Source organism: Coturnix japonica, chromosome 5, assembly GCF_054131305.1.
Source record: "Coturnix japonica strain WE chromosome 5, WE-NBRP24, whole genome shotgun sequence".
Taxonomy (NCBI): Eukaryota; Metazoa; Chordata; class Aves; order Galliformes; family Phasianidae; genus Coturnix; species Coturnix japonica.
Genome location: NC_140667.1, coordinates 24,485,814 through 24,608,629, shown reverse-complemented (window position 1 = coordinate 24,608,629; position 122,816 = coordinate 24,485,814). Strand labels below are relative to the sequence as shown.

The following is a 122,816-nucleotide window of genomic DNA, read 5'->3' as shown; positions in this document are numbered from 1 at the left end:
TTATCTTGCCAAAGATTAACTTCAGACCTTCCAATAGACCAAGGTTTACTTTCCTGAGCAAGGACTCAAACCCTCTGAAATGGCTAATGAGACAGTCAGTCTTAGATTAGTTTCCCCCTTCTCTGATTTTACTTCCTGTTTAAAAGCATCATGTGCATCTATTTCATTTTTATAGAATGCCCCGCATTTGTGTAATGAAACTCAGAGCTCATCTATCTTGGCCAAACTAACTGAAAACCATGGAAGATATGAACTGCTTTAAAAATGAGTGTTGTCAGAAACAGTGCTATTTGTCTGTATCTGCTGCTGCTACTAGTTCCTTGCGGACACAGACCTTTCTGTTTATAAGAGAGTTTAGGCAAGCAAAGGAATTCCTGACTTGTGTAAAAACTGGAGTAAAAAATTATCTGCTTTGCAGTCCCAGAGCCTCAGCCAAAGTAGTTATTTATGAAGGGATGGAAAGCTGGCAGACGTAGCTGTATTTTTATTTTTTATTTTTTAATTCTTTTTTTCCTGATGTAGGAACATACACTGTTCTTGCTCTATTATTTTGCTTGGGGAGCAGTTTATGCCAACTCAGTTTACAAGCAACCATTAATGTCTGTCTTGTTTCCACACTTTTATAATTGATGTAGCAGTAGAGGAGAGCCTCAGAATGACTATTTCTTCTAAATCCAAGTTGTATTAAAAAATATGTCTCCTTAAATCTGTTGAAATAACACACTGATGAACAAGGAGCAAAAGCAAAGATCCAAGTAAATAAATTATTGCACAAGTGTGCAAATTCTACCCTTGAATGGTGCATACTTCTTATAGGTCACCAAAAAGTTCCACAGGTTAAGTAAATACACAAAATTAGTCTTTTATTCTAAAAACCATTACTAAAAATGGAAAGCAGATCCTTGAATGTGCCAGACATGCCTATCCTGTCAGGGATTTAATACTCGTAAGCTCCAAAATTTCTCCATCACATGCAGTGAGATGGTATTTTATTGAGTCTTGGATATTCCTTGTTAAATTTGCAAGTTTTCAGTCTGAATTGTTTTAGCCTACATTCACATTAAGTTGTGCTAATTTGGACTAAGGCACTCCTCACCCAGAGGAAGAGTACATGCATGGAGAATTAAGTCAGAAACAATGTATTCTGATAATAAAAAGAATAGGTGTTTTAAAATAAACTTCACTGTGAAGGAAAAACAACAACAAAACCAACAGGTGGACACAATGAAGGTAAAATAATGTGATTGGGATGCTTAAAGGGCCAGAGGAAAAAGGAGCTTAATGAATGCAGAAAGCTTGAAGGCAGGGCACTGGTACTTTCCTGTGGCACAGGTCCCTGTGACTTTTCTCACCAGGTGAGGCTGCCTCACTCAGGAATGAGTGGCTGTAAGGAAAGAAAGGTGGATATATAAGCTGTGGGCAGTGAAGTCCCATTTCTTTCTCACAGCAGTCCCTGACAGGACTTTCTGGTCTAGGGAGAATTTTTGTTATCTTTCTGTGATTTTATGTCTTTCTGTTATCTTAAGTACAACTGAGTTCTGTCCCAGTGTGGACCTTTGTCGAGGCAACTTCAAGACTAAGAAAAGGTAAAAGCCCAATGAGATGCTGAATTCAGCTTTTCCTAGTGAATACTAATGCCTGTCTAAAGCAACCTCCTTATGGATTTGCTGATCGTGCAGGAGCGGCATGCAAAGAAGGGAGGAGGAGTGAAAGGGAGGGTGGAAGAAAGCGAGGGCTCTAGGACCCATGCGAGCCTTCATGAGCAGGAGGTGGGAGTTCTCCTCCGAGGCAGTCCGAGCCCAACCTCAGAGCTCCTGCGGAGCCCGCTGCAAGCCGGGCACGGCCCCTGCTCATCCCAGCCCCGAGCGCCCGGCTCCGCTCAGCCATGAGCCGTGCTGCTCCAGCACCGCTGCGGCTCTGGGTCACCGCCGTGGGTGAGTAACTTGCTCTTTTTGCCCCCGCGACCTGTGGTACCAGCTCCTTCTTCTCCCCACTGGGGACTCTGACTTATTTCTTTGCCCATTCTCTTCTACCTTTAAAAACAGTAAAGCGTTATTTTCAGAGCACTGTGGAAGTCGGAGGTAGGGAAGAAAATAATGTGTCAAACATATATGAAGTGTGTGATGTGGGAAGATAAATCTTGGTGGTTATTGATTCTAAGTAAATATTGTTCACTGAAATGAATGGGCGATCTGTAGTTTAATAAGGGCTTGAGCTGACTGAGGCTGTTACACTGGAGAGAGGTTCTGTCATTGTATAAAGGTTCGGCATAACATTAACAGCTATCCCCCAGTACCATTTTGGTTCTGTGACTACAGGATTGCTTTCTTTAGTACTGCGCTCTAAAGATGGGGGAAAATAATACTCCTGGAATAGTAAAGGTTGCTCAAAGGAAAAGGTTTACTTGGAAAAGATGTTTTGTCCAAGGAGAAGAGATGAGGATGGATAAAGGGAAAAGAGGCTATCAAGACTTTAAAAGAGTTATGAGCTCCTACCTAAACAGTGGGGCTCAGGCTGAGTTTTGAAAGGAATCTTTGTGCTGCTCAGTTTGTCGGTCAGCTTTGGTTCTGAAACACAGCAAGAGGAGTGAAATCACTGTAGGAAAAGAGGGGAGAGATAGCAGGAGGAAAGCAGCAGTAACAGGAGGGAAGTTGGGAAGTGTTAGAATGCACATAAATGACAATGGAAGAAAGAAGGCAGGAGTGGGACATGTTTACTGTATGTGCACTGTAGTTAAAAAAAAAAAAAAAAAAAAGTAGTATGAAAACTAGGAGAGAAAAATCTGCAGATCTTTACCAGAACATACTGAACAACTTCCCAGGGAGCTGTGGTTACAATAGTAAGCCCAGTACAGAGAGAGGAACATCATTTTGATCTCTGGATGAGGGTCAGGGGATACTTCAGTGTATTTCAGTGTAACAAATCATATTACTTCCAGGCAGTGGACAAGGTGAAACAAACAGGTTGTTTGCAGCTACAGCTTCCTCTTGCTAATGCAGTAAGGATTTCTCTATTTCTCTATTCTGTGCTAAAAGCTAAGCACCTATGTATATTGTTTTATTTTTATTTGTTTTTAACATGAAGATATGCTAGTACATCATTTTTTAAGCAGGTTTCACCATTTAGTTCTAGTTTTAATTGAGTGTCAAGACATAGCTTAGAGTCTTTGATTTCAGGCTTTTTCTGTCCTGTTACTTCCATGGGGAGGAGAGAGCTTTACCATCAAAAGGGCCCAGGGGAAGTACATTCCATTCAAGCAGAGCTGTGTCCCCCCACAGCTTCTGCTCTTATGCCTTGCTTTTTCATCAAGAGCTGCTAAGTGTCATCCATGTGTTTTTAGTGTAGTGACTTTCAACATGTGAGTAAGGTTAGCGTAAGTAGTAGTCATTGTACTTGCTTTATTTCCAAGTCAGTAATTTGAAGCATGATTGTGTTAGAGCAGAGATTAATTTTTAAGGGGAAAAAAATAGAGGAAAAAAAAATACAAGAACTAGATAAAAACAAATGTACATTTTGCAATCTCTGTCCAGTCTTCTGCCAAAAAAATCTCAGTCACCAGAGGAGAGGCTTGAATGCTTGAGTATTTAACTGTGTAGCTGCTATCCTGATCTTCACATCAGGGTGGCTCATCTCACTGGGATATTATGGTCAGTTCTAAGGCTCTGCAGTTAATGATTTTAAAAACCACTTGTGTTTCCACTGAGGAGGTTTTCCCAGAACAGATTTGTAGAGTAGCTTTATATTTCCTTACTTTCTTTGGAAAGCCTATAGTCCTGGTAATGAGGGAATTTACAGGTCTGCTTTTCTCCATTTTGTTTTGCTGGCTGGCATACATCTTTCTGATGAGCTTTTAGAGTAATTGAAGAGTTCAAATCCACTGAAAATTTTAGGCATGCTGTAACAGCGGAGGAGGTCAGAACTCATTTTGATGAGTAGAAATCAAGACTCTACAAGAATGTGCAGAAAGTTAGAGAAAACAGGAAAAACAGAAATGAAACCAGACACCTGAACCAACCAACAGCACAACCAGAAAAGGATTGTGTGTACCAATGTGCGTTCTTCAGTGTCAGGGCAACTTCACAGTCATTCTGAGGCTGAGATAGGACTCTAATCTCAGGTCTTGGAAAGTGGCATGGAAGTAAGTAAACAAAGCCACCACATGAATTGTTTTGTCTTCATACAGACTGATTCTCCTTTGATTACCTGAGCTTGATGGAAGGGGGAAGGTCAGTCCTCATTTCTGTCAAACAAACAACAACAAAAAACCCAGGGTCGTGCTTGGCCAGATTGTGTTCTTGCCTCTGGGTGTGGATTGAAAGCTATTTGCAAAATTACAGCACAAAATACACTTCTGGCAAATCTCAAACCCTTTACTGAAGTGTACTCAGGTTATGTCATTGGCTCAGAACTTTAGCTGTTGGATCATAAGCACAGCTCCAGCACAGCTGAGATAATATTAGTAGAGGCATTTTGTCCAGTTTCTCTTTGTGTAGCCCTTTCTAATAGTTGTATTACAGCTGTCAGAGGATAGGATATTTTATGTTTAGTTTCAGCCTGGGAAGTAGTTGTGGTTATGGAGAGGCGGACAGGTAGTTTGAGGAGTAAGGTGGCCAGCACAGTTAAAGGGGTGTGAGTGTGTGTAATCACAGCATGGCAGTGGTGAATACTCCGGCTCTTACTTTTCTCTTGTATTTGTCCCACAAATTCTTTTCAGAAGCCCAGAAAGTTTTCTCTCCCCTCCCTATGGGTCTCTCTACCTCTTAAAACTGAGCTGGCCTGTTTTATATAGTGTGTACAGGCGGGTTTAAGTTTAGTAAATCCACACATGAATGAAGGTACTATACAGGAATACTTCCTTTTGTCATAAGCCAGCTGAGAACAGATTTATGGACCTTGAAGTAAACCTTTAATGATTTGAGTATCCCTTTCAGTAGAGAAGATCACGGCAAGAGTGGAAGGGGGCTGCATTCTCTTCTGCTTCTCTGAGGAAGAGCTCTTTCTTTCTTGTGCCTGTCTGTGCTGCGTTAAAGTAGCATACAGTAACAGTCATACTGTCAGTATTTTCATTAAGATAGGTCCAACCAGAATAGCATCAAATGATAAATTTAACTTGGGAGATAACTTTATGGTTCTTTATTATGCAAATGAAAGTGTATCTACAGATGCTGTGCCCAGGCCGGATATGTAATTCCAGGAACTGTCACTGAAATTCAAGCACTGAAATAATAAAGACAGTTGTATTTTGAAGTCACAAACACTGCAGTGTTAAGGACCCTTTGAAATACAAACGAAATGTGAAAAATGATAGGCTATAGATGAGAGTCCAGTAGTAAGGGAGCACATAAAGACGAGCACTGGAGATTTGTAGACTATGTCAACAGAAAGGACTGAAGTGAAAGAGGAAGAAATCTTGTAGTGAGATGTGTGTACTGTCACTTTAAAGATGAAGACAGTGTCTTGTGATTGGCAATAGAAGTCCATCTTTCTGTCAGAATTACCATAACATCACAGTTCCTAATTAGTCCATAAGATCAAAGTTAGAGAAAAGGAAGCCTCATGTCAGTGATAGTTCAAACAGATTCCTCTCCCACCCCCAGAGCTCATATTGAAGATACAGAGGGCTCATGTTTTCAGCCTGTTTGTATGGCTGGGTTTGCACTGGTGGTGCTAGTGTGTAAAAGTGCATCTATAGTGTACATATGTGACTAGAATGGAGATGATTTTTATTCTTTAGTTAATTTCAGTGAAAAACGCTGATGTGGTAAGACTAAAATGCCTTATAAAATCTGGGTCTGTGTTTTGAGCTGTTGTATATGGATGTTTTGCGTGTGCATGAGTTAGTACGTGTTGGGGAAATTAAAGTGAGTCAAACCATTTTCATGGATTTTTAACACAAGGTTTGATATTATGTGTTTAGTTTTGACTTGAAATACTATAGTTCAGTGCTTCCTGAAATGGGCAGTTTGTAGATTAATGAAACACTTGAAAATTTTTTCAGATTGATCTATGGAGGTTTTGATTTCTTTTTTAAATCTTTGGGTTTGCCAGTAACTTGGAACATGCAGTATTAAAGCTGCTCAGTTTCCTTGGGATCGCACCTAACGATTTGTACCTGGATTTGTATGTGCAGGTTGTTGTCCTCCGGCTGGTGCTCACTGCTGTGTATACACACAGGGCTGGTGATGGTGTTGGTAGCTTGTTATTGAATCAAATTCCTCAGAAATATAAAGGAACAAAGATAACCTGTATTTTTTGCAAATCGTTAGTGAAAGCAGTGCACAAAGCAGCTGCTGAGAGGAGAGGCAGGTGAGCTCTTTCCAGAAGTAAACGGAGAGGAAGGAATTCATGGGTTTCTTAGCTAATGCAAATTGATAGATCTCTATGTGAGCACAGTTGCAGCAGTAGAACATTTCTTCTGTGTCTGGAGACTTTTATCTGAGACTCTTACAAGTAAGCATGATTTCTGTACTGAATGCTTAAATCAGAGGAGGAAAATAATGACATTAATTATGTTAATTAATTGGATCAAGCTTATAGTCTTTTCCTGTCTCTCAGCATCAGTTCTTCCTCTCACAATTCCTCTTCCTCTCATTCCAATATAATTGCTCTACTGCTTCGCTCCTGGAGTATAATAAACCCAGTGCTTCGATGTGGTTTGCATCATCAGCAGGGCCCCCATATCTGTGCACACAAAGACAACACCCATGGCAGTTATGAGAGCAAGCCAGCTTGGAGAAATGGTGAGCTGAGGTGTTTGATGAGAGATGAGTTACAGCTGGTCTGACAAAAGCGCTGAGTGAATAGGGAGAAGTAAGATCTTGTATAAGAGGTGACGGATCATGCCCGTGTTTCGTGTGTGCACAGCAGCAACTCTTATTTGCCTTTTATGTGGTTTAGACCGTGCCTTGTTCAGCAGCTTTAGAGGTTAAAGTGGCTGTATCTGGAAGGTGGCACGTTCCTTCCTTTTTTGGCCTGATGTGCAGAAGGGGAAATCAACATACGGACCCTTTGCAATGGAGCAAATGGAAATAGCATCAGGACCTGCCCAGGTTTTGAATGACCTAAAAGACTGCAGCTCCCAAGCGGTGGCAGCATCTCCCTGGAGCATTTTGCATCCCTGAGATATACTGTATCTAAGTGCTTTCCTTGAGGTGCTGTAACTCCACAGTGCTGCTGCTTCTAGCGAATATGATACCAGCACAAATTATGGGCTTTTGAGGAATAATGAAAACAAAACAGCATGAAAGGAAACCATTCAGTCCACTAGAAAAGACAGCTCTGCCAGCATATACTGAGGAAATAACTCAGAATTTTAGTGAGACGCTCACCCACAGGCCAGGCTTTATTTCTTTAGGACTTAGTTTGTTTTTCACTGTGTTCTCCTTAAGATGAAGCTGGTTTGGAAAATGTAAAATTTGACATGACTGTACATATACCGTACATACATATGTACAGTATTTCCTTCCTCTTGTCAATGCAAAACTTGTTAACATTTCTAACTGGCTTTACAAGAAATTCCCTGAGAATAGCATTGTCTGAATTTAAAAGAAGAAGAAAGAGACACCTATTGACACAGCGGCTTCTCAGAGATGAAGGTAGTTGAGAAAGAGACTGAAGTATAGAATAAAAAGATGAAGCCTTTCCAGAAAGCACAGATGTATCCTTGCAACTCATTTTAACTTTGCCCTTTCTGATAGGAGAGCCATGTCTGTTAATAAGACATCACAGATTTCCAGCTAATTGGTTTCTGAAATCCCATAAGCTTTGGCACATTAGCCAAGAATTACGTATTTATTCGTACATTTCAGTTGCTCACTTAGGGCTTTTCTTATTCAGTGTGTATTACAGCATGTGCTTGGGTATGTAGACAGCCAAATTTTCTTGCATTAAAGCATCTACACCTCCCCACTGTGTCTGTGTTTATAAGGGTATACATTTATATATTCAAAATACAGGAATGATAAAGCAATTGATTGACAGACATCCTAGGCAGTGAAATGGAGGGATTTGATTGTGATTTGGAGAACAGAAGAAAGTACAGGGGCAAGAAGCTTCTATTCCTGCACTGTCATAATGAGTTTTTGTACTATCCAGGAGCCAAACAAAATCCAAACTGGAATTTTTTCCCCTTGAATCAGAACCAACTCAGTAGCTGAATTCTTATTAGAACCTAAATATGAAATGAATCAAACAGGTTCCTGGTTCAGATTCACAATTCACTGAAACCTTGCTTCCTACAGCAGAGATGCTGTCAGCACAGGTGCAGCCTCAAACTCAATGAGGTTCTGGACGGATATGCATTCAGCTTCTTCCTCCCTGCCTTGCCAGAAGGCTCTCACAATCTCCTATATAAGCAATGCAGACTTGGTTCAGACCACTCTGCAGATGTGACCTAAACCTTTCCCTATGTGCTGAGGGTGAACTCTGAGTGCTCTGCTGAGAGACAGTGGGCAGTACTTTGGATTCAAGCTGTCCCAAGAGTGCGCTGTAAATATCTGCTGGACCCCTCAGCTGGCTTTTGGCAGTTGTGCCAATACCCCTGCTTGTGTAGATTTGCTTATGTATTTCTGCAGTGCTATGTGTGCAGAAAAGGGAAGACTTGAGGACCTTAACTCCCGCTCCTTTATGCAGTGCAGTAATTCTTTGTTCCCCTTGTAGCTGCTGGCCCTGGGGAGGCAGGAGGAAGCTATGGGTAGAGGACAGGAAATGTTCAGGGCAGGCAGGGAGCAGAAGGTAAGAGCTCTCTTCTGGAGGAGATGATGAGCCTAACCAGTGTGATCTGGCATTACCAAAACAAATTGGTTAGCAGCTGTCAGCCTGAACTAAACAGTCTCATGCAAATCTGAATTTAGAGTGGAACTGAACTAAAAAATCATTTGCCTCATTGTGTAGTTCATTTGACGATCTTGCAGAACCTGATGCCCTTGACTAATGTTTTAGGTAATGTAAGGAGCATAAATGATTATTCTTGTGCACTTCTAATACTTTACATGTCATGATCTTTTGGAGTTTTCTGTTGTTACATTTAACTATAATTTTCATTTTCTGAGTATTTGTGGTTTGCTTTCATATTTTTCCTACTGGGCTCTAAGTCGTTAATACAGATTTACCAATTTCACTTCAGCTAAGGGTACACTGCTGTGAAATTTCCTTGGCCTTGAACATCTTTTTGGAGTTTGCTCTATGACTTTTGGTGTGTACTGGATATATGCTGGAATCCAGATTTCTTTACGTTAGCAACACTTTTAAAGTCTGTAATTCACAACAGGAGCGTTTTTTGTGTTTACAGTCACTACAGGAGCCTGAATAGCATTTAAAATCTCAGAAAGAAGCTTTCTTTAACCCCATACAGTCCAGCAGTTCATCCTGGGTTTTAATGAGACAGTAAACTTTCTAATTCTTACAAGCTCTAAGATTGGAGTTTAAGTATATTGATCAGAGAATACCAACTATTGCCTTTTTTTTTTCCTTTCAAATTTCCTGAAGTCCCACATGCCTTCTGCCCTTTCAAGATCTGTCAAGCTATTAGCAGAGTTTAAACTTTTACAGAGTTTGACAGATTGTGTTTTTCACTCTGTTGAGGTTTCAGAGAAGAAATTTGAAAGTCAGTAAAATCTACAAAAATAGCCTTGTGAATTAATGATAAGCAAAGGGTGGCGAATAAACTAAGTTGGCTTTTATTTTCTTGCTTCAGAAGAGCTTGAATTCTGGCTATTCAGAACAGAAAAGCATGAGACTTCTGTAAATCCGGCTATTTCCACCTCATCTGAAACTATAGTTTATTTGCTCTGATTAGACACAAGCACTTTGCTTCTCCTCTAAAAGCTATTTTCATTTTTGATATGCTGATAAGTTTCTGGTAAGGCACAGCTTTTTTTTTTATTTCTCCCTCTACCTTTCTAATTTCCTGACATTTTTTCTAGTATTTTGTACCTTCTTTGCATATATGTACTCATGAAAATTAATGAAAAGGAAAAAGCAGCATTTTTTTTTTTCCTGATGGAGAGTTCTTTACCTATTTTAGGACTTGAAAGTCTGTGCTAAATAAATAAATTTAAAAAAAAAAAAGGATATTTGCTGTGAACAATCTCTCTTTCACACTGATAAGAGTCATCCAAAATGAGATTGCTTTGGGAAACTTAGGCTGGTTTTCTGTTTTTCTTTGTTTTCTCTCCAGAATTTATCCCCCCAGTCATTTTAGTAAGTTTCTTGTAAAAGAAACCAATTCAGGTTAGGTACCTGAAATTAGACAATATGAATGCAGACTTTGTTTAATGACACCAGCTTTCCATTGTGTTGCAAGGAAGCAAGTGTTAGACTCAGCCTTGTTGCGTATGTGCCATTGAGGTGACAATCCCTTTGTGAATTGCTACCACTATAAAAATACACAGTCTTGTTTTACTAAATATGAAAGCATTGTTATCAACTCTCTCATTCTGTTAATGAGAAATTCTTATTTTCGACCTTGTTAGCTTTTCAGTTATAAAAAATTTTAATGATTTTATGGGACACACCATTCAGTTGTGTAGTCTGGATCCAATCACCAATGCTATGGGAATAATGATGAAGAACGCAAGGTGCATCATGTTATCATGCGGTGTTCATGTCACCCCTTAGCCTTTCAAATGAAATAAGCTCTGACTAAAGCCGCGTTCAGACTGTCAACAAAAGAGCTATGTTGAAACAAATGGGGATAAGACTGACCCTGCTCTGAAATGTAGAGCTGGGGTTTACATTTGTAATCGAAAAGGAAGGCAGCAAGAAAGTTTGGGGCCCTGGCTTAAATTGAATGCACAGTATGTTTAATATACTTTAATATGCATAGAAATACACCCCTTGGTTTAAAAAAAAAAAGGGGGGGGGGGGGGGGTGCGGTGCTTAACTGTTAAGAACACTCTTAAGTGCGTCCTCACAAAGGAACAAAGAATAAAGCTGATAAAGCAACAGCTGAAACTGCTTTGCCTTTAGCCTTTTTGAGTTTGGCAAAGGGTAAATGTATAGCATGAGCAGGTTTTCTGATACCTAAAGTCTACAAACTCATGTCTCACATCACAAGACAGGGTTAAAAATCATCAAATTAAAACAAACATATTTATGAGCCATCTGGTTTCTGAGTCTTTCCAGTTCGTGTTTCCTATCCTGGGTAACTATTAAGCAATTTTTGTTGCTGTAATTTTCATGTCATTATATGGCTCCAGAAACTACATGTTTAAGAAAAACACTGTAAAGAAAATAATTCAGAATAGAATTTTAAGCACTGGCAGTGCTGGATACATTCGTCATTCTTTCAATTGTCCTAATGTACTACTAAAAGCAAATGTACAGAATAAATCTTTTTTTTTTTCTTTAATTAAAAATATATATTTATTTTTTATTTATTTATTTTTAAATGTGACTTTATGTTAGACAGAGTGGGCTGGGAGGTTATGCTATCTAAGTCATTATTCAGTGTGGCAAGGGACTCAGCTTTCCTAGGGTTAATTTTTGGTTCTGTCAGCAGCTTTCTGTATGGTCTAGGGAAGATGACGTAGTCTTGGTGCCTTAATCCTTGCCTTGCTTTGCCTGTTTTATCTCCCTTATTCAGATGTGACGAGACATACAACAGTATGTTCTAGTTCCTTGAGATTCATTAAAGTGTACAGAATTATTTTTATTTATTAGACCTTTTTTAATGAAGTGTAACAAAAGAGAATCTATAACTCACTTTCAGTGGAAATTTAAATGTGTTGTTTTGGAAAAAAATAATCATATTTATTCTTTCACGGTGAATGTTAGTTACTGATAAGAGCTTTTGGACAGTATTGGTGGAGGAAATAAAAGCTTTCTCCTTAAAGGTGTACATTTTTATTGCTTTTCTATAATGTATCCTTATCTGTTCCCGAGAAGGCACAGCACTGATGAATAGATGTGAAATATCTTGTTTTTCTTGCGAGTTGATTGATATTCTGCATGACAGCTTGGTCATTTGTGATATGGTGTCAACTTTTTCATTTGGGTAAGAGTGTATGACTATATTTTCACTTGGGGAAGGGTGAGAAAAGAGCTATAGCTCCTGTTGTGTTTCTAGATACAATTAAACACTGATACTGTTAAAAAGTGACACATTTTGTGAATGCTAACTGAAGTACAGTAATCAGGTTCTCTTTCTCCATCTCCATTTTTTTTGACAGATCTGTATATTGAAGATCGTCAATTCTTTTGAGTTAAATTTGCTTTTTGTGAGTCCTAGAACCTTTCTGACTCCTTTGCCTGCCATGAACGCCCTGCACATTGCTGGCCCTACTGCTGCACATGGCTCTTCCTCCTGTGGCTTGGTATCTCTGCCACGCAGACAGCAGGGGCACCTGGCAGGCTGAAGTCAGTGAAAGGATGCGCTGTGATCTTGAAGTCTTCTAGGAAGTGTAAGGCTCTTGTCTTTCTACTTCTCTTACATGTGGCATGATATCTTTATGCCTTTAGATCCAAAGCACAGATTTTCATATGCATAAAGAAGAGGGAACAAGTGTTAGCAAAGAATAGAGCAACCATTACTGAGTGAATGCAATTTGGAGGTGAGCACTGCTTACAGTGGCTGAGATTGGTAGCTATGATACAAATAAGACATTTGAAATCTTGACTACCAAACTAAATATCCTACTGAAAATTGTGCTTGGTGTCACATTCCACCTTCTTAGCCTCCTCACTGTACTTGTTTGACCACTTTCCTCTGCTGGAGTCCAGCTGGTGCTGAGAGGCTCAACTGTGAGGAATCCTATATGGGAAGTGCAGCTGGCACTGGCAGGTTCCCCATGCTTACTGGCAAAGCTGATGTTGCTGACAATAATTTCTAGCTGAGGCATGGCATCTGCAGCCCTTCTTCAGAGCCACAGACCAGGGCTCTGCATTGTATGGATGATAGTCTGGCAGATGGTTCCATATTTAGCGAGAATCATGAATCAAGTAACCAATGTAAGGCCTGGTAACACACTTCTATCTTGAAAGAGTACATGCTAAAAGTGTAGGGATTATGTAGAATCACATTAACTGTTGAAAGGTATGTGTCACTGTGAGGCATTTTATGTATTTAATCACTTTGCAAGCTGCCTTATGTAAGGGACTCCACAATGATATATTGCACGTAAAGCCAGGCTTCATTTAGGACTTGCTGTGATTCAGGCAGTTACTGGGGGCCAACAGAAAAGAAAAAGGCATGAGCTTTTGACATCGTGGTGTTTGTTTTCCTCATTGTGTTGGCTTATATGTGCTGGCTGCTGTCCTGGGAGAAGAGAGCTAGGTCTCTGTCTGCTGTTCATCTTGGCTAGCTCATTTGGGGGTTGAGGAGGAGAAACCTCATTTTTCTCCTGTGTGCAGACTGATCTGGAGTATCTCATTGCCACTGAAGAAACTCCTGGGACATACATAGCATCATTCATAGCTGTCTGATAAAGGCCTAGTTGAAGTGAGTTATTGTTGAAAGGTCTCCCATAAGTTTCCCACCAATCACTTCCAGAAAGGAGGTGTTCTTCTCATGATTCCAAAAGACTGTAGTACTTAAGAAGGTATCACCACAATCACTTAGGTGGTGGAGCAGGTCTGGACTCCAGCAACCACTGTTTTTCAGGAACTCAGAACTGGTGAGAGAAACTGTCCTCAGTCATTTTCTTTCAGGCACCATTTTGTTCATTATGTTAAATCAATTTATCCATGATCAGATCAGTGCTCGTATAATCTAGCAATCAGATATTTAAGTTTTGTGCTACTTATTTCTGTCTATAATGTTTTTGGTTATGAGAGTTGAGGAGTATTTTGAAAGTACAGCTTTTTGGGTATTCAGAGTTGTTAAACCTTGAAGCTTACCCTTACTGTAATGAGAGACTTTCTTCCCTGGTGGGAAACAAATTCTAATGTCATCCTTACCAATTTGGCATTGAGCCTGAAGTGGTCCTTCAAGGGAAAGAAATGGATTGTTATATTTAATTACTTCCTGTGGACGTACGTGTCCTTTTATCTGCTTTCTATCTGGGAAATGTGGACCTTGTCTCTCAACTGCACTTGCTCTTTGTAAGGCCCAAAACAACTGTAAAATAAAAGTCAAGATTAGGAACTATCCTTCTAAATATAATTATTAATTACAACATAACTGACTGTCTTCTGTCTTGTGTTTTCACATAGCAATGGGATTATCCAGATATCATCCCCACTTTCTTTTATGTTTCCTTACCGGTAAGGAAGCAAATAAAAAAAAAATATTGAAGTGACCATTCTTCTGTTCACAAGGTCTATTTCCTACCAAAAGTGGATTGGAACTTTTCTTAAATCATGCTTATGCTGTTCCAGGCCATGAGAAAAATCTGTGTCATGTTTTTTTCAACCCAAAGATGATGTTTTTGGATTCAAAAGTAAAGTTCAAATGTTGGCACAAATGACAGAAGTGTATTTGAGAAGAAGGAAACAATTTGCCAAATAGCCATAAGGATGCCTAACTTATCCCTGGCAGTTAGTCCATTCAGGAAGTGCTCAATACCAGGGCTCTCCCACCCACTGAGAATCTCTTACACCAATTTCATTCCTTGCAACTGTAGTTTGCACCTCTTACACTGTGCTGGCTGCAAGTGAAAGTATTCATTCTGGAGAGTCATCTTGCAGGTGGCAAATATTCAGTACAGTGTCAATAAGTGTAGTCATAATCCTTTCCATAAGAGAACCTGCAGATCTTAGGAGGCTGCCCGGATTTGTCTCCTGCCAAATGCTTGGCTCTCATGATCATCTGAAGTAGTAAGCAATGAAAATATCACTCTTTCCTGTTCAGCATATCATTAGAGGTCTGTACTTACTGTCTTGTTATTAAGAAGACTGTTTATATTGATGCAGTGATTGGAGTTAGCATCCTAACACTGCATGGTTTGATTTCCTGATAAATACTCCAGTCTTCTTTTCTTTTTCTTCTCAAAGTCCCCACTATTTCACTTTTATTTTTTTTTCTCTAACAGTTCTTGTCATCTTACAGACTCATAGAATTATTTAGTTGTAAGGGACCTTTAAAGGTCATCTAGTCTATCTCATTGAAATGAACAGGGACATGTACAGCTAGATCAAATTGCTCAGAGCCCCATCCAGCCTGTCCTTGAGTGTCTCCTGTAGTGATGCATCCATTACCTCTCCAGGCCACCTGTTCCTTTGCTTCACTACCCTTACTATATACCCTTCTTCCTTATATTTAATCTAAATCTCCCCTCTTTTAGTTTGAAAACATTTCCCCATGTCCTATCATCACAGCCTTGCTAAAGAATCTGTCCAGTTCTTTCTTATAGCCCCACTTTATATATTTAAAGGATGCTCTCAGGTCTCCCTGAAACCTTCTCTTTTCCAAGCTGAACAGCACCAGCTTTCCCAGCCTGTCGTCATGGATGAGGCGTTCCATCCCTTGGATAATTTTTGCAGTCCTCCTCTGGACATGCTCTCACAGGTCTGCATCTCTCATGTGCCGAGGACTCCTTATCTGGATGTAGTACTCCAGGTGAGGTCTCATCAGAGCATAGTAGAGAGGCAAGATCACCTCCCTTGACCTGCTTGCAATGCTTATTTTGATACAGCCAGGGATATGATTGGCTTTCTGGGCCTCAAGGTCACATTGCAGGCTCATGTTCACCTCACCTCCCAGCAGTACCCCCAAGTCCTTTTTGGCAAGACAATGCTCTGTTATTTCATCTCTCAACTTGTATTGTTAGTGGGGGTTGGCTTGACCCAGGTGCAAGACTTTGCACTTGGATTAGTTTGACCTCATGAAGTTCTTCTGGACCCATTGCTAGAGCCTGTCTAGGTCTCTCTAGTTGGCATTCAGACCCTTGGATGTGTCAACCACACCACACATCTTGGTGTCATCTGCAAACTTGCATCATCAAGTATCATCACTATATCATCATATATATCTGATCTGAAGAATCCATATTCTACTGATTTTGAGCTTATGCTTATGTGGTTAGCATTTGCATTTTTACTTCTCAGTTGATTATTATAACTGGGTTTTGTGATTTTGGCTTGTCTCTTCCTTGACATCATTTCCACCTCCTTTTCTTCATGCAGTAAGTGGGAGTGTTGTGGGCAGTAGTTAGGGGACAAAGCAGATTACCTGGAAACACTTTTCGCTGCAGTTAACTTGTTGATCAACCCAATCATAGTTCAGTGGATGCTATGGGAGCTCCCCCAGATTTGTTAATTTCCCCTTTGCTGTCACTTCCAATGCACTCTTTTTCGAGAGAGCAGCTTGGGCACTGGCATTGTAAACCCTCGGTATCAAAGTGTGTGTTTATAATACAGTGTGGAATTTAGCTGAAGTTCTTGGTCATCAAGAATGAAAGGGATAATGCCAGAAGGTTTATCTTACATTTTGCTCCATTCTGTTTTAGTCAAAAGTGTCGATGCATGCAGCACTCTATTACTACAGTGTCAGAGTTTTTTTGGCAAGTGTTCCAAGGTATGAAATAAGCTAGTGGCAAAATAATTCAAATAGTGGCACTTGTGATTGGATTCCTCTTGGCCAATTTGCATCATTTAGTAGGGGAGCACCTTAAGTTTGTCTTCTAGGCTCCTCCTATCATGCTTTTCTCTCTCTAACACCCAAGTCTTAGGTGGCTGAAATCATAAATCCCACTTTATTTACCAGACACTTTATGGCAAGGAATAGTTTAATCTTCTAACAGTACTCTTGTGCACTCTACTTTTTCACAACTTCTGCCTATGAAAATTAAGTTTTGGCATGAAAAAATTGGAATCTCTCCTTCTGGAAAGTAATTTGGCAGCTATTGAGAGGAGACTTGTGGCTGTACTTCCATATTTTCCTGGCGGTATTGAAGAGAAATTATAGGAGATGGAATCTTCCGTGCTGCTGCACATTGCTGCTGCCAAGGCACTTGGTTGTAGGCATACTGCTAGATGAAGTTGAGCAAAAAATTCCCGTATTCATGGTCTCATATGAAAATATAATTTGAGAGAGATGGTTTCTCTGACAAGAGAAAGCGTCAAGATTACAGGTCCTAATTCCACTGTGTAAATTTGATCCATTAGCTGAAAAGCTGAATAAAAATTGAAATAGTGATGGTTTATGTGAAAAGTAGAATGAAGCATGTCTTTGTGGTGGTGCCAGAAGGGAGTCTGCAGGGTAGGTATGGGTTGTGTTTCACTAATAACAAAGTCAGTGGCACATCTATTAAGAAGTTATACCTATATATATACAGTCTGTAAATAATAGTATGTAAACATCAGTCATCGGGTCAGTTTGTTGTAAATGTAAATGTGGAAACAGTTCTTTCAGCGAAGAAACAGAAAGTGCAAAGATTGTGTTTAGTAATCCATAGACAGACTTACAAGATCCCTGACAAAATTTAAGTTTATTGTTCTTTTTTATTCAGCATCAGCTGAATGTCCCTGAAAAAACCAGGAGCTTGCTGAGCTAACATTTCCTGGTCTGTTCCCTGGAGACCTCCTGTGTTCTTTAATATCTATGTCATGCAGTGGAGTATGCAGTACCAACAAATAAACTAATAAATGATTAAAAAGAAAAGTCTATGGGAAGGATGCATTTAGCAAGGCTTAGCAAAAAGAAAGACTTTTAAATAAACTTTCTACTATGTTTTGGAAAGCTGATAGAGTATGCCCTTGTCATTGGAAAATCACCTGCTGCAGGTGTGTTTTACAGTTGGTTTTTAAAGAGGTCAACAATTGTAGGGGATTTTTACATAGATAAAACCATTATTGTCTCCAAAGAATTAGGTGGGTTCATAGTTTTACGCCATGAAAAGTAGTCTTTTAAACTGTATTTCTGTACTTAGTTAAATTAAGTGCAGTTTTGCATTATTTGCTCAAGATTGCAATCAGGATTCAGTGTGACATCCATAGAATGCTCACTGTCTTTTCATCCTCAGAGGCTTTTTGTGTTTCAGTGCTTTCTAAAATGGATGTTAGGGCAGAGGTGCCACCTCCCAGTTTATAAAGGACTTTTGGGCTCCATTTGTCCAGTGCTCCTGATTTTAAATTTCTTATTATGCCTGAGAAGGTAATGCTCTTTTATTGTTATATGGCATACGAGTACTGTAGTCTTTTTTTTCCTCCTCAATACAGAATCTACTGTTAATGGAACAATTTAACTTTTCACTATAATTATTGAGAACCTTACGATCTCTGTCTAGTAAATGGCTGTGTGTTGATTCCCTTGTTATATGCTGTTTAATATTCTAATCTGTGTGCCTTCGAATCCTGCAGGACTGAGGTAGGAATGGTGTAACATAGCATGCCACTCATTCACCCCCTTTTCTCTTACACATCCTACCCTTCCCAAGCAGATTTACAATCTCACAGTGGATTATCTCAGACCTGGAGTGCTCTGGGAAGTGGGTACCCCAGGAGCTAATTACAGAGACAGGTACACCAGTCACTGGTTCACTGGATATCTGTTAATAATTTGATACTTCTAACCTAGCTGAATGACCTCAGATTCTCTTTCTTCTCTGTGTTAGAGAACAGCCATTCACTTCTTTTATTTCTGCATTGTGGTTATTTTATTGCTCATCTATACCCTTGTGGTTATCTGATATATATCACTGTCATTTGAGAATAAAAATATCAACTGTGACTCCTTAGAATTGGTTGAAGTTTTGTGCATGTGTTGGCCAGGTAAAGGACTGAGGGATTAATCCAAAATGTTGGTAGATTTAACAGTTAGTGTTTCTGTGCTTACAACTATTCTGTAGGTATATTCTGTAGTTCATATTGGAATTGTGTCAGCCATTAAGGTGCACCAAAATGCTGAGAGCCAGATCACTGCAAAGTGTGAACATTGTTGTTGATTCTTGTCTGATGTGAAGTAGACAAATATGGAATGATGTTCTGCAGCATGCCAGCAAAAATTAATTGACTTGGAGTAGCTAAACAACACCTGCTATTCTTTGTGCTAGCATTGTCACAAAAACTGGATTGACATGGAAGCAGTGTTTTAGAAAGCAGTTATATTAGCAAGAAAAAGAAACCATAAAATGAGGAGACAAATGCAGTGAATGTTAAGGTATGTAAGTAAATTCATTCTTAGATGGGCACAATATGAAGTTCTATAAAATAAGGGCCTTAGACAGCGCAGAAAGGCTCTGTATGTGTTGTGAAAGTACTTGCTAAGAATAGAGATGATACATTTTCTCAGTAGGGTGCTTGAAGATGAATACAGTATTAAATAATGAAGGGGTTAACATGAGTTTGAATTGTAGTGGTTGAAAGGGATTGCGCTGCCCTCTAGCTCCAGTAGCATCATGTATGGGGAGTATGAAAGGGTTTTCATACCCTTCTCCCGCCATAAGCCTACCTCTCTCCCAGAAAAAAATGTCTGAATGATGGAAACAAAGAGTCTATATAGGAGACTTGGAAATAAAGTTGTTTCCAGCAGTACTAAACTCTGTATGGCATCATGATCTGATGTAGAGGTTTAGGAGGATATTCGATGTAACTTGCCAACTGATATGAAGACATAATAGTATGCAGTTAGAAATCTCACATCTCTGCTTCGTTGTGCAGCTTATTACTGAAAAAAACAAAAAACAACAACATTAAAAGCCAAAGCTTCTAACTTTTGTCACTATAGCTGTTGCTATTGTAGGCAAATATTGAAGTTAAGAAATATGTAGCCAATTCAGGAAACTACATTAAATTCCTATTTGTGTTAGCCAGTGAGTGTTAGTTTACTTGAAATAGGCAGGAAAGATTTCCTTTTATTAGGTGTTATTCCAGTTTATGTGCAGTTGAATCAAAATAATTCCTATCCAAATGCATCTGGATAAACTTACATTTTCATAAATTAAATTACACTTACTGAAAAAATTGAGGGCAACATCTATTCTAAGGCAGTCTAGAAGACAAGGCTTCCTTCTCAGGTAGTTCAGATGTACCTCACAAATCTTCTTAGGGTGCAGTGATCAGACAGTAGTTAAGCGATTTGTGAAAATTAGTATTTGTTGTTGTTGTTTCTCACTTTTTTTAAGAGTTGCTATGGTGCTGTTTGTGTTGAGAATGGAAAACAGTGGGTCATCTGTGACTTACAGCTTCAAAGATTTGGGGATCATTTAGAATGAAGTTAATGCTGCCAATAATGTCTAACTATTAACGAAAGAAAGGAGAAAAGAGCATCCTCAAAGCTATCTGCTGTTCAGGCCTACTGAGTCCATTTTTAAGAGACTTGTTCTCATGGTTTGTCTGTCCTGTTGAACAGGAAAGTATCTCCAGTTCACTTTGGAGTGGCTGGAATTGAAGGCACTAATAATAGACAGTATAATAGTTCAGTTCTGCAACACATGCAACACAGAATCATAGGAGTTGAAAATCATCTAGACCAACATTCCTGCTCCAGCAGGTTCCCAAGAGTAGAGTACATAGCAAGGAGTTCAGGCAGGTTTGAATATCTCCAAAAAAAGGAGAGTCCACAACCATGTTCATATAGAACTTACTGTGTGGTTTCATCTCAGCTAGGTTGGCCAAAGAGGATGCAGTTCTGTTGTTAATCCATGACTGGCAGGCATGCAATAAACTGAAGTGCAGCTTCAGATCAAAGACAAATAGCCATCACTTTAAATCTTTTGGTAGAGGATTGATGAAAAGTAATTCCCTCTGCATTAAACTCATGATTTGATGTGATGAGCTGATGTATTCATTTCGTGGTTCATATGCCACTTATATATACATATGCCTGGTTCTTTCAAATCCAGAAACCCTTAGCTTTTGTATTTGAAAGATATTTCACTCTCTTTTAACTACAACATTTGTTATCACATGTTGTTCAACACTTCAAGCAGCAGTGAAATATCAACCTGTAAAACACAATTTGCTCATCATGGGATCCAAAATGAACTAATAACAGGTAATAATCCACAAACTGCTATTGGTTTATTTCAGCAAGTCTCTTTGTACATCAGGTCATTCCCACAAAACCAGGTCCTTACTAGTCTATGAGCTGAGTTAACAGAAATGTCCGTAGAGATACAAAAAGCAGAAACATCTAAAGAACCAGCACCCAGCTCCACTGAAACATGACGAGAGAGTTTGAAATGATGCATCAAATTCAAGTATTCAGAGACCTGCCTGGAGCTCAAATGCTTTTATATTTAACAAGCTTCTTCAGTGAAAGTTGGTTACTCCTAAAATGATTGTGAGTCAGTAGAGAGTATCTTGGAGCTAGAACAGAGAGAATGTTGCAGTAGAGTCAGACTGCAGATGGGGAAACAACACCAGTGTTGCCTATACTTCAGTAGAGGGTTGGAAGGATTATATACATGAGAATTCTTCGGGAAGTATATGAAGTATCTAAACGCAACTGGGGGAGGAGGAGGGGAGTCAAGGGAGGCTATCTTGACACTTGTGTCTCAATGCATCTTAATGTTTGACTCACAGTGTATCACTCATTGACACTCAATATATCTCACTGAGAATATCCAGAACACTGTTGAAAAATGTTGCTGCGTCACTGAGGCTTGCAGCCTCATTTCCTCAGGGTTTTCAGATGATTTGGTGTTCATGCAAGACTACTTGAACTTGAGTAATGATGCTGTAGCCTGCTAAGGCCTGGAGTAATCCAATGTATGACTTACAGATGACAGCATATTCACTTGAGCATCTCAGAATGCTGCAAGAAATAGGGCTACAGGACCAATCGGATCCTTTGTGTTTTTGAGCACAGACTGACAGTCCCAGACATTTCTGCCATGAGCGTTTCAATGGGAAATCACCATAGAACATTCACCCTGTGCTACCAGTGCTGGAAAGGCAAAAAAAAATGCAAGAGCTGACTGTGACAAGAAACTTTCAAATCTGTGGCAATTGAACTATCATACGGGTTTTTCTGACTGAGATCAAGTGTAGGAGCCAAGGATTGTTTGGTCTCTTTTATCTGTGCCAGTTACATCATTCTGCCTAAATATGTGGTTGCATCATTGAATGATGACTCAATTTGAGCTGCATCATGAATACTGCTGCAGTGTTGCATGAGCATCAAACCAAAATGGATAACTTAACACATGCTCAAATGCTTATGGGAGCAGCAAAATTTAGTAACCACTGTTCCTCTCACTAGCTTGGTCTTTTTAAATCCCTGAAATCTTTTGTGAATGGCTCAAATAACAGTATTCTCTGTGCTAAGCTTTTTCCTCTTTAATGGACTGTACTGAAAAGAAATAATTTAGCTTGATTTTGAAAATGCTGTTTATGAATTTTCCAAGCAAATTGTCCTGGTGTCTGTGTTGCTGGTGAGGAAGTGAAGTAAGTCAAAGTAGCATGTAGTTCAAGTATTAAAAAGACTTCTAAACAAAGAGATGAGTTAGATTCTAACTCTAATAAATGATATTTTCCATAGATGTTTCATCTAATGGCATAACAGTGAAAAGATGAGATGTGCTTTTAAATTTATTTATTTATTTATTATGGTATTTGCTGATTCCCTTATCATAAGCTGTAAGTTCAATTGTCCATTCAATTATCTGCTTTTTTCCTCCTCACACTCAAGTAACCGTACATGACAGAATGTACGGTATGACAGAAGAGCTCTGGGCAGAATACAATCTGCTCAGTCTCAGCCTTTGTGTTGAACTACAAATACCAACAAGGCAGCTCATTGTTATTGTCAGTGAATTCTTACTGATACTTACAGGTTGTGACTTTCCATGTTTTGTGTCAAGGCAAGGGTCTCCTTTGTTTCTAGTCTGTCTAATGTTCCCTCGTAATTCATACATTAAATAGATGTGCAGGAAGTGCTCCATCACAAGCTCCAGGTCATTTTTATGGTCATTATGTTGTCTCTCTGCTGATTCACAAGAACAGAGCTTGCCAGGTAGGTGGGAGAGGATATCTTTTTGAGAAGATACAGGATACGGAGTTGAGTCTCTTCCTTTCTTTGGCCACATCTTCTTCCTTTCCCTGTCCTCTGGACAAAATAGCTAATTGCTATCTTTCCCCTGTCTTTTGTGAAAAACAAACAACTAATTAAGAAGTAAACCTTATAAGGTTTTGCCAGCTTGATTAAGGGTTTTCTCAGCCTAATGCATAAAGCATTGGCTTTTCATGCACATATGTTGGGAAATGTAACTAAAGTGGTTGCTTGGTGCATACAAAGATTGCAGAGTCACTTTAAATACATGCAGAAATAAAGGAAGAGCAATCAGTCAAAAGTATTATGCCTTCAGGGAATGTAAGCAGAACAAGTGCTGTCTTTATTGGGAGGGGTAAATATGTTTTTGGCTTGTTGACATGTGATGGATGTTAGCAGCAAAAATTACAGGCAGTGCCCCAAAGAAAGAATGAACTCATCTATTGAAAAATGTGGTAAATTGTATATCCTTTATCAAAAATAACCGCATTCTTCAAGTCAAGTAGCTTTAGTGTCTTATCTACTTATGGCCAAAACCAAACTTTCACAGTCAGATGTAAAATTGAAAGATGCTCTCATATGATATAGGAAGGATGTATCCTGTGTATTCTTCAGAGGAAAAAGCTTTTTCTCTTGTACGTTCAAAGGCCTGCCTGTTGGGCACGTTGTCTTCCCTGCTTGAATTTCATAGAAGATGTTTGACATGACTTGAAGAAATCACAGCCTCATATAGCTTTAAAAGAGGTGGCCCACAGCCAACTTTCAAATAAACACTTTCGTCTCTTTCATTAAAAGAAAACATTATCATAATATTAAATTACAACTCAAGTGGGGAAGGTGTCTTTCCTTTTGTACCAGATATTGTTCTTTGAAATCATAAAATCCAGATTGATTTTCACATGAGGTTGACCGAGGAGGAGAAAGGGAAAAAATAAATAAAACAGAAACACTGGTTGTTTTTCACATTCCTCTCCTGGTTATGAAAACAAACATTTGGATAACAAGCATCTCCTTAGCCACTTCTTTCTTTCCCTGAGCTTTAATATATTCTCAGTGTATTTTATCTTTCCATCTGTCTCTCCATATTGACAAAAAGGGCTAACATTACTGCTGTACCTTTGTGAAACATTTTTAAGTCAGGTGTTGTACTCAAGTTCCTGATGGTGCTGTTATAAGAAAGAGCAGGAAGCTTGCCAGCGAATCTAGCTGAGATGAAGGAGAAAATTTCATGAAAGAGCTGAGAAAAGGCCAAAGTTTGTCCCAGTCCTAGATAGAAAGCCTCTGAGATGAAAGAGTCCAACAACTAGTCCTACTGATTTGTGTTTTTATTTCTTTCTCTTTAAAACAATGCAAATATGTTATCACTCAGACTACAACAGTCACTTTTGTAGAATGCAGAATGGGGTCATCAAGATAGGACATCAGGAAAGGGACCTGACAAAGCAGCATGCAGCAGTCTGCCTTATTCTAAGTTTGTGCCAACAACTATCTGCGGATTTTGTGTTCACACAGTTCCTTGTGTCCTAACCCCTTCCAGCTCAGCTGGGGGTTTTATCCCCTGCTGACAGGGATTTTCTTTGGCAGTTGCTGACTGGCTGCCTCTCTCACCACATATCACAATGTATTTTGCATTCTAGATGCTACATCGAAAACAAAAATCTGCTTCGTTCTTGACCTTACTTGGGATTTCTTGGCTCTGTGTTTTCTTTTAAGGGATTCCAGACACCTGCTTTTCATGCAAACTGTGCAGTTTCTACCTGCTAAAGGTTGCTGTTGACCATCTCCATGAATTTTGGATGTTTGCTTCTTCCAGCTGAGTAATTGGCTGATATTCTTGGTAAAATTCTGCTGTTGTGGTTTCCCAGTGAGTTAATATTTTAACTCCTCCCTAGTTCATTTATCCATAGATGTAAAGACATTAAGCACAGGTAGAAATGAGTGTATTCTTCTCTGTTAGACTGAACTGGTAAGTGGTGAATGGTACGTTGCAACAATTGTCACGTCAAACTACTTGCTATTTTTCCAAATGTACTTGCTAAACACAGTACATTTGAAATTATCTTTTGGATATTTTTGGGTCTTTTGCAATGAAAGGTATAGCCATAAATGTAGTTTACGATGTTTTGCTACGTTATAGTACTGAAACTCAGTAGTAATAGTAGTAGCTTGCTTATAATAGGTTCCATCTATATATTATCGACAGAGAAAGAACATCAGGAGCATCACGGTTTTACTGAGTAGCTGACACTACAAACTTGTTACCTACTTTTTCTCTGGATGCTTTTTCCTATTGTGAAAGTATTCGTACTGTGTTAGAGTAAGAGACTTGGCCACATTCTTACACTTCCATGCTCAGATCAGTACTTAAATCACACCTGGCACTTCTGATGCCAGCCTATTTCAACTATTAGTACAGTTAGTGCAACATTCAACAGGAGTACAATGGCAGTAAACTTTTCATGTTGCAAGAATTTTTGACTTCTTGACAGGGACTTCTCATGTAGCAGCACAACATTATGAATGACTAATTAGCTCTGTATGTTCTTACGCAAGTAATAGTGTAACAGCATTTTCCATTAAGTCTCTTAAGAAAAAATGAAGTATCCGATACGTCTCCATCTTCCCTATCCTCCTCTGCTTGAGTTGAGGGTGGTTTTATTTATTTGTTTGTTTTGCTGTTGTTGTTTTTAAAAGTTTTTTTGGGGGGTGGGTGTAGTTTCTTCTGGACTTCTTTTCATTAAATGGTGAAATTGTGACAATTGTATGTATTGAGCTGGTTGTTTTATATGTCCTGTATTTAATTTAATACATGAGCATTTTCTCAGTACTATATGTGGAAAATACATACATTTATTTGATGTCTGAGCAAACTGTTGTGCAAATGATTTTGTTTGCTTGAGAACGCAGTGCACAACTCTCTCCAGGGCAAAACTGTGTTGAGAAGCATTTTGCATGCAGTTGAGCTTTGGTAACTGAGATGGCAACAGTCTTGAGAGCATATAAGATTTTAGGAATTTTGCTTCTAAGTATCCCCTCAGTGTTGCAGAATCCATGGTAGTTGAGCTCTTCAGCAAAGTGGATTTGGGCAGCTTGTAGTGAAGGTAGGAGGTGACATTGTTTATGACGTGAAACCACAAAAGCGTGGAATTACCTGCCACACATGGATTAGTTTTCAATCCCTCAATAAATCTCTCAGGAGATTCATTCAGAAACTGAATATTGGAGAAAAGCCTGTAGGATTCTACAGCCAAGAGTCTTGGAGAAGGAAGTCAGTGTTGGCTCTGAGAGCTCCTGCTACTCCTGCATGTGAGCCAGGAGTGGCAAGAACAACAGTAACTAGGCTTGCCTTTGCATCACGCTTTCCTTTCATTTTGCTTAAAGCAGTTTCCACAGGAAGTTGATCCCATCACATGTGTTTTTATACATGTGAGTCAGCTGGCTAATGGCAGAGTGGGCATGAGGGTCCAGCTCCTGAGCAGTGTGTCTGCTGGATGCACAACAGACGTGTTACTTCTCTGTTCTGATGCCTCTTGCGCAGCTCGCTCTGGGAAAAGTTAACAGAGGAAGGAGTGTGTCTCACAAAACTGCCTCAAATGCTGTATGGAGTATATTTAGAGCTGGGTGATTTACACTGTTCTGTAGGGGTTAAATTCTCAAAGGGGAATCCTTAGATAATAAGGAGCTGTTGGCAGTCATCCTTGTGTCAAAAGTAGATCAAAGAGAAAGAGGTGCCGGAAATGTGCCTTTGTGCCTGAAAAGCCTCCTTGAGCAGAGCAACCCCCGAGGGATTCTTGGAGCAGTGCATATACATTTAGAGCATTCCTAAGGCTCTTCCTAGTAAAACAAGGAAGGAAAGGAATGTTAGTAGCCTCTAAGATCAAGGGACTTCAGGGGCAGCTCAGAGTAATTTTTGTCCTTGCTGCTTTAGCTGTGTTTTGTAAAATCAAGCAATTGAAAATAATTTTATGAAATTGAATTCAATGAGATCAATTCCACATTCATTGTAATAATTCAATCAAAATCTGGATCTAAAAATTATATTTCCATTACTTTCTTGCTTGCACGCAGTTTCTCATTTCCTGTCAATTGCTGCAGTGCCATGCCATGGAAGCTGAAGGGTAGGGCTACAGACCTGCCACAGCCAGCAAAAGGCAGAGACATTTTGAGCATCTGCTAGGGGGCAACTCCAGCAATTATGTCTCCCATTTCTCTTTTGTGTAGTTTAATTGGTACCTCTGGGCAGTTCACAGGGGGATCTTTTTTTGGTCTTTTAGTGTATGAGTTCATTGAAAACTAAGTATTCTGTCTCATAGGAAATAGTGACTTTAGAAATTTTGTTTTGCTTATAATCATGTTCAAGACACAAAACCTTAACATTTTTCACAAACTGAATTCCTCCAAGTTTATGCTTTGACTTAATCCAAATGAGTCATTTGGAATAGCAAGTCTGTTTTGATAGCACTGAAATACTTTCCTTCAGCTAAGTATTAAACCATTTTACTGTTAAGGTTAAAAACTTAGAGCTTGGTGCAGATTATTGAGTAAATAAGGCACATTCTAACCTTAAATCTAACTTAATGTTACTCTAACTGTTTCCATGTAAATACCCGGAATATATTAGTATTTTCTCTTAATGAGTGGAACTGGCATTCTCACATGAAACTGAAGCATAAGAAAGTAGTTACTGCTTAGGATTTTATGGTCATCATGAGAGAGTGAGGCTACTGTTAGTCTTTTAAGGTATTCCTTGCTTCCTCTTTCTACCTCACTCTGTATCAATAAACTTTACATCTTCCTTCACCTTCTCTTGTGACTATGTGTGTCACATATGTACATGTGAATTCATATGTATATCTCCTTTTAAGCTGCAACTGAAAATATCTACAAGTGCTGTTCTGAAGGAATATGACAATAATATTTCTTCCTCTAAATTTATGCCCAAGGCACAACAATTTCAAAGTGCTGTTCCCTTGGAAAGCAAATATGTTGGGTATTCCTTCCAGGTTATTTTCTGGACTGCAGAAAATTATTAGAGTTGGACACTTCAAGTTTATCCTCCTCAGATGTGTATCTAATATAAACCAATCATCCAAACTAAGCTACTTTTGTGATGGAGACTGCTTCTTCAGCAGTTTGTTTTAAAATAAGGATCTTTAGGTTCATTTTCATGCTTCTTTCCTATAATGACAAAATCATCCTGAAAAGTTTGCATCCTTTTCCCGCAGCTTGTCATAGCTCTGGTTTTGATAATGAAAATGTGTATGTGGCCAAGCTATAAACTTGATTGGTGACATTTTTCTAGGTTAGTCTTTCAGCATTTTCAATGAGAAAATTTTCGTTAAGAATTTATATACAATAGTTTTAAAGCTGGAATGAAAAAAAAAAACAAAAAACCACAACATTTTAAAGGTTTGAAAAGGAAATGAAATGTTTAAGAGGATCAGAAATGTTTGGGTTTTTTTGTTTGTTTGTTTGTTTTGTTTTGTTTTGTTTTTACTTTCTGATTCATTGAAAACTTAGGATGTGGTGAATGCCCCATCCCTGGAAACTTTTAAGGTGAGGCTGGATCAGGCCCTGGGCAACCTGATCTAGCTGTGGATGTTCCTGTTCATTTCAGGGCAGATGGACTAGATGGCCTTTAAAGGTCCTTTCTAACTCAAAGGATTCTGTGATTTTTTTTTTTTTCCTTTATTTTGGACAGTTTTTCTAAACCTGAGAAGATCTCTATTCCCGGTGAGAAAAACATATGACTCCCTTAATTTATTTTAAATGTCTTTTTTTCCCATTAATGTATATGGAGAAGCAAGAGAAGAAAATGAGCCATCGCCCCAGGAATGGTCAATGTTCAAATGTAAGGCTATAGCTCAGACCAATTTAATTCTACCTAGAACAACAGAAGCTTTAGATTATACAGACAGATCTCTTATTACAACTGTTGGTACAATCTGTTAACTCTCAGTATCATGTCTGTTCACGAGCAGAAATGGAATGGATGCCTTTTCTACTAGCAATCACCCCACTCTGAAGAGAGAAGAAAAAATAAGTAATAGAAATGGTAAAGCAAAATGGAGCTGCTCTATACAGTTATCATATAGGTCCTTGAAAAACTTTTGGATGCTTTAGGTAGTACATATGTGCTTCCTGGCAGCGTTAATAGAGGTGAAACTCAGTGCAAAACCTCACCCTTATTGTCTGTGAGTAATAAGGAGATACTATTATAAATATAGACATACGCGTAATGAACAGCTATGCTATAAAAAGAGAAATCTTTCTAAGTTAATGTGACAATATATGCAGGCATGAGTATGCACATATATACAGTGCACAATTAGTAGATTAGAAGGACTCGGTAGATGGCCTATTTTTGGATTTCAGGAAACATTTTTGGCATGCTATTTCTCAACTGTAATTAAAACAGTCATTGAGATCTATTTCAGTAGATGTATATGTATGCTGAAAATGGCATAATAAATCATAACTGGCAAGTCACTATTCAAGAGCAATGTGCCAAGTAAGGGCAGCAGTATTGAGAGGAGGACCAAGGCATCTATCTTGAGTGCATCTAACAGGTAGATCTTACATTAAAAATGCAGGTGATATGGGCAAAAATTTTCTGTGTTCTGTCTGGTGGCTGTTGTGCAATGGTGGCAACCTGCAGTGTGCTACTGTGTGCTTGAGCTTAAATGATTCTTCTTTAATTATTGTAACATTTATTACTTTATTTTTTAGTGCAGCTTAGTGGTTTTATTAGAAACAAAATTCTGGGGTTTGGAAGGATGAGTCCATGTTCTGCAAAGCACTGAAGAGAACTGGAAGACATAATTCAGAATACATCGGAAATGGCCACGAGTGACTGGATAGAGAAAGCAAGGAAATGAGACACAAAGCAATATTCTGTGTAACGAGGGGCAGGCAGGAAGCGGGCATACTGTGAACAGTAGGAAGGAGGACTACAGGAATTTTACACTTTGTAAATGCCTAATTATTCTGTATGTTATGGAAACTGAAGATGATCTTTTATAATCCAAATGAGAACATTTGATATGAGACAAAGAACTAGAAAAAAGTTTATAACAGCTTATTAAAAAGGATGTTTTGTTGCAACATTATTTTTAAATGAGTTCAAGTTTGAGAGAAGTCATGGTGTGAATGTAAGACATTCTATTTTCAGTCACTTACATACAACCCGCATGAGACTATTACTATTACTATTACTATTACTGATAACACTTGATATTGAAAACTGTATTGATAATCTGCTGATAACATAAAGACTAAGATATGAAGTGGTAAGTCAGAGTGCAACTTGCCAATACAGTAAACTGTGTATCTGACAGGCAAAGAATGAAGATAGAAAGGGTGAAAATGCCTTTTCTGAAATGAAATATGCCAAGGAGAGATTTGATGTGACATTGGATAATCAGCTAAGAAGAATTTTTTTGACCAAAATGACTGATCAGATTATATCACAGATAAGTAAGGAGATCTCAGGAGAGAGCAGAATGGCCATCCGGTATCACATGAGATTAGTGCACACTGATGTTTGCCTTTGAGCAAAAACCTTGAAAAATTGAGAGGGCTGTAAGAAGATCCCAAGATATTGCTTCTTATAATCAGCTTTGGTGAAACTGTGTTTTGTCATATTGCTCCTCTTCTTGGTTACTACCACAGTGTATCTGAGCAGAATATAGAGAGTGATGAGGTGAGCAAGGCACACGGACCAACTGATGAGCAAAGAATAAGGAGTTTAACAGCAGGCAGCAGGAGACCACAGTGACGTTTTCAAGGTGAAAGGTTAACAGCTTAAAGTTATAAATACTCATGAAGGAGGATGAATATTTATTGAACAGAAAGTGGAAGGTTTAGGAGTAATTGAAAAACACAAGTATAGGTAGTAGACGTGTAGTCTTCTCATTGTCTAGACTGGCTTTCTGACAGTCAGATCTATTAGTCTCTACATTAACTTGTTTCCTAAGAGAAGTAGTGAGAAATATTGAGTTGCTATTTTGATACTGCAAGGGACAAAATGCAACAAAATGCTCTAAATGAAGTTCCTGTTTTGTCGGGAAGATGGCATGGCTGAACTGGAGTTGGCTTCCCATCATGAGTTCCAGAAGAATTTTCTGTGGTTTTCTTTCATTCTGCAAAGTAGTATCAGGATTCAGGAAAAATTTCAGCCCAGCAGGTGTCTGAATGCGTTTTCTGTAAGATACTTAAAGAAATGGAATTACTTTCTGAGTGCTGCAGGCTTCTGGTTTTCTGGTGTTCTATTACGGAAAAAGCAATGGCTTTGTGCTATGCTGTTAAGAGATCCCATATTTTTGTGGTGACAGTTGAGTATTGTTACATTTACTGTTTCCTCCTGATTGTTTTATGTTCCTTAATTCCAGGGTTAACCTATAATCACAAATTCCCTCTCCATCTTTTACTTCCTATCACTTAAATCATTTTGCTGATGAAGACAGAGAAATCAGCTAGTTATACAAAAGTCCTTATTGTTTGTTTAATGTTGACATTCATGCCATACAAGAATTTCAGACAAGCATGTATGAGAGGATACGATCGGAAGCACCTCTGAAACTCTTAATTTCACAGAAAAGTGAAGTAAAGTTTCTATTAGTGTCTGTATCTGATAGATCTTCAGTATAGTGAGGCTGGATGGGCACAGAAGTAATTGAAACGTAAATAGCCTAGAATATTACAAAACTGCTTTCAAGATCTCATTTATGCATGTATTCATCACTGAGCCCTCTTCTTCCTAGAAGCCAGAAATCTTTTGCTATGAGAAAATAAATGGATGGGTACATATTTCTGTGAGCAGCTTCCCTGTGAGAGGAGTGGAAGGGCAGGCACTGATCCCTGCTCTCGAGTAATAGCAATAAGACCTGGGAGAACAGCATGGAGCTGCATCAGGGAGAGCTGGGTAATGGGACTGGAAAAGACTTCTCACCAGAGGATGGTGAGGTGCTGACATAGGCTCCCTGGGGCAATGATCATGGCACTGAGCTGCTAGAGTTCAAGGAGTGTTTGGACATCACTCTCGGACATAAAATTTGAATTTGGTTGATCCTGTGTAGAGTCAGAAATCAGACTAGATGGTCTTCGTGTGTCTCTTCCAGCTTAGGATATTCTGTCCTTCTACTGATTTGCTGTTGCTTGATAGCTGTTCTAATTTCCTTTCCTCAGTAGCATGAGAAGACTGACAAGCAGCTGTCTTTAGTACTATAATAAGAGATGTAATTCTCATAATATGAAACATTTTGTAGGATTTTACCGTGGGATGCATGTTGTCATACATACTAAAATGAAAATAGTTGTAGCAGTTTGAAATCAGATCAGATATTGCTGGGGGAAAGAAAGACAACCCAACAACCCTAAAAGCAGTGATAAGTTAATGAAAATTTAACGTATTTTTCCAGATACCACTGTGTGTTTTCATAAAACCACCGTACCACTTAATCCTGTTTTGAATAGCTTAGCTGTTGTAGGAATAAGAATGCACAAATACATAGGTATCAATGCCATAACATGATCAAATGTCACAATTATCAGTGAAGGGTTTTTTTTATTTATATGACAAAGGGATTTGTGAGATAGTGCAATGGAAGTAAATAAATAAGAACTGTATTGAAGAGGCTACATGTTACTAGATATCAGATTCAGGGAAGTTACCTGATTCCTTTGCAAGTCCCAGCCTTCATACAAGGAACTAAGGAAGAATTTTTTTCTGGATGTATGACTAATGCAAAGGTTTTGTTAATGTTAGTTAATGTGTTTCCAGAATAAAAGTTGTAGTTGCTGGCAGGCAGGGCAGCCATTGGCCTGCTGTTCAGCTGTACAGTTGTTACAACGCAAGCACTATTGGAACACAGTGTCTGTTTAGGAGTTTTATACTGATAAAAATAAGGATAGATAAAGAATAGCAAAGAACATGATAGTAAATAAAATATTTTGTTGTAGAAGTGGCAGACTATTTTGAAGCATTATCAGGACAGTATTACTTCTGTACACTATAATGAGGGTGGATTGATACTGTGAGGTTCTGTTAAATCTCTGTTCATGTTTAACAATATGGGAATATAGTTTTGTGTAGAAACATCAAATTCTCCTGTTGTTTTTGTTTTGTTATAGTTGTCTCCTGTTCTGGATCACATGAAGTAAACTCTCCTACACCAAGTCCACCTGAGAAGTTCTCCCTGATAAGAAATAGGATGGTGTCATTTCTTCAGCCTTCTGAACCAGGTACCATGAGTCCCTTTCTTTAAATTCACCTTATTTCTACTTCAAAATCTAGGTGCAAGTGAGATGCTGTGCCACTAAGTTCCTGGCTGGAAGTAGCACAATGACTCAGAAAGACCAGTGTAACCTTAAGGGAATTCTTCATATCATTATTAAAATAAAATAAAAAAATTCTCCATCAACACAGTGAAAATACACCAGATTTAGTTTAGGGAGTTTTTTAAACAAAAACTATTCAGTGGAACTATAGCAGCCATAAAATAAAGTAGCTTTCTTTATACCAAATGAAGGTTTTTTTCCAATTGGAGTTTTCAGTTTTCTAGGAATTTTTAAAGAACAGTGAGCTGAAAAAAATGCTTGTGAGATAGATAGAATGTATTTGGTCTTACTGCGTTGCCAGGGTAAATGTCACGTTTCATAAGCCCTCAAGAGAAAGGAGCCAGTTGTCATCGGTGGTATGTAAATGTGAGGATTGAAGGGATGCCTTTCCACTTAGTGAAATAATCACGTAATCACTTAGGTTGGAAGAGACCTCTTCAGATCACCTAGTCCAATCCACTTGCTCAGGGGGAAGGGTCACTGAAAGCAAGTTGCCCATGACCCCATAACTAAAATGTGCAGCACATTTCCAGTGTTTTACTACTCTCAAGTGTTTTCTTATGTTCAGATTGAATTTCCTGTTGTTTTTTTTTACTTTGAGCCAATTGCCTTTTTTTTTTCTGCACTGGGCAATAGTGACAGTTGTCTGGCTTCCTCTTCGTTCACTCACATTAGGTGTTTATATACATTGACAAAAAGCTCCCATGAGCCTTCTCCATGTTGAACAGTTCCACTCAGTCCCTCTCCACATATGGTCCAGTCCCTCAGCAATATTTGTGGGCCTGTGTTGGACTCATTACAACAAGTCTTTATCTTTCTTGATACAGTGGAGGTGAGAGATCACAGCCTATTCCAAACTTCAGTGACATAACATTCATATTTCTCTCAGTCCTGCATGCTCGGTGGTGTGTGTAAGCATAGTTACAGTTAAATGTAAAGATTAGACAAACTTGCCTACTTTATCTGCTGTACTCAGAAGGTGCTTTTTCTCCCATGTCAGCTTTTATTACATTTTTTGTTTGTTTGTTTGTTTTTTCTAAAAGTTAAAGTATTACAAATCCTCTGGAGGCTCTTTATATTTTCTTCTGTCCCATTTGTGTTGCCTGTGCAGCAGACTATCATTGTTACATTCTTGACCTTAATTCTGTTCTTAATTCCTGCCTTCTCTTCTTCCAAGTAGGAGGACTACCACAGAGATAAAATTGTGTCATTTATGAGTACAAGGTCTGAATGCCCTCTGAATGATAGGATCCCAAATATGAATGTTCACTCTTGCAGTTTCTTATGGTCTGGGTGTTCTCAAGTTATTACTGTAATATTATTATTATTACTGAAAATAAATATTGTGCAAGTTAATATCAGCTTACTGTATCTATTCAGTTCCATTCTGTGTGGGAGAGCTTTGTACAGCTAACGTCTCTTCAGGGAGTTTGTATTAGATTGATGAGAGAACAGTGAATTACTTGTCTGGTTTATAATATGCTTATTATGAAAAATTCTGGCCAGGATGATCTAGTGTTCTTAGTGCTGCGAATGGACTCTGGAGTTGTTAGGAGGGCATTCTTGTCTGTCTTGCCGGAGAAAAGCAAAAATGCTGGGGGAAAATAAAGAAAAGAAAAAAAAAAAGAAAAAAATATATATAAAGCTTGCTTTGCTCAGCTATTCTGCTTAAGACCTTAGGGCTTCCTTTGTTCCTCTCTGTTAAAATGTTAAATCCTTACAGTTCCAGTATACCTGCTGCAGTAGGTATTATTCTCATTCAGAATGTTATCTACTTAGGTTGCTCCAAAATAGTGCCCCCAGTTTATTTCCATGGAAACTACAACATATACAAAGAGCACAGTAATGCTGTTTGATAGAGCAAATTCTTAGCTACAAAATGCTATTTTTCAACTTATTCAACACCACTAACTATGCTCTGTTGCCAGAGCTGGCACGCTGCACTTGTAACAGTCTGTACCAATGGAGCTGATGTACAGTTGCTGTTGCCACTGCTGAAGCACATTACCCACTGACTCACTGTGCTCACATCCATTGTTTGGCCTGCATAACGGTTCAGCAAGTATCAGTGAATGTCAGCGGGTGCGATTTTTTCTTTATGGGTTGACCACCCAATAATATAAATTCACTGTTGATACTGGTGGGAAGATGCTGATTTACATCTGCCAAGAATTTGCAGAGTTGTTTTTCTCTCAGGTATGTTCCTTCACCTGCTCTGGAAGAGATTCTTTGTTGTTATTGCACAGGACAGCTTTCTCTTTTCCTCTCCAGTCTTTCATTTCTTGAGAGATACCCCATACGCTGTAGATCTGCTCATTTATGTCCCTATATAGGCCTGCTACTTGAACTGGAGAAAGCCTCAATGAAAACTTTTGCTTCTCATGACAGAAATCTCTTGTATCACTGGCTCAAGCTGCTCATGGATGACGTCTACAGACAGTTTTGGAAAGCCAGACTGGGTATTATCTTCAGTCAGCATCCTGGTGTCTCAGGAGAGTCAGCAGCTGCTTCTGGAAAACAGCTCCTTCCAAGGAGGTGTTGAAGGTAGGCAGAGTTACAGTTTCCCCCCAGTGGACTTTTGCTTTACCCCAGCTCTGGTAATAGCTGTGGGCAGCAGCAGGAGTTGACAGACCTCAGTCACGTATCTTTAAAACTACTGCCATATGCTGGTTCTGGTGTGCAACTATTAGGTACATTATCACTGCCTAAGATAATCTGTCACTGAGAGCCTTATAATTTATATCATCCTCTATATGTACTGCCTGCTTTGTGTATGCATGTACCCTGTATCTAGCCAGCTCATTTATATACTCCTTTTGTTTTTCCATGTTTTAGCATTAGCTGCTTCTGCTTACACATGGATTTTTGTTACAAAACTCAATCCTTTACAAGCCAGGTCTGGCTCCTCATGTCTGCTGGCTGATGAGAAATCTTTGGCTTTTGTTTTGCTGGACATATTCACTCTGCTTTGTTTAGTTTCTTCTCATTCCTTCTGTTGCTTCTTTGCGTATTTCCCTCCTTTACTTTATTCTTCTTTCTTTTCTTTCTGTTATTTGTACTTTGTGCATAGTCCTCTGCTTTCTTTATGAGATCTTTCTCCAAACTCTTTATCTATTCTCGTATTATTATAGCTCTTCCATCCACAACGTGTCCTTTTTTTTTTTTTTCTTTCTTTCTTTTTTTTTTTTTTTTTCTTCTCACAGGAGACATTTTCCTTCTGAACACGAGTCGGTGGCCAGATAGATGCAAGTTCAGCCTGCACAGCCCAATCCTGCCTGGGAGCATGGACTCTTGTTTGCTGGAACTAGCCGTATATTCACAGGATGCTGTTCCTCTCCTACAGAGGTTCACAGTTGAAATCAGATATGTGGACACAAACAGAAATATAATAATTTCTCTGAAAGTTGGCCCAGAAGAGGATGCTGGGTAAGACGATCAATTTGCAGCTCTTTAGACTTTAAATTGCAGGGTAGGGTGGAGTCCCTCTGGGCCACTGTTTTCCAGTGTCTTCTCTCTCCTTGAGGTTATTGCTTCTGTCAGAGCAGAAAATAAAAGTAGAACTGTCGGGACTGAGTTGTGCAGCTTCCTGATAGGATGTCTGTAATAGACACAGCTTATGTTTGCCCCCTTTGCAGAGAACACGTCTAATTAGGAGTCATTCTTTCTCCCTCCAATTCAGGAGAGTCAAGAGTGGCTGACTCCCTCAGTGATTCTAGGAGTACAGAATTTAAAATGCACTCAATTCAAAGGCTGTGTTGATGAAATGTCTGATATCTCTAAGTATTCAAGGGGTCCTTTTATAGTCCGATTTTGAGATACGGCTAGTCCTTTTGTAATTTCTTCTTTCTGTCTGCTAAGTTCAGGAGCATCCTATTTTGTTTTATCTGTAGAGCTCAGACAGTGGAAAAGCAAAGGCAGGAGGTGCAAAGAGATGAAGGGAAAAAAGAAACAAAGACAAAAACAAAAAAAAAAAAAAAAAAGGAATTGCAGCAACCCTGGATCTTGTCCTGCATTTTCTACTCTTTGATCTTTCTCACATTTATTTTTTCATTCCTGCATGAAGTAGAATGCAGTGAGGAGAAGAAATGGGTAAAGGGAATGAATCACAACAGGAAAAGAAGGAGAAAGGTCCGCATGTCATCTGATTTTGCCATTTTCCATGTCTGTGCTTTTTCTTTCACTGCACTCTGCCTTGTAAGAACCTGGGTCAGGCACACAACAGAGTTTTTTATTTCCATCACCTGACTGACTCCCACGGAGAACTTAAGCAATAGATCCCAGTGCTTGTTTTCTTTGAATTCTTTGGCACTTCTCAGGCTGCCATGGAGATCTTCAGCCAAGACTTTTGGTCAGCCAAAGACAGCAGAGTTTGACCAAGAAAACTTACTTTACTTCAGATCCATCTCTCACTCCTACTTTTAGCTGTTGCTCACTTCCTTTCTGGCTACTCCTTCCTCTTATTTTTGCCAGTTTCACTAGGAATCTGTAACATTTTGTGGGATAAATTTCTAACCTCCTTTTCCATCTTCTTTAAGTACTTGACAAGTTTCTACTTGCCTAAGCAACTGCAGCCACAGTTCCCCAGAATTAACTCGTAAAATACCCTTTGAGATACCTACCTGCCCAGATCAGACTTTGATCACACAGTGCAGCATTTCTTAAATGAACCATAGTCATTGTTTAAGAGCTTATTTGAGCACTACAAAACAATTTTATATAAAATTATTGTCTGAAAGTGATGTTATTTACATACCTTGAAATGGAATTAGCGTCACTGAAAATTGGTATGACTGTTGGTATTACTTACTGAAATGAAACACTGGTAAGCACTGAGGCTTTAGTTTTAAGAATTTAAAGGTGGCAAGTGATTGACTTCTCTTCTAAATCAAAATAGAAAGGAGGAGAAGCAAGAAATACAAAATAGTTAGGAACTATTTTAAGTCAAATATCCTAAATTTACCCCATTACTATGGAGCAAGTCTTTAAAATCTCTGCACAGTTCCAGAAAAATTTGTGTGTGCAGGCAGAACAAAATATATATCTACAGTATTTTCGCTGCTTCTTATTAGGCAGATACACTGAAATAAGCAGTCTTTTGGTAATTAAGTTTTAAACAGTATTGGTTGCTAAGAACAGAGACCATCTTGACACATTCCCACTTACCAGAGGGAGTAGAAGTTATACACACGTTCATGTGCTACCCAATCACAGCTGCACAATTTGTAGAATAAAAGGAAGATAGTGAGAAAGTGACCTAGAGATAAATGCCTGTGTGTAATACATATTTTAATCTCCAGTTGCTACTGAGAGATTATCTTGAAGTCAGAGTGAAACAAGAAATAGAAAGAAGGGTAGGTATCACTTTTTCAGGTAAATTGTCCAGAAAATCCTGCTTCGGTTGTCTCTGTCATCCTTTAATTCCAAAATCAAGCTGTGCTTCATCATGAATTCCAGCAATTCTAAATCACTTCTGTGAACTGCCCTCTTTCTGGTCCTGGCAGTCATCTGCTGATTGCTGTTTCTTCCTTCAAGGTCCATCAGCTACACAGTTCTCTGAAGCTTAGAGGTATGTCACTCATAAGAAAAAGCTGTCCCAACCACCTCACTGTTAGGTTTTATCTGTAGTATTGAAGCTGCCACCCATTTTTTTGCAAATGCACTGTAGCAAAAGAGAAAAGAAACAAACTTTCAGGCGCTGAGTTCTCAGATAAATAGGGCAAACTCATATTTTTTGTTGTTATTTTATGACACACCTAGAATAAATGAGTATTCTGAGCTTCTCAGTTAGGGGAAGAGCTGCTATGGGAGTGAGGTGTTTGAAATTCTAACATTAAGAGCCTGCATTTTTGCTTGCAGGTCCAAGATTTCTTCATCTGGCCCTTGGCTCAAAGTTGACTTTGCTTTCTTGTGGTTGCAGTCCTGCTGCTTGTTCAGATCACTGATAGTGTCTTTCTGACGACTTTGCTTACCACACCTTTTTCCTCATTATCATATAGAGCAAAAAACGAATCATGCCTGAAAATTCTGTGAAAAGTCCTATGTTGTTCTGTTTTGAATGATTTCATTTGCTTATGTTTGCTGTTAACCGCAATTGTTTCAGTGTTGTGAGACAAAATTCTCAGTGACAGAACTTGTGACAATCTTTTCCCTTTCTGTGGTAGAGTGTGCTCAGTAAGCTGGGCTTATTGTTTTCTGTTTTCTTTCTAAAACATGAAGCACTGGCCATGGTACTCTTGGTAGTCCAAGAAAGAATGAGTTCAAGGCCACGTGCACAAATGGTCATCAGTTAGCCAGCCTTGCAAAAGAATTATTGCTTATTTTTCCCTATCTTTACTGTGTTTTTCCTTTTCTTTTTCTTTCCTTTTGTGGAGCAGAGTTGCTAAAATGCCCTACCGTCTTCTGAGGCACCTATAGAAACTTACCATCTTTGAGAATCTTGTTCACCCAGTCTGGGTTTTATTGTCAACAGAAGTTCTTTAACTTCTGCTCTGGTATGTAGAGGTATTGCCATATAGATGATCTTAATGTCTGGAAACACCTAAAGTCATTTGGAATTAATAGATTAGGTGTCCAACTCCATAAGCCTTTGAAAGGGAATTGTCTGGTAAGTGTCCTTAGAAAATGCCTAATACATACTGACAGCAATGAGCACAGCTATTTAAATTAAAAAATAAAGCTATGAAAGGAGAGACTGCACTGCTGTTATGTAAGACTGATTTTGAACACTTACCTAGGAGTATGGTTTACTGCCTCTCATGCTTCTGTTGAAATTGCACCCAAAAATATTCTGGGCCAAGAAAGAAAGTAGCTTGTTAGTAAGGGCAGGAGCTGCAGGTGTATGTTCTGTTCTGTCATCTATTTCTTCTTGCATCCAATGACTAGCTTCCTATATGAGGAAATGTAAAGCTTCTGATTTGTATGTTCACTGAGGCTTCTGATTTGTATGTTTACTTGAGGCAGCTAGCATAATTTTCTGCGGTAACGCCTGTAGTGTCCCCCAGTTCAGAAAAGGTTTTAGCTTTCATGTTAGGGCTTTTTTTTTTTTTTTAATTTATCACTCTTAATGATGAAATTGTTCTTAATAATAAAACAGTCTTTCTTAAAATGCACGGTCTCTTGCTTGTGTTGGAGATGGAAAGGCATGACATAGCAAAGATTGGTAAGGAAAGGAAAAAGGTTTTGTTTGGCCAAGGCTGGTGAAAATCAAAAACGGAATTTAGAGGTTAGCAGGACAAGTCTTGAATTCTAGTGCTGGAAGCATCAGATTGCTTGCAACTCCAAACTTTATATCTATGCAAATTTCTTAAAATGATGTCAGATTCTGACAGCCCTTCTATACGTACAGAGCAGTTTTAACATCTGTATTTGGAATAAGAATATTACCTCATTAGTTGAGATCTGGCTTGACATAAAATCGATAGTAAAGATATTGCCAAGCTTGGCTTATCTGAAAGCCTGCTATAATGATCCATCTTCTTAGTTGCTCAACAATGGGCTTTGTTCCTGATTCCATTAAGAAAATTAAGTTGGTTCTGATATCCCTTGCTTGGATGCTGGGACCAAGCAAATATTTATAGTATTAGAAACCTTGTTGCTTTTGTATGTTGAGGTGGAGGGTTTGTCTGAGTTTGAATGCCTTGATGATGGTGAGACTCTGTATGTCTAAGTATTCTGGGTGATGGAAAGTTGCTTCCTGTTGTTGCTGTCTCTGGATGCTTGTAAGCTTTTCCAGTGGTGTTATGTAAATGGACTAAAATTCAGTGTTAGGGATCTTTCATTGCAGAACTGGAATGTTTTATGGAGTCTTAGGGCTCTGACTCAAAATTGCTGCCAGTTCACACAAACAGTGGTCTAAGATGCTAGTCTTCCTCTTCTATCAGAGGCCACTGTTCTCCCAGCTGAGATGGCAGAGAAGATGGTGTGTCTTTCTCAGATGTGATGTTCACAAATTGGTTTATTGACTTGGGCAGTGGTTGTACTTCATTTTGAAACACTGGGCTGTAAACCGCAAGATTCAGAGTGTGTGGCTTGTAAACCATATACAGTTAAGCTGCAGAAGTGAAACAAGTCATTGTTTTCAGCTGTGGGCAGTAATCTCTTTAGTTGCTAAAATAAATGTAACACCAGCTGTGAATCATGGGCTGGCTGCTGTGGGTTCCTCTGCTAAGGATTTTAACAGTGGTGATGATTGGGGGCTGTATTGTAGCTTGGTGGAGGTAGTGGAACTCAGTAGTTAGATGGTCTTGTGTTCTTAATACGTAAATGGAAAATATGTAGGGACTGTCCTTATCTGCAATGGCTTGCTGAACCAATTAGTTTAAGGCCCACTGATTATTTTCTTTTGAGGCCAAGTGGATACAATGGAATGATGAACAAAACTTTGTCATGTAGCAGAAGTGATACAGTTCTGGGTCAGAGATGAATGCTCTTGGATGTTGTCTCGCAGCTTGGCTGAGGGAATACATCTGCATATCTTAGTACTGGATATACCTGAAGCTGCACTTTAATGCAAAATGAAAAACTAAACAACAGCAAGCAAAAGCGGAGAAGATTAAAAACAATTAAAATAACTTTGACTTATTTTCAAGTTGCCAGTTAGGTAGTGTGTAATTTTCACATTGTGTCCAGTACGCATGTGTTTGTCATCTAAGAGTTGCCTTCGAAACAGTTTCTGATGCAGGCTGGGGGCAGGTGATCACTCCATGGCAGCTGAAGAATTTCCTGCATGAACAAGAAATAGGAACAGAGCCTTATCAACACATCTTGACACTGTGGTGAGGCCTCCTTCCAGCTACTAGTGCTTTCTTCCCCCACTGGCTTAGAGTCACTCACTGAGGGTGCCAGCAACAACATCAGCGAGTGGGTGGATTACAGATAAATGTATCTCTCTGGTACTTTTTTTAAGAGTAGCAGGAATTCCTCTGTACCTATCCTTTCTATAACCTCTTTAGATAACTGTAACATGTAGTTTTAAATGTACTTTCTCGTTTTCTCATCATGAGGTGGAAGGGCAGAGGGGTTTTTTAATTTGTTTTTAAAAAGATTGTTAGGAATTTTGCAGGATTTTATTATGTTTTTTATCTACACCTGGGTACCCTGACTCCAGGTAGACTGATTTGAGTGAGGTACTTTGAAAATTCCCATCGGTTGTCACAGTTTAGCTTTCAGTGCCCAGCAACTATCCTTAAAATTAGAGCACATGCCATCATCCATCTTTCTCTGAACTGCCACAAGGGCTCTACAGCTGAGATAACTTTGATGTTTTGGAGTTACACTGTTTATGTGTGGGGACACGTAAGTTACAACAATAAGAGCTGAAGCAAGGATAACTGAATATGTACTTTTAGGTAGAATGTCATTTGTTTTAAATGAATGCCTGCTGTGTTGTACTATATATTCATTAATTCCTTCCCCATGTAAATACCATCACTTCTATTTAGTGCAGTACAGAATCTGTGCTAGATATTCTGTGGACTCCAGCATGCTCTTTGTATATCTGATGGCTCCTTGTTGTATTCTAGGGTGAAATGGAAATCCATGATGGCTCGGATTGGCCGAATGGAAAGACCTTTTAAAATCACCTTGCTGTACTCAAACTGTGGAGCACAAGAGTCTGGACTACTGGCAGTGGGCTCCTTGCAGCTCAGAAGCTGCTTTCATGGTATGTTCTAATATAGTCAGGTTTGGAATAATCAAATGCTGTCATAAAAGAGAGCAGCATCCTCACAAAAACTGGTGAATGTAAATAAAGATTTGGTCAGATAGGATATGGAAGAAAGGACATAAAAGGTCAGAAAGGAGGCTGAGTGTCCTCTATGATTTTTGGCAGTGCTTACCTTTCAGGGGTCATATTTGAATGTATGCTGTGTGCACACGTTCTCAGAAAGCAGAGTTGGAGCACAAAATTTCAGTACTGTTCTCTACTTTTCATTGCATTTGCTTTGCACTGATGCTCATACAAATGTATGAAAAAGTAACAGAGCTCATGCTGGATCCAGCAACAGGATGGAAAGAAGTCTCTGTCTAGGTTATTTTAGCATTTAGTGTTTTTCTTTCTCAAATAGTAGCAGAAGGCTGCCCTGTGTCACCAAAGCCTTTTCCATGCAGGGGCTCTATCCTGCAAATTTGTGAAGAAAAACAACTTCGTGGTGTCTATTTTTTACTGCCAGGCTGAGAACTTGTGTCCAAAATGAAAATGATTTGAATGTAATTTATCCAAAGTACTGAGTGCCCAGCTCAGAGATGATCAGTTTTACCTAGCATTTTCAGTCCTGTTGCCAGTGTCATGCAAGTGATCCTCAGTACATGTGCAGAACCCTGCTAATGTCATTCAGGCTTCTGGGAAGCGTATGAGTCTGCTGGTGCAGGCAGCCTGTAAGTTGGAGACATAATCAACTTCACTTCCTGGTTTTCATCCATTAATATAATGCTATTGCTTCTGTTTTGCAGGCACTGTAGAATTAGCTTTGAATAGAAATGTAAGATCTAAAAAGTTTCAAATGTAAGAATCCTGATTTCACAGAACTGTTTTGTCATATATCATGAGACTGTTTTTAATCATACTAGCGATTTAATTTTATTGCGGTCAATTTTTTTGTTTAACAAATAATATACTTTTAATGCAATATTTTTTACACGTAGTCATGATTTCAGAAAATATCACACTTTAAAATCGTATGCAGCCTGTTGCTGAGTACTTGTGTGGTTAGTTCAGTATTCCTGGAGTGTAGCTGGGTTGGCTAGTTGGGGTGTGTGAGTGAGCCAGCCTGCAGAGGAAACATCTTTCTTCGTGGTCTAGGTGCCACAAAGATGGCATAACAATATGTCAACAGCACAAGTTAAGCCTGATTCTCAACTGGACATAAGAATGTGTCCATCAGGCCCGGACATAAGTGCATATTGCTGTCTCCAGCAGCAGTGTCGTGCAGCATGCTGCTGCTGTGTGACAGATACGTGATCACATGTGCAGAACCAAAGAACTCAACATGGTAGAAAACTGTAGGATCCTCAATAAAAACAAACTAAAAATCTGATTGCCTGAAGATAACGCAAAACACAGCAGAAGATACTGTGTGCAGGAAGGGGAAAGGAGCAATGAATTTGGTCTGTGTGAGGGCTGTGACAATCTTGGAATCTCATGCTGGATAAAAGCCTGCATGACGAAGAGGACAGCTAAGTATCATTTATCACCCAGACGACGCTTTCTGATGTCATATGTGTGAAGGCTGATGCACATGCAGGGATATATAAATTCTGTTGATTCATCTCTGAACTTCTTTCTCTCTCTCTCTCTTTTTTTTTTTTCTTTCCACCCCCTTTAGATAAAGAAAATCCAGATCTTTCTATGTATAACAAAGGCTCTTCCTCCCTCTGCCTTCACGGGGGCTGTGTTAGCCACTTACAAATTTGTGAATTCATCAGTGATTGCCCTACCAAAGAAGTGGAAGGAGTAAGATGTGGTGAGTCCCATTAGAATAATCAGTTTAGAATAAAGTACAGGTTAAATTGATTCTGTTTCTAGATTAATTCATTATTAAGCCTCCCATAATAATTTAGCCTATTTTTATTATTTTATTATCAGGATTCTTCTTGAAAATTCACTCCATATAGGATAAAATTGATTTATTATTATTTTTAATACTGCAATAACACATTCAGTGACCTGTGTTTCATAGTCAGTACTGCTTCAGAGGAAAGCAAAATCTTATTTATGCATCTATGGTTGGTGGGTGAGAAGTTTCCTATGGACTCAATGTCTGAACCTCCCTTCAGTGGAAAATGCTGCTCGCTGTTTTTGTGCCAACTATCAACGTGATCGGTCACAAATCTGTCCCTCCAAGACGTACGAGTTCTCCTCTTTCCTAACAAAGAAAGACTCTAAACAAATACACACAGTGCTGAGAAACATTATTTATTTGTGTTTTTTTTTCTTTTTGCAGTTATGGTGACAGAGATCTAGAGTAATCTGTTCACTGCCTTTCACAGAAATCCTTAGGATGTCTGCAATTTCGTACAATGTATGGAGTGATTTATCACTCTAGACTTTAGGAGCTGCTGTTTTCAGTGTCTGCAAAGTGTCTAACAGTTCAAATGGCAAAATGTGTTGACTTTTTTAATAACTGTGGAAATAAACAAATGAGACCTATGAATATTCTGACATTGAAAGACAGTATAAGTGGGGTAGTTTCAAGAACTACAGTAAATCTTTACTTTTTCTGCTGTTTGCCTTCTTCCATAATCAGGTTTCTTCTATTTTCCTGCATTTTCTTATGGTCCTTTGCAGGTACTCTCCCAGAGGGTTCACACTGCTCTTTTGAAGAGGGTCCATGTGGCTGGACACTGAATGAAACTGCAGCGTCTCCTTGGACTATCAGGGGCTTCCATGAAATGATTCACAATGGCTCATTTGTAGGATCTGCCTTGCAAGCCACTGGAGGTAGGTTCTTCAATGTTATTTCTTTGTCTGTGAGTGCATATTTTATGTGTGCATGTATGTGTGTGTCAGCATGCATGTGAAGAAGCCTTGAATTTCGGGATGTGGGTTTTTTTTAATTACTTTAAAATGTTTGGCATTCTTCTTTCCAAAACAAATTTAGCATCAGTATTATCTAGAATAATTTTAAATGTAGCAAAAACTAACTGTTGATCACAAAACAAAACTTGATATGAAGTGTTCTGTGGGAAATTCTACTTGAAACTCTAGGAGTCCAGGATGTCTTCACCTTTAAAGAGAAATATATGAGTTCTTTCCTTTCTCTATATACCTCTGCCCTCCTTGCTCTTATGAGATAGGCAATTGCAGAGAACTTCAGCAGCATCACAAAGTTAAAATTGCCCTACAGAACTAAGCATACTGTAAAACACAAATCTTTTGGAGACTCTTGTCAGACTCTGACAGTGGGTTATAAAGAGAGTCATATCTAAGTCCATCCCAAGATGTGGTGATAATAAATGTTTTGTGCTGTACAATACCACAGGAAAAAAAAAGAAAATAATGAAAGGTCAGATAATTCTCAGAACTGTCTGCTTTTTAAATAAGGAGGGAAGCCAAATATTGGTGTGATCATGTTTGAAGTCAGAAGCTGAGTTTTGATTCACAGTTCCCTATCAAAGTAGAGAGTGCTCATGTGAAGTCCTGTTTGTCTCTTGAGAGCTCATACAAACTCTTACTAGGAACAAAGACTACAAATAAGCGCTTCTAGCACTGTATTTGTCTTAGCAATTGTTGATGTGCATGGTGTAAGTATTTGGGCTGATCAAAGAACTCAGAGCAAACTGCTGTGAACTGCTGTATGAAAATGTACTTGAGTGGCTTCTGGGGTCTGTACACTCTACTTGTGTTGCAGGGAAAGATTTAGGATATTGACTTCAGTGCTGCTGAAATCTACTAGGGTGTTCACTGTAATTCAGTAATAAATGTACTCTCAAGCCATGTTTCTACCATGTCCTCCTACTTACACTGTGCTTCAGAACAATGATATTTAACAAAAAAAAAAAAAAGATCTTTTTTCTAATTAACTTTTCTGTTCACAGGACACTTCCTCTATCTGCGAGCAGATAGCAATCACACAAGTGGTATGGCCAAGGCTGTCAGTGCCAGCTTGCCAGCTAGCATTGCCACTGAAGATTACCAGGTATCTCCCTCTGCCTAAGCACATTTGTGGAGCTAAGTCCCAGTCTGTGCACTCATTTTGCAATGTGCCCATTTTCTCTGTGCGGTGTATGAAACACTACAAAGCGCTTTACAGTACTATAAGTGTACTGCCTAGCTAGCAGATGGCTGAACACCAGAAAGGAGAGACAAGGGTCATTCCCAGTAAATAAGAGCAGGAGTGATGAATCAGCTCTTGGATACAGAAAAACTCCCCAGCTTGGGTGCATAGACCATTCCTCTGAAGAGTACCCAGCACCTGAATTGTATTGGGTAGTATTAGACTGCAGGAGAGAGTTGGCTGTCTGAGTATGCATGCTGCAGAGACTTTTCTTCTTAAATTCTGCATTATGCTGTTATGAATTAACAAACTTGGCAGCTTCACTGACAACAGGAGCATGAAATCTGTGGGGCGTTAGACCTTCAAGGAATAGGTGAGGATAATAGGCTGTCCTTTTTCTTCAGAACATGGCGTGGATAAAATCACATATCCTGCCTTGAGCCTAGATACCTACTAAATGTATGGGGAGCTTCAAGATGCTGAACCAAAAAATATTTAAATAATATTGCACCCATATCACTTAGGAAAATTAAGTTGCAAGCTTGAGCTGAAGTCCAGCTCTGCCAGGGGAAAACAGAAAGCTTTGAAGCCTTCTAATTAGAGCTGGCAAAAGAAATACAGTGCAGGTGCCAAAAATATATCTTCACTGTTTATTTATAAATTCAGGTCAAGTTTGCTGAATAGTTCCAACAAAATAAAATGTGCCCGAAGCTAGGTTTGCAAAACCAGGAGAAGTAACTGTTGGGCATCATACAGGAGATCCAGACCCAGACTCTCCTTCACTGACACAGATTTGAATATCCATTTCAAAAACAAGGAACTTCCTGTTGTTGCATATATTTGTGCATGTATTCCATCTCCTGCTTGAGCACCCTGTAATACAAAGAGCAGCTGAGCGCTCCAGGCATCAGTAGAAATGGCAGTTTTCTCTTGATCTGTGGCAAACTGTCAGTGATACCCACAGGGAGAGGAAGGAGTCCTGCTTCAAAATATTTGATCTGGTGATCAGATTGCTTACCTGCCACATCAGTGCTATGATTCAGGTGGTATCTGTGACTTGGAGCAAGTATATAGACTGGAGATTCTGGCTGTGGAGGCAGCCTGTTTGTTCATTTCCTGGTATTAGTGGCAGAGCAGTCCTCTCCTTGTAGCAGTTTTGGGCTATATAGTGCCTTTGTATGGATTGAGCCACAGCAGCGCAATTAATATAAGCGATTACAATAAGAAACCTTAGAAGATTTAAACTCTTTCAAACCTTTTGACAATAATCTTTTGGCTGATGAGAACTCTGGGAAATAACGTATTTAGCACCTCTTTTCTGCAGTATTCCAACTCTAGTAGAAACATTTAATGATAAAGTTTATCTTGAGTTTAAGCTTTTGTTCCTTTGCTTTATTACTTGTTGCTCCTGAAGGAGGTAACAATCACCCAGATGATATCTGAGGCCACTGATATAGTTGTTAGTATCTGAGAACATGAGTGTCAGTCAAGGTCTCCAACAAGAAAATTTTGTGCTAGGAAAAACGATGAATCACACGAAAGCACTGGGGCTATTAGTGATGTGTGTGATTAAAGTTTGACCCACAGTCTCATATCCTGAAGGAGGAGGTAGTAAGTACTATCTCCTATTTACCAGAGGATACCATTCTTTTATTGCTCTCGCTCTGTTACAGATCCAATTCTCAGTGCATGTTTTTGGCAACTACAATGGTACCATCTCCTTCTCTGTCAGGGAAGAGAGAAATGGAGTTCCAATTACCTTGCCAATATGGGAAAGAGCAGGAAGCTGGAGCGACCATTGGTTTCTCATCACTTTACCAATGCCAGTGCTTCAGAACAGGTAAGAACACTATCAGTAGCACCCAGAGATATCCCTATGGATTTTGTAAATTATTAGTGTCTTCACTGAGAAGTATCACATTCATTTCTGCCTTCTTCCAGGCCCATTTCTACTGACAAAATTAGAGGAGTATAGCAATTCTGCTTGCTGAGGTAGTCTTCTGTCTTCCTCCTCCATTCTGTGTCAGTCAGTTTCAAGCTATGAAATGGTGTTGACAGCAAGTTATTCTGCACAATACAAATCATTTTTAAATTGCTCCAATCTGTTTCTTGCATTTTCCTCAAGAAGGCCTGTCTCACATCACACTTTAAACAAAAAGAAAATCAATCTCAAAATCTATGTAATATAAATGTAAGAAGATCTACTACTGTCAGCAATAAGTATTGTCTTAAAACTTCATGGGTTAGAAGGTTTAAGGCTATTGCTTTTAACTTCAGATATTCTCGGCATCTTTTTGTAAAAAGTTAAGGGCTTTGGGTTCGGAAGTGGTAGCAATTCAGATCCAAGCAGCAGCAAAACAGGAAAGGGGGAGGGAGAATGTTATCCCATCCTTTTTCCTACTTTAATTTCATGATAACCTTTGGTTACAGCATTATTGTGTGCTCCTTCAGAATATGATAGGTGTGCAAACTGGCAGTGTAGTATGTATTCTTGTCTGGCAGTCTGGAGCCCTGTGGATAAGCAAATGTTTAGACCTGTGTATTTAAACTACGACCAGTGAATTTGTCCAGAATAGCTCTTTCCCTTGGGCATTTTCATCCGCACCTAGCCAGAGCAGAGTCTTTTGGGCTTTTCAAAGTTGTTAAAGGGCTTCTGCTTCTAATAAATGGTCGCCTATTTTTTGTCTTCAAAGCTTCCCATTTTTGTGTCAGACCTCAGTTCTGAAGGGAAATTGATCTGAGAGGAAATGGATGTGGCAGAATGGAAAGGATACCAAATGGCTTTAGGGAGCACTAACCAGCACTCTCTGAGGAGGGGGTGGGGGGGAGAGAAAGGAAATTCCAGTACAGTTAAACTTGAGATAGCTGAGCACCCAGGCAAAACAAAAAGGTTGCTGATGTGTGCATGTTTCAAACGGAATGAGGGGAGTTCCCTTCTAGCTCAAACAATTCTGTGATTATTACAGGCTGTCCCTGCCCTGCTGTTCCCTACTGCTTCTAGTCATATCTCGTGCTATTTTATTTAGATGGCCCCAGGCCTATCGTCAAAGTTTATTCTCAGTTTTTCTACTCCATTATCTACTTGCTCCTTTCTTTAAATCTCAGGCCCAAACCCTGTATGTTTATGTCCAAGCTCTGGAAATCAGTTTAGCTAACTTTTCTCCTGTTTATCCAGATTCAGTAAAACAAGATGTGGGTACAAAAGAAGGGGAAATGTGCGGTTTTTAGCACTGTCTTCTATAAATGAACTCACTTGCTAGGAGAGGAAAAACTACACAGTTTGGTGATCAGCTGGCAGTTTCTCTCACTTGGTTCACATACAGAAGGAAAAAATGCTGCTATCAGAAGAAAATCAGGCAGACAGGAGACCAGACAGCAGAGAAATTGAGAGGGCTGTATTTTAGAGCCAATAAAATGAATTCAATGAGAAGGGACACTGGAAACCCCTCTAGCTAACAAGCACAGAGTTCAAAAGACAAATGCCTCCTCTTTTTCTGAAGTTGGAATGGAAGGCATACAGAGCCCAGCATTTGTGAGATGTCTGTTCTTATGTACTGGGAGATAAGAGTCATTCTCCAGGCACACACTTGTAGTCAGCTAGAACAGAAGTCTATCTTGTAGCACATCATGGCCCTTCTGTTCTGACTCTATGGACCAGATGCAATATCTTATCCTGACCAAGGGTATGCTGACATAAGTGCTTTCAGTATGGATTAGGCTGTGATGCTGTATCTTTGGCCGTGGATCCTAGAAGTTCCTAATCTTGGCCTCAGGTTTCTGTGAGTTTTGTCATCCATCAAATGCTCTGGAAAGTTGCTGCTTTGAACTGATGTGCAAGGTCTGAAAATGCAGAGGTGCTGCTAAATAGAAAGGCTTCTATAGGAAGGTGATTCAATGGTAAACTTGCCTGCTAGCCCCATAGCTAAGAGAGTGATCATCCAAGGAACATGTTATTTGAATTTGCTGTGCCAACACATTCCCAGAGGGCTCAGATCCTGTAGGTATGAAAGCTTTTATTTGAAGCATAAAGGACTGTTCTTGAGAATTAGAATCTTAAAGATTCTTACTCAACTTTGCAACATTATATTAACTGTGGATGTCAATTTGTGGGTTATGCAGGTGCCAGTCTGCCCGCAGAGGCTGTGGGTCTCCTCCTTAGTGATACCCAGAAACCTCCTGGGCACTGTGCTCAGAGTGTCTCTGCTTGACAGGGTTTGGGCCATACAGACACAGAGGCCCCTTCCAATCTCAACCATTTTGTGATAAGGATCAACATTCGGTTGGTGGACGGAATATGCACATATACCTTACTGCCAGTAGTTTGGGTCAAGAAGGTACTGATAGGCAGGTCAGCACTTCATCATAAATCATGATTAAGCGTTGTCAGTAACAGCAGTAGAGGTCTTCTCCATGTGTCTTTAATAAGCTGTAAATAGACTGGACATCAGGCATCTGTTCATTTCTGAAGTTCAATGAAAAACAATTTAGTCCTATCTATTAGAAGAAGGTCCTTCAGTTCATTTTCCTTCCTTCTTCTGAATTCAGAATGCAGCAATGCTCATGGGGCATGGCAGGCTTCCTAGATGAGTAGTTAACATCTGATCATAGTGGGAAAAGTGAGGTAGCGCAGAGTGCAAGCACTTTGATTATTTGTGGCTGAAATTTAAAATGGCCTGATATCAGCTGAAATAAATTTGTGTCACCTGGGGATAGAAAAAAAGATTAATTTTCCCTTTCCTTTTGCACGTGCCAAATTGCCACCACCACCAGTGGTGATTGATAAGGATGGTTGTGTGTGCATAAATATTTGTGAGGGAGAGCATCTGTGTGTGTTCAGATAGCAGGGGGAACAGGGTTCTCATCTTTGTTCCGCATGAAGTGTGACATTATATGAGTACTGGTTGGTCCTACTAACTGTTGGTGTGTGAATCAGATTTCTAGCAAGCTCTTATGGCTGTTCAGCAGCTTGTGCAAAGGTAAGATTCTAAATTATGATTATCACTGTTGGTTGGTAAGAGAACATTATATTTTTACTTGTTTTTTTGTTGTTGTTGTTGCTATTTTTTTTTCCCTTTGACTCTTTGTCCATCTTCTCAAAATCTTCTGTTTTTATGCAAAGGTTTCAACTGCAACTCCTTGCAAACTGGGGCTGGAATTCCCAAGCTGACATCGCTATCGACAATATTACTTTTGGAACAGAGTGCTTTGCTGATGGTGAGTCCTGCATGTTACAGAATCCCTTAAAGAATTTGGGTAGTGTAATCAGGATCCAGCTGACCAGGAACATACTTGCTGTGTTTCTCCCCTTCACCAAGGGTTCACATGAATCAGTTATGTTAGCTTTTACATCACAATGTCAATTTTGTCACATCTCCTGAAGATTGCAAATAGAGGAAATTTTGCAGCATGTCAGTTTAGTACTGCTCTTTCTTTTGCCCAATCTCTATCACATAGTTGAAAGCTGCCTGTGTGTCTTGGCAAGAAACTCTTGACTTATTCCTGAGCTTTAAGTGGAAGGATTACATCACATTGCTTTTTAGCAGTCCTCTCTGACCTGTGCACCCTGGCAATTGATAGCTGAAAGAAACTTGTTGAAAACAAAGGGAAAAACGACTGTATTTTAGGGGTTGAAAGGAGGAAAACAGAAGAATAAAATGTCTCTCTGGCAGTAAAGTTTAGGTTATTACAACAAGTTTGTTTTGCCCTGTAGGAGGTGCATCAGATGTCACTGGCAGGTACATACATACTTCTCTTGGCTTCATTACTGCTAACGCTACTGATGACAATGTACTCCATTGAAGATGAAGCCAGAGCTGATCTCCAAAACATGCTAGCAAAAGAGTTGAGTTTCTTCAAGTGGAAAAAGGATGCATACTTGGGAATATTAGAAACGACCATCTCTTAGTCTCTGCAGAAAAGACTGATATTTTCTGTTGTTTAAACAGGAAGAGAACATTAGGCACTTCAGTCATGGCTTCTGTTGCAAATTGAATGTTCTGTGCTACCCTTAAAAGTACCCACTCCAGTATGTCAGCACTTGAGTGTAGTGGCAGGTCCTTGCAGAGACTAGCTGTTAGCCTAATGCGAGAAGGCCTATGTTAAAACTGGTATGTATTAAGAACTTCCCACCATCTACTGCCCTTTTGTTCTCCCACCTTTGTCCAATTAGGTCTCACATTCTTTGCCTCTTAGTTACATGGGCACTGAGTAAACCCTTCAATAATATGTTGAGAATGCTTATATTCATTTGAAATTAAAAGGAAGAGGTGTTCTTTAGGACAAAGCCATTTCTTCCAGCTCCTTAACACCCCTGGCTCCCAAATACACTGTGTTGTGCTTACAAACGTTTTTGTTTTGAAATGTGAGTTAAGTTTTTAAGGAAACTGAAGACCTGGTTCTGAAGCACCTGGTACCAGGTGCTCTTTGTGCCAACTGCTGTGCACCCAACTTCTGGACTTTACTGCTCTCCTGAGAGCAAATGCAGACTCTAGATACCTGTGGGAATTTTGTTGGCTCTAGTAGAGATATATTTTTTGATAAATGGGTGGGGCATAAAAGACACTGCAAGAATGTTTTCAGGGCTTGTCTAGTAGACTCCACCCAGGTTTCTCCTCACTTTCAATTACTATAAATCTCACTGATGTTCAGGAGAAGCAGCCACTTACCCCATCAGAAAGTGTGACCCAGAGTTGCATGACTCATGCAGAAGACAGATATCACAAAGGAAATGTTTCTCGGAAGCCCTGTGCTTGCCATTGTTCCTTGAATCTTCTTTGCAAATTGACGTTTTCTCGCCTCTGAAAGTAACTCCCTTGCATTTATCTTCTCATGATTTTAATTCAGTTAGGTTGCAGAGAAGCCCAGCAGCTCTGCTGTGTTTTCAGTAATGAAATTATTTCTCCCAAGCAAGGAGAGGTTTCAGATGTCAGAGAGAGAGCCAATTAAGATCCAAACAGTGAATTATTTGCATGAGGGCAACAGGAAGGACATACAGCAGGAAGGAAAAATTCGCTGTTTGCTATGATGTAAATATTAATCTCTCCATCTATTTCAATCCTTTATTTCAATTTTCTTCAAAATCTAGTGCAGACCTTGAAAGCACTGCTTGTATGTGTGTAAGCTGGGAAACTAGATGGAATTTTCTGCATCTCTCAGCACTGAGAAGAAAGAATTAGTAACGTTTGGAAGGAGGGGGGTGAGGGGGGAGGTAGGGGAGAGGAGGGGAAGGGTAGTGAGGGCAGCTCAAGAGACATCAGTAAGGACAAAGAACAAGCAGCACATTCTTTGGGTGGCAGCTCCTGGGCAGGGACAGATGATTTCCCTGTGAGAAAGGCTAAGCAAAACCATCTTCTGGTTAATAAAATCACCTTGTGTTAAGGCAGTGTCACAGATCAGATGGCATGGGGATCTGATTAATTGTGGGAACTTTTAAGGGACAGCCATAAAGATACAAGTATTTTATCCTCTTAGTTAACTAGTGCTTCTGTAGAAAGAGATCAGAGTTTTGAGTGTCTAAATAGGAAGATGTGGGTTGGCATGATGGTTGTCTTCCTCAAGGCTTTCATGGCCACTGCTTTTACCATTAGCTTTTAGTGCTCTGAGGATGGTGTTGTTCCAGTTAAGAGAACAGGTTTGTGGTCCATCAAAGTGTGCTCTACTGTCCTGGCCAAGGGATTACTTTTCAATCTGTATATCATTTATACGTTCTAAAAATACTGGTTGTTAAATGACAAGACTGTCTGAAGAGAGCCTTTGTATGTCATATCTCTTGTTTTTTTCTTTGGAATCCCCAGGTTATCAAAGCTTGGCCTGCCAGTGTCAGTGCTTGAGGCCAGTGGTGTGGGGAGGTTCAAGCTGCTCAGCACAGCCCCGTTTGGTTGAGTTAGGAAGGTTCTGACTAGAAATGCAACTGTATCAGCCAAAGGGCTGGGAAATGAAGCCAAAGGGCTTTATTCTGGTTAATCCCTGACCCAAAATTACTAAATCCTTCTTCATCACAGTCCCAGAAACAGGGAAATAGGAACTGTTTACTGTAGCTCTGTCTCTGCAGAAGATTCCTTTTCCTTTTATGATTTCTGCTGTCCATCTTCAGTGTGAAAATCAACAGCATGAGTCCTGGAGCGATGTAGTTGTTCTTCATGTTTTTCTGATATAAGTACACCTAAACATGAATAATTCTTGTTCCCTTCTGTTCACTTGCAGCCAATGTTTTGGCTATCAGAAGAGCCAAAAAAGAAGCCAAAAAAGACTAGAGTAGCAGCCTCTGCATGCCAGGGCTACACCATATTTGTAATAATTGCTACCTTCCAAATTTGTTTCTTGTGGCACATAAAGAATCAGCTTCCTAAGACTTAATGGCTCATGTGGGCAGGCTGATGCTTAGCCTGTCGTGCAGCTCTCATACTGAAAACAGAGGAGACAGAAGCTTTCTTCTAGTGTGTGAAAGTTTGAGACTGTTTGGAGAAGGAGGAGAGATTGTTTGTTTGGAAACAGAGCATTGCCTTAGGATAGCCAGTTGGGATGCTGAAAAAAAGATAAAATAAAAAAATCCATGCAAACACACAGACCAAGTCTATATTTCAGGGATTGATTTACATTCCATCTATCTGGCAAACATAACCAGACTTCTTGTACATCTCTAACTATCTGAAACTGTTTTGACCTTTGGGATTCATAATTCACTGCAGGCCTAGGGAGACCAAGCATATTTTCTGGCTATGAGTTGCCTTTTTCATTTGTTTTTCCTTTTTGCCTTTGATCCAGATCATTTGTTTCGGGTTAATTTCATTTTTCACTTGCTTGACAACTCCATCCATTGAAGTTCTCTATCTCAGTATGAACAGAGTGTGTCAGTACAAAGCTTCCTTTTACTTCCATCCATCAATGAGCTTTCACACAGACCTGGAGGGAATATTCTCAGGAGTAAAAGCACAGCAAGGTCTCCATGCTTCAATTAGTTATTTGGCCTTTCTGACACAGCTAACAAGTGTGTTAATTATCACTATTTAGAGCAGTGGCTTTGCAGCAGAGATAATTGTCCAGCTGGAACTGAGTGAGTCTCTTTTGAATAGTGCATCAAACAGCTGTTAGATTCTCACAACTGGAACAAATGGAAATATTTGTAATGTTTTTCAACTAATGAAAAATGTTCAGTATTAAATTAACTGAGGGCTCATGAAGTGTCTCCTTTTTCTTACGGAGATTTTGTTACAAAGATCTGCATACAAATGGGTAATTTAACTATGGAAACAGGATGCCTGCAGATTATAAATCAAGAGTTATTACTTTTTCCTGTTCTAAGGAAGCTTTGGTTACACATGGTGCTCTCGGTGTGTTTAGATGCTTTGGCTCAGCCCCTGCTTTGAAGTCCCTCTTCCCTGAGAAAGGGCTGATTTTTAAAAGCTTATTTCACTGTGCATAAATGTTGCCTTTTGTTCCGTGTTTATCAGAAAGATTTGTCCAAAAATTTACAGAAATTGCCAAGAGTATGCTGCTGCTTCTCTACTGTGTCTGTCAGCATGATGTTATTTTATTTAGCATATTATTCCTTCAACAAGGGTGGGGGTGGAGGGCTATGATGTTCATTGGTGAGAGAAAAGTGATCTGAAGCTGGTTTACCTACCATGACACTGTTAAAACCCAGAGATAACATTTATCATGTCCTTTACGCCTTGGACCAGCAGAGCGTCAGTACTGGTGTCTCTTTTCCCATACCATGTTTTTCTCAAAGATTCTTGTAACCATAGCCAGTACAGTTTGCTGCCAAGGAGCTTATCTTGCAGAAGCCTCCATGGGATAACACAGGATGTTTGTTCATGTGCAGCTCCACTGATTTCAGCACAGGTACAGGTAGATAAGCCAAGATACAGGCATATGAAAATCAGTTAAAAAAAATGCTGATTGTTTAAAATGCTTTTTCTGTCAAAGGTATTATATACTTACCTTAAACAAATGGTTTAATGCTGCATTGATTCATGCTGACTTTTAAATTTTGCATCTCTTTTTCTCTATCATTTTCCTATCCATTCTACAAACTATTACAGGAAGACAACCAATTCATTTTAGGGGAAAGCATCAGTACCCACGTGAGATTAGTAGTCCTGATGAGCATCTTCTGAATCCCCTGGAAGAGCCTTCCCTCCCAGGTACATGATTTAGTACCAAAAACGTGTCTCTTGCCTGTAGGACGTGGCTTCCTTATTATCTCTGTGTGTGATCTGCCTGAGTGTGGTCTGCACAACCTATAGCAACAGAGCAATGAAGTATAATCTTTCCCAAAGTTGTGGAGACCATGTCAAGCCTGCTTGGCTGTGGGGCTGCAGTTTCCTGAGGTCCGAATCACCAGTCTCTTAAGAGCAGGATGTTTGTAAAGAAAAGTGGAGCCCATAAGTAAAGAAGCTTTAAGTAAAGGCAGAGGCTGCCTGACTGAAATGGAAAGTGCACTAAGGCCGGTGCAGGAGAGAAAGGTATAGATCAGTACAGAAAGCTGGGGATAGATACACCCAAGAGCATTCAGTAAAATGCAAGATCCCTGTGTCTTGAGGTTGCTTTGCTGCTAACAAAGAGCTGTGTGCACAAACCTCCTGAACTCTGTTCACCTGAGATCTGACAATCCATATTGCTGTCAGTTCCTCCATTAGCTTAAATGGCAGAGACTTCTGTAGTGGAGCTACCACTCTGCATGCTGGCAGGATAACATCTGTAGAGGATAGTTTTGCTTGTCTTCTCCTTTCAAGAAGGTTGAATTCCTATATCGCTTAACTCTGCCTCTGTGTGTGCACTGTATCACATGGTCTTTAAAACTGTAATCACCTCTCATCAATGATCACTAGTTGCAATGTTAAACATTTTCAACTTTCATTTCTGTGTGTATGCATGGGTCAGCCCCAGATATGTGTACAGACTGGGAGAGCTCCTGGAGAGAACTGTCATGCAAGTTTAAACTTATTTTTTTTTAATTATAATGATGAGCATATGATAAATTGACATATTCAATTGAAAAGATCTGTACATAGCAAACACTAGTGTACTGTGATCTTTCTCATAATAATCTAACTAAAAAAAAAATCATTCGTGTTTTGTGAACAGCAATCATTTTGTCATCAAAGAGTCACAAAGAACACATAGCACCAGGAGCAGTTGTTCATTCTGATGACACGTGTCCTGTAGTTAAAGAGGTCTGTGAGTTAACTGTACATACCTGAGAAGTAAAGGGAAGCTCATATCTACCCTGCATCTGTTCTGGTCACAGGGGACACCTCTGTTGTTCTCTGGTGGTTCTCAACATGTGGTGCCAGTGGTCCACACGGACCAACTCAAGCTCAGTGTGACAATGCCTACAGGGGCAGCAACGTGTCAGTGACTGTGGAGAAGGAGGGCAGGCTCCGAGGAGTCCAAGTCTGGAGAGTGCCAGCCACAAACCGATACAGGTACGTATCAGAGCATGTCGGTGAGGCAACCATTAAACTACTTTCTGTAAATATAAGTGTGGGACCATCTTAGCTGAGCAGGTGAAGAGATAGAAAAGTAGGAAAGAGATAGGAGAGCTAGCTCTTAGGTTCTGTGTCTGAGCTACTGTTGAAGCATGGGAAGGTGGAGCAGTGACTTAGAGGAGATTAGAACAGGAGTGACTGCAGACATGTAATCAAATATGAGTGCTGCCATCGTTTTGGACCCAGAGCCTTGGTAATTTAGATTTGCCCGTACCAGTTCCACTCTGTTTGCCTCTGAAATCTGTCTCTAGTGCTCCAATGTAGCTGATTGATCCTCTTGAGCAGCCTCTGCTGTGTATGTCTCAGAAAAAGAATGGCCATGAGATGCTGCAACAAGAGCCTGCTCTGGAGCAATGTCTGATTAGGAGTGCAGGCTGGGGAGAACTCACAGATGGAGCCGCTTTTGAGGATGAAAAGTGTAAGATTTGTCTCTTTAATTACACCTTTTTCTTCCAGAATTTCTGCCTATGGAGCAGCTGGAGGGAAGGGAGCCAAAAACCACAATGAGAGGTCCCACGGGGTCTTCATCTCGGCCACCTTCCAGCTGGAGAAAGATGAGCTGCTGTACATCTTGGTGGGGCAGCAGGGGGAGGATGCCTGCCCTGGGGTGAGGGTACAAACGGGCAGAGACTTTGCAGATACAATTCACTGAGATTCAGTGGGTGGCTTGGGGTTTGCCTGGACTGGTGATGAAAGGTAGAAATCCCAGGATCCAGTCAGTATGGTAAGAACGAATAAACCAAGTTAGAAAGAATCTCAAAACAAATATGAAGAGCTCTGAAAAGAAAATTGACCCCAAAATGTGCAAACAAGTACAAAACCCACAGGAACTTTGCTTTGAGCTCCTGGTGTTTGAATTCATCATTGCCTTTCTTCTGCTTATTTTAAGAAGAAGCTACTAGGCAGGGGTTGTGAATTCCCACTCTTATTTTTTCCACAGCCTGGATTTCTTTCTGCCTGCAAGGATTTTGGATTATTTTCTGTAATTTATAGAAGCATCTACAAATCCAAAGCTGCACTGTGGCTGTATTTTCCTAGGTACTCTCTAAGCTTAGAGACTAATGTCTAAATCCAAAGCCAAATGCTGGGAATCTTCCCACTAACTAAAGTGGACCCTGAATTGCTATGTGTAATGACAATTAAAAAAACACTTGTGATGAGCAGAAACTGCTAAAGTGAGTGACTATACGGATGTCCTCTAATACTAGACCCAGGGATGTGAAAGTCTTTGTCACTTAGGCTCAAAAGTTACCTTATCAGCAAAAATTCTTTGTTCCTACATCTTTTTAAGAAATGTGATCTGCCAGCCCATGCAGACCATTTGTATTTTCACTTGCGTGCAAATCAGGGGAGCAGGCAGTACTATCCCTTGTGGAGGAGCTCCCCCTCCATGTATGTACTTCCACATGCATATTATGTATGCCTGATACATATCACAAGCGATATTATCATACTGAGATAGATACATCTCCAGTAATTTGAGTGTGCCTCTTGTCTCCTTTCAGGCCAATCCTCAGACCCAGAAGATCTGCTTAGGGGAGTCATCTGTCATTGAAGAAGATTACAAAAGAAAAAAGGACCTGAAGGAATGGGCTGGAGGAGGTGGGGGTGGAGGAGGAGCAACCTACATCTTTAGAGTAAGTATTGCCTCTTTCCCTCCAACCTGAGTAGTGTCCTGCAAAGCGGCTATCTTTCACCATCTGTCACGGCATATAAAGCTTAGTTCTTAAATGAAAATGATGAGAAAGGATTGTCTCTCTCCTCCACCTCCCCCCTCTGCCTCTCTTTGTGTTGCTCTGTCTTTTTCTATGTTTTATTGAGTTCTTTATGTCTTTCCATATTCTCAATCATGTTCATCACTGTCGTTAAGCTAGCTGAACTCCTTCATCAGTTCTTGATACTCCACACCTGGGTCTTGTTTTAATACTAGCAGCAGTTGTAACAACACAAAAACAAACCACTGATATTCATTTGAATAGTTACTTTTGTACACAGAAACCCAGTGTAAAACAGTTTTATAATGTAGCCAGGAAACAATCAATACCATTGCCCTGGTGCTGGGCCTCTCTTCTTTGGATTGCTTTTGTGCTTTTTGATGAGTTTGTTGCGAGTTCACATATTGAAGGGATGTGAAGTTTTTCTGATGTTTGATGGGGGGTTTTCCAGCAGAAGGATGGGATTTTCGAACCTTTGCTCATCGCAGCAGGAGGAGGAGGAAAAGCCTATCTGAAGGCTCAGGACAACTCCCTGGACAACGTACCCCTGGAGCAATTTGAGAACAGCACTGCAGTACCAGGAGTCAGTGGAAGAACAGGGGCAGCAGGTGAGATGCTAAAATTACACAAAGTCTGAATCAAATGGCTGAATGCACAAGCTGTCCTGTCAGTGAGGGGCTTCTTGATCTTTCGGAATTCTATGGTAGTAGTAGTTAGAAATATGCGTCTGTTTTATAAAGGATGTCTTTTCATATGGTCTATCTGTAGATAAAAAGAGAATGTACGGAACAGATGATGAGTGGCTGTTCCATTGGAGTGCCCTTCTCTGAAAAGACACTGAGTGAAAATGATATTTGGGATTTGGAGCACGCTCCTCTAAACTGTAACAGTGGCTTTAGAAGAGAAGACTTTTTCCCTATTACTGCTCTGAAACTCTAACAAAAAGTGCACTTCTGGAAGTATCCTAGAAATGGAAGCTTACTTAGAGTCTTGTAACAAGTGTGTGCCAGCGGCTCTGCAGATCCTGCTGTGTAATATCCTTATAGAAGGGGCCGCTCTAGTGAGATAAAGAAATCCAGTTTAGTTTTTATTTCCCCAATGAATTCGGCATCTAACAGGGCTGAAAGCCCTAAGCAGTTATCCTAAAGGAGACTGGTGGGCTCCTTATTTCCTCTGTACCAATACAAATCAGTGCTGAATTATTGGCTATGCAGCAGGTACTACAGGTCATACACTAGCTTTCCACTTTGTTGTTAACTGTAGCAACAAGAAGCTTGTCTGTATATTCTCTTACCCTTTAACAAAGAGTTAACTTGAATGCAGGCACTTATTAAGAAATTAATTGAATTTTCATTAATTGTGCTTCATTCACCTGCTCTCATTTTGTTGTGATTGTGAAGGTGGAGGTGGTGGCTGGCAAGATGTGACATTGCTTCCTCAAGCTGGCAAGTCCCTCTTGGAAGGTGGAGAAGGGGGTCAAGCTTGTCATCAAGCATTAGCCAAGCTCCAGTGGGCTACATCTGGTGGTTTTGGTGGTGGAGGAGGAGCTTGTACTTCTGGTGGAGGAGGTGGAGGTTACAGAGGTAGGTCTACTGAAGAAATAGTTGTACTGTCTCATTTTATGCAATTCAGAGCTAATGCAACTATGAACTAGAGCTCAGTGCAGAAGTACACTGCTGCAGAAAGTGATTTACAGACACTTCAACATGAATGGCATGAGCACCCCCCTCCATCTCTATTTAATTGGGAAAATCAAGGTTATAGAAGCTTTTCTAAGTTAGTATATTTCAGATGTGCTGAACAATCCCTTTATTTGTCCTCAAATTGCCCAAGGAACTGTTTAGTTTATTTTTTCTGTTTAAAGCAAATGTATTTTTACCGAGATGAACTGAGAAACTTACACTTGAATAAGCCGCTTCACCAGCCTTGGTACTGGCTGGGATGAGTGAGCCTCATTCATTGAGGATGTTATACACAGTAATATCACTGCCAGAATGGAGAGTGACTGCAGGTGTTTAGAGCCAGGAACAAAATGTGGCACTTCAGAGGCATCACACTTTTGCAGCACACAGTGCTGACAACTGGCCATACTCTTCTTTCTCCAGGGGGGCACGCCTCTAACAATGATGATATCACAGCTGGTGGGCAGTATGGCATCTCGTTTGTGAATCCCATTGGAGAGATCTTCTTGCATCCCCTCGCAGGTACAAGGCACTTTTTCTTCTTTCTCTTCATTCTTCCTTCTCTCTCTTTCTTTTTTCCTCTCCTCTTGCTTTTTCTTTTTATAGCTTTCATTCAGGGTTATTTCACTCAGCCAGTTCCTCAGCTGGGATTACTGCTTTAAAATCATCTGTAATGCTCTGGGACCTTCTTCCTCTCAAACAGTTAAGCCAGGAGAAGCATCAGTCATCCAGTTAAACTGCACATCCTCAGTCCCAGACTCATCCAAGTCAGTTCACTTAGGACTTCTCTGTTTGCCTAGAATTCAATTCCTTCTTCCCCTTTGGACCATGCAGAGAAAGAAGTTGTACCTGCCTACTCCTTTTACTGTCCTTATTTTTGTTTATTTTTATTTATTTTTTTCTTCTTACTGGGAGAAGATGGGAAAAGTTAAACTAAACTAAACCTGCTTGTTCTGTCTGATTCCTCATTCAGCTGTGGAGAATGATGGTGAGGTGGAGGTTCAGATCTATCTTAACTGTAGCCACTGCCACTCAGACAACTGTAAGAGAGACCCTGACACCAATCTGCCAGTCTGCCAGTGTGAGATGGGGGCTGTGTTAGCCAATGACAATGTCACCTGCACTGGTAAGATATGGTTTTATCCTAACTGGATAATGAATATATTCTTTGTAGTGTCTTTTTCCCTGGCTTTTGTATTTATAGACCATTACTCAGTACTGAAAATTCCTGATGTCATTGTATGCTAAGCTGCATGTCTGCCACCATATAAAAAATCCAGGTCTGGATTAGGTGGGAGATAAATTAAATGTAAAGAGATGCTGTAAATTTATTGAATGGATACAATGTATCACATAGTTAAGCATAAATACCTTACCTGTATATTGTACCACCTAATTTAAGCCACAGATTACTTCCTTCCACAGTTTCCTACTGTGTCTGTTCAGCTGATGCCTAGTATTCTCTATTTACTGACCTGGTCTCTTAGAATCCCAAAGCATCAAGACTGTAGTTTCAACTTGTTAGCAGTAATGCTACCCATTAAGAAAAGACTGAGGAATGCATAAGCAATCTGTGTTTTACTCCTTAGATTTCTGTCTTAACAATATTTTTAAAATGATTTTTATTGGTTTTTTTTTTCCAAATTCCAAGCCTGTAAAGGGATTTTCTGTATTTTCCATAGGATGGCTTAGCCGTGATCTTTGTACTGTTTTCTGAAACAGCAACTGTGACAGGGGTTCTTTCTCACAGTTTGGCTTGTTTCCCAATTAATGCACCTCTGTTGTTCATTTTCCAGTGCCACAGGGTCATATCCCAGAGGGACATCTGCCTCTCCCACTCCTCCTAGCTGTGGTGGCTGTGATTGTGATGCTCGGGATGATCCTCACTGGTGGCAGCCTATCTATCAGTAAGAAACACTCTGTCTTGTCTTCTTCTCAGTTAGATTAGACAAAAAGGGACCACCCAACCACATTCAGCTACTTTTACTACCTGGAGCCAGAGTGTTTTGGTCTCCCAAGTGGTTCAGAGAGGCAACAGGGAGAAAGAAATGATAGAAAACATCACCATCCCACAGATAAGCACAAGCATAATTCCCCAAAGCCAACGTCTGCTAAGCCCTTGTGTTTACTGCAGAAAAAACCTCGGACAACCCTGTAGGCTGACACTTCTTTTGCAGCCATTGCTATATGAAGTCGCTGTCTCTGTAATTGAACACATTCCTTCAGAGAGACAGCGTGCCTTTTTGCTGCCTCAATGCCAGCAAGGTGTCTTGTGAGACAGTGTTTCCTCTGCCGATTTATAAAGAAGCAGACGCAACTTAAGTTTCTTCCAGGTGACCAGGACTCTGTAGGGACAAAAACGTTTGCATATTCAGCATTAAATCACTACAGAAGAGAGATGCAGGAAAGCTAGTGACACTTCTTGTGCATTTGTAATTCCCATCTTGGTTTCTCCTTTCTGTTCTGTATGCCCAGTATTTTGTTTTCTTTCTTACACTGTGCATTTTTATTTTCCCCATGCCCAGTTTATCACCTTAAGAAGCAGCAACTGGAAGGAGCCAGAGCACAACTGCAGAGCCCAGAATATAAATTGAGTAAAATCCGCACATCAGCCATCATGACAGATTACAACCCCAACTACTGCTTCGCTGGGAAGGCCGCCACTCTGAGCGAGCTGAAGGAGATCCCACGGAAGAACATCTCTCTGCTTCGGTAAGGCTTGGCGCGGGAGGGGAAAGGCAGCCTGAATCAAAGGCAGAGGTGGGGCTTACATGCTAGTTTTATTCAACAAGCATTCAGGACAGGAAACTGAGGGCTCCCTGTCTGACTAACTGGAAAGCACCAACTACAGGCAAGGAAAACTATGACGCTTTATATGTTTTCTAAAATACTTGGATGCCATAAAACTCATTAAATACATTTTTTGCATTTCCTGACACAAGGAAATACACGCTAAATTGCTCTTAAAACTTTATCATCTTTGTGTTGTGTTACACCATCTCCTGAAGGGATCATCTTGCAGCTGCCTTTATATGTGTCGCTTGTTTATTCCTCCACCCCCTCCCCAGTTCTTTCTCGCCTTGCTACAGCCACACATTCTGACAGTGCCATAGGACTGAGCAGGCTGTTTGGTTTCATAGAATGGTTTGAGTTGGAAGGGATACATTCAGAACCATTAATGATCCAACCTCCCTAGTTCAGTGATGGCATTAGAAGATACTGAGAAGTTATTTTCAGAGGCTTTGAGATGAAAGCAAAACTCTGCTATCAGTTCACCTTTTACAACAGGTTTTCTGCCTGTTCTTGGGCTGGATGATAAGAAGCACTTAGCCAGTGCTTGGTTCAGAGGCACAGTAACAGCTGCCCTCTTTCTCTTTCTCCCAGGGCATTAGGACATGGTGCGTTTGGTGAGGTTTATGAAGGAACAGTGGTAGGCATTGCAGGGGATCCCAGTCCTCTCCAAGTGGCTATTAAGGTCAGTACCCACAGTTGTTTTTTTCATATACAACAATAATTATCAGTAAGAGTTCTATTATCTTACTGTCATTCCAGCAGATTGATACAGATCACATGCATAATGACAGAGGTGTGTATATGATGCATGTTTCCTCATGCTGCTGCATCTGGGAGTTATAAACTTTGGTTTTTAAGTTATGTGGCACCAGGAGAGGGCTGAAAGTAAAGTACCGTCTGCCTTGTTTGCTGCATGCCCATGAGTTGTGATATAACCTAGGATAAGAGATTTCTTCATCCTGTGCATAAAACAAAAAATCCTGGCTAATATTAATATGAAGTATTTATGTGACAGGAAACAGCAAATATTTAGAGGAATGCTTGTCTATTTTTACTTCTACATTTCAGTTTTTAAGTACTCTCTTATAAGTTTTTCATGTGACTTTACTATATTTCATAGTGCTGTGTGGCATTAAATACGCTGCTGTGAACTTATGTTGTAATATCATAATTTGCTATGTCATTAATGCCAAGAGAGAGCAGGCTGATTCTTGGTAAAATTACTGCTGTTGCCTCAGGAGTTGTCAGTTACTCAGCCCTGAAGTACAAGATGCTCATTGCCTCCTTCTGTTCTTGTGACTCACAGGATTAAGTCTACTCCTATGGGTTCAGCTCAAAACATAGATTTCATTAATAGAAATAAATCCTGTTGTCTTTTGTTGTTATTTGCTCTGTCTTTCAAAATTCTCCTTAAAAAATCACATCTCATAGGAAGCACAATAGCACAGTGCCAAACAGAAGCAGATCAGTGTGTTGTGGTTTTCAGTGTGAAGACTTTGCACTGTCCTGTGTGAAGCAGTCGCTTATTTCAGATAGCAAAATGTCTCCTGTATCCCACACTGCCAATAACCAGAACTGGGTTTCCATACCAGCCCTCACCACACTAAGCAACGACCACCACCCATTTCTGTGTGCCCTTTGAAAGTGCAGCAAGGGCTACACCCAGCTGTGGCTAATTCATCCATAATCCTCCAATTGGCACAGGAGCATGCACTGCAGCTCCTGCTGCCTTCGCTTTCAGTTCATATCTAGCAGTGGCAGATGATGCCCAGATCTGCTGGCAGAAAAGAAGCTTTAAGGCTGTATCATGTAGTGGTATGAATCAAGTGGCTGTGTGTGCTACATGACATGGAAGCAGGTGCTGCAGTGTGGACTTAATAGCAAAGGGAGAATAAGTTCACACCTGTGATTTTAAAGTGCAAACTACATCTCCATTTCCCCAGCCAATGCATTTCTTAATGCAAATCTGAAATAATGCTGCTCTACAACACTGCACATAGTTAAATGCACACAAAACAGAGCCTCCAAGTAGATCACCACATTCCTGTTCCTGATGAGTGGAATGCAGGCAGTTCAACTGACTGGCACTAAAGAGGTGAAACCCTCCTCGTAGCATCCTGAAGTCACTCACATTCCTGTTATGTGCTTCTTTTTGTTTCTTTATTCTTTGGTGCACTCCTAAACATTCTCAATTATTTGTTGGGACGGCCCTCGCTTTCTTAAACTCTCAACAGACACTGCCAGAAGTCTGCTCCGAGCAAGATGAAATGGATTTCCTGATGGAAGCACTGATTATCAGGTATAGCTCAAGTGTTTAAAACTGATGGTGAGTAGGGGGAAAAGGAGTAATGCAGGTATGAGAAATATTAGCTCTGTTGCTTGGATTTGGAGAAAAAAAATAATATACAGTCTCTTTTTTTCACCAGATAGTGTTCTGGTAGTGTACGAGATACTGGTTTTGGCCACTTGTGTTTGTGTTTATCCTGAACACTGTATCTGCGGGGCTTTTTTTGTTGCACATCTGAATACAAATTTCTCCTGATTGGTTCTGCTGGTCATGTTCAGGCACAACATTTTTGTACAAGCTTGTTCTGCATTTGAAATGGCTTCCTTTGCAAAGAAAAATTGCTTTTTTTTTTTTTTTTTACCAAGTATTCATGTATCAAGTAATCACACATTGAAGTTCTTGCAAAAATAAATTATCAGTGGTGAAATGGAAGCAGACTGTGCAACAGGAAAGCTAAATATTAGAGCCACTTGTGCAGAGAATCAGAAGTTCAGCCTCTGTAAGATGACTACCAGGGAGGGTACAACACAGGCTGTGTGAGGGGAGGGGAGTTTTTGGTCTTGGGTGCTTGGGTTGAAACAGTATTATCTCTTGCAAATAGAAGTAAGGATTTCTAGAAGAGTAATTTGGGCAGCTGAAGAAGGTAAGAAAAGCATTTCAAATGGAGGCTTTTTCAGGCAATACGCTATTATGTGCAGCCTTTTTGCTTTTCTTATCTGTAGAACTACTTGCTGTAAGTGCTTTCTCTGGGAAAAATCCTTGTTTTGCCTTCCCCCCCCCCCCCCCAAAAAAAAAAAATTTTAAAAAAAAAAAGCCGAGTGAGATACTTCAAAGCTTCAGTGTGGATAAGGTAGTGAACGCGGCTCTGCACTGTGCCAGTAGCTTGCACAGATGGAATTTATCTCTTATAATTTTGGGCAAGTTCCTCCACCTCTCACTACCTGGCCCAGTTTATGCCTAGATGCTCTTTTTTTGCTGCTGAAGCACGATTCAAGCATAAATTTCATGGTGTATTACTGCTTCATAAAGTCTGCAAGAAGTCTGAGTGGCAGATGAACCGAGGGTAACACTGATGGGGTTTTTAAAGGGCAATTTCAGCCAATTATAGAATGCTTTGATTCACTTCGTAGCACATGATCTTCCCCAACCTCCTTCACGTCATTAGTTCCTGTATTTTCCAGGTCATTGCTGTCCAAAGACAGACCCTTCTTTCTGAAATTGAGTCTTGCGTCCTGACTGCCTTTTTTTCTGCTGTAGTGGGGTAGAAAGCCACCCCCAGATCAGCTGCTGTTGTGGGTATTAAATTGGCCTCCCTTTTGCACACTAGATACGGAACTGAATCCACCAGACTGGGTAGCAGTATATCTGAAATAATCAATGCTGAATTAAAATCACCACATAACAAGATTTTGTTTTACACATGCCAGTACTGCTTGGATGTTTGGGGAACCCTGATCCTGGGAGTCTTCATAACTAGAAAGGCATTTGGATGTGTGTGAAGTTAGAATTTGTTCAGTAACTTGTTTTGATTCAGGTCATCAAAGCTCAAGGCAGGGTGAAAGTGGCAGCTGTCGGCCAAGTACTAACGTTGTGTCTCCTTGTGTTGCTGTGACCTTGTCTTTTAGTAAGTTCAATCATCAAAATATCGTGCAGTGCATTGGTGTTAGCTTGCAGACGCTGCCTCGCTTCATTCTGCTTGAGCTCATGGCTGGAGGAGATATGAAGAGTTTTCTTCGACAGAATCGACCCAGAGTGGTGAGAAACCTTCCCTGCTCAGCTTGTGGTTGGTTTGAGCATGAATGAGGTTGACTGGGGCCTTATGCACTCCTACATGACTTGGTGCAGTTTCACAGCTTCTCCTCTCAACACACATACTGTAGTTTTACATGTGCATAATCCTATGCCAGTACTAAGGTGTTCTTAGAAGATCTAGCTTAATTCCTTCTTCACAGAGCAGTAAATATACTAATTAGGGGCACTTAGAGTGGTATAATAGCACCCACGTGGAGGAGTCTGTAATTTTGATTGTGCCATTTTGAGTGGAAGTGCTACAAATTCTGCAAGTAGAAAAATTCTGTGGAAAACAGAGAATAAAAATATAATCCTTGTGAATCAAGTTAGTTGTAACGTGAGGAACGGTTATTTTGAAAATATCATGTGTAAGCAAATCTGCCACGCTGTTAGCTGGAATGGCAGTAGACAGCAAATACAAGAGCTGATTTCCCCTTAGTGTACTCAAAGAAATGTCCCTGCTCACCTCGCTGAAAACAACTGGCCCCATCTTCTGTGGCTGCAGGGACATGCCCGCCCATCTCAGACGGAGGGATCCCAGTGAAAGAGATAAGGTCTCCAAGTCTGTGATTCTCTGTCATCTTCTTCATTCCCTCTTCATTTCTTCACCAGAAATGCCTGTTTTATAACTACAATAATTCTCCCTGGCAGGTGTCCAAGGGCTTTGTACAATAACTTGCCTAGCCAATAAAAATAGTGCTGAATGGCTGCAATGTACGCTGTGTGGTTTGAACGGGAGAAACCACAGAGATAACAGCATCCAGGAACAAAAGCAGATTGAAAAGAACAATTTATTTGATATCTCTTGAGCTTTTGATGAGCAATGTAGTAATTTCTCCCCACCGTTCCCAAGAGCAAAACCGAAGTTCTTGGAGAAACACCAAGGAGATTTCCCTACAGGAACATAAATGACTGTATGAAAATAATCAGGGCTCCTGGAGAGAGATTTCCTTATTGTTCTTAGGGAAATGCAGACTGTGTTGGGCGAGTGCTGGTCCCAGAGCCCTGCGATACAGCGTCCCTCTTCTGCACACTCTGCCCTCCCACAAGAACAGAGGAGTTGATGAATGCTGAGCACTGGAGCAGAGAGGCACACTCATGCATCCTTGCTCTTCCCTTCTCTCTAAATTAATTTGCTAATCTCTTTGGTTAATAGATTGACTCTATAAAAGCAAGGTTTGGATGGTTTGTTTTTTTGTTTTTGCTGTTCTTTGTCCAGTACTGGTAGGGAGCAGTTTTCTCCCACCCCTTTTCTAGGCTATTCAGGTCAGGACACAACTAAGCAACTGACATTCAAGCACTGTGCTCAGGAGTACTAAAATCTCCAGGGGGAAAAAAAAAAAGAAAATAGCTTAAATAAAATTTATCTCCTTTTCTAACTTTTTCTTTTGAGCTGCTTGTGTCCCTCTCTGCTCCTGACTGTTACAACCTTTCCCCCACCTGGTGCATGCCTCACCCTTTCCCTTCTGCTGCTAATTACCCTCTGCCTCTTCTGTCCATTGTTCTGCCCTCAGCACTTTCTGTGCATCCTTTTCCAGAACCAGCCATCCACGCTCACAATGCAGGACCTGCTGAACATAGCGAGGGATATCGCCTGTGGCTGTAAATATCTGGAGGAGAATCATTTCATACACAGGTGAGGAGAAACAGTCCCTTCTGACGTGGGTTTCCTTCAAAGCGTGCTAAGCTCACCCGGACTCTATTTGCAGCGCATTAAACGGAGCTGCCTCCAGAGGGCAGCCAGAGATTTCCTCTACCGACACAGGCGGGTGGTCAGGGGTGCAGGCTAATCCCTCTGCTCAGGAGGTGGGCTCTGCTGAAGAGAAAGGAATCTGCCTGTTTGCAGTGAATGGTTTCAAGCGTTTTCAATCACCAGGTGATTACAATGTAGACAGATACATTTGAAGTTAGCCCTGTAGTCCACTAGATGGTAGTGTCACGCTGTGTTTGCTTGTAAACTGTCCGCGCTCTTTTCCGATCCCCGTGTCCCATCGCACAGGACAGCCCGTATTTCAGCCACTGTCTCCAGTGGGGTAGAGCAGGGTTAATAGGAAGCAAAATACCAGAACTCAGGGCTTTCTCCCGAGTAGCTGAGCTGCTGCGTGATCCAGAGGAGAACATCATCGGTCTGTTCAATACTCTTTCTTCTCCTTTGTTCAGCAAGAAAATGTTGGTAGGCTTCAAATGTGAATGAAATACTGTAGAAGGAGGTACAGGTTATTAAAGGGAGCCTTCTGAGATTGCCAGCTGAATGCTGGACTCCTCTATTTCTGGTTAAGAATTGTTTCTGCTCATGAAGTTCCCAGGCACAGCATGAACTGAATTTGTTCCTAAGTATGAACTCCATGCTGAGTTCAGTGGGTGTCTGTAAAGGAAAGGAGAGTCCTTTGCTCCAGGGGGTGACACAGGCTCCAAGCCTGTGTGCAGCATGAAGTTATGCAAGTTGTCAGCCAATTTACCCCCACCCCCAACAAACACACGTACTTAAATGTGATGTTGTACTGGGCAGAGGAGCAGAGCTAGGCAAGGGTGTGTTCAAACTGGGGAGACTGAGGGAAACAAGTAGCAAAAAGCCATGAGGTTGAGATAGGGGACATGTTATGGCTCTATGATTAGAGCATCTGTGACAGCAGCATGTAAAATCTTTTGCCATGTCAGCCACAGGCTTGGGATGTGGCCTCAAGTGAAGTCTCTTCCTCTCCACGTGCCTCAGTTCTTTTTCCACATAGACTAAAAGCGTATGGTAAATTTCAATTTAAGTGGCCCTAAGAATATGGTAAATTTGAGGCTTAGCAGACAAAGATTTAGAACCCCTGAACAAGTGCTAATTAGTAATTCTTGTAAGTGAAGAAAAATGCATTGTATAAGGGCTGTGTCTGGATGGGGAACTGAAGAGGTGATGGCAGGATCCCAAATCCTGTGAGAATTTTTCAGGGCTGGCAGTGGGAAGAAACACCTGAGTTGTTCAAGGAGCTCATTTGGAGATCAGGAGGCTCAGGGGAGACCTCATTGCACTCTACAACTTCCTAAAGGGAGGTTATGATGAGGAGGGGTTTGGCCTCTGTTCCCAGGTAACAAACAGGACCTGAGGAAATGGTCACAAGTTGTACCAGAGGAGGTTTAGACTGGACATAAGAAGGAACTTTTCCTCTGAGAGAGTGGTCAGGCGCTAGAGTGCCTGCCCTGGGAGGTGGTGGAGTCGCCATCCCTGGCAGTGTTCAAGAGGTGTCTGGATGAGGAGCTATGAGATATGCCTTAGTGGCTTGCTGTAGCTACAGTAATGGGTGGATGGTTGGACTAGATGATCTTGTAGGTCATTTCCAGCCTTGTGATTCTGTTTTTTCTTGGCAGTCAACAGGACCCCCACACAGCTGTGATTTTTAACGATACCTTTGAAAAAACACCTTTTTTTTTGTTGTTGTTTTTTGTTTTTTAGAAAGAAACATAGTGTCTTAATGTGGCTGAAGCAGAAGAGGTTGGATCTGTACCTTGTCTGAGACTGACCCTGTTTTCTGCTTTAGTAAAAGCTGTTAGCAGGTAATGCTCAGAGTACACTGAGTAGAAATGGTAGAAAATGTAAATGCAGTGTAATAGTTACAGCTAATGAAAATGACTGTGTAATTAGCACAGTTCTTGTGTTCACTAAAGTTATCCTCATTTGTGTTAAGATGACTCAGCTAAGACTTGCAGGGACAGATGTAACATTCTTTCTTTATTCCGTTAGTTAGTTAAGAGCTCAGAATTAGACAGAATTACACATTCACAAAGTGGCTGAGGTTGGAAGGGACCACAAGGGATCATGTAGTCCAACCCTCCTGCTTCAAACAGGGTCACCTACAGCACATCGCCCAGGATCATCCAGGCAGGTTCTGAATGCATCCAGAGGAGACTCCACAGCCTCTCTGGGCAGCTGATCCAGTGTTCTGTTCATAATGAAGAAGTTTTCTCTCATGTGCTTTCTTTTTTTTTTTTTTTTCATTTCTTCCTTTTTTGATTTATTTAAAGAGATATAGCTGCAAGGAACTGCCTTTTGACCTGCACTGGAGCAGGTCGAGTAGCCAAAATTGGTGACTTTGGGATGGCCAGAGATATCTACAGGTAAGTGAAAGGCCATTTAAGTCCTATGAATTACTCAGTAATCTGTACCCATTTAAATGGTTTGAACAGCCTCATCTAATTTGAGGCAACTGAACTGTATATTTACAGTTCTGAATCTGATTTCCAGTTAACTAACTGGGGTAAACAGACTGTAAGTTAACACAACTATGCCTAGCAGCAGATACACTTAAATTGTGTCATTCTGGACTGGGCCCTAGAGGACACTACAACACATATGGATGGTAAACCGAACTCAGGCAAATTTATTAGCTAGTTGACCACAAATAAAATCAAATGTAAAAAATATTTGTAATTGTAAATGTACGAGGTCAAGATGACTTTCTGTATCAGTGCCTCATGCACAACTTAGCACATTTGATCTCTTTAGCTATGCACCTCCAACGTTGCCATTTTCCATCTCAGTTGCAAACATGGTATAAGATACTGCTCAGATGGTACAACTCACATTGATGATTTTCTCTTATTTGGCCCCCAATACTGCATGCATTCTCTCCAGTTCCCGTTGCTGTGGTGATTGGATCTTTTATGCATCTTAGCCCTTTGAGGCTGTGTGACATTCTGCATATATTTAATCTTTCCCAGAGCAAGTTACTATCGCAAGGGAGGAAGAGCCATGCTTCCTGTCAAGTGGATGCCGCCAGAAGCTTTTCTAGAAGGCATCTTTACCTCCAAAACTGATACCTGGTAATAAATGTCTATTAATAACCTCTGCTACTCACTAATAAACCTCATTTACTGCTCCAGGGAAAAAAGTCTACTCAGCAGGAAGCCCTAAAGGTATCAAACTTCCCTGTCCAAAGTGTGAGTAAGAAACTGAGTGAAAACTTAAAAATGTAGTGCAAATGGAGGGGAGGGCAGAACAAATAGCCATAGATAAATGCAGAGTCTCATACAAGGGTAATCAAGAAATGAAGAGAGAAGACCATTTAGAATCCTAAATCTCAGTCAAAAATGCAGACCCTTCCTTCAGCTCTTAGTATCTACCACAGTACTTACTGGTGACAAGGCCTGCTCACATACGTTGTAAACGACTGTCTCTGTACAGCTCAGGTTTACTATTCTATCCTTTTTTTCCCTTTCTTTTGTATATAAAATGACAGCAGATTTAAGAAGAAGCCCTTCCTTGTTGCTGAGGAAACAATATTTATATACTGATTCTTCGTGTAGCCTGATTTTTCCTTAAAATAAGCACCCCTTCAACAATGACACATTCATGCAAAAGTGCTGGGGAATGGAAGCCTTCCAGTTGCTTAAGAACTCCTCTCTTCCTATGCAGTACTCTTCAATAAGCAAACTGAAATATTACACTGACCCAGTTTCCTGAAGTTGTTAATGCTAGAAGACAGGGGATTGTGTATCAGAGCATAACTGTAAGCAGCCAGTAGTAAATATTTTGAAGGGAAGTGCTACAGTTCCTGTAACAGGCTATTGTACATAATGTGTATGTACTGGAAATCTCATCCACCTGTGCATCAGATAGTGACTCTTAAAATTCTGACCCTACTGAAGCCTTTGCAGATCCCTCTTGATTTCCCTGGGTCTATATTGTAATTAGTTCTTGGTGTCACTGCCTAACTGACCTGTAGATGTAAAGAGAAAAGATCAACCATATAATGACTAAGGCAACAAAGTTTTCTTTTTCACTTTCCCTGAAGGTCTCTAACTTGTTATGTTCACAGAATCATCAAGGTTGGAAAAGACCTACAAGACCAGCCAGTCCAACCATCCACCCATCACCAACAGTTCTCACTAAACCATGTCCCTCAACACAACATCTAATTGTTCCTTGAACACCTCCAGGGTCGGTGACTCCACCACCTCCCTGGGCAGCCCATTCCACTGCCTGACGAGAAGTAGTATTTCCTAACGTCCAGTCTGAACCTCCCCTGGCACAGCTTGAAGCCATTCTCTCTAGTCCTATCACCAGTTACATGAGAGAAGAGGCCAACCCCCAGCTCACAACAACCTCCCTTCAGGTAGCTATAGAGAGCAATAAGGTCTCCCCTGAGCCTCCTCTTCTCCAGACTGAACAATCCCAGCTCCCTCAGCTGCTCCTCATAAGGCCTGTGCTCCAGACCCCTCACCAGCTTTGTTGCCCTTCTTTGAACACGCTCATTCCTGAGCATCCTTTCACCAAACACTGACTCAAACATCTCAAGTCTGTCAAAGTAAGATAGGAATCTCCAAGTCAAATGTAACAATTCTTGTTTTCTGTTAGACCATGCATAGCACAGGGTGCTTTGGCATTTTCTGTTCTAGAAATAACAAATGCAGCAGAAAGAACATTTTCAGTTATTCAGATATTTTGAAGCATCTGCAAAGCTACTTTGGGAGCCTAAACAAGGGTTTTCATTGATTGTTTTGTTGCTGTTGTTTTCTAAATCAAAGTTAGCTCACAGCCGTGCTAATGACACACTTCTGTAGTTGGTTCAAAAGGTCACTGCTGTTTTTTCCCCTACCCAACTTTGTTCCAGGTTTGTGGAGCACAAATGAAACCTAATCAGCACTGTCATCTGGTTTCTGACACAGGTCCTTTGGTGTTCTTCTCTGGGAGATTTTCTCTCTAGGCTACATGCCTTATCCCTGCAAAACTAATCAGGAAGTGCTGGAATTTGTCACCAGTGGAGGAAGAATGGACCCACCAAAGAACTGCCCAGGGCCTGTGTAAGTATTTCCTCACACTCTCAAGCTGTGGTTATCAGAATGGTTGGGCAAAAGCATCTAGACACCTTCCACTGGGGAAAGGTGATTGTCCTAAATATTATCCCAGTATTACTGAACATCTCTTGAGCCACTGCCTCTCACACCTAAGTTAGACCACTGCAGGATTTGCTTTCTATTGGGATCCAAGGATGCAGAAACGTCTACATTTGCTCCACCCCTTTGAGCCATTCACCAAGTACAGTTCTTCTGGACACAAGCTCACATCACATTGAAACACATCTTTCACAAGTATCTTTCTTAATGGATTCTCTTTCATTTTAAGGTACCGCATCATGACGCAGTGCTGGCAGCACAGCCCAGAATACCGGCCAAACTTCTCCACCATCCTGGAAAGGATCAAGTACTGCACGCAGGTATTGGCCCACAGGAACTATGTGGACAGTAATCCCCAGAATGCCAGCCATCCAAATGCGCTATTAGTGCAAACAAGATTAAGGCTCCTCACAGGCTGATGTACTTCCCAGTGGTGGTATGGCTCAACTGTTCTTTTTATTTGTGCTTTCATCTGCCTACCTTAGCTCTCCTGTCTTCAGCCCAGCCAGTCAGATGATGCTGTTCCTGTGCAAGTGGCTGCTTCCAGTTCACTGCTTGTTCAGTAGAAAAGTGTCCTTCTTTTTGTGATAGAAAGGTATTTAGTGTCTGTCAAGGTCCACACTTGCCTAGTGCTGGTTGAAAGTCATGGCTGAATTGGTTGTGGGGGAAGATGGCACAGCAAGTTCACCATCTGGTAGAATTTTACAGTCAGAGGCATGGAACCAACCTGCCTGAGAGGCAAATTATATACTGGCAACCCCCAGCTCAGATGCTGATTTCATTAAAGCGCAGCAACTGTTCAAAGGAAGCGCATAAATGAGAGAGGACTTTTACAAGTTCTAACAGTATGCAGTACCTAGCTGGCTTATGGCACCTTGTACGAGGTGCAGCAATGGTGCCTAAACCTAATGACAGCCTCTGCCAAAAGCTTTTCTTGCTCTCATAGCTTTTCCTCTGAAAATGCAGGTGTGACAGTCACCCTGGGGGCACTCAGGCTGTGTCATTTCTGTGCAATCCTTTCTTCTAGGACCCTGATGTGATCAACACGCAGCTGCCCGTGGAGTGTAGCCCAACACCAGAGGATGAAGGAAACACGGTTGTGCGCCCAAGTGTTCCCAGTGGGGTAGTGCCCCTGTTGGTGAGCCCTTCTCTTACGCCTCAGATGACACCTAAAACCCTGGATTCCCACCATACTGGGCACAAACTTGTACAATGTCCACAAGAGCTACTGGTGGAGAACCTCAGCAACCGGACTGCTCGAGGGCCCAGCCTGCCCTGCCTCAGCGATTTCAACAGCACGTCCTGGATCCAGAGTCCGAACCAGAAATTAGAATTCAGCAATCCACCAACCCACAGACTGAAGAATAAAACTAAAAACCTTTGGAATCCAACCTATGGATCATGGGTGCTAGAGAACATCTGTCACTTAAGCCCCACCTCCAAACTGAAAGCAACTCCGGAGCGAGAAGACTCAGGCTTTGATGGAAATTGCAGTTCTCCTCCCAGTTCTCGGGCATCTCCAGCATCTCCAAGTCGAAGCAACTGCCCTCACTTAGATATTGGTGGGATCGAACTGGTGAAACTTCAGACCTTCCCCTGTGGTAATGTAAATTATGCATATGATGATCTGTGCTATGGCACTGATCGCTCACCATCAGTTTTGACAGGGGTCAGAGCAGCTGTGCTAAGGAGCTCCAGTCTGCATACAGAGGAGAAACCTTTTTATAAAACAGAGAAAGCAGCAAGAGAGAGGGACTCTGGTCTGTCTTTGTCAGATGACCTGAGTGTTACACCAGTGTAACAGAGAAGATTCATCCAAAGATCAGAGAACGTGAGTGTTTCTGGAAAGGCAGACTTGACCTGCTTCCTATTTCACTTACTTCCTCCATGTAAGTAAGTTCCTTTAGAGGGGTGATGTTTGTTTCAACATCAGCAATGATCTGCTTCCTCCTTCTACCTGCCAGATCCCCCAGTCATTACAGACAGTTGCATTTCTACTTCTGTTCACCAAATGTGTTCCAATGGACCAACTTAGTTGTAGAGAACAACAGCACTGCTGCTCCTAGTCAGCATACAATACCTAACAAAAGACCTCCTTTCCAATCTGCTCAGGTGAAAAGAAACAGACCTATTATCCAACCACAGTGTTTGGATGGAAATAATGACCAACACAGGTTGCTCTTCTTTCTGACCTAAGAAACCAAAAATGCATGCTGTGCCAGCAGTGAAGAACTTGTGAAGACCTGCTGTGTTCCCTTGAGATTTTTACTGTCCTGATGACTTGCCTAATGATGCTCACATAGTGATGGGAAAATAAATGAACAGCAGCCATCTTTTCATCTGTTTAATAGCAGATCCCTTGGAAAACATGAATTTGCTGCTTAAATTGGAAACAACAAGAAGGATGACAAAAATTCCAGGATCCTCTGAGCATTTTGAAAACAAGCAATGAAGAGGAAAACAAATTTGTGTTTTGAGAAAAATAGCTGGTGGAGCTGATGGGATCTCTTTGAATAACAAGGAAAATGTGCTGCTTGCCTCATAGTGTCGTGTTCTTCACAGCTCCTGGTGTGGAAGGGGCAGGTGGCTTTCCAAGGAGTAAGCTGCTATGGTGTGATGGGAAATGGACTGCTGTCATCTTTTAATGGACTTTATTTGGGATGGACTACATTTTTGTAAGTACTTTGATACGCAGCAGTGATTTCCTTTGCTATGTTGATAAGCATTACTGATGTTCTAAGGTAACAGTAGCACTGGGTAGGCTGTAGCTGGTTCCAATTTTCATATATACTCCTTTGAAGTAGAAACTGAGTATTGCAAGGAGCAGAGTGAAGACCATTTGCTCAGTACAGACATCACCTTACAGCACTCCTTCTACAGCAAGGCAGAATAGCTCAGCCACTGGAGAGAGTTAAAACTGACTTGGCTTCACACACCTGAGCGGATTGTCATTCTCTTTAACCTTTCAAGCATACAGAGTTGCTGGTTAAGGTAGTTGTTTTTTTGAAGAAAGATTATTTCTAAGGCTTTTTTCTGTTATTTAGGGTCTAAACAGATGTTTACTGGTTAAAGACTGGAGCTTGGAAAAGTAAATGTTTTGGTTTAAGCCTGAGCAGTCTCAGAAGCATTTTGTCCCTGTCCCACTCCTGTTCTGTGCACAACCAACCTGCAACAGCAAACTTCATGCTGCCTTTACATGTAATCAAGTTGTATGCCAAGATGTTGGCTGTAAACTCCATCTTGTTCTCTTCCATGGGGTGAGGTGACCTGGTACAAGCTATGCATGTAGGGATTAGCTGTACACACACAGTCTAAAGATGTGGGTTAGCAGGACAGAGGTTGCTTTGAAGACAAACTTCATGTCTTCTGTGTCATTGAGGACTGGATACTGCTGATATGTGGTACAGAATAGCACTGAGTGAAGAGTCTGAATCCATCCTTGGTCAGTGAAGTGTTTTTTCAGTTCAGGTTTAATTATTTGCTTATCTGGCTTCATACTTGTTCTCAGCTTTCTATAGTCTTAGACCTTAAGCTTCAGAATGAGTAGTTTTATATACTGTTACTGCCAGATCTGACTGGTGATGATGATCCTTCCAGCAGTAAGCTATACAGCATAGAAAAAATTCCAAATCCATGTTGTGAAGTTACAGGTGGTCAGCACAGTATTATTCGTGCTTTCAGCCCATTGCCTGTCCTACCTCATATCCAGGAACTGCTACAGCCAGGTTAGATGAGGTACAGTTAGCAGGAAATATAGGGTACTCATCCTTTCCCCTTGCAGAGGCTGACATGTCTGGTTATGTTGCAGGCAGCCCATCTCTGCAACCTGCTTGTCAAAAATAAACAGATCTAATCTTGGCTAGCTGGATTAACAGCAGCTCACCTATATACAATAATGCTAGCGTTTCAGTGAGAAGGATCCCTGCTGAGCTCACTTTGAGCTTCTGTTGTTTTTCCACATACGCAGCATTTGCTTCAGCTTGATTCCTAAGTTTGGAGAAGCAAATACTGATAAAACTACATATGTAAGGCATTGAAAAGTAAAGTGAGTGCAAAGTTCCATTACTCACCAGTGCTACAGTTGGTCTTGCATGCAGCTCTCTCTTAATTTATTCACACAATGCAAATATGATAATCAGTCCAGCACTTTGCACGACACAGATGTTTGCAACAAACAGTTAAGTGAATGTACTTATATATACAGGAAGAACAGGGAAGAAGCTCCACTGAACTACAGTAAACCTCTATCCAGCCCGGTGTCTTATCTCTACAAGTGACCAACAGCAGGGTATTCAAGGGCAACAGTAAGAGTAGAATAAGCATGTAGTGATTGTCTCCTACATACGCTTTTCTAGCTTACAACAGCACATAGCTCAGGGTGTACGCAGTCAGATGCAGTGCAGTGTCTCCTAACAAGACAGGACGTGGATCTGTACAGACCAAGTGGGCACTAAAAGAACTGTATGAGAACTTTAAGCATCTGCATTAGCAACATGCTTTTTATATGTGCTCTTACCTCAAGTGGAAATAAAGGTAAGCAAACTTTTGTCAGCGCAGATGCCATCAATCTTTGGCCTGTAATAGCTTTTCTGTGCATATCTGATCTCTTAGATGCTTTTCAAAAACCTCACAGCAATGATTTCTTTAAATGACGACACAGGAGGAAATAATGCTAATACTGCTCCTGCTGTGGTGCAATATGCTGCCCAAACCAGGTTACTGAAAAAGAAAAATAGCTCTAAATGATGAGTGCTACAACCAACCACCAATTCCTACAATCCTTAGCCTGTTAATACAACCACAGATTTCAGAGTATCCAAATTATACCATTTCAAAATAGCATTTACTTGAAATTGTCTTTTAAGGTGATGCATGTAATGCATAATGAATGAGTTGAACCCATACTGTCAAAATTAGATTACCTGGGCAACTAAAACCCAAAGAAATTATTTTGCTCTATGAGATCAATGACTTGAGCTGGAGACTGGCATTATTTAGTCACTTAATCCATCTGGAATGTCTTCCAACAGTTCCCCAGTGAAGAATCAGCCCTGTATAGGGATACTATAAATTGTTCTTCCCATTGGGTGCCTACATTTTAACAAAGGCTACCACCTCCATTTAGTTGTGTGTATATAGAGATGGGTTTTTTTCCTCTGGATTTGGCATTAGTACTTTATGCTCCTTCATGCAGCCTCACACCTACATTTTAAAAGAGTGGACAGTAATAACAAAAGATGAAATAATGTACGTTTCAATCTTTTTTTTTTCTTTTCACATTCGTTGATCACAGAATCACAGAATGACCCGAGTTGGAAGGGACCTCAAGGATCATGTAGTTCCAACCCCCCTGCCTGGCAGGGCCACCAAACATACACCTTTACTAGGTCAGGTTGCCCAGGGCCCCGTCCAACCTGGTCTTGAACACCTCCAAGGACGGGGCATCCACAACCTCCCTGGGCAGCCTGTTCCAGGACCTAACCACTCTCCTAGTAAAGAACTTCCCCCTAACATCCAACCTAAATCTTCCCTCTTTTAACTTAAAACCATTTCCCCTTATATTCCTGTTATCTTTTCTCTCCTCTACTTCAAGTGTTTTGCATCTTCATTTTCCCTTTAAACAGACGATTTTTAACTGCACAGATTTAAGGTTTCCACTTACATCAACCCTTTCCCCCAGGTAAGTTCTCCACTTACTTCCCAGTGGGCTGGTGTACACCAAGACAGCTTCACAGATATAATTACACAGATACGGGCTTTTGCAAGTATAACTTATTCCACCTCCAATACCCTCCCACTCCTTACCTGAAACAGAACTCTACTGCTGGGAATATGGCTTTCCCCGAAGTACGTGCATCTCTGCAGCAGTGTGAGCCGTGGATAACTCTTCTTCAAACCGTTGAGCAGCAGCGCTATGCCAGAGAAGTTTTTTCCTGCAGCTGTGGCCTTGCTCTTCCTGCTCCTAGCTGCCAACCCTTTCCAATGTGATGCAGAGACTTTAGGCATGACATCACTTAACATCTGCTTGTCTCATCACATGACACCTTCATTTAATTGAACCAGTTTTGATTTGTTACCTCTGAACAAGGCAGCACTTCTTGTCAACTTACGTTATTGGGTGACTACTGTGCATAAGTAGATGACAAGCCCGCTTCTATGCAATTTCAAATTGGACAAATGTATACTTTATATTTGCAACACAAAATAAAGACACTAATGCTGGCTGCTTGTTTCCCTCTGTGTTAAATACAGTTTGCACACAGGTTAAGAGGACACTGCCTCGCTGAGAAACGTTGCCAGTTGTGGAGGACTGACTCCAGGAACAGAGCACTGTTTATCCCCTGCTGCCACGAAAGACAGCCCTGTGCAAACAGTTAACTGCTCTGTGCCTTAATGCATTGTTTTTGTAATATGCTGTAAGAAATGGATTTTTGAGACAGAACCTACCTCTAAGAAAGCCATCAGACTTTGCATGGTGTTGGGAACGAAGCTGCAATGTCAGCTTCCAGGTGTCTTAGAACCAGTTTTATTTCAGGAAATAGTGGATATTAGAGCCTAAAGCCACAAGAAACACTAAAATAACGAGGTTTTGTCCCTTGCATAGCGAAGTTCTTTAAGAAAATATTATTCTTGTGTGACCAAATCACCATGGATGCCCTTTTTTCCTTCAGTCTCATGTATTTATTAGCATACACACTTAAGAGTAACAAACACTCAGCCAATACAGTCAAAAGTGACCACAGTCAGCATTGCATTGTAGTGTTCAGAACAGAAGCACTGTTGATGATACAGGCCATTTGATCTCAGTACTGTCAGAATAATAAAAAATAATGACACCAATTAAAAACAAAAACAAACAAACAAAAAAAAAGGAAGCAAAAGCCCTGTGAGATACTCCAGGGTTTAGTCCAAATCCCACTGAAATCTTTCCCAATCATCCGAACAGAATCAGAATCAGATGGTCAGTGAATACTCCACGTGCAAAATACAGAGGCATTTAATTTGCACCACTTTGGTTAAACTTAATCCCAATGTATATCCATGGGGAACCTTAACACCTATCATTTTTAAACTTTTCCAATGTACTTCTTTGTGTACTTCTTTTTATATTGCACCTTCCACCAAAGAACCTCACAGCATCTTGCAGGCAAAAATGAAGTACAGCCTCATACCATTCTATGAGATAAGGAGGTACTATTACCATCGGTGAAACAGGAACAAAACAGGCCAAGGAGAGCTGCCCAAGGGCAAAACGCAAGTTGCTATCAAAGCTGGGGAAGAAAAGTCCTTCTACTAGATGCATGCAGCTACAGAACTGAACTCTGCTGCATCTAACTAGAGAGCTCAGTGACCTTAGTGCATAAACCAAAGGTTTGCTGCTCTGAGCATGGACAAGTGTATGTTCCCATGTGGAAACACGTGATTTCAGCGTCTCCAGAGTGAGGCACTATCCCAGTGGAAGCATTTAAAGAACTGTGTTCTGAACTTACATGTGCCTAGGTTGCCATGCATCAGCTCTTAGATGGCAAATGCCTGTGCATGTTGATCTCATACAAATGTAAGCTTGTTCAAGGCAAGTTACTCCATAGCAAAACAAAACTATACAGCTTCCTCACAGCAGCACGTGAATGTACACAAAGAGGCACTCAGGGACTTCTGATGTGAATCAAGCAAGGTTATCTAACTTAACTTACCCTGCAATCATTTGCTCATGATCTCACAGCCTCCATCCCCTGAGAGCTCCAGTCCTCACATCTGTAGTCCTACACTTGCCATTTGCTAAAGAAAAGCTCCTTTCCTTTGCACCTTTCCTGTAACAGCAGCAGAATATTAGATTGTGGTTTCTTCCTTTCTAGCCCTTTGATAAGCCAAAACTTCATTTCAAATCAAACTTGTTAGAACTATTTAGCATCTATTTAACATCTAGAATGAATTTCCAGAACAAGGACTGCTATAGCTGAGGTTCTCTTTCTCCCCTCCCCTTTTCCATCTTCTCACCTACTGCACAGTTCTGAAGAGGTTCCCTTGTTATCTCCAAGTCCAGGTTCTACAAACCACCCTCAGAGGTGCCAGCAGCAGTCAGGTTTTTGAAGCTACCACTACCACGTTGCTTCTACTTTAAAACAAGACATCAATTCTAAAAGTCCATGACACATTCTCAAGTGACACTGGAGTATCAGCTAACTTTTACCCTCTAAATCCCACCCCCCATCCAGAAAATAACTTGCACTGGTGCAAAAGGTTCTCATGTGTTAACAGAATAAAGAATTAATGAAAGTTAATTAGGCAAACCACTCATTAATTGTATCACCCTCACTGTCTCATTATACTTTATCCTTTATTTAACCTTTTCCAGTTCTGTCTGTTTTTTTGTTTTTTTTTTCCAAACCCCTGAAACTGCAGTCTTACAGAAAAGGCCGCGTTATTAAAGGTCCCTCCTGTGAGATTTATTTACTCCTTTTTCCTCCTTAAGCACTGCTAGCACGTAGTTTACCTGTTGGCTGCAAAAAAGGAGGACTTTTTTCTTAATTAATAGTATGAAAATCAACGCAGATTAATTTGTTATCTCACAGCAATCCCAAAGTTAGGAGACATCTAAAATACAACATGCATGCTCAATACTGAAGCTCACCTCAACTTAAAAAACAAACTAAGTGTAAACTCTTTGAAATAGCTAAAAAAAACTCTGGAAAAGAAAAAGAAAAAAAAAACAGTGGAGAATTCATTTGCACACTATCATGGAAATGAATTGAGAAGGACTCAAGAAGGCCACAGAAGAAGTCTGAATTTGCAATGAACTGCAAAAATAATTAACAGCTTCAAACAACCTGTTTGACAAGGAAATGTCCCCGCACCTCATTATATCCCACAGGATACCCATTCTATGTCCTCTAACCTTTAGGGCATAATTGCATTTTTAATACTGCTGTTTTGTGTAGAGGTGAAGAATAAGTTCTTGAATCTGATCTCGTAGAACATGAGTCTGTAATCAAAAGTAACTCTCTGATTTCCCTTTGATTCAAATTACAAATGTTACAGATGCATTTCATTCCAGGGCTACACTCTATGGGACTTTTGCTCATGGTCACAGTTAGTTACTCTTGAAAAAGCTGCTCCCCCGAGCACCAAGTTACCTTCATCCATCCCAGAGTTCTTGGAATCTCTTCTGAGCAGAGGACACTTGCAAGAGACAGCCATCACTGATTGATGTGCATTACCAGCTCATGATGTTAGGAGTGAATTAATCAAACACTAATCTAAGCCTTGTCCTTATTTTGGAAACTGCATCAACATATATTTATATTAAAGCCTGGAATGTAAGTGAACAGGTGAATACTGATAAGTCATTACATCTTGTTATATTTATAGAACTGATAAAGTGACAAGAGGCAACCAACAGAAATGGTACGTGAAGCCATTACAAGAATTATCACTTCAGTCTTCCTCATTTTAACCTAAATACTGTGAATCACTGTGAGTTTTTTTGTGGCTGTCCCTCGGCCACAGCAGAAGAGAGTCAACCACAAGTGGTCCTGTGATTCCAGACAGGGACTAAGGGATGTGATATATTGACATTCCCTCCCCCCAAACTGCCCTGAGTTAACAGCTGATATATTGGAGGAGGAACATCTAGGAATTATCATTAGTGTAATGCTGTGAATGCAAAAACTTGTCCCTCCTGATTTCTGCTCTATACACTCGTATATAAAAGTACTTATATAAGAAGTCTACACACTTAAGTGGCAGCAGTGTACTAGGAAACAGGAGCATGGCCAAGAAATCACCTCTTTCACGTGCATCAGAAGATAGTCAAACTATGATCTTTAAAAGATCACATTGGTTACTGGCTGCTAGTGTGTGCATCTATGTGCATGTGTACAGCGGTTTTATGTTAAAAATGAGCATGCCTTGAAAAACCCCTTAGTTCCCCAGTCTGAGTGCTAGAGTGTTATCACTGATTTTCACAGCTGTAGTTGAGCTGCAAGAGGCCAAACCTGCCAAGCCAGGCACTTTTCCAACAGCCCACCTAGTCTGAAAGTCAAATGTTTCTGGATACAACAGGCTGCTACTCGCTCCCTGGGCTATCTGTAATCTCCTGAGAGGCTACATAAAAAAGCAGAGGCTGCACTTGGACAGAAGTGAATTGAGGCTAGGGTGGGGATGAGGAGGACTAATCAACAACAGTTACCACATACAGCCACTACAAACTGCTGTCTCACTTTGCTCCAGGATTCTTCTGATTATCAGCAATTTCCACCTTGAGTACACCTATAACATAAGGCAGCAGCTGTTGTTAGTCCAACCTATAATATACACAGGAGCAAGAAGACTTGGAATAAGGGCGAAAGGAAAAAAAACACTCCTGCTGGTTTCAAAACTATCCAGTTCCCTGAAAAGTTGTTACTCCCCCCTTGAATTCCCAAGCACTTGCTCTGGATTACTGAGAGATAAACCCATCAGTTTACCAGAAATCACAGTCTTTCTGGTTTACCATACAGACCTCTTGACTCATGCTGGTGTGATTCCTGAGTATGGAGATCTTGATTCTCTGAGGACCAGTCTTACATTAGGTTGGTGCAATACAGACCAATCTGGAGTTAGTTGTTTAGTTCACAGAGGGCTGGTGCAAAGTCATTTCAAAAACTAGCTGCTGGGTTCTGGATGCATTTCCCTCTGCACTGTGATGACCTCAGGAGTCTGAAGGGAGCTAGTTAAAGCAGTTTCCTTCTGAGTGATCTCAGCAGAGAAGAAAGTTAGTTACAAAGCAGCCCTGTAAGTTTTGTGCCACTTTCAACTCATCTTTCCGTGATGCTTTCCAAGATGCGAATCAAATTGTCCAGTCCCAACAAGTACCCATCCTCCCTGTTGCCTTCTTGCCAGGGGATCCTATGATCCAGTGTCTGCCCATCAGGGAGAAGGGTGGTCTTCCCAAAATCAATCAGCCACACGTTGGCATTCCCATTGCCATCATGTACAAAAAGTAGTGAACTTCCAACGACCTGGAAAGCAGATGGAGATGATGTTAGAAACGTATCTTTAGGTTTCCTCTATCACTTATGCCTCCCACTAAAGCAACTGCCTTCTCACCTGAGACCCAACAGTCTATAGGGCCACCCTGCTTGCATATTTACAATTTGGATGCATCGTTTATGTAACAAAATCAATCAGTAACATATAAATGGGCAGGGAGTGGAGAACAGGGACCCAGCAGACAGAGGGAAGAAAAGCAGTTCACCAGCCCACTTGGCAGCTGGTCTCAATTCGAGCAATTGAGCAAATGCCAGTAACTATATTCAAATAAAGAACATAACCTATGATCAACAAAACTGCCTCCAGTGACAAGTGGAAATCAGCAAGGCGTAATAAAATGTCTGACCTCAAAATCTTGAGCTGTAATAAGCAGAACATAAAATGCCAATGATGCCCACTCTACAGCAAAGTACAGAAGGAAAAAGTATAGAGCAGAGTAATACAGATGCAATGCAAACCCAGTATTCTGATAAAGACTCGATCGTCCAAACACAACTTGATTCTACCGCACCAAATGCAAGCCACATTTACCTCTGCAATACGCCGAGATTAGAGAAAATGACACAAAACTGGTACTACTAAACTATTCTCAACAGTGGCCCAGAGCTCCAAGTGCTGGTATGTTAAAAAGATGAGAGGATTCATTATTCTTCAAGATCTATTATCCCTGTATCTTCATGATGAAGGCTTTGAGTTACCTGTACTGTAAACATGTTAGATTCCTTCTACCATAAACTCCCTTCTAATAATAGAGTAGGCAATTCTGAAGAACATGCAAATGACCAAAAGCAGCAGCACTACCCCTTCACACAGCATTACACTCATTACACTCACTGCTCACCTCATGTCGCTTGAAGAAGTCTGAGGATTCAAGAATGATATGAATTTCCTGCAGACGCTTGAGGTATTTTTTCTGGAGGGTGACAACAGAAAAAAAAAGAAACAGGCAGAGAATGAACGAAGATATTTTGCTTACAGGAACCAATATAACAAAGAGTTAATTTTAGACTATGAGTCCTTCAAAACAGAGCTGTCATTTGAAAGTCAATCTGAAAATACACTTCAACAGGCTTCAGCTGCAAAAGAATAGAACAGATTTCCTCTCCTACATGCATTAAGCCAAGCATGCTTATCTGCCTTGCTTTGGATGCAACAACACAGTCTTCTCTGCAGCCAAATACTAAATGCTTCTTTTATTTTTCCATCTTTAAAATATTTTTTTCCAATGAAGATAGAAGTTTCAAGCAATGAAGAGTCTCTGTTCACCACAGTGTGAGAATGAGCTGGTATTAGAGAGTCAAAGAATATATATCCAAACATATAGGGGCAGAAAATATATAAGGGGAGGAACATCCACACATAAAGCTCTAGTATGCATTTTAATGCTGCTCCGTTTTACCAAGCACACTGCTCCTGGGTGGCTACTCTTTCCTCATAATGGCTTCTACATTGCAGCAATACGCTGTGGCAGCTTTTGAAGTTCTGAAGACAAGAGAGACACGTTATGACATCTACCACATGCCTGCTGCGTTTCCTCTGAAACCCATGAAGTGGCATACAGGAATTGCTCTCTGAGGCAAGTCTCACACACAGGCAGTCAGCCACCAATCTCACTTCCTGTTCACATGCTCCGTTTTTCTTCTCTCTAGAAGAAATTCTCACATCACAAGCTTTCTGCCAACACAACCCTTGCTTATAAATCACCATCCTTCTGATACATCTTACATGTACGGCGGAGACTGGTGGCAAGTCACAAGTTTGATTTTTGGACAGCATGAGAAACCTGAGGAACTCATGGCAAGAGCTGCCACAAGAGGTCTCAGCCAACCACTACTCACTGCCCAATGAGTCTTCATGTCCAGTCCATCTACTCAGTGGGACTGGAAGCCCAATCCTGTTCTTCCTCAGCAGTTTAATCCTTTTTTAATTCTTGTACCAGAATCTGTGATTCTGTGATTCTTCTTCCAGAAGAAGTGTGGCCCTCAAGTCAGTTGAACGGGTCAAAGATCAGTGAACATTAAGAGATCAGACTTACCAAAATAATTGTGTTGCCCTCGATAAATTCCACAAAAACCTGGAGCACTTGCTCCTGTGTCTTCGTAGTTTTGAAGTTTGTGTTGCACGTTCCATCTGCTTTCTGCACAAAAACACAATTTATGCCACACATCACTCCTCTCATCAGCCAATGCCCTTGAACCACCATCACTCAGCTCAGCTCTCACTAACCAGATGAAAGTAAGTAGTCAAACAGGAAGAGAGGAGATAAACCTCTTTTTAAGCAAGAGGTGGAAAATAAACAAAAGCTGATAGGATAACTTGAAATGGCACTTCATATCCTGTCGAGTGTAGTTAAAAAGCAAAACAAAACAAACAACCCCAAACCTCGTGGTACTACCAGCCTGCAGAAGGGTTTTCCTCACATCTCAGTAGTAGCAGCACAAAGGTTCAATGGGGCAAACCACAGTGACCTCTTTGGTTGTCTTCTTAACAAGCCTGACACAGCCAAACCGTGACAGGGAGGGGCAGAAGGGGATGGTAGGGGATGGTTTCAAACCCAATTCTACCAGTTTTTCTTCTTCTTTTTTTTTTTTTTTTTTTTTTTTCCTGTTTAGTTTTTTGTTGGCTTTGTTTTTCATTGAGGAAACAAAACAAGTGTAGCAAAGTAACTGAACAGCAAAGCCATGGTGAAGAACCTCTCACCAACCAGACATTTTAGGAGAAGAAACAGAACTTTATTTCAAGGCCACACGCCAGATACCAGTGCAGTACGTCAGCCTGCGGAGATGTGTAAGTTATGTAAAAGAAGCAGCAGGTAGGCAGTGACAGTGAGGAGCCATCTGATCTGAGGTATGATAAAACACAATGGCAGGTAGAAGACATCAGAATGAACTCCAAATTTCTCTCTCTTCTCTGGAGTACAGTTAATTTAGAAATAATCTCTCCCCATGCCCTAAATCCCACAACAAAGTCTGCAAGAGCTGCTGTTTTCTCTTTTTTCTTTACTTTAAATCTGGACATACTAGTGGCTTGCATCCTTGTTATATAGAAATACTCTAATGATTTTATTCCTTCACAGTGTTTGACGGGAAACATAACTGCTGCCTGTCTTTTTCTGCTGTAAGCTATCCCAAAGGACTGCTAAAAGAATGGTACCAAAGGAAAGTAACTTCTGAAACCACAGTGAGATTCACTGACAGAACAGGAAATGAGAAGCCCTGATTCTCAGCCCCATACATAACTGCAAAACTATTAGCTTAGCTTGAAGAGATGACATTTGCAAGCCATGACTTCATACAGTCCCTTTGGGAGGGGGTCTGAATCCCATTTGCAGTGAGCCCCTTAGCAAAAGAGCTTCTATTAATTCATTTTCTTTATTTCTGCTCCTTACTCCAGCAGCCAAAAAGCAGGAATGTTTGAATGCCCAAGCCTAACACATCTGCTAACCTAATTCCTGGACTTATCAGGATACCCAAGGGAAAAAAAAAACACCTCTTTTTCCCCCATCAATAACATGCTGACATCACTAATGATCCTCACGGGCTTTCCTCTCAAAATGGGGATTTGTGAAGCATGGCATTGCTCCCCTAAAAATATACAGAATGGGACTTACAGTTCAGCTACAGTGAAGCAGACTGGGGAATACTGACTAGCTGCATGGCTTGAAAAACTTCTGCCAACCCTTTTTCCGCATAAAAACCAGAAGAATAATGCCTACCTACATCCCCGATAACAGCACAGAAAGACCAAAGAACAGGAAATGCACTGGAGTACTACATGGCATTTCTTGTGCTTAAAAAAAGGATGATTTGTGTCCTTTTTTGCACAGCTACAGCACTGTCTCAACAGAGGGAAATATCACACAGTCTGTGTGACATACTGCTCCTTCCCACTTCTGACAACCAGCCAAATCACAAAGAACAAGCCAGGAGGTTACTGGAGCTCCCCTATGCTCCCCTAGCTCAGTCACTCTTCAGGACTCAACACACATCTGTAAGTCTTCTACACTGACCAAAGATATTCCTAAGAACATACACAAAAAGTCTCGAGATCATCTGGGTTTCTGATTCCATTAGAGAGAGCATTCATGGACTTAAAAGTGGCATAGGAATGAAACAGGTAACTTGGATAACATCATTATACAGCTGAAAGGTAAGACAGAAAGTATGCTGGCAGGATTAGAGCCAGACCATCTACCACCCAGACAGTTCCTGCATGAGGATGCCTGTGTCTAACAGCCAGGAGTGGGTGGCAGAGCATACAGGGGGCCAAGCACAGCATGAGCTGGAAGGACTAGTTCCTGTGGCACAGCAGGAGGATCTGTGAATAAGGAAAGGAAAAGACAACACGTAGAAGTGGAGAAGACTGGAATGGTTAAAGAGCCTCTGTTCATGTGAGTCACACTCTTTCATTCCTTTCTTTTCCCTATGTGCTAGAACTATGAAACAGATGCAAAATCCAAGTAATAATTGAAAGCATTAAAATATACTTAAGTTAAATGTATATGCTGACAAAAGGCACAGCCGTGCTCTGATGAACATCCTGAAATCACAGAGGGTAACTAAGCCTGCTAATCTCTTCATGCCCCTCATCACAGGCTTCAGCTAGCAAGTACACATGCAGGGTGCAGGGTGTTTGAGCTGCCCTCACCAAGCGCTATGTTGCTACAGGTACACAATTATCAACACCCAAGCAAACTAATTTAAAGCTACCTGTGACAGAGCCAGTGTTAGAATTATAGAACGGTTTGGAATTATAGACCATCTCATTCCAAACCCCCTGCTGTAGGCAGGGACACCTCCCTCTAGACCAGGTTGCTCAAAGCCCCATCCAGCCTGGCTTTGAATGCTTCCAGGGAGGAGACATCCACAGCCTCACTGGACAACCTGTTACAGTGTCTCACCATATTCACAATAAAGAATTTCTTCCTAATGTCTTCCTACCTAGTGTAAATCTACCCTTTTCCAGTTTAAAGCCATTTCCCCTCATTCTGTTACTACATGCCCTTATAAAAGGTCCCTCCCCAACTTTCCTGTGTCCCCCTTTAGGTACTGGAATGTCATTATAAGGTCTCCCTGGGCCTCAAGTTGCATCAGGGGAGATTCAGGTCGGACATTTGGAAATACTACTTTTCCAAAAGAGCGGTCAGGCAGTGGAACGGGCTGACCAGGGAGGTGCTGGAGTCACTGACCCTGGAGATGTTCAAGTAACATGTAGATGTTGTACTGAGGGATGCAGTTTAGTGGGAAATACTGGTGATAGGTACATGGTTGGACTGGATGATCTTAGAAGTCTTTTCCAGCCTTGGTGACTCTATGATTCTAATGCTTTTAACTTGCTTTGCAAATAAGCATAACTGGAACAAAAACTCTTTTCTGTGATTTAAATAGAATATAATTGTGTATAAATTAATAAATAAATAAAGTGCTGGGGAGAGGCAGCTATTTCATCAGTTCTTAATTCCTCCTTACATTTTCATTGTATCTCTGCTGTGTACCTGCTTGGCTCCCTCTTGCAACACCCCTGTGGTTGAAACAAGCATGGCTGCTATACATCTGGTGCTTAACTTACTTGACCCAACTGTTATAATTGCAACTTATGCTTTAAAGCAACAATACATTGAACTCCATGGATATAATTAATGCATTTTCACATAATCCATTAGAAAACCTGGTTAATTTGATTAATTAACAAATCAAAGTTCAGTCTAAATTGAACAGTCAGTAGCAGAGCTATTACCTTAATCCCTTCAATCCTAAAGCCCAGGTTGGCACTAGAGCTGATTGTTTCCCTCCACTGCATGTATCGGGGCTTGGTGACAGCATGCTGAGCATTCTCTTCAGCTGTGGGAGCAAGAGGATCCACTTCAATCATTTTCTTGTACATGTCTTTACGCAGCTTTGGTTTCTCACGGGCTTTTGTCAGCTCTTCTTCCAGGTATGTCCTGCAAAGACATCACATCCCAACAAAGCTGCAAGGATTTCCCAACTCTATTTTTACAGTTTCGGTTGGCCTGGAAAGCATTATCATTACCTCAGTTTTGCATGTGGCAAAAGCAAAGCATGAACTAATGACCACATATGCTTATTTAGTGAACTACAGCATGAATCAAGATTTATCTTGTTCACTTCTTGTTCTGACCATACCTTTACCTTACAATTACATGTTATTCTTATGTTTTGCTTACAAGAATACGAGAAAGCTGAATTCCTGTTCTGCCATGACATACAACTGTATTTTCAGAGGACAGTTAAGAGAGATCACTTGTAATGAAATCAAAAGGGCCTGCTGAAGTCTTACTGGCTACTCTCTCTTGAGAAAAACTTCACTTATGCATTTTTACAGGCCTCAAAAAGCAAATAAGGTTTTACGTAATGTTTTCTAGAGTAAAAGATATAAACGTTCTTCAAATAGTAATGAGCTAGAGCACATTATCTGAGGAACTGTAGCTCCAAGCCAGAAGAAGTAACTAAGAAAGGCAAGACAACACTTCTACGCTTTTATCACTCACTCTTGGGAGCCACTAAAAAGGTGCTATCCCATGTTCTCTGCATTCCACTGGACCCTAAAACTTGTCCCTCTACACAAGCTTGCACTGTGTCAGGATCCTGGAGTGTACATTCTTAATCACACTGTAAAATAAGCTAGACTATTGTTTAAGAGATGCTGTCACTCATTACCTGAGTGTCAACTACTATGAACACACGTATTACTGCCAATCCTTCTTTGCTTTGTTCTGACCATATCAGAGCAACAAATTTCTACTCTGATTTAGCAGATAGTTCACTTAAGATTCTCTATCTGCATATTTCATTGGTCACATAACCAAGCATCTGAGTTGGCACCAAAAAGATTACTATAACAGTTTCTGCCTCTCTGTATTGTTACTTGAGGCCTTCAACAGGTTCTGTATCTATTTGTTACACTTAGATAACTTATTTGAGGTTTTCTCCTAAATCATACACAAGTCAAGGAAAACAGAAAAAGAAAAGAAAGTGAGAATCTGAAGAACAAGGTGATAACATCACACAGATGTCAGAGTGGGGAAAAGTCGGTCCTGGGCAGAAAGTCAACACTTCTCCACAGAGAAGATCTGTATCACTGAAGACTCATTCAAGCTTTAGAAATGGACTTTTGAATTGGTACTCAGTCATTCAAGCTTGGAGATGGGAATTTTACACTTCATAGGGTTTTGGTTTTTTTTTAATCAGTGCATAGGCAAAGATTAAATGAACTGGAAGAGAGTGAATGATGTCAGGCCATCGCAGAGAAACTTTGCTCCATATCACCACTGAAAAAGATCTTTATGTGGGTCACGCTTAGTCTACAGATCATTCAGTTTCCAGAACCCATGTGCAATCAGGTACCAATGGGACATGGACTCCTTAGGCTGCCCAAGGCAACTGTCAAACCAACAACAGGTTGTCTGGACCGAATCCCAAGACTTCAGAACTGTTACCAAGCACCTCCAACACAAAGCACCAGTACATTATCCCGCCTCTTGCCTCCTGCAAATGCATTTAGGTTAGAAAACACATTCTCTATAGTGTCTCACCTGATCCCCATCTTACAGTCCATTACACACGGCCCTTCAAAATCAGTAAGCAAGTCATCCAGCTGAATGTAGGTCTCTCCATCTCTCTCCACTACACCATGGAAGCAAGGGACGCAGGATCGTAGAGGGTCTTTCATTAATCGCTCAAAACATTCCTTTTCATTCTCTGAGAAGCGTTTGAGAATCTTACCACTATCAGCTGCCTTGAAACTCCCTAAAAAGAAAATCAAACACATGTTGTTTGCCTGACCTGCAAAAGGGAAAACCACCTTCCCCCACTACTCCAGCCTCATCTACCTCATCAGCATGACATCAAAAGTCTGTTCCCAAATGAGAAAAGATAACATGCCACTCATAAAAGTTAAATGCCCAGAGCAAACATGGTTGTTGGCGGTGAAAATCCATTTGGATGCATTCCCACATCAGAATTTATAGCTTTAAGGAATGCAGCTGCTCCAAACCATTTTTGTTTTATCCATACTAAACGCTCTGTTAGGATATTAAACATTACTATACTTACTAAAATGTACAAGAAGAAACCACAAGCCATACTGACTCAACGTTCTGACAGCCTCTTTTAAAGCTGCATAACACTGTCAGCATTGGCTTTGACCTTAATCCCCACATAAGGTATACCTGCTGAGTGTGTACATTCCAAAGCAGCACAGTCCATCAGTGATCAGGAAGCTGAGCACGGCCCTTTCTACACGCGCAGCCTGTGTCTGCACATGCACATACACCCAGGTACTGTGCCTGCCCTGGGGAGCCCTTCTAATCTGCAGGTACAACCTGCAGCACAATTGTTTTCACAGCCACGGGTCTGAACGGTATCCAGTACAAATGAAAGAGTGTGCATAGGCCAAGATAAGCAGTTATTACACTCCAGCTGTGGAATTTGCAGCCTGTCAATAACATCTGAGAAAAGTACATGTTTCATTCACAAGTACTCTTTATTTAATCTTCACAACAGAAAACAGGCCCCAAAGTAGGAGCCTCATTAAACCTGTGCACTATATTTTTATTGCAGATGGATCTTTCATCCATTGCAACCTGGTTTCTTGCTGACAAATTCTGACACCAGCACTGGCTCATTACAAGGGCTAGGGTGACGATGGCACAAGTTTTAGTTTAGAAAAAACTTGTCCTGTTACAGAAGAACAGCTGCAAAAAATGATGGACTAAATGCAATCACAGAAAACTATCAAAAGCAAACAGAAATGGTATCTCTCCCAGTTAACTTTGGTAAACTCTCAACCTTCTTCTTCTACCCTACAAAAGCACTCAGAAGGGTTATGATTACACAAAGTTCAGTGCAGCACTCCACAGAGATCAAGCCAACCCCACACATACTGTGATAGAAACCACAGTAAGACAGGGTCATCTTGGCACTGTGTGATATACGTCAGTACTCCACTATGCAAATGCAGCTACTCCATTTCGAGGACTAAATAAATCTCTCTGCACAGCCTTGAAGTGCATTACACTAATGCATTAACATACAAAGCGCTGGTTAGAGAACTGCATTAAAGCACGATGCAGCGTAGGCGCCTGCCCACGTGTATACTAATAAACCCCACACTAGCACATAGGGAACAAGGGCTGCATAAAAATTAAATGAAGCGTAAGAGAAGCAAACCTGTTGACTTCTCCTTAATGGTGCTTTTTTTTCTGTTTGTTTGTTTGTTTTAAGCTTATAAATGAAAGTAATCCTATATTGGGGGCACACCAACTAACTTCTACTGACACAAAATTAGAATTAGCTGATTGAGCTGCTATATGCATTGTATGCATATAATGAATAACGACAATCCCCACTATGCAAACACCTGGCCACCAAATCAACTGTCACCATATTTGCTTTCCTCTCAAGGGCTTACTCCATGCCAAGAGTCTGGGGTTGGCACCAGAAAACCTGCCCTTGTCAAGGCTGGGGTGCACAAGGGCAAGGACAGTAATGCTTCCAGATAGGGGAAGTAACATATTGGCTACTCAGTCAGTAAAAATGATCCCACACCACATTCCAGAGACAAAACCATTGAAGATACTCATCTCACCTGTATGCCCAGCCAGCTGCACCCATGAGTAGCGTTTCTTGAAGGGGCTAATCACTGGTAAGTTAACCATGGTTTTAATTGTGTGCCATGCCTTTTTCTGAAATGCAAAGAAAAGAAATATTAAATCAGGCAAAATACGATATCCTGACATATCATAAACCTACCATACAGCTTCAAGCACACTGAATTGATCCTCCCTGATTTGTAAGCACTCAAAGGTAGGAACATAAAACAAACACTGCAACCATCTCTGGAAAAATACACTTGTAAAATAGCAGACATACATAGTCAAATATAATGCTCCATCATCCACAAGAAAGCTGTCTGTAAAAAATAAGAGTCAAGCCGCACCACAGGCCTGTTCTGAGCCACACCTGGCCCTCTCTCTCTGTATCTGAGTCATGCAGAGAGCAGACGCTGAAACTACACTTACGCATGTTTAAGTTTCCATGAGACACGAATACGAGCTGTTTGCCACTGTCAGCAATATTTCCTTTCCCAGAGGCTTTCAACATCACGTCACGATTAACAGCTTTCACCAAGTCAACAAGTGAGTCTCATCGTATTAGGTGCACAGAACACGCATCACTAATCAGGCTCACAGTTCACTCAGTGCCCCCATAGCACACATTGGCAGGGTGCTGTACAACTTATTCCAGGTCACGGATTTTCCCACTGGCTCCTCTCTTTCCCTATCTCGTTACTTTTTAACAAAGCTGGTCACTGCTCAGGCCACCTTGGCTGTCCCCCAGGGCCGCTGTCTGGATCCTGCGCCAGGCAGGCAGGGAAACAGAGCAGCTGGTCACAAACAGCAGCTGAGTGCTCCATCACAAAGGTGGAAAGGTGGAGGAATAAAAAAAAACAACACAGAGTGGAATAGAGTTTCATGCTTTGGGACTAAAACCCTGGCAAGTCAGAACCACAACCCTCTAGCTAGCACGTTACATGCTGAGAAATCCTAAAGTGCACCACAAACAAGGGAGGCAGGCTCATTTCTTCCATCACTAGGATGTGACACCATGCTGGAGGAAAAAACCAAAGCTTGTAACAGCATGTACTGGCTATGCACAACAGAACAGAAGTGCAAAGCATAAAGTAAAACTGCAAGTAAAGAAACACAGGCAAAGTGTAGCTCTCCAGATCACGCTCTGACCTGGCCGCCCTTCCCAGATTTGTTCAGTGATAGCACTATTGGTCATTGTGTGGGGGCAAAATTGGGTGGCTGCCTTACCACGTACTAGGAGGATGTGTGAACTCACAGATACAAGTAGTATCACTTCTTGGGATTTATTTTTCCTCAGGGAAGTTTTATGTTATGCTGTAACTTGAACTAACAAAATATAATCTCCATACAGGAGCACTTGTTCTGAAATATGATTGCTTTCCTATTTAGCTTATCTTGGATTTGAGAGCAGCTCGAGCTGAAGTCACTCTTGGTTTGAGCCAAGCTTCCCATGCAGCAGCAATACTTTCATAAACATACTGTGCTAGCAAGAGGAAACATTCAAAGAAAGTTGTGGATGTTAGAGAATTATGAAGACTCGGATGTACATGCTGAAACTCCACAGATGTCACTAGCTCCAGCTAAGATACAGCTTAATAAACCCCTACAGCAGGTTTATACGCCCCTGCAGTACCATACTCCGTATTATTTGCCTTAGATCATTCCAGATCACTACTGCACACTGCTAGGCAGCAGCACTGCTGTAGCACAGGGCTAACTGCAGTGTAGTGAGAATGAAAGATACCTGCACAGCACCTGTAAGTGGCCCAAGCCTCCTTCTGGAGGAAAGAGTAATGTAAATATTGTTATTCAAGCAGAAGAGATTAAAAATGATTTCTGTGTAGCCTGTTTAGCAGATAGGAGAAGCCCTTCTGTCTTCCCCAGTTTCTGCTGCAGACAAACAGGATCCAAAGCCATTCACAGAACAACCAGAAGCAAGCACCATTCTGAGTTGAAATAATCCCTCTGAATGCAACTTCTGCCTAAACTGAAGTCTTTGAAGATTCCAAGCTAGTTTTCAGGTTTGTACTGCTGGCTCCCCACCCCACAACCACAAGTCAGTAGCATTCTCTATCCCTTCTATAAGGATCCTATGCTCATCATGATGTCCCACTCCTAACACACTGTATCATGTCTCCCAATGATGTGTCATACTGCTATATCCAGAAGTGATGAGAAGCACAGGTTTCCAAGGAATGCATGTCAGCTGTCAATGCAACACCACACTCTAGTGGTTTTCCCACCTCCTCCCTCCCACCCAGCCCTCAAAAGCTGCAGCTTTTATTTGTGCTGTGGGTGTGAAGGAGAGACAATGGGCCAAATCCAACTTCAGCTCAAGTGAAATTTGACTGCTTAGGTTATAGCTGCCTGGGATGAATATGTTTCAGGTACTCACGCAATACAAAGTGCTGACAATTTTTTATTTTATTATTTACTTTCTATCTACTGATAACCCCCTTTCCCCTAAAACAAGGAAAGCAGGAAACTGGAGCTAAGTTGGAAAAGATCCCTTTCAGCTCCATATCAGTGGGGCACACTGTCCCAGGCAGTGGTTCAGCAAATGTACTTTTCCCCCACTGCAACTTTCAGTCTCCAACCCCACTCAAGTGAAGATGCAAACTGAAGGATGCAAACAGGGCTGCAGGCTGTTGGAGCAGTGGCGTGAGTGGGAAGATGAAAACTTTGTGTGCCTGCTGTAGGAGGAATCTTTCTCACATCTATTTCTAAAGCAAGATCATCCTCTTTGTTAGTGATGATATGTGTTTTTCAAATCACTGCCTCATGCTGCAATAGCAGCAAGGACCGATGCCATTGCCCATGTGTATTTGCAGTCCTTATCTCCCTCAGCCCCCTTACTTCTACATTTCTGCTCAGTTTTCCTTGATCTTCTACTTAGGCTGGATTTCTCTAGGCCTTATTTCTTCTAGATTCCCAGACAGTGTTCTATGGCACATACACATGTACAGGGAAAATTTAGATCTATATATGAGGATAATCTGAATGCCTCAAGATCAATGTAATTAAGATTTTTCCAATAAGAAAAAAAAGCATTCCAAAAGGCAAAGGTGCAACACTTTAACATTCTTAGATTGAGCACTTAAGTTACTCAGTGTGAACTGTATATGGAAGTGTTAGTTACATGTACACACACAATAAAAGATGCTACAATGAAAGACGTGGGATGCTGAAGAGGACAACATCTAGTATTCTGCTAAGGAGCATGTGACAGGCTGTGCCACTAGAACAGTAGCTAAGGAGCAAAAGAGAAAAAATGCTGTGGAAGAGAATGGAAGAACCAATCCCTGTAACAAAACCACAAGGCATTCAAAGGACTGTGGCTTTGTGCCTGACAGTGATTTGTGCTATTATGCGGACTGCTCTTTTGAATCACTGAATCTGAAGCACAGCACTGAAGTGTATATGTATACACTGGGCTGATGAAGTTTTCCAGACCATTCAAAACTAGAGTTCACTGTTGCCATCTCACCCATCCCATTAAGAATCAAAGATGAACAGCAACTCTGAGCCACTGATTCTTGTTACGATGAGAGCACAGCTTCATACATTACTGCTATGCAGAAGCACAGCCATCGCGATTCTGCCTCAGTACACCAGTAGGACATGGCTGAGCAAAACCCACTACGCTTCCTGGGAGCAGGCTCATTTCATTCTGAGGGATTCTGGATCAGGTCTGAGCACCCACAAAAGTTAATCTGTTTCCCTGAAATCCTCCCACTATTTCAGGAGAAGGGCTATAACATCCTAATAGCTAAGCTCACTGAACAGGGAAGAGGAGTCTGCTGAGGGCATTCCTTTAACTGTATAGGGAGTGCCTTGTTCTTTTTTTGATGCTGTTTCAGGGGCTGTATAGACCAACTCAAATCTCTCACTGAGTATATACCAAATATCCCAGGGACAGATGTGTTCTGATCCAAGGGTGACAGAGACTTTTCCATCAAACACGTTCAAATCTCCCTTACTTAAAGGGAAAACAAAAATAAATGCCTCGGTTCTGCCAACAGCTACCACACATGTAACTACCCTGAGGCACTGACAGGCAGGTAAACAGGAATTTGCAGTCAACAGAGTCCTAATTGAAACAAATAAAATGTATAAATACCAATTACATCTAAAATAATGGGGATGGGAGGCTAGGGGGGGAGATTTAAGCAATAAAATCCATCAGCTGTAATAATCTTAGCACATTATTTGAAGCTACAGTGAGTTAAAGAACAGAAGTAAACTAAAACAGCATTAACAGGGTCCCTAAGTTCATTTTTCTATCATCAGCAAGGCAGAGTAGTAGTTTCTTGCCTGAGCTGGTAGATTTTCATGGAAATTCTGCTTAACAGTAGTTAACAATAACCTCTGCAACCTTTTTCCAGGACAATTTCAGTAGTTTCTTTATCTAAGATCCTGCTGCCTTTTTTCTCTGCTCTAGTACAAAGCCTACGCAAGCCTACAAAGAGCTATTATGACAGCAAGAAACAAAAGGATAGTGAGAAATTTCCTTATAATTTTTCTTAAAAGGCTCTAAAGACAGAGTACTTAATCGTCACTTATCATCCTCTACCATTCCCTTAAAGTCGTCACATCATTTAACTTAAATTCTGCAGCTCTGGGACATGGGGGCTGAAATGTGATCTGTATTGTGGGTGCCACTGCCTACACAGTGTCTCACCAACACCTAGATGGAAAAAGGATCATCCACAGGGACTTCGAAGGAATATAAAAAAAACTATAATCTTCAGAAGGCTGCCACACATTTCCAAGTAATCCTCTAAGCTCCATGCATTGAAATCACAAAACCACCAAGCAAGATGTTGCCTGGCAGTCCCAGACAACTCAGTGCAAACCAGCAAGCTTGACAAGCGTGTGAGGTAACTGATGGGCGCTGGTCTCTTAAAGGAAAGAGTAACCAAAATAGACTGGAAAAAGCAACACCTGAGAATGCATCAGCCGAAACCGCCTTCTAGACAGTGGGCCCTATGCCGAAAGGAAGTGCTGCTAAGCAGGGTGTCAGTCCTGAGTTCCCCGTGTACCGTGTTATTCATTCCCAGTGGCTCACCTTTCCTCCATGATTTTCTTTTCCAATACTTCTTCCTTCCCGAGTCACATGTTAGGACCCTATTACTCTGAGTCACATAACAAATCGTCACAAAGTCAATATGACTACACAGAGCTCTCAGAAGTACCCATGTGAACAACTGATAGACTAGTCCCGCAAAAATCTCCTGTTAAAGATCTGTTCCCTCTGAGCTCAGTGTGTTTCAGAAATGGTTTCACTTACGTAACTATACATATTTACTTAAAAACTTAGGGGTTTAAAGCTTTTAAAACTGAGTTAATGATCTACAAAATCCTTTACTGTTCTGCTCCCCTTAGTTTATTAAAACTGAAGTTTGCTCAAACGTAGTTTGTTTTGTTTGCTTAATTTTTCATGCTGCTTCCCCCAACTATTTCAATCAATTTGGAAAATGAAATTAATGCATTCCGCTTTGTTTCCCGTATGGTTTGCCACTACCTGCAGTGGCTTCCACCTGATACATTGGAGTAGCTTGTATACAAAGAGCTTGAAATAGGTCTGATGCTACTAGCCATATTATTTCAATAAACTAAAGCTAGCCTGACAAATGCAGTTATCACCTGACTCACTGCAGCACTACCAGCTATTGCCATAAAACACTTCCTTATGAAATCATTCTCAGTGGACAACAATCAAGATAGTTACTAGTCTAGTTAATTACCCTTTCCTTAGACATGCTTCCTGTGAGAATGTAATCAATAACTACAGTTCCATAATAACAACCTAAAAAGGATTACACTTTAACAATGAATCACAATATTCTACCAAGACAAGTCATCGGCAGCATAATCCCCCACAAACCAATGAGACTGCCCCAGGTGCAGCTTCACAGCTGCCAACATCAAAGGTTGAGGGACTCCACTGCTACAAGTGTGAGGCTCTGGGGCAGCCCACTGTGTAGTTTCATTTCATGGAGATCTGTGGATTTGAATGATAACTTATCTAAAAAAAAGTAATGAAAGCAACTGAGCAACAGGAGACCATTACAACTGCAGAACTTGTCTCCTGAGGGATCCTGGTTTTGATTTCTTCCAGTTCAAGGCTTGGTATAATTGTATTTGCAAACCTGAAGAGGCAGGCAGCTGACTCAGTCAGATTCAGATCCTGAAGCAATGAATGCTTTCATGCCTAACAGAAGCAACTAGTAACTATCCTGGCTTTTTTTTTTTTTTTTTTTTTTTTTTTTTTTTAAAATACTATGTACAGATATGCACACTTGAAAATACCTAAAGCATTTCACTGCAGTCAATCAGAATTTCATTACTACTTGCTGTTATCATCCAGTCCATAGAAACTCCCAGGCTTGGGATCAGGCAGCACTTGAAGAAAAAAATTAGAAGACCTAACAAGGCATCACACTGCAACAGACAGGTCGAGGAATATCTGTAATTCTTCCTTATTTGCTGGAAGAACACCAGTTCAATACCCAAACTCTGTGCAGGGAATTCAGGTGCAAGATTTGCCCATAACTTAAACAAAACAATGTCACCAATCAATAAAGCTGGTTCAGCCATATGCGACACTTGGTTTCTATGTTCAGCAGCTAGTTTCTATGCTTTTGCCCCCTATTAAAGGTTTCTGGAGTCCTCAAACTAAGGAGATTCTTGCTGCCAAGTCTACTACCCACTTGTCTGAATGAGACATGAATCACGAATCAAGACAAAGATCTCAATGGGTGGGAGGTGAAAGAGCAAGCCAACAAGAAGAATGCTTCCCAAGCAAGTCCAGACAGGAAGGTATAAGTAAACACTCACACAAACCATTAAAACTAAGTTTGAGTGCAGCATTTGATTTAGCTCCCAGGATGGGGTTAGGCTTTTACAGCAGATGATTTAGCCCTGCATTTACTGTGGTTCACCTTTTCTTGTCACTGCGCTATGATCAGGTTTCTGATGCACACAGTAAACACTACTCTGCACAGTACCCCCAGATGCAAACATTCATCACCAGGCTGATGGGTATTTAGGTCTGAATACAAAAAGTTCTCAGTGGTAACACATACCACAGCTTGCCCGGCTCAGAGTCCAGAGCTCTAAGTACAGACTTGGAAAAGTCCATGCCCTGAGCTGATAAGCAACAGCGTCATCTGTTCTTCAGACTGTCAGATGCACGATGCAAACCAACATCAACCGATAATTTGTCCAAATCACTGCAGTTGGCCTTCTGTCACAGCAGCCGTGTTACTTCAAATGCTGCCAACATACACTTCAGGAACATCATCTAGGATGCTGTTACTCTTCTTAAGGAAATTACAGAACAATCTCCACACACCAAACTCCTTGGGAGCCTTGACCACCCTCGTATCCCTTTTAGTCAGCACAGCCCACAAGAAACTAACACATGCTCCTTCTCACACAGCGGAGCTTCCCGCAGCATCTGAGTGCCAACTGGAGCTGGGAGACCGATGATCAACAGCAAGGGAGAACACACAATCCTGAAGAAGAACGGCAGTCTGCACGCTACATGAGCAGCTTCCTGATTACCACTTCTAGACAGGCTGCCAGGCAAAGTGTGACTACACCTTCATCTCTGCCTCTTTCACCACCCAGCCTCCAAAGCTCTGAAAAGCAACGCTCAGCCTGTATGCAGCCCTTGACACTTCTGGTTTTGCACTCAACCATGGGTAATGGCCACAGCTGCTCAAAGCAGCACTTGGCAGGTGTATCCTCCAACTGCAAGGTTTTCGTTTCCTGTTTGTACCACAGGCAAGATGGGCTGAGCTAATTCTTCAGAGTCATGAGAAACAGTTAACGCAATAAGCAGAAACAAAGCTGCAAGACAGAAGCCTCAGGTTCCTGCATTTTCTCCTCTGTCATGCCTCACCATGCATTATGCAGTGAGGTGCGTATGTTTTCTGGCTTGCTACCCTGCAGGATACTTGGTAAGCTTGTTTGATATTTGTTATCTCTGGACTAAAGGAAAAAGTGAAAGCAAGAGAACTTATTGGACAGTAACATATCACTGAATTACCTGGAGTGCAAAATTACATACAACCCACTTCACAGCTGGATTCTGCTTCTAAATCCAGGAGAGGCCCCCTCCAAATCAGAAAGCAGTGCAGCACAGTGAAAGCATTGCTTGTCATTCTGCAAACAGCACCAGGAGCCACAGTCAGCTGATTATTCCACAGCAATTGTATTTTGTTTCTCTTCATTAACTAAGTTATCTACTGTCTGTGTGCCACTCCCAGGCCAAAAGCCAAAGGAATTAGATGGGTTTTGTTTACTTTATCACAGGCACTTTGTAGAAGCCTATTTTTAAGGGGCAATATCATTAGCTGAAATAATAAAACGTAAACATTTGCTGTTCTGAGGGATGAGATTACCACGGCCATTATCTCCACCTCCACAGTCTGTGCTTTGCTCTGAAAGACATTGGTTCTCCAACAGGACAGAGCTCTGCCACCTCTTTGCTCTGCTGGGCAAACCCAAATGAGAGACATTCTGTTAGAACATCAGTTTTCCTGGAAACCGAAATGTTATTATTCAAGAAGTACATGGAAATTTCCTTGCTATAGGAAAGTTCATTTGCTTTCAGAGCAGACATTTGCAATTTATCTAAGCTGTCCATCACCCAGAATAATTTTGTGGTAAATCAAATATCACTTTGACAGATGGTGTGGCAGAAGGAAAGAAATCTTTCTTAACCTCCAAAACAACTGTAGTTTGATTCCTCAGAAGCTTTCTACGCCAGTTAGGCAACTTGAGAATTCTTTGATCATCCTCCATTAATCCTCTTCTAGTTATGGGCCACTTATTGACATCAGTCATGAGACAAGGACATTTGAAAAACCACACTCTTTAGATTAAAAGAAAAAAAGAAGGAGCTTAACATCCTATTATAGAGGACACTTAATTTTATCAGTTCCTAAATATTCATCTGTTTGGAATTCTTTAAACCCAAATACATCCACACATCTTTATACACAGACCAAGACATCCAGCTTAAAACATAAGCACAATTTGTCAAGGCATAGAAAACTGTCATTTGTGAACTGCGTACAACCTCAAATCCCAAGGTACTACAAGTACCAATCAGGTATGGTTTCTGTATAACATCAAGACAGACTGCATTCAAGCAAGAAGCCAGGAAATAACTTCAAGAAGCTAATCTCCCCCAGCTGAGCTCCAGGCACTTGGGAAGGAAACTGAGCACACATTTCATCCCATCTGCTATGGTGATGTAGGCTAACTTAGACACACAGCTCTAGCCTGCACATCCAGCCTAGGCTCACCATCAGTTTATCACCTCAGAAATTCACTATCCACAGAAGAAAATCTAGTTTGAATAAACAGAAAAGATAGGAATCCTTTATTACAACTTCTCATTCATCACTAAACACACTGGCCACAATTCTGCAGTTGGTCTGATAGTAATGATTTGCCTTCTAACAACTGGTCAAAGACTACTCCCTTCTTTACCCTAAACAGAAAGGCATTTCTGAGAGAGATTTATTTTTTCAAGTGTTTTAAATCCAACTTCTTGCTTTCCTACCATGGTAATTCAGCTTACAGTATCCTGAAGTGTCAAACACTCATTTGCATGAGATAAAACTGCCATTTCACTACAGCATCTTAGTGCAGAGACATGCCCTCCCTCTGCTGCAGCCCCAACAACTACAATAGCTGTATTTCAGAACACCGCTGAATGATGTAATTAATGCTTGTAAACTGTATTATAGGCACTCAAATAAGGCATGCGAGACTCAAGTAAGAAGCTGCACAGTGTTAAGTGAAAAGTATTATTAGAGCCTAAAAATACGTCATGTTAAAACAGATCAGACGCACTGGTAACAGTTTACCATCTGCTCTTCTAATCACAAGACAAAGTCCAGTACTCCTTCCTCTCCTCCTTTGCTGCCTTCAAACTCACACTTCCATTTTCCTCTAAAGAGTCATAAACAGTCGCTGCTTCTCCTATCATATACTCCACTGTTCAAACAGGCCCACCCTTTGGAATGGAATGCAACTGTCAACATGCGATAGGACACTGTTACTCAGCTGGGTGCGGTGTTTACCTAGGAGAAAACTACATCTTTCAGTGACTACTTCAGTAACTGAGCTTAATCACAGTAACTGTGAGATTATTCCAAACCACTGAGTTGAAATAAGTTTTTGAATAAACAAACAAACAAAAAAAAAAGCCACATTCCTATTTGGGTTTGCATGAAAACATGAGTCCAGTGTTTTAGAAAAGATAGGAGTCCACACGAGAACATGGAATTTGGTGAAGGTGGGGAGCAAGAAGGCCTTCTGGGTCACAAGATATTACTTGTTTTTGAAGCAAACATAAGACTAGCAAAACTCTTACTGCCCCCAGTCAGCACTGGAAATATGTAAAGAATCTGGTGAAGAGGATAACTTTACCTTGACAAAAACTACAGGATCAAAAGAACTTCTGTTAACAGAAGAGCACAAGGCAAGTTGAATTCCTCCTCCGTAGCAGTAGCGGGTAATCCCAGCAGATTAAATTATTTAAAATTTTAATTTCCATAGCGTAGCCTTAAGAAAAGGAGTTGAATTCAGACCTTACATAAGCAGCAGTGACTCAAGACTGAAACAAGGCATCTGAGTACTGAAGACCTGTGGGTGTCTGAACAATAGTGTTGTACACAGTACGTTTCCTCTGCCCTGAAGGTAAACAAACGCATTCAGAATGAAGATCCCGGAGAGCCCACCTACTTTAGAAGCACAGACATGAACTGCCAATTATTGAGGAGCTAACAATAAAATAAACAGCCTAGTTTATATATAGACCATTTATCTACTGAGAATTTAAGAGGCACAAAAATCCAACCCATAAACCTTAAGAATTCCATACAGTTGGTCCCTAGAAACAGAACTGTGAGCTATGGTCCTCTATAATGCACAGCCACCTGCAATGGCCTTGGGAAATCTGGAAGCAGCAGCAGCTTCTGTGCCAGACTGAACACAGGTGTGTGCAGAACCTGAGAATAACCAACATCAGCACAAACAGCACAATGCTATTAGCATGGGACGTCCTCTCTCCCTGATCCTACTGCTGGAGGAAGTCGGATGCATATTCTCTTTGGTCTTACTATAGACTTCAGGGAAAATAAGACATGAAGCTGTTACAGGAGCCTGAGATTATTGCTGAAATTCACACAGATCATCAGGGCAAAAGTCTCCAGAGTGCCAGCTCCCCATAACATATTTAAAACACAGCTTCCTAACTGTTTCTGCTGAGTGCTTTTGGTAGCCATGGTGGTATGAAAAGCACATGACAGACATAAGCCCCTAGAAGTCAGAAGTCTCACCTTAAAAATCCCTCATAGGACTTCAAAAATGGCAGGATCTGGCCACAAGGGCCTTGTGATTTAATTGTTTTGTCTATCTAGATCAGTACAAGGAAGACAAAAACACTGCTTATCTGAATTCCGTGGAACAAGATTTTACAGACCATATTCAGTTATCAGTCCAAAATTGTGACACTCAGCATTCTGTGCTACAAGAAGTGAAAGCTGGAGCGTAGGAAGGTTTCCTAGTTTCTTCAGATTACATTCTCCTCTGTGCAACGCTGACCCTTTGTGGAGCCAGCATTGCTGTTCCTACAGAACATGCATGGGTGGGAAGGGCTGAGGAAGGAGCTCACAGCAAGCAGAGCTTATCATGATTAGAACATTCAGGTCAAGTGCACTTAGCCAACAACCCACTCAAACCCCCACAAAAAGATAACAAACAGCCAATCCGCACACACCAACACCGTTCACACAGATTTTATCCTACCACTGCACCATGTGAGCATACAGCGATAGCGAAACACACAAAGACCACCTTTTAACTTTTGCTCTAACTCTGCCTCTTTCAGAAGGGTCTCAAAACCCAGATTTCCTGTGTATCTAAAGCACAAGACTCTGCTTCAGTGTGCCTTATTCTCCTGAGAATTGCTCTAATTTATATGCATCAAAGAAAAAAAGAAAAATAACACCACCACCAGTTTGCTTCAGCCTGAACATTTCCCACCAAAAAAAAGTTCAGTTGTTTCCAACACCAAAACAAAGATACTTTCAGATCACACTATTGATGAACCCTGTGAGAAGTTTGTTAACCTTGAATCTTGAGGAAGAGACTTAAAGTCCAGCAAGAGGAGAGCATTCCAAACAAGAGCAAGCCACTGGAAAAGCAAATGCCAACTTGCCTAAATCTAACAAACTGAAAAACCTCAGCTTTATTTGCACTAGCTACCTGTTAGACTTGGGAAATTATATCTGTGAAAGCTGTGGGTACAGCACACAGAAGGGACTGATGGAGCTCAACTGTGAAGACTGCTCAGAAACAGTGAAGCTCAACTATGCACCAGGTAGCTGTGTCCTAGCTCTGCCCAGGACAAGAGGGCCATCTCCCCAGAGGCTGAAGGTCCTCTCCAAGTACAGTGCTCCTGAGGGCATCAAGCAGCAGTCATCTCTAGTGCACTGAGCAGCACATACTGTGGAAAGAAAGCAAGGATGAAACACCAGTCACGTGTCAGCACCTTCCACAGCTTGAACATCTTTTAACAGCATTCAATAACAATGTGGAAAGCTAAATTCTGACACTTCACATTTAGCAGATTTCTTTGCATTAGCCCAGCCTTCCTTCAGTATTCTCCCTAAAAGAGATGACTAAAGTAGTTTGCGCAACAGATTGTGAAAATAAATTCATTAAAATTTCAAAAGTGCTGTTACCGCAGCGATGAAGTTACACAATAGAAGTACCACATAAAACTCATTAACTGCTTTTACAGTAGATTTCCAGTATATTAAGTAAAAATGGTAATGCCAATGAGGTCAGAGTTACCAAAACCTACTTGTTATAGAACCAGGCATCATGCATTTACACTGAAGGTATTGCAATTACAGTACATTACTATATAATTAGAGACTGTATTGTAAGCGGTGCATTGAAGGATGAAAGTTAACATCAAGATACATTCCATATATATACATACAGCTATTTGGAGTGCTCGGTTTTGATTTGAAAAGCCATCGATGTTCTAGTGCAAATGTAATTCTGCATCTGAACATGTTTGGAAGGCGCTGACACATGACAAGTTTTCATCCTCACTGCCTTTCCACACAGCGCACTAGAGATGACTGCTGCGTTTAACATGCTTGTGCTGAAGAGAATGCCTGTAGGAGTGCTGTGCTTGGAAAGGACCTGTGGGAGATGGCCCTCCTGGCCTGGGCAAAGCTAGGACAAAGCTGCCTCACGCACGGCTGAGCCTCTTCAAGCTCCTCCAAAGACTGGGGTGGCCAACCACAGCTCACAGCTGAGCTCCAGACTTGGAGGAGCACCAGTTGTGGTTGGACTTGATGATCGTTGGGGTCTTTTCCAACCTGAGTAATTCTATGATTCTATGATCAAAGAGAAGAATTAGACACCTATATTCGGTTCAGCACTCTACTGCAGGAAATGAGCACCAAGTACAGCACAGATATACTGTCCACTGTGAGCATCACTGAAAAGCCACTGCAGTGTTCACTACTACACAGAGCTCCTTGAAAAAACACAACAAAAATCTGTGTTCTCTGTTGAAGCTCAGAGTAATAAGGGCAGCTATAGCTAAGGCTGGGTCACTGCATGTTAGGATGTGGAAGAAAGCAGAGGACAGAATCAGCTTTACTGACAAAAGTTGATTTCACAGAATCACAGAATTATCAAGGTTGGAAAAGACCTAGATCATCTAGTCCAACCATTACCAATACTTCCCAGCTAAATCATATTCCTCAACACAACATCCAAATGTTTCTTGAACACTCCCATGGTCGGTGACTCCACCACCTCCCTGGGCAGTGCATTCCAATGCCTGATTACCCTTTCTGAGAAGTAATCTCCCCTGGTGCAGCTTAAAACCATTCCCTCTAGTTCTATTGCTGATTACATGAGAGAAGAGGCCAACCCCCAGCTCACTACAACCCCCCTTCAGGAAGTTATAGAGAGCTATAAGGTCTCCCCTGAGCCTCCTCTTCTCCAGGCTGAACAATCCCAGCTCCCTCAGCCGCTCCTCATAAGGCCTGTGCTCCAGACCCCTCATGATTTCCTATCAACTACATGATTTCCTATCAACTAGTAAACAAAAGCATTCTGTACAAATGCTCAGTATAATTTAACAGGAAATATCATTTAGCATATGAAACCGGTACTGAGACTATATTGCTTGTATTTACCTTTAATGCCTCACAGCCTGAGTTATGCCATCACCAGCAACTTTCCTACTCACACAGTTCTGCAATATCCCAGGTTCCGATTAAACAGGTAACTCACAGAGTGGACTGATGATGAATCATGTGGATATCAGTACCAATTACACAGAGACATCCATGTATCTATACCTGCTCTTATCACCTGTGACCACACCTTTCTTATCAAGGTGGCTCAAACATGGATGATGAAGGCTGATGAAGTAGACTAAAACTGAATACGAGTGAAATAGAGGCAGCATCAGCGAGCTTGGGTAAACAGCTTAAAGAGTTTGTGTTCACTGTGCCACCTCACTTTTTATTTCAGCCCATAGATAAGGAGCGTTCCTGGATTCTGGGAATAAGCCAAGCTCCCACAAAGCAGCGTCTGTGTTATGCTTCCTACAGTCACCAACTGGCTTGGAGATTCTGTCCCAGGCTCTGAATTTGGATTGTGCCAGGTCTATGATATTGCTTCAAAAGAACTGCTAAGCAGACCTTGGTTAATGTTTTCCCAAGCTTGCCAAGGAATGGAAAGTTTGGCAACAGACAACAGTAGCCAGGCATGATGGGTTCAGCGTAGTTTTCTGTCAGTCTCACCAGCCCGTGTTTTATAAAGGAAAGGAAAATTCCATTCCTCATGGGAAGTTCAGAGTTTACAGATATAAAAACACAGAGCAAACGCTGTCATGTGCTATTCCCTAAAGCATTCTTCATTACTATCAAGTATAAATCAGTCAAGCACTGGAAATAATAACATTCCAGCTGAATGCTACTCTGACGCTGGAAGGAGAGGGAGAGAGAGCACCTCTTTAAGAGGAAGCTCTGCTAATAGAGAAGGCTGAGAAAAGCAGCTTAAAAATGAAGTCTAAACTCACACTATGCAAGATTCGAATTAACAAGAACTGACAAGTTAGTTCTTTCTGCCTCTGTAGAAACTACACTGACAGAAAGAATTAATAACTAGGATTATACTGGGGATATACACGGGACAAGATTGTTCTTTGCTTGCAAGGTGTGAAAGGACAACATTGCCTTTTCTGCCATCACACTTATAGATAATCACGAAGTGAAGCATAGCTGGTAAGCCTCAGCTCTTCTCTCAATCCTAAAACAAACACCACAGTCAATTTAGTCAAATTGTTTCACTTTAACACGTTCTATTGATAATAAATCTTAGACCTGAGTGGAGAGGTTATTTTATGTCTGCGATACCTGTTTTGTCTACCGCCTGTTCAACAGAAACAATTCAGCCTCAAACCATTTTAATAGGCTAACAGCAACAATACACACAGGCATGCTAAATTCCTAAACCACTGCCAGCTGCTGCTTTTATCCCTTGTCCAACCAGCACGGGCTTCAACTCTGCTGAGTTGATGGTAAGCTGAGAAAATTCTGATTGAAAAATGACTTCTTTAACTATAAACACATCGCCTGATGATGAGGAGCCAACACCACTTCCGCTCCCTCTTCCTGGGAGCAATAAGCATTACAAGGAGGTCCGAACTTGAGAAGAGTACATGCAGAGAACCTTCTATAGCATAATTAATCCAACAGGTCCATCGAGAAAAAAATTACAACACGGCTCTCCAAATTTTAAACTGCATACTCAAGCCAGGTCATTTAAAATGTAACTTAAAAAATGAAAACACTGGATTTCATTCAAAAGAAAAGAATTTTATAACCTCTAAGCCAGTGTATCAGATGTATGTAGGGTGAGAAAGCTTTAACTCATAAGACATTTAGTTGCCTTCCAACTGATTTGACTAAGATCCCAGTCACTTCCTACATCACTACATTACTAATGAACAGTTGCTGCTAAAACTGATACTGCTGATGTTTGGATATATTCCACCATTTCAGAGTACAGTGGAGAACAAGCTGTCCTGAAATCAAGAGGTCTCCCAGTTCAGAGCTATGGGCCAATAACATAGCAATACAAAACCATTCTCTTGTATTTGTTTAGTATGTAACAGGAAGATGTCAGTAGCAAGTCATTATATATCATTATTTTTATCATTATTTTAAGTATATTGAAATTCTGTTAAAATTAGTTGCTCCACAACTAGCAAACTAATGGAGGCTGGTTTCTACTGAACTATTAGCCTACTGCCCTGCACCCTTCCTCAATTAACAACAGCTTGTCACTGTGCTCCATAAGCGTGGTAAACCCTCCATCCCACCTCACAGCTGCACATCTCTCATCTGGTGCTTGCCTACTCCACCCAGAGGCTGATGTTCATGGAACTTCACAGAACTTATGAAGCAAACTTTGGGATGCTCACCCCACTGTCAAAGTCAGCTGAGTTCTACTGAAGTTGTTAAAATTAAATTGATACAGTGATTACACAATCTTTCTTTCCTTTGAAAGCAGGCTAAAAACCCATTAACAGCCTTACTTATGTCATCCCTTCATTCTCGTTCTTCATTTAAAAATAACAATACTGTTCTACTGCATTAGCTTACATAACCCACCCCTGAGCTGAAACACTTGAAACTTCCAGGCTGTATTTATTAAGCATACGTGTCTCTGTTTGTTCATTTTAAGGTGCTCACTATTATCAAAAGTAATAGTAGGGAGATGGATGAAACCACGTAACGGCTACTGCCCAAAGTTTCTGGACCGGCATCACTGCAGGCAAGAACCGCATTGCTTTTTCTCTAGTGAGCTGTCAGCCGTTCTCATGGTTACTGATGCAGGAATTTGCAATGACAGGTCACAGTTATGAGAACGAGCAGATTTGTTTGGCATGCTTCTATCTAGGAAATAACACTACCCTAATGAAAAGGAGAAGAGACTGCTGCACATCATCACGCTACTCAGTCTCTGAGGAAGCCACTTTAAAGCCTTTGTCCCAACAAAGAAGGTGCTAAACAGACTTAACCCAGTTCTTAAAATTGCTTGTTCACACAATAAAGACAGAAATACATCTCTTGTATTGTCTTCATTACTATAAATGGACCAATGGAGCTTTTTCTGAAAAATTCAACTACATACACAAACTTTCCAGATTGTGGGCAGCAGGAGTAGAAAAAGCATGCTTTCCATTTAAATTCAAAGGAAGGCAGGAATACTAACTTCAGCTCATGCAATAGCAGCAGTACCAGCTTCTCCCACCTTTCTAACCATTTGCTGCCAGAGAAGCCGTCCTCCAGGAAAGCCAGATCAGTTTACTTCCCAAAGCCACTACTACTGCAAAATGAAGTGTGGAATTGGTGATGAGGAGGCAAAACATCTACCTAATCTGCTGACTTACCCTCAAACATCAGCCTTCTATATACAAAACAATGTTCAGACCCTTCAGAACCAAGATGGAACTGCACTGTAACGGTCAGCTATCATTCCCAAGGAACTCACTGTTCCATCAAGGGCCATAGCATTCCAGGGACATACCCTCATATGGCTCTCAGTAATATGCAAGATGTAATGCTGTCACAAAGTGCCAATTGGTCCATGCCGGAACACTCTGTGAAATGCTTAACTGAGTCACTGATGCTCTCAGAAAGCTCCTTGTCTACCCAGCAAGCTTCCAGGAAGAGATTCTTCCAAGGCATAGTCAGGCATAGCACTGCCAAGCTTATTGTCCCAAGATTCAAGGCCTGGCAACTTGCAGGCAGCAAGCCCTACATGCACACCAAGAGCCTGCAGAGTTTTCTGTGTTTCCCGTGGGTCTGTACAGGTAGCTCAAGGGCCCACTACATTTTGACACACCTGAGTATTAACTTCCTGGTCAACAGTAGAGAGGCCTTCCTGGGAGGGCTTTCTTCAGGTCTCAAGTTTCTGCATCTGCAGATGGAAGCCTTGAAGCCCTGATAACTAGAACGCTATCAGAACTTCTGCTCCTGCAGCTGAAAGACCTGGGCAAGTTTCCAAGGTTCCTATGAAGCACTGAGGACTCTGGTAGGCTCAATAGCCCAGCAGCAGTCCTGGGAGCCCTGGTCTGAGCTGCATCAAAGGGCGTCAGGCTCTGCGTCATTTCCAAAGAAACATCGGAGGAAATTCTAATAGAAGGAAAAATTCAAAACGTCACAGTTTTCCACGGATCAGAGAACACCAAGTATGGCTCATTTCCACTGCAATTCCCTGCAGAATGTCTCTGATCTGTGTCCTCCCTGAAAATGAACCTTCAGCTGTTAAAATACATGATACTAAATCAACAGACATAAATAAAACACACAAGCTTACCTTTAAAATACAAAAACATCCCTTGCTATCCCAGAATTTCTAGTTATTCTCATATGGATACGACTGCTGTGAGTCCAAAGCCTTTCATTTTAAAAAAGGCAAACAACAAACCAGATCTACTCATCCTTCCTCGATACTAGCAGTAGAAAAGATGCATCCTGTGAAGCCAAAGCCACAGAGGTTCTAAGCAGGTACTACTCCACTTGCCTTGTTAATTACTGTTTCTTTACTGAAACGGTACCTCTAGAGACCGGGCAACTGAGCACAGGGCTGGAAGTTTTAGAATATTGCCCAATAGCAAAAGACAACAGCCACACAAACCAGTGTGTTCTGGTCACCTGCTGGGATGTTCAGCCTACAGGTCAGCCACTTGAAACTAACAGTAATGTGAGTTACCAAAAGAAAAAGGGCAGATTCTTGGGATCCAAGTTCTCAGAGGGTACTGTGGCAAGGAAGGGAGGGATGAACTACACCAGCACATACAGAGCAGATCAAAGATTCAGCTCACTTAATTTATTACGCAGCATCATAAAGTTTTTGATAGTGCTGCAGTTCTAGAGTCTGACGTACAAGACCCAGCTTGCCAACCTGCTGCACAAATGGTAACGGACACAGGTGTCCATCAGAACCCAGGCTGATGGTGGGTAGTTTATCCCATCAACCCTACAGGTGGGGAAAAGTAATCTGACCCTTGAGGGCATTTGACCAGGTGTGAATACTTCAGCACTGAGACTTTAAAGAACACTGAAGCTGCACTGAACTTCAGAAACTTGCAAAAAGCTTTTTCATGAGACTGAATTCTCACAATACCATTGGAGGTCTTGATTTCTCATACACCGAGATGAACAGGACATTCTTCCAGCTTAAAATATTTGTCATATGGCAATTTTTATCCTCCTATCATCCATAAAGCCTTTGTCACTTTTAGAGTTTCCTTTTCTTGCCATTTAAAGATGAAAAGAGCCTTTTTCAATTTCACACAGTGCCCAGAAGCCCCCTATGATTCAGGTTAAATTAATGCCATTCACATGCACTCAAATTGCATGCTTTAGATGCACACATGTATAACTACAGAGAAAGATACAGAATGATTCAGGACTCGGTATTATATGCCATATCAGTACTTCCAACTTGCAAAAGCAACCTCAAAGCAGCTCAGTTTCTCACCTGAATACCAGTTTCTGCTTTAATTTATGTGCATAGACAAGTTAACAGATGCTATGATGCCATCCCAGAGCTCTCTGTATAACTTAAGCAATCCCAGTAAACTCTCACTCTATGTTTGCCACACGTACAGCTCAGGATTACCTCCACGCAGCTCATTATCACACCCACTCGCCCACTGTAATAGCAGCGTTGTTGAGTCAAAGGATCCAACAGCTCTTTTCCATCTTTAATTTCTGTTCTTACGCTACTTGCACAGAATCCCTGCTAGCACAGCACATAGCTCAGAAAAGAAAGGCATATGGTGATAGAGCAGTAATTGTTTCCCTCCACACACCAGTTTATATCTCAGGATAGAAGGTACAAATTAAGTAGCGTCATTACTGGTTTCTTGGAAAACAACATGACAAAGTACAGAACTTTTCTCTTTCCCCCCCAAGTTGATGCAAACAAAGCCAATATTGCGCACAACATTTTAGTTCCTGTACTATGTGTCCTCTAAAGTAGTAAACCCGCAATTAGCATGAGAAAGGTCCAGCTGGAGGTATCAGAACAACCAGCATTACTTCTTGCATATGTATTTCTTTCAAAACATATGTTCTGCTTGAGAACAATAGAGTGCCAGTGGGCTGGCAGCAGAAAAACAATTTAAGTTATGGTCTCACTAAAGGTAGGAGGAAGAATTCGCTACAGCAACGTATTACACTTATAATCCCCCAAGAAGCCCATTACAGACAGTCAGGCATATGTTAATGGCCACGGAAGAAAAAACACAACCAAACCCTAACTAAGTGCTTTTAAAAGTGCACTTCATGGATGAAAGCTGCCAAATTACAGAGAGGATTTACTGAGAAGAATGTGCTACTGCCAGGATGGACAAAAGCACGCTTTCTACCCACTCCAAGCTCCTCCCCATCTCCTGTCATGCTCACAGCAAGAAGCAGCTCAAAAACTGACAGCCTCAGAACTCCGGGACTGGAGGAGACAAAAAGAAAAATAATAACCCCGCTGGTTAATGCCAGGAAAAATGTTATTTTGAAGATCTAACAAAAGAGGCTGGGAAACAAAACAACCAAAAAGACCCGAGCAACGAGCAGAAAAAAACCAACACCCCTCAAAATTACTGGGACAGCAAACACAGTTCCACAGGAAACCAAGAACACCTAATGGGTTTTTACAAGGGCCAACAGCAAGAAGTGCTTTGAAAACAGCTCCGCCACCGACCCACGGCAGGACTTTCCCGGAGTTTGCATGGAAGGAGACTCGCACAGTTCCCCCTCCCAGCCGGGCGACCAGCCTTTTCAAACGAGGGCGCTCGACGAAACCCAAGCAGGCTCTCGGCACTCGTGGGCGAGCCCCGCACGCTGAGCCCCGCTCAGCACGAGTCTGTTTCCCCCCCTCCCCCCTTTCTCTTTCTCGCTGCCGTTGTTGTTTCCCCGCCGGTCCCAGTTACGGAGCTCCCAGCTCACCGGCCGCCCCCTACCTGGCTGGATTCCTCTCCGCGCTCCAGGTGCACGATGCCCTGGCTCCTGCCCTCCGTGTCGCTCAGCACATCGTCCTCCGAGTCCTCCAGGAGGGACGAGGAGCCCGTGGAGGAGAGCGAGGAGGTGGACAGCCTACGGGACTGCAGGTGCAGCGAGCTGTCCGTCCTCAGCCAGCCGCCCTCCGGGTGCGCCGGCGGCGCCTTGGGGCCGCCCTGCGACTCCTCGCTCTCCTCGGCGGTGACGGTGAGGCGCGGGATGACGGGCGGCATCACGCCGTTGGGGGGCCGGCAGCCCCGCTTCGCCGGGTCGGGCAGCTGCCGGGCGGCGGCGGCGGCGACCGCGGCACAGCGCGCCTCGAACAGGGAGCGCAGCTCGCCCACGCTGAGCCGCGTGGCCCGGCTGAGGTCCGGGCTGCTGTGCAGCGCCGCTCGGGGCTCCGCGCCGGGCTCGGCGGCGGGCGGCTGCCGGGCAGAGCCCCACGGCCGGCGGCCGGGAGCGTGCATCAGGGAGCTCCTGCGCCGCGCCAACGGGGAAACTTCTTTTGTGGCTCAGCCTCCGGCCGCCGCTCGCAGCCCGGCGGCGCGGCTCATGTCCGGCCCGGCCTCCCCGGGCGGCTCTGACTCACCCGCAGCCGGCTACCGCGCCCGCCGCTCCGGCTCCGGGGCCATGGGGGCTCGCCGAACCCGCCCGCCAGCCGCCGCCGCCGCCCCGCTCCGCCTCGGCGCCGAGGGGAGGAGCGAGCCGAGCCCCGCCACGGGGAGCCCCGGCCCGCCCGCCCCTTCCCTGCCACCGCCTCCTCCGCCCTTCTGGTTTCGCTTTTCCCCTCGGGCGGCCTCCGCTTCTCTGGGGCCGCCTTCCCGCACTTACCTCGACACGAGCCGCCGCTCGCTCCAGCCGCCCCCAGCGGCCTCCTGCTCCCCGGGCACGGCGGCTGCGCAGCGCGGACGATCCCCGGCCCGAGCCCCCTATCGGGGGCGGGCGGCTGTGATCGCCCTGCCGAGCTCTGAGCCCTCCTGGGCCGACACGGGCGGTGTGAGCCCCGCGCGGCACGTGGCGCGGCGCACCTGGACAGCTCCGAGGCCGCGTGGCACGTCCCGCCGCCCCGTGGGCTCCGCACACCAGCGCCGTGCTCGTAAAATACCCGAACTGCGTGTCCGTCCGTCCGCGCTTCGCTACCGGGCTGTGCTGTGAGGCTCTCCCACATCCCGAGGTGCTGCTGTGGCCCACTCACCTCTACTAAATGAGTTTCTCCAGATACCGCCCTGCTTGTCCGCTGCCTGTAGTACAGCGTGCACTGAGTGCGGAAGCTGGGGCCTTTGGGCCAGGAGAGCTGTCCTGCCTCAGAATTCCATCAGCCGGGATGATTAGTAAAAGTAATAATTGGAGAACCAACTGCTAAAGTCTTTAGCTCAGTTCCTGCTCATTTACCTCATTGTTTCCCTGCACCCTTCCATCTGTTTCTCCCATCTGCTGTCTCCAGCCTGGTGTTCAGCCGGTTGCTCTTTGGGTGGAGCAGAACGGCTGTAGTTGGGCTGCTCAGCCATGCCGTGCTGCCAACCAGGGCCCCGCAACCCACCTCACTGTGTCTGATCACTGGCAGCTGGGGGAGCCCTACAAGCTCAGTGCCTTCGGACTTAATTCTATGACCAGGTGCGGTGGGTTGGGCAGGGCCACAGCTGCCCACAAATTATGTTTGCTTACCAGAAACGTGCAGGAGAGAATGGCTTGCAGCAGTGTTTGCCCAGTACGTGGGGCAGGCGTCCTGCAGGGAATGGACATGAGCAGGTCTGAGTTCTCCCTGGAAGAAAAAGCAGGCACCACTTACATGACAAGCTGTGCAAGTCACTTCATAATTTATAGTTCAGAAAGGCGGTCTTAAAATACAGTTAGGCCCTGCACAACACATTCAATTTTAATCAATCGGTATATTGGACCGGGCTCTGAGCACCCCAATATAGCTGTAGGTATCCCTGTTCATTGCAGGGGAACTGGACAAACCACCTTTAAGGGCCCAACTCAATGATTCTATGCACAAAAATAGGAAAATAACATTTTAATAATATCAGTTAGTGGCAATTGGTTAGATAGGATTAAAACAGGTTAGTTAGCTGCTTTTGTAACACGTCAGCATTAGAGAGCTGCTGAACTCTGAGGTTTAGCTGAGATTTAATTTGAAGTCTTTCAGCACTAGCAGGAGAATGAAAGACTTTGGTCTGTCAGGTGCTGCATTAACTCACAGCTGCACAAGCTTTAGGAAAAATAACTGTGTCCTGACGGGTGAAATGGTGAGAAATTGTATTTTCCACCTGTGAAACGCTGTGTTCCTGGCAACAAAGGGCTGTGAGTGTTCATTATGATGCTTGGCAAGAGCCAAATCTGGTAAAATATGAAATAGGTGTCCCTCTTTTGCAGGTGTGTGAACTGACATACAGATGGCCGATGAGTTGGCTGCAGACATGTAGTGAGTCAGGGGTGGAACAGGGTGTTTGGTTTGTTGCTTGCTTCTCTAACCACCCGCTCACATTCCCATCTCCAAGGCAATACGTTCATCTACCTCAGTCATTCTGATTCATATTGGTATTCTTACTGCTTTGGTTCAAGTTTCACACACTCCTGCTATAAAAACAACTTTCTGCCTTTATTTATATTGGCAAAAGAAGGGACTATTTTGTTTTCATGAAACCTCTTTCTAAACATTGTTATCATTAACATATTACTTATTCCTTTTAGTTTGCATTTCTATAGGGTGCCTAGGCCTTGACAGTACAAATGCAACAAAAGATACTTGTAGAAGATTTGAAGGGTTTCACACAGAAAAGAGTTTAAATATGAGGTAGAGGAGAGGCTTGGGTTTAGTTTGGCCTACTCGATAAAATTCTGCCCACATGAAACCTTACCGATGGCTTGAAGCTCAACAGCTGGAAAACACCACATCTTTCAGTTCAGCACGGGCCTAAGAAGACCTCAAAAGTAGTTGGAAGTTGTGATTCACATATTGCTTTTGGATGCAACAGATACAAGTGAGATAACGTTTATATCCAATTACAAAATCTCAGAACCAACTGGTGTAATAAGGGGAACAAAACAGAACAAAATAATAATAATAATAATAATAATAATAATAATAATAATAATAATAATAATAATAATAATTTTTTTTTTTAAAAAAGGGTCAGCTTTCATATGGGAATGTCCTTCTCAAGGACAAGAAGATCGGTTTCTGACCCTGAAAGGTGTAATGGAGACCCTGCCTGGCACACGGGCCATTCACAGCCCGAATGTTCCCCCCAGCGGCTGAAGCTGAGATCACCATTGCTCTGGGAAGGGGAAAAGAACAGCTGGCGGGGTCAGGGCTTGGCGACGTCAGGGCAGCAGCCGGGGTCTGCAGGGTGCTTCATCGGCAGGAAGAGGCTGGGACTTCGAGCCCAGGTTAGATGAGGTGAAAGAAAGCACCGTGCTAAGTAGCAGCTATTTATTTTACGGATTAAAATGTTGTGGGCTGTTTGCCAAATTCCTCTTCAAGCTTTCCTCTGCAAAAGTTGGAGAATTTTTGATGTAAACTCTGCTTAATGAATGTGTCAGCTCAGTGTATGCCCTGTGGAAAAGGATTTATGAATCTACTTTTACCCCAGAAGCAGTATAGCTGTACCTCAGACACCAAGTTTTAAAACCCTACTGTGGATTGATAAAGATGTACGTGTGAAATGACACAAGCAGTTTTCCTGCTTTCCCTCACCCTGGCCCTCTAACCCAGAGCCTGAGGGCCAGCACAGCATGAGCAGAAATCACTTTTGTGTTGCCCAGCCCTGCTGTCAGCTCAGCTGTGAGCACCCCAAAGAATTACACCTGAAAGGGGAGTCCAAACCTGATGGGAAAACATCGGGGAAGATGCTGTTTAAGTGGCATAAGACAGTAATCTCAGATATGGATTCCAAGGATATGAGAGATGACTTGACAGGGGATTTGAGCATTGAGATTTTGGGTGAAAGTGAGCACGGCCGTAATGATCCCAGTAAGGATCAGAGGAACTACAGGAAAGCAGTAAACTGTGGGGGACCTCTGGTGGCTGAATTTCAAATTACATCCTTAAATCATATTCCTGAACAAAAGTGGCTAGAACTTTTCAGTCGGCTCGTACAGTAGGTTGTAAGAGCAGGAGCTGGTAGGCGAGGCAAAACACACCAGGCACATCCAGACACCAGAGCCCCTGAGAAAAAGGGCTTCAAGATAAATAAGGTGACAGCCACGCTGGTGAGAAAAGACATAAGGCTAGGGAGAAGGAAGGAGTGCACGCAGCAACCTGCTACCAAAATGACCCGCAGTGGCTTGCTGATCCATAGAGCACAAGGTTGCTCTACAGAGAAGTGCTACAGGAGGTCAGAGCTCCAATGGAAGTGGAGAGAGAGGAAGTGAGAAAACACTTTCCTCCCACATCTGCCCTATCTCATACTGCAGACTATTACTATTCTGTGCTAAGGAAGGGGAAGAGAAAAGCCTTTTCTCCCTGTTTATCCCCAACATTCCTGCTGCTGGCATCATGGCCAACATATCCAGGCAACAGAATAAGCTGAGGCTCCAGGTGCACTGCTGTGCAAGCACGTGCTGAGAGCAACAGCACTCACTGTTAGCTTGACAGGTGCATTAGTCCAGGGTGGCTGCAGGCTGATAGAAGGGCACCTGAGATGCTCACATAGTTTCCTATTGTGTTTTTACTATTGTCATCTTAAGTAAAAGATCTAATTTCTAGGACTTTTACCAAAAAAATCCACATGAAACTCATGACAAAACAAGAGGAAGTGTTGCTGTTTTATGTTTGAGATTATTATAGATTTTTCTGAGTTTTGAGATTAAAGACAACTATATTCCCAATAGTTCCCTATCAGCTGACTGAGAATTCAGTATTAAGACTTGATTTAAAGATAAATCCTTCAGTGAAACCACTAATGAGCTTTATGATCTACATAAGCACAGCTGCTATTTTTGGCTAGCTACCTATAACCCTCTCAGAACATGGGGACTTTTGCCTATTCCCACAGTAACAATTACATTAAATTCTGTGCATTTACTCTCTATTTATAATAGTGTAAAGAAAAGCAGGATGTGTCTCTTTCTGTATGCATACACACAACGTCATTTCTAGAAGTTTAATTTTACCAGTTCGCTGAGTGCTCCAAGGAAGTATTTAAAGAGCAAATCATGCTTATTTCCTATCAGATGAAATTAAAAGACATCTCAGCAGGAGGCTAACCCAGGTCTAACACATTGGAAAATATAAATTATAAAACTTCTGCTGATTATAGAGAGTGCGGAAATAGCATCACTAGTTTAGATTTAAAGAAGATAAAAGCAGAATCTAATATTTTCCAGAGAAAGTAGTCTTTATTCTAGCAGTGAATCTGACATGGTAACTGAGCTGAAACAGTCTTCATAATAATGGCTGTTATTGCATAAGTATGGGCAGAAATTTATATCCCAACAGCCATGGGCTTTTATTTACCTTTGAAGTGGAGAAATACTGGAG

General features: G+C 41.4%; 2 protein-coding genes across 7 annotated transcripts; one reads left to right on the top strand and one right to left on the bottom strand.

Moving 5' to 3' along the window:
* Positions 1-1,717: 1,717 nt before the first annotated feature.
* Positions 1,718-81,778, top strand: LTK (leukocyte receptor tyrosine kinase). The gene is made up of 29 exons (XM_015864253.3): positions 1,718-1,934; positions 33,002-33,112; positions 35,597-35,752; positions 36,412-36,634; positions 42,730-42,869; positions 44,530-44,667; positions 45,492-45,644; positions 46,742-46,842; positions 48,594-48,760; positions 52,040-52,134; positions 56,964-57,065; positions 58,172-58,349; positions 58,869-59,019; positions 59,918-60,049; positions 60,579-60,735; positions 61,528-61,710; positions 62,233-62,331; positions 62,783-62,935; positions 63,606-63,716; positions 64,335-64,521; positions 65,194-65,284; positions 66,837-66,901; positions 68,515-68,644; positions 70,219-70,316; positions 72,686-72,778; positions 73,382-73,483; positions 75,329-75,463; positions 75,786-75,876; positions 76,584-81,778. Exons 1-29 carry the CDS (start codon positions 1,886-1,888, stop codon positions 77,355-77,357), a joined length of 4,365 nt encoding a protein of 1,454 aa, XP_015719739.2. The 5' UTR covers positions 1,718-1,885; the 3' UTR covers positions 77,358-81,778.
* Positions 81,779-82,214: 436 nt separating this feature from the next.
* Positions 82,215-117,948, bottom strand: ITPKA (inositol-trisphosphate 3-kinase A). 6 transcript variants are annotated; one of them, XM_015864256.3, is made up of 7 exons: positions 117,295-117,948; positions 96,194-96,290; positions 94,140-94,353; positions 92,324-92,528; positions 88,623-88,724; positions 87,429-87,500; positions 82,215-86,556 (listed from the first exon to the last, which is right to left on the bottom strand). In XM_015864256.3, the coding sequence occupies exons 1-7, from the start codon at positions 117,796-117,798 to the stop codon at positions 86,353-86,355; spliced, it is 1,398 nt and encodes a 465-aa protein (XP_015719742.1). In that variant the 5' UTR covers positions 117,799-117,948; the 3' UTR covers positions 82,215-86,352. The 6 variants fall into 6 exon arrangements, with proteins under 6 accessions (XP_015719742.1, XP_085406404.1, XP_085406406.1 ...); XM_085550278.1 differs by lacking the exon at positions 117,295-117,948 and adding an exon at positions 101,266-101,405; XM_085550280.1 differs by lacking the exon at positions 117,295-117,948 and adding an exon at positions 96,627-96,766.
* Between the last annotated feature and the right edge of the window lie 4,868 nt (positions 117,949-122,816).

Coding starts and splice junctions, on each gene's coding strand:
- LTK (XM_015864253.3), top strand. CDS start 1,886: ATGAGCCGTGCTGCTCCAGCACCGCTGCGGCTCTGGGTCACCGCCGTG. Junction 48,761..52,039: donor ATGCCAGTGCTTCAGAACAG/GTAAGAACACTA, acceptor TTTTATGCAAAG/GTTTCAACTGCAACTCCTTG. Junction 64,522..65,193: donor AAGAACATCTCTCTGCTTCG/GTAAGGCTTGGC, acceptor TCTTTCTCCCAG/GGCATTAGGACATGGTGCGT.
- ITPKA (XM_015864256.3), bottom strand. CDS start 117,798: ATGCACGCTCCCGGCCGCCGGCCGTGGGGCTCTGCCCGGCAGCCGCCC. Junction 94,354..96,193: donor GCAGCTGGCTGGGCATACAG/GTGAGATGAGTA, acceptor TTTTCTTTTTAG/GGAGTTTCAAGGCAGCTGAT. Junction 88,725..92,323: donor TTAGGATTGAAGGGATTAAG/GTAATAGCTCTG, acceptor GTTTTTGTGCAG/AAAGCAGATGGAACGTGCAA.